We start from the raw sequence: 121,896 nt of genomic DNA, 5'->3' as shown, positions 1-121,896 counted from the left end.
CTTAAATGTTACATTCAACTGATGGTAAATTGACCAGTCTCCCTCCCACCTAGAGGAAGAAGTTCCCTTTATAGGGACCCCACATACAATGAAGCAATACCACACGGCCCTAAACCTAACCTCCTAATACATTGACCTCAGCAGGTATTGGTCTGCTGTGTCAAAGTTTTACTGGACGTTTGGACAATATTGGTGAGAGCACCTGTAATCTCAGGGTCACCACTTCCCCTTGAATAAGAATCACTTCCATCCGAACCAGTAAGTATGTCTGTAATTATGACAATCTGACCAATGCCTAGATGACTTAAGCCCTATATCAGACTCCTCTCCATGGGTTTCCCCCCAAATATAGAGCATGGTCCAATCCCCTGGACATTCTCAGACATACAGAAGTCCTTCTCAAGGTCATGAAGGCATCTGAAGAGGTGATTCAAGCAACACAAAAGAAGATGTCTCCTAAAGATCAGGAGGAACTTTCTGATAATAAGAGCCAGTAGTGAAAAGGAACTCCCTCAGAAGGGGGTGGACTCTCCTTCATTGGAGGTATTTAAGAAGTTGGATGGCCATCTGTCATGGATGCTTCAAATGAGATTTCTGCATTGGCGGGAGTTGGACTAGATTCCAAATCTATCTATTATTCACCCTGCTGTGAGTTCTTGAATTGACTTTTTTACGAGGGAAATTTTATCTACATTCCATGCGCTGATATGCTTTCAACCCTGTATGAATTATTTGGTGGGCCAAGATAGTGGCACTCTGACTGAAGCTCTTCCCACATTCCAAACACTAAGAAGATTTCTCTCTGGTGTGAATTCTGTGATGCAAAGTGAGACTGCAGCTGTGACTGAAGCTCTTTCCACATTCAAAGCACCGATAGGGTTTCTCCCCTGTATGGATTCTTTGGTGGGAAGTGAGATTATTTCTGTGACTGAAACTCTTCCCACATTCCAAGCACTGGTATGGTTTCTCTCCTTTATGAATTCTTTGATGGGAAGTGAGATGTGATCTGTGGCTGAAGCTCTTTCCACATTCCAAGCACTGATGTGGTTTCTCTCCTGTATGAACTTTTTGATGGGAATAGAGACTCCGACTGAAGCTCTTCCCACATTCCAAGCACTGATAGGGTTTTTCCCCTGTATGAATTCTTTGATGGGAAGTGAGACACTCCCTCTGACTGAAGCTCTTCCCACATTCCAAGCACTGATAGGGTTTCTCCCCTGAATGAATTCTTTCATGGGAAGTGAGATGGGTGCTCCTACTGAAGCTCTTCCCACATTCCAAGCACTGATAGGGTTTCTCCCCTGAATGAATTCTTTGATGGGAAGTGAGATTCTGCCTGTGACTGAAGCTCTTTTCACATTCCAAGCACTGATATGGTTTCTCCCCTGTATGAATTCTTTTGTGGGTAGTGAGATCCCCATTCTGACGAAACCTCTTTCCACATTCAAAGCACTGATAGGGTTTCTCCCCCGTATGAATTTTTTGATGGGAAGTGAGAATATACTTCCGACTGAAGCTCTTTCCACATTCTCTGCAGTGATACAATTTCTCTCCTCTGTGAATTCTTTCATGTGAAGTGAGGCTATCCCTCCGAATGAAGCTCTTTCGTTGATGGGAGGTGGACTGGGAGCTCTGGCCGATGTTCTCTCCATACTCTGAATATTTATTTGATTTCTCTGATATGTGGATTCTGTTGTGGTCCCCCTTGTTCTTCCCTTCCCATTCATCACCAACTGCAATGAAGAGAAAATATAATTATCGCCTCAAGAAGAAACCCACCACCTGACCCCTCCCCCAGCAATGCACTGCCACGTTAGGGTAAGTCGTGCTAACTCTGCATTGCTGCCCCGGACCCCAACCCCACTCAGAGCGAAGGGGACGTGGTTCACATCCATCATTGAACAAAGTTAGTGAATGCTTGTGATAAAGGAAGGACTGAAGTTAGATGTGAGGCCTTACAATAGTTTTCACTGCCTTTGTTGGCTGGTATTAACTGACATATTGCTTGGCTTTTATCTGGGATAGATTTGATTTGGCTCATTCCTGGAATCCACCCCATATGCAAGGTCAGTCATCTCTTTGGTCAATCAAATGCAAACAGAAGCCAAAACGACAAACCTGACAGAAGTTACTTCAACTTCCTAAAAACTCTCAAGCCCACATTTAAGAAGGCCCGGGTGGTTCAGACAATCCTGGTCATTGTTTCAAAAGGCATGACCAGACAAAGAATATTCACAAACAGTTGATATCCCTCCATTCAGGGCTCACGGTGTGGATGTTAAAATCCCAGATGCTGTTGGTCTCCATCCAAATACTGGAGGTTCATCAAATAGAAAAGGGGTGTCCAACAGGTCGATCATTATCTACTGGTAGATCCCTGCAAGGTTTTGGTCAATCGCAGTCCATCGCTGGCCCCCTCCCGGATCCTCCTTCCATTGTTGGAGAATGGAAGACAGAGCTTACAAACTGAGGCTGGAGGCTGGTTTCCCCCCAGCGCTCCTTTGGTGCGTTGCTAATAAAAGCTCAACAACTTTGACCTGAACCCCTCAAAAACAGGGGTAGATCACTCCCAGTTTTTAATTCTGCGAGTAGATCGCAGTCTCTTGGAAGTTGGCCACCCCGAAATAGAGGTATGTATGGAATTTCAAAATTGATGTTTAATGAGAGGGTCCATGATCCCACAATTCTCCTCCTTGACTTCCTTACGCAAAGCTCTCTTGTCAGGATCCAGCAACATCCGTGCCTCCTCTGAAACAAGCAGGAACATCTTCACCCGCACACTCCCCACCAGCTGTTGCCTCAATCTAAATTTGGTCTAAATTTAAACTTTTTAATAAATCTCTTACTTCACTTCTCATTTCTCCTCTCATTTTCATGAGGAGACCAACTCTGTATACCGTATTTTTAGCTCCATAGGGTGCACCGGACCATAGGGCGCACTTAGTCTTTAGGGGGGAAATAAAGGGAAAAAATTTATTCCCCCCCCAGCCCCAAAGAGCAAAGAAACCAAGACAGTAAGCAGGATCCATCCTGCTGGCTGTCTTGGCTTCCTCTTTAGTCGCACGCAAACTCTCCAGCCGGGAGAGGCTGCGGGCGGCTTTGGCAGAAGCAAAGACAGCGAGCGGGATGGATCCCGCTAACTCTCTTGGCTTCATTTTTAGCCTCCGTCCCCAGAACAGGCAGCTATCCACAAGCCTTTTGATCGCGGTGGGAGTTCCCGCCAGGCTCCGAAGGCTTGCAGATAGCAGCCTGAAGCCTGAAGCCCGGGTGTGCAGCGCCAACCCCCGCTGCGCACCGACCCCTATCGCCCTCCAGGCTTCAGCGAAAGCCTGCATTCGCTCCATAGGACGCACAAACATTTCCTCTTCATTTCTGGAGGGGGAAAAGTGCGTCCGATAGAGCGAAAAATAAGGATAGTTTAATTGGTAACATAAGATGGAAAATGACTATTACTCACACTTAATCTAAGCACAACGGCCACAAGAGCTTTTGACTAGGAATTCGGCTATGCGAAGTTGAATGTTTTCTGTTCTCCGCTGTTTACCCTTTTTTGTTTCAATTTATACCAATTCATGAACTCAGTACTCATATACTGATCACCAACGAGGAACGACATGTTATTCCTGCAAATTTATTCTGCAAGTTTTGAGATATTCAAATGACATGAGAAGAATGAGCCTATACATTTGTATCATTTATTGGTCCTATAATCCTTGCTTTTAAAAGCAATAAAAAGTTGTTCCAAAAAGAAAAGATAATGGGGCAACACACGGAGGCCCCACCTGCAGTCAATCCTGAAATTAGGATCAGGTAATTTAAGAATTTAGGATCAGCTTCTAGTGCTGCGCGATGGATCAGTCACTTGTTCTGTTGCTCTGTTCTCTCCTATCTCTCCTCCTCCCCCCGCCCAATTTTAACCAATTCATGAACTCAGAACTGATACACTGACCACTAACGATGAACCATATGTTATAGAAATTCCTGCAAATTACTTCTATTAGTTTTGAGAATCACATGAGAAGACTAAGAAGACTCAGTCTACATATTTGTATCATATATTAGTCCTATATGATCCTTGTTTTTAAAAGAAAAGGAAAAGTTATTCCTAAAAGAAAAGTAAAAGGCGAAACACAGAGGCCCCATCTGCAGTCAATCCTGAAATTAGGATCAGGTAATTTAAAGAATCATGGCTTCTAGTGCTGCGCGATGGATCAGCGAGTTCTCTGACATTGGTAGGGCATTCAGAGCACAGTACTGGCGCCAATACATCGCGGTGGCCGGGGAGCTGTGACGTATTCCTGGCTCAAATTGCCCGGAGATGTCAAAGGCGCTGGAAGGCAGGTGGAGGAGCCCAAAAAGGTCCCCATCTTCTCAAACTCCATCCGCCTGCCTGCCTCATCCCACCCCCAAAATGAGCAAGCCCCAGTACCTCTCCAGCCCCATCCATCCATGTCCCCATCTCCCCTCCCCTGGGACTCACCAGATCTCTTGGAGGTCCCTGGGAGGCAACGCTCAGAGGCTGTGAGGAGGGATGCAGGAGACAACCTGACCAGGTCAACTGTCCATCTTCCCCCTTCCATCCTCGCTAGCTTTACAGATTCAGTCTCTTTCATCCTTCCTGAGGAGTCGAGAAGCCACCACAAGCTGCAGGGCCCTGGGAGAGAGGAAGAAACAAAGGGAGCCTCAGAGGCCCTGCAGGGATTCTCCTGCCCTAGATATTCCCCTGCTCCTGGAGAAGCACAAATGGGGCAGCCCCTTCCCAACAGAAACCCCATTTGAAACATCTCCAGTGATTCCAGTTTAATCTGTTTGCACCTCACCCCGCTTCGTAAGGCTGGCATGGTCTGCACACTAGTGACCTGAGAGTGGACCCCATTGAACTCAGTGGGGCTTATGAATAGAACTTGGTGCAAAAACCAGGCACCATCCTGTCCCCAAGCCTGAAAACTGCAGCCCCAGAGCATGGGCAGAATACAGCCGAGTAGCTATTACATGTAGGTGCCCCCACGTCTCAGTGCAAGAGATGCCTTAGCAGTTGAGCTGGCTGGGCCCCAAACCTCTTTCTGCTCATCATTAGAGCTGCTGAGAGACCCTAGAAGGCTGGGAATAGGATCTGGCTCCTGCTGTTTCTTAGCCACCTCCTCATTTTCCTTATTCACGCAAAATGGAGTGATTTTTGGGTGTGCTTTCTTTAGAGAAGCTCTCTTTGGAGCAGGGCCCATGGCACTCGGGGAGAGACCAGAAATTTTGTAACCACTCCAGGTCAACACCATCATTTCCCTTAATTCCATATCATGTTTCCTTATACCATTTGTAGCAATTAAAGCTTTTCTAACTTTAGTCTGCAGCAACTTCTGTGTCATTCACTTAGTGTTCTGCAGAATGCGGAGGCTAGACTGGTGACTGGGAGTGGCTGCTGGAACCATGTAAGACCGCTCCTAAAGGAACTACATTGGTTCCCAGTATGTTTCCAAGCAGAATTCAAAGTGTTGATGCTGACATTTAAAACCCTCAACGGCCTTGGCCTAGGATACCCGAAGGAGCATCTCCACCCCCATCGTTCAGCCTGAACACTGAGATCCAGCACCAAGGGCTCTCTGGCGGTTCCCTCACTGCAAGAAGAGAAGTTACAGGGAGCAGGCTGAGGGCCTTCTTGGTAGTGGCCCCCTCCCTGTGGAACACACTCCCATCAGATGTCAAGGAAATGAAAGAACCACATAACCTTTAGGGGACATCTGAAGGCAGCCCTGTATCGGGATGTTTTATTATGTTTTTATATGTGCTGGAAGCAGCCCTGAGTGTCTGGGGAAACCTAGTCAACTAGGTGGCAGATTATTATTATTATAATTATTATTATTCATACAGGATGTTGATGGCGGTGGCAGCTTCACCCCAGTGCCTTGCCAGGGCAGGAGGGGCTTGGTCTTCCTAAAAATATTGAGCTGAGCAAGGCTGGATGCAGCTCCTGCTCCCAAGAGTGGCACATGCCAGTCTGTGCACTGGCTCAGCTGGGAGGGGGCAGATGTTTAACAAGGTTGGAAACCAGATCTCACCCGGCCCTGGGGACTCCCCCCAAGAATCCTGGGAGCCAGAATTGGTTCAGGACCCTGAGAGTTGCAAGGAGACAGCTTCAGCCCTGCTGCGCAAAGACTGCAATTCCCAGAGTGGTCACCAATCCACCCTTCTTGCCAGGGAACTCTGGGAATTGTATTTGGGTAGCTGGTGGGAGAGGGTCTCCCCTCCAGTCTCCACACTTGGGGGGGGGCTGTATCTCCCCACTCCACAGGGCGTCTCCTTCCTCGGATTCCATGGATGCTTCTCTGTGTTATGAAATGCGACTTTCCCCTCAGTCTGAAGGGGGCTTATTTGCATGCCCCCCTTTTGTTGCCCCAAAAAGGACCCCTCCCCAACAAGGAAGGCAGCATCTTGATCCAAAGGAAGAACAGAGTCGCAGACCTGCTGGACACTCAGCCCCTCCCTGGCCTGGCAGAGAGGAACTGGGGGCAGGACCCTCTGCTCCCTGACTTTGGGGGTCTCCCCCCCCCATGCATGAGCTGGACGGGGGGGCTTGCCTCCTCCCTTGCAGCCCTGGGACCCCCTTCTCCCCGCTGCACCCCAAGGGGGAAGAGAGAAGAGACTCACCGGATTCCAGGAGGGGCACCGAGGAAGTTTTTGCAAAGCAGAGAGAACAAAGCAGCCTCCTCTTTGCTCGCAGGGAGGGACTGGGCAGGGAGGGGCTTCTGCTCTGGAGGACCTTGCCCTCCCCCACCCTCCCCTTCCTGTCCTCTCTAGGAATCCCGCTCTGCTCCTTTTAACCCTTGGCAAGCCGAGGGCTTGTGATGTATGGAAGTGAGAGCTGGACCATAAAGAAGGCTGATCGCCGAAGAATTGATGCTTTTGAATTCTGGTTCTGGAGGAGACTCTTGAGTCTCATGGACTGCAAGAAGATCAAACCTCTCCATTCTGAAGGAAATCAGCCCTGAGTGCTCACTTGAAGGACAGATCCTGAAGCTGAGGCTCACCTCATGAGAAGAGAAGACTCCCTGGAAAAGACCCTGATGTTGGGAAAGATGCAGGGCACAAGGAGAAGGGGACGACAGAGGACGAGATGGTTGGACAGTGTTCTCAAAGCTACCAGCATGAGTCTGACCAAACTGCGGGAGGCAGTGGAAGACAGGAGTGCCTGGCGTGCTCTGGTCCATGGGGTCACAAAGAGTCAGACATGACTAAACGACTAAACAACAACAACAAAGCCGAGGGCACCCAGACCGCCCCTCCCTCCCTCCCTCTCCCTGCCTGCTTCTGCGCTCTAGGGGCTGCCCTCCCTTCTCCATCTGGGCCAAGGACTCTGCATCAAGGCCCGCCCCCCATCTTATGCACACTGACTACAAGGGAGGTGGGGGTTCCCGGGTACCATTCTGCCGTGTGCATCTGGATCCCTACTTTGAAATGACTCAATAATTGAATGTTAAAGCGCCTTTCCTGGAAGCGCCTTCCCTGGGACCCACAGGCAGGGTACGAGGGATCCGGCTGCGAAGTTGGGGAACTGCAGGGTTTCCTTGGAAGTCTCCCCCCCCCCACGCGTTTCTCTTTTCCTGGGGGGCCAAGAGATGCTCCCCTGCCCTGCACCCCCAGGGGCCCCTTTGGGGAAACTGCAATGCGATGCCCACCAAAGGAAAGCGAAGGTGAAGGACCCTTGGACCTTTGTCCGCAAACAGCTTCCCCCCCCCCTTTCTTCCCCCACACCAAACATAACCACAGTTTTGAAAATCCTCCATACTCTGGGCATGTGCAGATTTCGCAGCTTTCTGCAAACCAGAGTCAGGGAAGAAGTGGCCAAAGAACCACCTTGCAGAAAAGGGGCCTTGTGGGCTGAGGTGCAGGATCCCTGATGATCCAGTACAGGAAGAACTGAACAGGGAAGAACTGCCCCCCCCATCATAGGGGGGTGGTACCCCCGCCTGACTTGCAGAAATAGACTCCCGGAGGAGCGAGCAAGGGAGGCGGATGGGCAGAGAGGACAAAGAGATGAAGATGCAGTGATGGGGAAGGGAGGGTGCCCCAAAAAGGGCCCTTACTGGGCCCCGGATCTATGCAATCCAGCTGCAAAGCGGGAACCGAACACCTGCAGGGCTTGCCTGGCAGGATGAAGCCCCTCCCCCCCCAGGAGATTACCCTCCCCCCACGCACAATAACACTGGGATATTCAAAAGGTAAAGGACCCCTGGACGGTTACATCCAGTCAAAGGCGACTGTGGGGTTGGGGTGCTCGTCTCCGCTGTCAGGCCGAGGGGGCTGGCGTTTGTCCCCAGACAGCTTTTCCGGGTCACGTGGCCCACAGGACTAAACCACAACGGGGTACAGTACATTGGTGCAAACCAGAATGCACAGAAATGCCACAACTACTTGCACTGGTATGTTTTTGAACTCTTAGGTTGGCAGAAGCTGGGACAACGGTAGCTCACCCCGTCGTGGGGATTCGAATCCCAACCTCCCTTGTCCTTCAGATGAGGGTCCCCATCGGCAAAGAGGGCCCTCAGGGTTGACTCCCCAGGGAGCGGGTAGAAAGAGGCACAGGAGCCAACTCCCAGGGGCCACGGTTCCATTGTCCCCCTTCCAAAAAAAGTTGATTGACATTAAAATGGTGAGGGGTGTGTGGCATCATCTCATCCATTAGCCTGGGAGGAAGAGGGTGGGGGAGGGAAGTCCAGCCAAGCATTGCCAGGGGACGGTTGGGGGCGCTGGCAGAGAATTTCCTGGAGGGGCTCCAGAGCTGCCTTGGCGTCTTCCTCCTGCTCAGGTATCTGATTGAAGTAAAGCGGGGGGTGGGGGTCCTAGTCCCACCGCACCCCCTTCCTCCAGGGAGGTTGGATTCATGGAATCCTAGGAACTAAGAGAGAGCCATCCAGCAAAAATCACAGAGAGCATGCAAAGCTAACTCTTTATTAGCAGAAACAAGGACTGCTCCAGGGAGCCAGGAATGGTCAGCACTCAACTCTTCTCAGCAGTTGCAGAGATCCGGGTGGAAGAATCTGCAGCCCAGCCCTTTGCGGTTCTGACACACAAGAGCCAACTCCTAGGGGCTGATCGGCTTTGCCAATAAAATATTTGTGGGGTCCTGGCACCCCCAAAGTTAACCGGCACTGCCATTCAAATAGAGTGTGTGCACGGCATCATATGATCAATTCTGCTGGACAGCGATTGCCTGGGCCCTCCTATTATTTTATTCAAGTCGGCACATCTGCTGAGAAGAAACAACGGAGGAGGATTGGAAAAAAATTAAGGACTATTTACAAAAATTTTAAAAGTTATATGAATGTTAAGAATTCGCATGATTTGGAAAATTTAGCTCCAGCAATAAGATTTGAGGGTATCGGAAATTAAGTTATATTAATGAAAGGATGAATGTTTAAAATAATATTGCATTTGAGTAAATTGATAATAAGTATTTTAAACTTAAAATATAATTATTTGAAAGAACAAAAGAACGCACGAAACAAGGTTATAATTTGCTGATATTTTTATTGTAAAGAACGCACGGTGAGGGAGACGGGAAGTCCGGTTGGTTATGGAAAAATGTTTTGAAAGGTTGATTCTCTTTTTCTTTCTTTTTTCTTTTCTGTTACTTCTTTGTATATCTGACATTATGATACCATCGACCATGGTATCCTTCTGGAGCGACACTCCGAACTAGGAGAGTTTGGCATGACTTTTTGATGGTTCCAGTCCTAGTTGGATGGTCGTTCCCAGAGGGTGGTACATGGGGAGTGATTTTCAGCCCCATGGAACCTTCAATGTGGGGTTCCGCAGGGCTCAAGCCTATCCCCCAGGTTGTTAAACATCTACATGAAACTGCTGGGTGGGGTTATCTGGAGGTTTGGAGTATGTTGTCAGCAGTACGCTGATGACACTCAGCTCTGTTTCTCCTTTACATCTGCAGGTGAGACAGTGGAAGTGCTGGACCAGTGTCTTGCCTCGGTAATAGACTGAATGAGAGCCAACAAACTTAAGCTCAATCCAGATAAGACCGAGGCACTATTAGTGGGTGGTTCCCTCAGCCACCTGCTCTTCACGGGGTCACATGTCCTCCGAAGGAGCAGGTTCACAGCTTGGGGGTACTCCTGGAGCCTTTGCTGTCTCTCGAGGCTCAGGCGGCCCAGAGTGCCTTCCATCAGCTTCGGTAGTAGAAGTAGAAGCTGTGAGGATACTGTCTACTTTGGTCTCATTTCAGTCAGGAAGGGAAAGATCTTCTAGAAAGAGAAGAATCCCAAACCAGTTATGAAGGGTGTGGTGACCCCCTGGGTCTTCTATACTGTCAGAAGTACCTCAGGAGCGTGGAAACTGACAGAAAGTACCACCTTGCTTAAGAATCAAAATATTAAGTTGCAACAACTAAGTTAAGGAGCTGAAGTGAAATAACTGGAAATAAGCTCAGCATTGGCCACCCTCTCTAGACACCTGTAACATCGAAGAGGAATAACTTTAAAAAAGCAACAGAAGTTTTAAAAAAGCTGTGCATTTACTACTTTGTTTAGAAGCCTGTAACATACACTAAATTTAGTACAATTTATTAATAGGTTTACTGTTTCCTGAAAGAACATTATCTATCTCCTGACACATCCTTTGCTTTTTTCAACTTTCTTCTGTAAAATAATCTTTCTTGTTTGTTCAACTTCTGCCAGAGTCTCCAAGGATCATTGTTTACGTTCACACAGAAAGATAGTCCTCTTTTTATTTTAAATTATCCCATTAATAATTGGGACAAAATATTTTAAAAGCTGGCAAAGAGACCTTGCCAATTTTATATGGCAAGGGAAGAAAGCCAGAATAAAATCAAATAATGATGGGGCCAAAAGAAACGGGGGCATTTGCAGTCCCAGATTTAAGAAGATATTTTGAAGCAGCGTGCTGGAGTTGGATGAAAGAGTGGATGTTACTAAAAGATAATGAACTTTACGAACTAGAAGGCTGGGAAAAAATGCAGGGTTGGCATGGATATTTATTCTATGGGAAAATACAATTGCATAAAGGATTTATGAACCGCCTTGTGAAAAAGGCCCTATTTGAGGTATGGGAGAGAACAAAAGAGAGAATTATAGAAAGAACTCCAAGGTGGACCTCTCTAATAGAGGCAACCTCAACATGAAAAAAAAATAATTGCCTGGCCAACTTATAGAGATTTAGCAGAAGCAATGAATGAAAATACAGTGGTACATCAGGTTAAGTACTTAATTCATTCCGGAGGTCCGTACTTAACCTGAAACTGTTCTTAACCTGAAGCACCACTTTAGCTAATGGGGCCTCCTGCTGCTGCCACACCGCCGGAGCACGATTTCTGTTCTCATCCTGAAGCAAAGTTCTTAACCTGAAGCACTATTTCTGGGTTAGCGGAGTCTGTAACCTAAAGCGTATGTAACCTGAAGCGTATGTAACCCAAAGTACCACTGTATCAAATTAAAAGAATACGAAGAACTCAAAATACCGGGAATAAATTGGTTAGAATATTTCCAACTTAAGGCTGCATACAAGAAAGATATAAAAACTGTTGAATAGTATTATTGCTTTATTGTTTGGCGCCCAGCCACACTTCCCCTGCGAGCCTCTGCAGGTCGTAAAGCAATTAGCAAAGTTGCACAGCGGTCGTGTGTCGAAAGAGCAGTAAATCAGTCCCAAACGTTTCTTCTGTCCTAATATCTCTTTATTGGAACAAAATAGCGTATTTACAATCTCCAACATCCATCCGTGTTAAGCTGCATCTTCTCTCTCTCCTTGCAGCGTCTTAACTGAACGCTTTCGATTTCCACTCAGTACACAGCATTCCAAGCTGCTTTCCTCACGTTCTGACTTACTTCCCTTGTAATCGCCTCCTCTCAGGCTCGAGGCATAGAAGGTTAACCCTTCACTACACCCAACAAAAAGTAGGGGATTTGGGAAATAAAATATCAAAATTAGAAAGAGAGGTTTTACAAAATAATCAAAAAACACTCTCTAAAATATATAGATTATTAGATAAAGTCCTCCCAGATCAAGAAGTCAAAGGAGAGAATATTCTAAAGTGGGAACGGGATTTAGGATATACAATTGATTCTGAAGATTGGAAAAAGTTTTGGGGGGAAAATATAAATTTTACAGCTTAGTATTCATTAAGAGAGAATTATATGAAGATGCACCACAGATGGTATATGGCACCAGACAGACTGGCAAAAACAAATAGATCAAATAGTAATAAATGCTGGAGATGTAATAGAATGAAAGGCACTCTATAGCATATGTGGTGGACATGTCCAGAGATCAGAAAATTTTGGGAGATGATCCATGAAGAGATTAAAAAATTGATAAAGTATCATATATCAGGAGGGCAGAAACATATTTACTAGGAATCTTCAGTAAGCATATCCCCAAAGACAAAATTAACATCTTTCTGTATGCAACAACAGCAGCAAAAATGTTGGTAGCCAGTCATTGGAAAGGAAATTATATCCCAACAAAAGGGGACTGGTTAAGTAAACTATGTGAGTACCTGGAGTTAGCAAAATTGATGGATTTAATAAGGAATAAATCCAAAACTATAATACAGAAACAATGGGAATGCTTACATGAATATTTATACAAGCAGAGCTCAAATACGAAAGTTTGGCTGTGCTTAGACTAACCTTGTGAAGAATATAGAGAACATAAAGATTTGACGGATTATGAAAGAACCTAAGGAAGGGAAATGATTGAAGAACAGATGTAAAGGCGAGCAAGATAACTAAGAGACGTGTGGTGGAAGTTTTAAAAAATATTTTAACTAGGATTTATATATTGTAATGCTTGAAGGAGTCAAAATTAAGGGAGTGAAGCAATTAGCAATTCAAGCTAAAGAGCTAGCCCAGGAAAATGAAAAAAAAAAAGTAACTACACTATCTAAACAGGGGTCAGAATAGCCGGACCCCCAGAGAAGAGCTAATATGATTCTGGGAGGAATTCCGGAAGAAATACAGGCTAAAGAGTTGGAAGAAACTTTGAGTACCTGGCTATGCTCCACCTCCATCGTTCTGCCCGGACACTGAGGTCCAGCGCCAAGGGCCTTCTGGTGGTTCCCTCAGTATGAGAAGCCAAGTAACAGTGAACCAGGCAGAGGGCCTTCTCGGTAGTGGCACCCACCAAACTTTTAGAAGACATCTGAAGGCAGCCCTGTTTAGGGAAGCTTTTAATATTTAATAGGTTATTGTATTTTAGTGTTTTCTTGGAAGCCGCCCAGAGTGGCTGGGGAAACCCAGCCAGATGGGCGGGGTATAAATAATAAATTAGTAGTAGTACTCAAGGAGTTAGTTTGAAGGCAGAAGATGTGGAACGAGCCCATTGCTGCCGAGGGCCTAAGGGGAGAAAATCCCCCAGGAATGTAATAATTAAATTTTCTAGAAAGAAGCTGCAACAGCAGGTATACCAGACTTTGAAGAAAATCTGGGATATCATATAGTTAAAGGTATGTATAGAGGAGAGTCCTTAAAGGAGAGCCAGTGTGGTGTAGTGGTTAAGAGCGGTAGTCTCGTAATCTGGTGAACTGGGTTCGCGTCTCCACTCCTCCACTTGCAGCTGCTGGGTGACCTTCGGCTAGTCATACTTCTCTGAAGTCTCTCAGCCCCACTCACCTCACAGAGTGTTTGTTGTGGGGGAGGAAGGCAAGGAGAATGTTAGCCGCTTTGAGACTCCTTCGGGTAGTGACAAAGCGGGATATCAAATCCAAACTCTTCTTCTTCTTAAAGTCATTGCAGGAAGTAATAGAGAATATAGGTAACCAAGATGTGGAGGAAGGAAGAACAAGTTAGCGAAGCAAAGGTCGAAAGGATAATGAAAGGAACAGATGAGATTAAAGTAAGCAAATTTAGAGAGCTGAAATTAAAATTATTTCTAAAATGGTACAGAACTCCAGCCCAGCTTGCTAATATGGTAGCAGGACTGAATTCTAGCTGTTGGCACTGTGAATAAGTCAAGGGATGGTTTTCCCATATGTACAGGGAATCCCCAGAGGCAAAGGAATTCTGGGGGGAAATCCTAAACGTTATTAATGAAATTTTTAAAGTGAAGCTCTCAATAGATTTTGATTTCATGACAATGGATATACTTGGAAACATGGCAACAGAGAAAGGTGACCAGTTTACCTTCAAAGCTATGATATTAGCGGGAAAGGCAACGATAGCTTTAGGTTGGAAAGAGAGAGGAAAATGGACAGTAGAGGCATGGAATACTTATTTGTTTGAACTTATTTCGTCGGACATTGTCGCAGTCATGTCACAGGAGACGTATGACAGCCCATGTCGCAAGCGTAGATTTCGGCAAACTTCACTTGAAATAGATAAGCCCCCCACCCCCGTTCCTTCAAGCCCTCCTCATAAGGCTTGGTTTCAGACCCTGGATCATCTTGATTGACTCCTATGCATCATCTTCATGAAATTTTCCCTTAGCATGTAGCTAGATGCAAACCTTAAATTTACTTTCCACAGTTGTTCCCATAAAGCAAAGTCAATGTTTTGTCCTACATCTCTGGCCCAGCTTCTCATTCATGATTTTATCATTTCATTCTTTGTATCCCACTCCAGTAACATTTAGATAATATTTTAACCCTGGAGCCTAATAACTCCCTTTCATACTGTGAGTTTTGTTCTGCAAATCCGTTTAAAACAATCTAACTTAAATGTTACATTCAACTGATGGTAAATTGACCAGTCTCCCTCCCACCTAGAGGAAGAAGTTCCCTTTATAGGGACCCCACATACAATGAAGCAATACCACACGGCCCTAAACCTAACCTCCTAATACATTGACCTCAGCAGGTATTGGTCTGCTGTGTCAAAGTTTTACTGGACGTTTGGACAATATTGGTGAGAGCACCTGTAATCTCAGGGTCACCACTTCCCCTTGAATAAGAATCACTTCCATCCGAACCAGTAAGTATGTCTGTAATTATGACAATCTGACCAATGCCTAGATGACTTAAGCCCTATATCAGACTCCTCTCCATGGGTTTCCCCCCAAATATAGAGCATGGTCCAATCCCCTGGACATTCTCAGACATACAGAAGTCCTTCTCAAGGTCATGAAGGCATCTGAAGAGGTGATTCAAGCAACACAAAAGAAGATGTCTCCTAAAGATCAGGAGGAACTTTTTGATAATAAGAGCCAGTAGTGAAAAGGAACTCCCTCAGAAGGGGGTGGACTCTCCTTCATTGGAGGTATTTAAGAAGTTGGATGGCCATCTGTCATGGATGCTTCAAATGAGATTTCTGCATTGGCGGGAGTTGGACTAGATTCCAAATCTATCTATTATTCACCCTGCTGTGAGTTCTTGAATTGACTTTTTTACGAGGGAAATTTTATCTACATTCCATGCGCTGATATGCTTTCAACCCTGTATGAATTATTTGGTGGGCCAAGATAGTGGCACTCTGACTGAAGCTCTTCCCACATTCCAAACACTAAGAAGATTTCTCTCTGGTGTGAATTCTGTGATGGGAAGTGAGACTGCAGCTGTGACTGAAGCTCTTTCCACATTCAAAGCACCGATAGGGTTTCTCCCCTGTATGGATTCTTTGGTGGGAAGTGAGATTATTTCTGTGACTGAAACTCTTCCCACATTCCAAGCACTGGTATGGTTTCTCTCCTTTATGAATTCTTTGATGGGAAGTGAGATGTGATCTGTGGCTGAAGCTCTTCCCACATTCCAAGCACTGATGTGGTTTCTCTCCTGTATGAACTTTTTGATGGGAATAGAGACTACTGCTCTGACGGAAGCTCTTTCCACATTCTAAGCACTGATATGGTTTCTCCCCTGTATGAATTCTTTGATGGGAAGTGAGACACTCCCTCTGACTGAAGCTTTTTCCACATTCCAAGCACTGAAAGGATTTCTCCCCTGAATGAATTCATTCATGGGAAGTGAGATGGGTGCTCCTACTGAAGCTCTTCCCACATTTCAGGCACTGATAGGGTTTTTCCCCTGTATGAATTCTATGATGGGAAGCGAGATTGCTGTTCTGACTGAAGCTCTTCCCACATTCAAAGCACTGATATGGTTTCTCCCCTGTATGAATTCTATGATGCAAAGTGAGACTGCTGCTTTCACTGAAGCTCTTTCCACATTCCAAGCACTGATGTGGTTTCTCTCCTGTATGAACTTTGTGATGGGAATAGAGACTCCGACTGTGGCTGAAGCTCTTGCCACATTCCAAGCACTGATAGAATTTCTCCCCTGTATGAATTCTTTGATGAAAAGTGAGAGTGTCCTTTCGACTGAAGCTCTTTCCACATTCCAAGCACTGAAAGGGTTTCTCTCCTTTATGAAGTTTTTGATGGGAAGAGAGACTGCTGCTCTGACTGAAGCTCTTCCCACATTCCAAGCACTGATATGGTTTCTCCCCGGTATGAATTCTTTGATGGGAAGTGAGATTCTGCCTGTGACTGAAGCTCTTTTCACATTCCAAGCACTGATAGGGTTTCTCCCCCGTATGAATTTTTTGATGGGAAGTGAGAATATACTTCCGACTGAAGCTCTTTCCACATTCTCTGCAGTGATACAATTTCTCTCCTCTGTGAATTCTTTCATGTGAAGTGAGGCTATCCCTCCGAATGAAGCTCTTTCGTTGATGGGAGGTGGACTGGGAGCTCTGGCCGATGTTCTCTCCATACTCTGAATATTTATTTGATTTCTCTGATATGTGGATTCTGTTGTGGTCCCCCTTGTTCTTCCCTTCCCATTCATCACCAACTGCAATGAAGAGAAAATATAATTATCGCCTCAAGAAGAAACCCACCACCTGACCCCTCCCCCAGCAATGCACTGCCACGTTAGGGTAAGTCGTGCTAACTCTGCATTGCTGCCCCGGACCCCAACCCCACTCAGAGCGAAGGGGACGTGGTTCACATCCATCATTGAACAAAGTTAGTGAATGCTTGTGATAAAGGAAGGACTGAAGTTAGATGTGAGGCCTTACAATAGTTTTCACTGCCTTTGTTGGCTGGTATTAACTGACATATTGCTTGGCTTTTATCTGGGATAGATTTGATTTGGCTCATTCCTGGAATCCACCCCATATGCAAGGTCAGTCATCTCTTTGGTCAATCAAATGCAAACAGAAGCCAAAACGACAAACCTGACAGAAGTTACTTCAACTTCCTAAAAACTCTCAAGCCCACATTTAAGAAGGCCCGGGTGGTTCAGACAATCCTGGTCATTGTTTCAAAAGGCATGACCAGACAAAGAATATTCACAAACCGTTGATATCCCTCCATTCAGGGCTCACGGTGTGGATGTTAAAATCCCAGATGCTGTTGGTCTCCATCCAAATACTGGAGGTTCATCAAATAGAAAAGGGGTGTCCAACAGGTCGATCATTATCTACTGGTAGATCCCTGCAAGGTTTTGGTCAATCGCAGTCCATCGCTGGCCCCCTCCCGGATCCTCCTTCCATTGTTGGAGAATGGAAGACAGAGCTTACAAACTGAGGCTGGAGGCTGGTTTCCCCCCAGCGCTCCTTTGGTGCGTTGCTAATAAAAGCTCAACAACTTTGACCTGAACCCCTCAAAAACAGGGGTAGATCACTCCCAGTTTTTAATTCTGCGAGTAGATCGCAGTCTCTTGGAAGTTGGCCACCCCGAAATAGAGGTATGTATGGAATTTCAAAATTGATGTTTAATGAGAGGGTCCATGATCCCACAATTCTCCTCCTTGACTTCCTTACGCAAAGCTCTCTTGTCAGGATCCAGCAACATCCGTGCCTCCTCTGAAACAAGCAGGAACATCTTCACCCGCACACTCCCCACCAGCTGTTGCCTCAATCTAAATTTGGTCTAAATTTAAACTTTTTAATAAATCTCTTACTTCACTTCTCATTTCTCCTCTCATTTTCATGAGGAGACCAACTCTGTATACCGTATTTTTAGCTCCATAGGGTGCACCGGACCATAGGGCGCACTTAGTCTTTAGGGGGGAAATAAAGGGAAAAAATTTATTCCCCCCCCAGCCCCAAAGAGCAAAGAAACCAAGACAGTAAGCAGGATCCATCCTGCTGGCTGTCTTGGCTTCCTCTTTAGTCGCACGCAAACTCTCCAGCCGGGAGAGGCTGCGGGCGGCTTTGGCAGAAGCAAAGACAGCGAGCGGGATGGATCCCGCTAACTCTCTTGGCTTCATTTTTAGCCTCCGTCCCCAGAACAGGCAGCTATCCACAAGCCTTTTGATCGCGGTGGGAGTTCCCGCCAGGCTCCGAAGGCTTGCAGATAGCAGCCTGAAGCCTGAAGCCCGGGTGTGCAGCGCCAACCCCCGCTGCGCACCGACCCCTATCGCCCTCCAGGCTTCAGCGAAAGCCTGCATTCGCTCCATAGGACGCACAAACATTTCCTCTTCATTTCTGGAGGGGGAAAAGTGCGTCCGATAGAGCGAAAAATAAGGATAGTTTAATTGGTAACATAAGATGGAAAATGACTATTACTCACACTTAATCTAAGCACAACGGCCACAAGAGCTTTTGACTAGGAATTCGGCTATGCGAAGTTGAATGTTTTCTGTTCTCCGCTGTTTACCCTTTTTTGTTTCAATTTATACCAATTCATGAACTCAGTACTCATATACTGATCACCAACGAGGAACGACATGTTATTCCTGCAAATTTATTCTGCAAGTTTTGAGATATTCAAATGACATGAGAAGAATGAGCCTATACATTTGTATCATTTATTGGTCCTATAATCCTTGCTTTTAAAAGCAATAAAAAGTTGTTCCAAAAAGAAAAGATAATGGGGCAACACACGGAGGCCCCACCTGCAGTCAATCCTGAAATTAGGATCAGGTAATTTAAGAATTTAGGATCAGCTTCTAGTGCTGCGCGATGGATCAGTCACTTGTTCTGTTGCTCTGTTCTCTCCTATCTCTCCTCCTCCCCCCGCCCAATTTTAACCAATTCATGAACTCAGAACTGATACACTGACCACTAACGATGAACCATATGTTATAGAAATTCCTGCAAATTACTTCTATTAGTTTTGAGAATCACATGAGAAGACTAAGAAGACTCAGTCTACATATTTGTATCATATATTAGTCCTATATGATCCTTGTTTTTAAAAGAAAAGGAAAAGTTATTCCTAAAAGAAAAGTAAAAGGCGAAACACAGAGGCCCCATCTGCAGTCAATCCTGAAATTAGGATCAGGTAATTTAAAGAATCATGGCTTCTAGTGCTGCGCGATGGATCAGCGAGTTCTCTGACATTGGTAGGGCATTCAGAGCACAGTACTGGCGCCAATACATCGCGGTGGCCGGGGAGCTGTGACGTATTCCTGGCTCAAATTGCCCGGAGATGTCAAAGGCGCTGGAAGGCAGGTGGAGGAGCCCAAAAAGGTCCCCATCTTCTCAAACTCCATCCGCCTGCCTGCCTCATCCCACCCCCAAAATGAGCAAGCCCCAGTACCTCTCCAGCCCCATCCATCCATGTCCCCATCTCCCCTCCCCTGGGACTCACCAGATCTCTTGGAGGTCCCTGGGAGGCAACGCTCAGAGGCTGTGAGGAGGGATGCAGGAGACAACCTGACCAGGTCAACTGTCCATCTTCCCCCTTCCATCCTCGCTAGCTTTACAGATTCAGTCTCTTTCATCCTTCCTGAGGAGTCGAGAAGCCACCACAAGCTGCAGGGCCCTGGGAGAGAGGAAGAAACAAAGGGAGCCTCAGAGGCCCTGCAGGGATTCTCCTGCCCTAGATATTCCCCTGCTCCTGGAGAAGCACAAATGGGGCAGCCCCTTCCCAACAGAAACCCCATTTGAAACATCTCCAGTGATTCCAGTTTAATCTGTTTGCACCTCACCCCGCTTCGTAAGGCTGGCATGGTCTGCACACTAGTGACCTGAGAGTGGACCCCATTGAACTCAGTGGGGCTTATGAATAGAACTTGGTGCAAAAACCAGGCACCATCCTGTCCCCAAGCCTGAAAACTGCAGCCCCAGAGCATGGGCAGAATACAGCCGAGTAGCTATTACATGTGGGTGCCCCCACGTCTCAGTGCAAGAGATGCCTTAGCAGTTGAGCTGGCTGGGCCCCAAACCTCTTTCTGCTCATCATTAGAGCTGCTGAGAGACCCTAGAAGGCTGGGAATAGGATCTGGCTCCTGCTGTTTCTTAGCCACCTCCTCATTTTCCTTATTCACGCAAAATGGGGTGATTTTTGGTTGTGCTTTCTTTAGAGAAGCTCTCTTTGGAGCAGGGCGCGTGGCACTCGGGGAGAGACCAGAAATTTTGTAACCACTCCAGGTCAACACCATCATTTCCCTTAATTCCATATCATGTTTCCTTATACCATTTGTAGCAATTAAAGCTTTTCTAACTTTAGTCTGCAACAACTTCTGTGTCATTCACTTATTGTTCTGCAGAATGCGGAGGCTAGACTGGTGACTGGGAGTGGCTGCTGGAACCATGTAAGACCGCTCCTAAAGGAACTACTTTCAAAGTGTTGGTGGTGACATTTAAAGCCCTAAACGGCCTCTGCCCAGGATACCCGAAGGAGCATCTCCAACCCCATCCTTCAGCCTGGACCCTGAGGTCCAGCACTGAGGGCCTTCTGGCAGTTCCCTCAGTGCAAGAAGAGAAGTTACAGGGAAGCAGGCTGAGGGCCTTCTTGGTAGTGGCGCCCTCCCTGTGGAACACGCTCCCATCAGATGTCAAGGAGATGAGTAACTATGTAACCTTTAGAAGACACCTGAAGGCAGCCCTGTATATTGTACGTGCTGGAAGCCGCCCAGAGTGTCTGGGAAAACCCAGTCAACTGGGTAGCAGGTAAATACTATTGTTGTTGTTATTATTATTATTATTATTGACACAGGATGCTGATGGTGTTGCAGCTTCACCCCAGTGCCTTGCCAGGGCAGGAGGGGCATGGTCTTCCTAAAAATATTGAGCTGAGCAAGGCTGGATGCAGCTCCTGCTCCCAAGAGTGGCACATGCCAGTCTGTGCACTTGCTCTGCTGGGAGGAGCAGATGTTTAACAAGGCTGGAAACCAGATCTCGCCCGGCCCTGGGGACTCCTCCCAAGAATCCTGGGAGCCAGAATTGGTTCAGGACCCTGAGAGGTGCAAGGAGACAGCTTCAGCCCTGCTGCCCAAAGACTGCAATTCCCAGAGTGGTCACCAATCCGCCCTTCTTGCCAGGGAACTCTGGGAATTGTATTTGGGTAGATGGTGGGAGAGGGTCTCCCCTCCAGTCTCCACACTTGGGGGGGGCTGTATCTCCCCACTCCACAGGGCTTCTCCTTCCTCGGAGTCCTCGGATGCTTCTCTGCGTTATGAAATGCGACCCTTCCCCTCAATCTGAAGGGGGCTTATTTGCATGCCCCCCTTTTGTTGCCCCAAAGACTCCCCCCAACAAGGAAGGCAGCATCTTGATCCAAAGGAAGAAGAGAGTTGCAGACCTGCTGGACACTCAGCCCCTCCCTGGCTTGGCGGAGAGGAACTGGGGGCAGGACCCTCTGCTCCCTGACTTGGGGGTCTTCCCCCCCCCCTGCATGAGCTGAGCGGGGGGCCCCTTGCCTCCTCCCTTGCAGCCCTGGGACCCCCTTCTCCCCGCTGCACCCCAAGGGGGAAGAGAGAAGAGACTCACCGGATTCCAGGAGGGGCACCGAGGAAGTTCTTGCAAAGCAGAGAGAACAAAGCAGCCTCCTCTTTGCTCGCAGGGAGGGACTGGGCAGGGAGGGGCTTCCGCTGGGGAGGACCTTGCCCTCCCCCGCCCTCCCCTTCCTCTCCTCTCTAGGAATCCAGCTCTGCTCCTTTTAACCCTTGGCAAGCCGAGGGCACCCAGACCGCCCCTCCCTCCCTCCCTCTCCCTGCCTGCTTCTGCGCTCTAGCGGCTGCCCTCCCTCCTCCATCTGGGCCAAGGACTCTGCATCTAGGGCCCCTGGGGGTGCAGGGCAGGAGAGCATCTCTTGGCCCCCCAGGGAAAGAGAAACGCGTGTGTGTGTGTGTGTGTGTGGGGGGAGACTTCCAAGGAGACTCTGCAGGTCCCCAACTTGGCAGCCGGATCTCTCGTACCCTGCCGGTGGGTCCCAGGGAAGGCGCTTCCAGGAAAGGCCCTTTAACATTCACTTATTGAGTCATTTCAAAGTAGGGATCCAGATGCACACGGCAGAATGGTAACGGGGAACCCCCACCTCCCTTGTCGTTCGTCTGCACAAGATGGGGGGGGGCCCTGCCAGCGGAGACGAGAGCCCCAACCCCACAGTCGCCTTTGACTGGACATAACAGTCCAGGGGTCCTTTTGCTTTTGAATATCCCAGCGCTGTTGTGCGTGGGGGGAGGGTAATCTCCTGCGCGGGAGGGGCTTCATCCTGCCAGGCAAGCCCTGCAGGTGTTGGGTTCCCACTTTGCAGCTGGATTCCATAGATCCGGGGCCCCTCCCTCTCCCTGCCTGCCGTTTTCCTGCTTCTGCGCTCTAGGGGCTGCCCTCCCTTCTCCATCTGCCCCCCCCCCATCTTATGCAGACTGACGACAACGGAGATGGGGGTTTCTGCAGTCTTCAGTGTGAATCTGGATCCGTACTTGGAAATGACTAAAAAACTGAACGTGAAAGGGCCTCTCCTGGAATCGCCTTCCCTGGGACCCACCGGCAGGGTACGAGGGATCCGGCTGCGAAGTTGGGGACCTGCAGGGTTTCCTTGGAAGTCTCTCCCCCCCCCCACCCACCCACGTTTCTCTTTCCCTGGGGGGCCAAGAGATGCTCCCCTGCCCTGCACCCCCAGGGGCCCCTTTGGGGAAACTGCAATGCGATGCCCACCAAAGGGAAGGCGAAGGTGAAGGACCCCTGGACCTTTGTCCGCAAACAGCTCCCCCCCCCTTTCTTCCCCACACCAAACATAACCACAGTTTTGAAAATCCTCCATACTCTGGGCATGTGCAGATTTCGCAGCTTTCTGTAAACCAGAGGCAGGGAAGAAGTGGCCAAAGAACCACCTTGCAGAAAAGGGGCCTTGTGGGCTGAGGTGCAGGATCCCTGAGGATCCAGTACAGGAAGAACTGAACAGGGAAGAACTGCCCCCCCCATCATAGGGGGGTGGTACCCCCGCCTGACTTGCAGAAATAGACTCCCGGAGGAGCGAGCAAGGGAGGCGGATGGGCAGAGAGGACAAAGAGATGAAGATGCAGTGATGGGGAAGGGAGGGTGCCCCAAAAAGGGCCCTTACTGGGCCCCGGATCTATGCAATCCAGCTGCAAAGCGGGAACCGAACACCTGCAGGGCTTGCCTGGCAGGATGAAGCCCCTCCCCCCCCAGGAGATTACCCTCCCCCCACGCACAATAACACTGGGATATTCAAAAGGTAAAGGACCCCTGGACGGTTACATCCAGTCAAAGGCGACTGTGGGGTTGGGGTGCTCGTCTCCGCTGTCAGGCCGAGGGGGCTGGCGTTTGTCCCCAGACAGATTTTCCGGGTCACATGGCCCTCAGGACTAAACCGCTTCTGGCGCAAGGGGTACAGTACATTGGTGAAAACCAGAATGCACAGAAATGCCACAGCTACTTGTACTGGTATGTTTTTGAACTGCTAGGTTGGCAGAAGCTGGGACAGGCTAACGGGAGCTCACCCCGTCGTGGGGATTCGAACCCCGACCTCCCTTTTCCTTCAGATGTGGGTCCCCATCGCCAAACAGGGCCCTCAGGGTTGACTCCCCAGGGAGGGGGTGGAAAGCGGCTCAGGAGGCAACTCCCAGGGGCCACGGTTCCATTGTCCCCCTTCCAAAAAAAGTTGACTGACATTAAATGGTGAGGGGTGTGTGGCATCATCTCATCCATTAGCCTGGGAGGAAGAGGGTGTGGGGAGGGAAGCCCAGCCAAGCATTGCCAGGGGACGGTTGGGGGCGCTGGCAGAGAATTTCAGGTTTCCCTTCTCCGAGACGCGCGATTTGATTTTTTTTGCGTCCCCTCGCGCCATTTGGCTCCAGGGACCACACATTTGCTCAATAACACGCAGAGACATTTCCCCTTCCTTTTCAGGAGAAAAAATCTGCGTGTTATAGAAGGAAAAATATGGTACATGGGGAGTGATTTTCAGCCCCATGCAACCTTCAATGTGGGGTTCCTCAGGGCTCAAGCCTATCCCCCAGGTTGTTCAACATCTACATGAAACTGCTGGGTGGGCTTATCTGGAGGTTTGGAGTATGTTGTCAGCAGTATGCTGATGACACTCAGCTCTGTTTCTCCTTTACATCTGCAGGTGATGCAGTGGAAGTGCTGGACCAGTGTCTTGCCTCTGTAATGGACTGGAGAGAGCCAACAAACTTAAGCTCAATCCAGATAAGACCGAGGCACTGTTAGTGGGTGGTTCCCTAGGCCACCTGCTCTTCACGGGGTCACGTTTCCTCCGAAGGAGCAGGTTCACAGCTTGGGGGTACTCCTGGAGCCTTTGCTGTCTCTCGAGGCTCAGGCGGCCCAGAGTGCCTTCCATCAGCTTCGGTAGTAGAAGTAGAAGCTGTGAGGATACTGTCTACTTTGGTCTCATTTCAGTCAGGAAGGGAAAGATCTTCTAGAAAGAGAAGAACCCCAAGCCAGTTATGAAGGGTGTGGTGACCCCCTGGGTCTTCTATACTGTCAGAAGTACCTCAGGAGCGTGGAAACTGACAGAAAGTACCACCTTGTTTAAGAATCAAAAATATTAAGCTGCAACAGCTAAATTAAGGCGCTGAAGTGAAATAACTGGAAATAAGCTCAGCATTGGCTATGCTCTCTAGACACCTGTAACATCGAAGAGGAATAACTTAAAAGAAGCAACAGAAGTTTAAAAGAAGCTGTGCATTTGCTACTTTGTGTAGAACCCTGTAACATACACTAAATTTAGTACAATTTATTAATAGGTTTACTGTTTCCTGAAAGAACATTATCTATCTCCGGAAACATCCTTTGCTTTTTTCAACTTTGTTCTGTAAAATAAAGCTTTCTTGTTTGTTCAACTTCTGCCAGAGTCTCCAAGGATCCTTGTTTACGTTCACACAGAAAGATAATCCTATTTTTATTTCAAACTATCCCAATAATAATTGGGACAAAATATTTTAAAAGCTGGCAAAGAGACCTTGCCAATTTTATATGGCAAGGGAAGAAAGCCAGAATAAAATCAGAAATAATGATGGGGCCAAAAGAAATGGGGGGATTTGCAGTCCCAGATTTAAGAAATTTTGAAGCAGTGTGCTGGAGTTGGATGAAAGAGTGGATGTTACTAAAAGATACTGAAGTTTTGGAACTAGAAGGCTGGGACAAAATACAGGGTTGGCATGGATATTTATTCTATGGGAAAATACAATTGCATAAAGGATTTACGAACCGCCTTGTGAGAAAGACCCTATTTGAGGTATGGGAGAGAACAAATGAGAGAATTATAGAAAGAACTCCAAGGTGGACCTCTCCAATAGAGGCAACCTCAACATTTAAAAAAAAATTGCCTGGCCAACTATTAGAGATTTAGCAGAAGGAATGAATGAAAATACAGTGGTACATCAGGTTAAGTACAGTGGTGCCCCACAAGACAAATGCCTCGCAAGACGAAAAACCCGCTAGACGAAAGGGTTTTCAGTTTTGGAGGTGCTTTGCAAAACGAATTTCCTATGGGCTTGCTTTGCAAGACAAAAATGTCTTGCGAGTTCCTGCGGGGTTTTTTCCTCCCCCCCTTTTCCCAAGCTACTAAGCCGCTTATCAGCTGATCCGCTAAGCCGCTTAACAGCTGATCCGCTAAGCCGCTTATCTGCTGATAATAATAATAATAATTTATTATTTGTACCCCACCCATCTGGCTGGGCCTCCCCAGCCACTCTGGGCGGCTTCCATAGAAACCAAAAATACACTAAAAAATCACAGATTAAAAACTTCCCTGAACAGGGTTGCCGTAAGATGTCTTCTGAATGTCAGGTAGTTATTTATCGCTTTGACATCTTATGGGAGGGCATTCCACAGGGCAGGCGCCTCTACCGAGAAGGCCCTCTGCCTGGTACCCTGTAGCTTTGCTTCTCGCAATGAGGGAACCGCCAGAAGGCCCTCGGCGCTGGACCTCAGCGTCCGAGAGAACGATGGAGGTGGAGACGCTCCTTCAGGTATACTGGGCCGAGGCCGTTTAGGGCTTTAAAGGTCAACACCAGCACTTTGAATTGTGCTCGGAAACGTACTGGGAGCCAATGTAGGTCTTTCAAGACTGGTGTTATGTGGTCTCGGCGGCCGCCCCCAGTCACCAGTCTAGCTGCCGCATTCTGGATTAGTTGTAGTTTCCGAGTCACCTTCAAAGGTAGCCCCACGTAGAGCGCATTGCAGTAGTCCAAGCGGGAGATAACCAGAGCATGCACCACTCTGGCGAGACAGTCCGCGGGCAGGTAGGGTCTCAGCCTGCATACCAGGTGGAGTTGGTAGACAGCTGCCCTGGATACAGAATTGACCTGTGCCTCCATGGACAGCTGTGAGTCCAAAATGACTCCCAGGCTACGCACCTGGTCCTTCAGGGGCACAGTTACCCTATTCAGGACCAGGGAGTCCTCCACACCAGCCTGCCCCCTGTCCCCCCAAAACAGTACTTCTGTCTTGTCAGGATTCAACCTCAATCCATTAGCCGCCATCCATCGTCCAACTGCCTCCAGACACTCACACAGGACCTTCACCGCCTTCACTGGTTCTGATTTGAAAGAGAGGTAGAGCTGGGTATCATCTGCATATTGATGGACACCCAGTCCAAACCCCCTGATGATCTCTCCCAGCGGCTTCATATAGATGTTAAAAAGCATGGGGGAGAGGACGGAACCCTGAGGCACCCCACAAGTGAGGGCCCAGGGGTCTGAACACTCATCCCCCACCACCACTTTCTGAACCCGGCCCAGGAGGAAGGAGCGAAACCACTGCATAACAGTGCCCCCAGCTCCCAGCCCCTCTAGACGGTCCAGAAGGATGTTATGGTCGATTGTATCAAAGGCCGCTGAGTGATCCAGCAGAACTAGGAAACAACTCTCACCTTTGTCCCTAGCTCGCCGGAGATCATCAACCCATCTCAACCAAGGCAGTTTCAGTCCCATGATGAGGCCTGAATCCCGATTGGAAGGGATCCAAATGGTCCGCATCCTCCAGGTGTGCCTGGAGTTGTTCGGCAACCACCCGCTCAATCACCTTGCCCAAGAATGGAAGATTTGAGACTGGGCGATAGTTGGCCATACTGGCCGGGTCTAAAGATGTTTTTTTAAGAAGCGGTTTAATGACAGCCTCTTTCAGCGGATCTGGGAATGTTCCCTCACAGAGGGAAGCATTCACCACCCCGCAGAGCCCATCGCCCAGCCCTTCCCGGCTTGCTTTTATTAGCCAGGATGGGCAAGGATCAAGGAGACAGGTGGTTGGTTTCACGCGTCCAAGCAGCCTGTCCACATCCTCGGGGGGTAACGGATTGAAATTGATTCCATGCAACTTGACCAGACAGGGCTCTAGCACTCTCCCGCCCCAGCCCTGCTCCCACAGTGGTGTCTAGCTCCTTCCGAATATGAGTGATTTTATCTGCAAAAAAATTTGCAAAATCCACTAAGCCGCTTATCAGCTGATCCGCTAAGCTGCTAATCAGCTGATCCGCTAAGCCCACTAAGCCGCTAATAGTGCTAAGCCGCTAATGGGCTTGCTTCGCAAGACGAAAAAACCGCAAGACGAAGAGACTCGCGAAACGGATTCTTTTCGTCTTGCAAGGCACCACTGTACTTAATTCATTCCGGAAGTCTGTACTTAACCTGAAACTGTTCTTAATCTGAAGCACCACTTTAGCTAATGGGGCCTCCTGCTGCTGCCGCACAGCCGGAGCACGATTTCTGTTCTCATCCTGAAGCAAAGTTCTTAACCTGAAGCACTATTTCTGGGTTAGCGGAGTCTGTAACCTAAAGCGTATGTAACCTGAAGCGGATTTGTAACCCGAAGTACCACTGTATCAAATTAAAAGAACTCAAAATACTGGGAATAAATTGGTTAGAATATTTCCAACTTAAGGCTACATACAAGAAAGATATAAAAACTAGGGGATTTGGGAAATAAAATATCAAAATTAGAAAGAGAGGTTTTACAAAATAATCAAAAAACACTCTCTAAAATATATAGATTATTAGATAAAGTCCTCCCAGATCAAGAAGTCAAAGGAGAGAATATTCTAAAGTGGGAACGGGATTTAGGATATACAATTGATTCTGAAGATTGGAAAAAGTTTTGAGGAAAAAATATAAATTTTACAGCTTAGTATTCATTAAGAGAGAATTATATGAAGATGCACCACAGATGGTATATGGCACCAGACAGACTGGCAAAAACAAATAGATCAAATAGTAATAAATGCTGGAGGTGTAATAGAATGAAAGGAACTCTATACCATATGTGGTGGACATGTCCAGAGATCAAAAAATTTTGGGAGATGATCCATGAAGAGATTAAAAAATTGATAAAGTATCATATATCAGGAGGGCAAAAGTATATTTACTAGGAATCTTGAGTAAGCATATCCCCAAAGACAAAACCAACATCTTTCTGTATGCAACAACAGCAGCGAAAATGTTGGTAGGCAGTCATTGGAAAGGACATTATATCCCAACAAAAGGGGACTGGTTAAGTAAACTATGTGAGTACCTGGAGTAAGCAAAATTGATGGATTTAATAAGGCATAAATCCAAAACTATAATACAGAAACAATGGGAGTGCTTAAATGAATATTTATACAAGCAGTGCTCAAATGTGAAAGTTTGGCTGTCCTTAGACTAAGCTTGTTAAGAATATAGAGAACATAAGGATTTGACGGATTATGAAAGAACCTAAGGAAGGGAAATGATTGAAGAACAGATGTAAAGACGAGCAAGATAACTAAGAGACGTGCGGTGAATGCGGTGGAAGTCTTTTAAAATATTTTAACTAGGATTTATATTATTGTAATGCTTGAAGGAGTCAAAATTAAAGGGGTGCAGCAATTAGCAATTCAAGCTAAAGAGATAGCCCAGGAAGATGAAAAAAAAGTGGAACGAGCCCATTGCTGCCGGGGGCCTAAGGGGAGAAAATCCCCTAGGAATGTAATAGTTACATTTTCTAGAGAGAAGCTGCAACAGCAGGTATACCAGACTTTGAAGAAAATTAAAGAGTTGAGTTTCCAAGGGAAAAGAGTGTGGGTGAGTCGAGATGTATGCCAGGCTACTTTAAGGCAAGAAAGCCCAATGAAACCTTACGCACAAAAACTGCATAATAACGACATAACATAAGGTTTTACAGCCGAATTTTATAAGGAAATGGTAGAAATTTTGGCCCTGGAACTACAACTTTTTAACAGTATACTAGAAGGGGAAAAGGCCCCAGAAACATGGAGAAAGGCAGAAATAATGGTAATCTTAAAACCAAACAAAGACCCTAAAGAAGTAGGTTCATATGGACCTATGAGTCTATTAAACCAAGATTATAAAATCTTCGCCAAAATTATGGCATCCCCCAAATAATAAAAGAAGATCAATATCACGGAGAAGTAAAAAAGTTCGGGCTACTGAAATTAGATGTCTTTAAAGCATTTGATACACTCTCACGGGAATTTTTATGGGAAATGATTACAAAATGTGGAATAGGAGAGGTTTATCGGTTCGCGATACAATAACTATATAAGGAAAGAACAGCAGTGGGGATAGTTAATGGGGAATACTCCCAACCTTTCCCAATACGCAGAGGCGTTCGGCAGGGGTGTCCTCTTTCGCCGTTCCTATATAGAATGCCTATAGAACAACTAGAAGGAAAGGATAAGGAACTGTGGAAGGATAGAGGTCTATAAGATTGGGAAAGAGGAGATGAAAATCAATTTGTTTGCAGATGATATTATTGGAATCATAACAAATCCTAAGGAAGGGATAAAAGAAATAAAGATAATATTCGAAGATTTTGAGGAATATCCTGGATTAGGGGTCATAAAGATAATATTCAAAGATTTTGAGGAATATTCTGGATTAGGGGTAAATATAACAAAATCAGAAATGATGTATTTTAATGTAAATGTAGCCGGAAAAAACGTAATAAACAACATAACAGGTATGGGCCTGGGGGCTGAAAGAATAAAATACCTAGCCATCAAACTCTGCAGAAATATTAACAAGAATTCAACTATAAGAAGGTATGGAATGAAATATTAAAGTAGAGAAGAGAAAACAGCAAATGGAACAATGGGTCACAGGGGGTTCCTGAAGTAGTGTTGCGCCGATCAGCTCGGACGACGAAGGGGAAGCCCCCTGAAAGGTTTGCAGTCACTAGTGTGTGGGTTGGTATGGCACAGTGTGAACCCAAGAGTTTTGAGGATGTTCAGAAACTGCCTCAGGAAGAAGCCAGGAAATGGCATGAGGCAATGCAGAAGGAGATGAGCTCAATGGAGTCTCTAGGTGTGTTCTCCCTCACGAACTTGCCGGTGGGCAAACAGGCCGTGAGTAGCCGTTGGGTTTACCGTCTTAAACCCGTCTTGTACTGGAGAACCGCAGTACAAGGCCAGGTTAGTAGCGAGAGGATTCATGCAGCAAAGGGGGTTGCATTATACGGAAGTTTATGCTCCCACCTCCAGAAGTGAATCTCTACTTGTGCACTTGGCCATTGCTGCACAAAGAGGTTTGCTGGTTCATCACTTTGATGTGGATGTTGCCTACTTGAACTCAGACCTCCAGGAGGATCTGTATATGCTTCCTCCTCCAGGGTTTGAGGGCAATGAGCAAGGTACTGTATGGAAACTTCACAAGTCAATTTACGGCCTCAAGCAATCGGCCAGGAATTGGAATTTGTGCCTGAATGAAGCTTTGGAGAAGCTAGGTTTCAGAAAGAGTCTTGCTGACAGTTGCCTGTACCTTAGAGGGTCAGGAGACTCACAGGAAATGGTGTTATTCTTCGTCGATGACATCATTTTTGTTGCAAGGGCAGACAAACAGGTGCAGAAGTTTGCCAAAGAGCTTGTAAAGCGGTTTCAGCTCAAGAACCTAGGTGCAGTAAAAATCTACCTGGGCGTGGAGATAGCTAGAACTGAGGATGGTAGCTTCTTGCTCAGTCAGAAAGGCAAGATTGAGCAGTTGCTTGAGAAGTTCAGAATGTCTGATTGTGCAGGAGTTCGGACACCCATAGAAGCGAGCTACGTGAAAGACAGCCAGCAAGCAGAAAGTATTGGGGATTGTAGCTTGCCCATCACGGTTTGGGAAGACAATCAACCCTGTTTAAAGTTAGCTGAATATGGGCAATTTAAGGCCAGAACCAAGCATCTAGACACACGTTTCCAGAATGTGTGCCAGAGTGTTCAGTCAGGTTTGATACGGCTGAAGTATTGTGCTAGTCACGATAACTTGGCTGATGGTTTTACCAAACCTTTGAGCTTCCAGCATCATGGGGAGTTCTGTGGTGGTTTGGAGTTGGGGTAAGTTCTGTTACTTACTTGCCCCACAGTAGCGCAGGGTGAGAGGGGGTGTGAGGAGAACCTGAGCTTACAGGGTTAAACAGCTCAGAGTGTACGTCCTGCCTACTGTGGGGTGGGGGGAGATTCTTTGTCACTTCCGAGAGTCTCCAGCCTTTGTGTTCTCTCTACTTTCGCTTTTGAAGAGAGCGGACGTGTTTTCACGATGCTGTGCGCTGTATTAGACAATGGATAGTTCTGCTATAAATAAAGCTGCTTTTAGTTACTAGAATCCTGTGTGGACTCTGTTTAAGCACACTGAAGAAGCACGGAAGACAGCAGCTTTCTCTGACCGCTGCCGGACTCTGCTTTACTGAGAGCATTGGAATGTGGACTCTGGAATGCGGAGGCCTGGCGCAGCGAAAGCGGGCCGGACGCCAGGCTTCTCTGAGCAATAAATCTTCTCAGGATTTAAATGTATGGAGTGTGGAAAGAGTTTGTTAGAAGGCACAACTTACTTTACTTCAACAAACTCACACAGGGAAAGACTTTCACTGATAGTAGAACCCATGCAAAACATCAACAAACAGGGGGAATCCCATTTAAATGTATGGAGTGTGGAAAGTATTTCACTCAGGGCTCACTCCTTCACATCAAAAAACTCAAAGGGTAAAAGCAATTTTAAATGTACGGAGTGCATACAATGTTCTGGTGTTCATTTGTAAATTTGTTTAGCTACCGTGTTTTTTGCTCTATAAGACGCACTTTCCCCCTCCTAAAAAGGGGAAATGTGTGTGCATCCTATGGAGCAAATGCAGCTTTGCGGGCTACCCCAGAAGCCAGAAGAGCGAGAGGGAACGCTGCGCAGCGCTCCCTCTCGTTGTTCTAGCTTCTGGCTTAGCCACGCAAACCCTTCGCAGGGGAGCGGGAACCCCTGCAGCGGCTTCGCACGGCTATCCGTGGCTTTTGCGGGAGGTGGGGGAAGGGACAGAGCATGGCTTTCTCACTTCCCCCACCTCTTGCAAAAGCGCCCAAGAGCCACGCTCCCTTTAAAGAGGTGCGCGGAGTGTGTGTGTGGCTCTTGGGGGCTTTTCCCTGAGGAGGGAGAAGGGCAGCCTGTCACTGTCGGGCTGCCCTTCTCCCTCCTGGGGCAAAAGCCCCCAAGAGCCACACATACGCTCCACGCGGCTCATGAAAGGGAGCACTGAGCAGAGCCTGGGATGCATACAGGCCCTGCTCAGCGCTCCGTTTAAATTATGTTTTTTTACTTGCATTCCCCCTCTAAAAACTAGGTGCGCCTTATGGTCAGGTGCATCTTATGGAGCGAAAAATACGGTATGTATTAAAGTAATGAAGGTACAGTGGGGGGGGGAGTATTTGATCCCCAGCTAAATTTGCCCCTTTGCCCTCTGACAAATAAATGACCAGTCCATAATTTTAATGGCAGTTTTATTGTAGCTGTGAGAGATGGAATAACAACAGGAAAACCCCCAGAAACCCAGAAGACAAAAGTCAGAGATTGGTGTGTATTACAATGAGTGAAATAAGTGTTTGATCCCCTATCAACCAGCCAGATGTCAGGCTACCTGGTATCTTCACTGTTAGTAACGAGCTGAGATTATGTAACCTTTTAAAAAGGATTTCTCTAAGTGCACCCTTAGAAAGTATTTATGAGGTAACAGATAATCCCAAATGGTGGGAAATTCTAAACGCTAAGGGATATCATATAGTTAAAGGTATGTATAGAGGAGAGTCCTTAAAGTCATTGCAGGAAATAACAGAGAATATAGGTAACCAATACTGGTTAAAAATTGGAGGAATATACAACAAAATTTCCAAAGTCCAAGAAACAGGAAATAGGAGTTTAGAAAAGCCAATAGAGGAACTATACAAACAAATGGAAAAAACGAAACAAGGAATGATAGGTAAAATCTATAAGAGAATGATTACAAATAAGAAACAGACAACCCAACTTATTCAAAAGATGTGGAGTAAGGAGGAACAAGTTAGCGAAGCAACGGTTGAAAGGATAATGAAAGGAACAGATGAGATTTATGGAAGCAAATTCAGAGAACTGAAATTAAAATTCTTTCTAAAATGGTATAGAACTATGCCCATGTCTGAGGATAATTGTTTGAACCCTTCCAATGGGTATGGGGGGGGGGGAGGGAAAGGAAAAAATTGTACAGCAAATTTAAAAATTGTAAGAATATATGTATGCAAAAAATTGAATAATTTTTTATAAAAAGAAAGTAATGCAAAACAGATTAATAAATTCCAGAATTTTAAAAACAACTAAAACAGCAACTTAACATGAATTTTACGATCTAACAAGATCACTGATCCATAAAATGAAAGCAATAATCAATGTACTGTACTATAAAAAAAGAAGACAGTACTTTAGATTAAAATTAAAATTATTTTTTTTTCTTACCTGCACTGATGATAGACATTGTTTGGATGGGGGGCTTTTATGCATTGCCGCAGTCACACAATCAATCAAAAACAGAGAACAAGCCACAGTCACAAAAATGAAAAAGCCAAATAAAAACGCAATTACTTTTAGCAAAAACAAAATCACCAAATAAAAGCTCCAAGTATCACCTCAGAACACTGCAATTGGAAATGGAGGGCTTTGATTACAATGGGGGGACGCAAATTAGCAGCGGAACAGTGGAAACAGAAGCTCAGGAGCACATTCGGCTTCCGAAGCAAAGTTCGCAAACTGGAACACTGACTTCCAGGTTTGCAGCATTCGAGTTCAAAGTTGTTCAGGAACTAAGCTGTTTTTAAACCGAGGTACCACTGTATACAGATATGGTTGCCATACATCCAGAATTGTAAGCAGTGTCTGAGCGGAAATTGCTGAAATGTCTGGGAAAATCTGGACGTATGACAGCCCATGTCGCAAGCATAGATTTCGGCAAACTTCACTTGAAATAGATACGCCCCCCCACCCCCGTTCCTTCAAGCCCTCCTCATAAGGCTTGGTTTCAGACCCTGGATCATCTTGATTGACTCCTCTGCATCATCTTCATGAAGTTTTCCCTTAGAATGTAGGAAGCTGGAAATCTTAAATTTACTTTCCACAGTTGTTCCCATAAAGCAAAGTCAATGTTTTGTCCTACATCTCTGGCCCAGCTTCTCATTCATGATTTTATGATTTCATTCTTTGTATCTCACTCCAGTAACATTTAGATAATATTTTAACCCTGGAGCTTCATAACTCCCTTTCAAACTGTGAGTTTTGTTCTGCAAATCCGTTTTAAAAAATCTGACTTAAATGTTACATTCAACTGATGGTAAATTAACCAGTCTCCCTCCCACCTTGAGGAAGAAGTTCCCTTTATAGGGACCCCACATACAATAAAGCAATACCACACGGCCCTAAACCTAAACTCCCAATACATCAACCTCAGCGGGTAAACATTCGGTCTGCTGTGTCAAAGTTTTACTGGACGTTTGGACAATATTGGCGAGAGCGCCTGTAATCTCACAGTCACCACTTCCCCGGAATAAGAATCACTTCCGTCCAAACCAGTAAGTATGTCTGTAATTATGACAATCTGACCAATGCCTAGACGACTTAAGCCCTATATCGGACTTCTCTCCATGGGTTCCCCCCCGAATATAGAGCATGGTCCAATCCCCTGGACATTCTCAGACATACAGAAGTCCTTCTCAAGGTTTTGAAGGAATCTGAAGAGGTGATTCAAGCAACACAAAAGGAGATTCCTCCTAAAGATAAGGAAGAACTTTCTGATAGCAAGAGCCAGCAGTGAAAAGCAACTCCCTCAGAAGGGGGTGGACTCTCCTTCATTGGAGGTATTTAAGAAGAAGTTGGATGGCCATCTGTCATGGATGCTTGAAATGAGGTTTTTTTCTGCATTGGCGGGAGTTGGACTAGATTCCGAATCTACCATTCTATTATTCACCCTGCTGTGAGTTCTTGAATTGACTTATTTACAAGTGAAATTTTATCCACATTCCATGCACTGATATGCTTTCAACTCTGTATGAATTATTTGGTGGGCCATGAGAGTGGCACTCTGACTGAAGCTCTTCCCACATTCCAAACACTAAGAGGTTTTCTCTCTTGTATGAATTATTTGATGGGAAGTGAGACTCTGCCTGTGACTGAAGCTCTTCCCACATTCCAAGCACTGATAGGGTTTCTCCCCTGTATGAATTCTTTGATGGGAAGTGAGATATGATCTGTGACTGAAGCTCTTCCCACATTCGAAGCACTGATAGGGTTTATCTCCCGTATGGAATCTTTGATGGGAAGTGAGACTCTGCCTGTGACTGAAGCTCTTTCCGCATTCCAAGCACTGATGTGGTTTCTCTCCTGTATGAATTCTTTGATGGGAAGTGAGATGTTGTCTGTGACTGAAGCTTTTTCCACAATTCAAGCACTGATGTGGTTTCTCTCCTGTATGAATTCTTTTATGGATTATGAGATGGGGGTGTTGACTGAAGCTCTTCCCACATTCCAAGCACTGATATGGTTTCTCCCCTGTATGGATTCTTTTATGGATTATGAGATGGGAGCTTCGACTGAAGCTTTTCCCACATTCCAAGCACTGATAGGGTTTCTGCCCTGTATGAATTCTTTGATGCAAAGTGAGTCTGCTGCTTTCACTGAAGCTCTTCCCACATTCGAAGCACTTATAGGGTTTCTCTCCTGTATGAATTTTTTGATGGGAAGATAGACTCTGACTGTGACTGAAGCTCTTCCCACATTCCAAGCACTGATGGGGTTTCTCCCCTGTATGAATTCTTTGATGCAAAGTGAGATTGTCCTTTCGACTGAAGGTCTTCCCACATTCCAAGCATTTATAGGGTTTCTCCCCTGTATGAACATTTCGATGCAAAGTGAGCTTGGACTTTTGACTGAAGCTCTTCCCACATTCCAAGCACTGATGGGGTTTCTCCCCTGCATGAATACTTTGATGCAAAGTGAGATTGTCCTTTCGACTGAAGGTCTTCCCACATTCCAAGCACTTATAGGGTTTCTCCCCTGTATGAACTTTTTGATGCAAAGTGAGCTTAGACTTTTGACTGAAGCTCTTCCCACATTCCAAGCACTGATGGGGTTTCTCTACTGTATGAACGTTTTGATGCAAAGTGAGACTGTCCTTTCAACTGAAGCTCTTCCCACATTCCAAGCACTGATAGGGTTTCTCCCTTGAATGAATTATTTGATGGCAATTGAGATTTGAGCTGCAACTGAAGCTCTTCCCACATTCGAAGCACTGAAAGGGTTTCTTCCCTGTATGAATTCTTTGATGGGAAGTGAGACCCTGCCTCTGATTGAAGCTCTTTCCACATTCCATGCACTGAAAAGATTTCTCCCCTGAATGAATTCTTTTATGGCAAGTGAGATTTGAGCTGCAACTGAAACTCTTCCCACATTCCAGGCACTGAAAGGGTTTCTCCCCTGTATGAATTCTTTGATGGGAAGTGAGACTCTGCCTGTGACTGAAGCTCTTTTCACATTCCACGCACTGAAAAGATTTCTCCTTTGAATGAATTCTTTGATGGCAAGTGAGATTTGAGCTGCAACTGAAACTCTTCCCACATTCCAGGCACTGAAAGGGTTTCTCCCCTGTATGAATTCTTTGATGGGAAGTGAGACTCTGCCTGTGACTGAAGCTCATTTCACATTCCAGGCACTGATAGGGTTTCTCCCCCGTATGAATTCTTTGATGGGAAGTGAGATGATCCTTTCGACTGAAGCTCTTTCCACATTCTCTGCAGTGATACAATTTCTCTCCTCTATGAATTCTTTCCTGTGAAGTGAGGCTATCCCTCCGAATGAAGCTCTTTTGTTGATGGGAGGTGGACTGGGAGCTCTGGCCGATGTACTCTCCATACTCTGAATATTTATTTGATTTCTCCGATATGTGGATTCTGTTGTGGTCCCCCTTGTTCTTCCCTTCCCATTCATCACCTTCTGCAATGAAGAGAGAAGATAATTATCGCCTCAGGAAGAAATGGAGCTCCAGATTATTGAACAGTGTTCCCCGTCCCCCCCAACTCACTAAGAGACTTGAGAGTGCTCCGTTTCAGCCTCAAGAGGACAGCCTTGAAGTCTAACTTAACGGCATTGTAGATGTGTGGCATCTTCAATCCCCCAACATTTGAGCACGCCTGAGGGGTGCCTGACTCTCTTGAAACCAATGGGCCACACTGCCAGCATACTGTGACCGGGGCACAGATGACACAGAACCATCAAACCCACCACCTGACCCCTCCCCCAGCAATGCACTGCCATGTTAGGGTAAGGTAAAGGTAAAGGTAAAGGTACCCCTGCCCGAACGGGCCAGTCTTGACAGACTCTGGGGTTTGTGCGCCCATCTCACATCTATTGGCCGGGGGCCAGCGCTGTCCGCAGACACTTCCGGGTCACGTGGCCAGCGTGACAACGCTGCTCTGGCGAGCCAGAGCCGCACACGGAACGCCGTTTACCTTCCCGCTGGTAAGCGGTACCTATTTATCTACTTGCACCCGAGGGTGCTTTCGAACTGCTAGGTTGGCAGGCGCTGGGACCGAGCAACGGGTGCGCACCCCGCCGCGGGGATTCGAACCGCCGACCTTTCGATCGGCAAGCCCTAGGCGCTGAGGCTTTAGCCCACAGCGCCACCCGCGTCCCAGCCATGTTAGGGTAAGTCGTGCTAACTCTGCATTGCTGCCCCGGACCCCAACGCCACTCAGAGCGAAGGGAACGTGGTTCACATCCATTATTGAACAAAGTTAATGAATGTTTGTGATAAAGGAAGGACTGAAGTTAGATGTGAAGCCTTACAAGAGTTTTCACTGCCTTTGTTGGCTGATATTAACTGACATATTGCTTGGCTTTTATCTGGGATAGATTTGATTTGGCTCAATCCTGGAATCCACCCATATGCAAGGTCAGTCATCTCTTTGGTCAATCAAATGCAAACAGAAGCCAAAACAACAAACCTGACAGAAGTTACTTCAACTTCCCTAAAAACTCTTAAGCCCAAATTTAAGAAGACTTGGGTGGTCCAGCCAAGCCTGGTCATTGTTTAAAAAGGCATGACCAGACAAAGAATATTCACAAACAGTTGACTTCCGGGTTAGAGCCTCCGGCAATGGCGGATCTCCTCCGATCGGGAGGAACTTGCTCGGTGAAAAACAGGGTCTGACCACCACGGCGAAGGCGGAGACCCTCAGAAATCACAAGTGGAAGAAGCCTGTGAACTTGGGATTTGGCTGGCACCTTTTGCGCCCCCCTAATCGCGGGGAGACCCGGTATCGGGAATCCGGAGCGACGTGGGGTGAGCAGCGCCATGCTTTTAATCGACCGCTTCTTTCATGGAGTGAAGCCGCATTGCTGCTGTCGGAGAGCACTGACTTTTTTCCTGTGGACAATTGGATTTTAAACAACAACCCCTGAGTAGAACAGAAAATTGGACTTTTAAATAATTTAATTTGGCACTGAACAGGGAAGGTTCAAACAGGAAGTCCACCTTCCCTTTCTGTAAACAGACTGAAGCAAAGTAGTCGTTAACTAAGGTCTTGGAAAGTCTCATGTAAAGGATTAAAACCCCACTGATCGAAACTACTTAACCCCCTTGGAAGCAGGAGAAGAGGGGGGGGAATTTTGACCAAGTGAACCTGCAGGAGAAAGTGAAAAATCAAAAATTGAATCACCACGTCTCTGAACCTGGGAACGGTTTGCAAAAGTCCTTTGACGGTGAACAGGATAAATTTGACAGCTAGCCATAAAAGAAGACATTGTTTCCATCGTCCGCTTCTGCGCCATAAAGAAGAAAAGGTAACTGAAAACTTTTACTATTTTACTTTTGGAATTGTGCTGGAAAGGATTGATACAAATGGAGACTGTCTTCCTCTAGAGGGAGTTTTGGGATATTGTTACAAAAGTACAGCTGGAGACTTTGGCTTTAAGATAAAGACTGTGGGAAACCAGGTTTTGACCTTGAACATCTCAAGAATGTCGGCTAAGGAAGACGTAGTGTCTGTATTGAATAAGACAATTTATTTGTTGGGAAAGCTGCATAAACGGATAGATGTCATGGCTACTAATATTGATATCCTGGGAACAAAAGTGGGCATCAGCACAGAAGTTGACCAGAATCTGGCACAGGAATCTATTCTAATTGAACAAATGGATGAATCTGAGAAGGAGAAAGTTGTTGTTGTTGTTGAATATAAAGCAATACAAGGGGGAGCCTCAACCTTACAGATGCAAATGGAGGATTACAAGTTGAGGCCCTATATGACTGTAACTAGAAAAAGCCAGATTATGAAGATGGGAGCCTGGCCTGGTCTGGAAAAGGAAAGTTGGAGAGATCCCCTTATGCAGGGATCAATTGACTTTTGGGATATGGACTTGGGCCAGGAGGAGATTGGAGCTTTTGGGGCCTTTGGATTTGGAGGAATTGTGAAACAAGATTTGGAATCCTTTATGGGCCCTAGCTTTAACCATGGAAACCTGGCTGACTTGTTAAGAAGGAATAAAAGTATTGTTGGTTTGGAGCTTCCCCGAGATCTGCTTTTTAGTATCAAAGATTATCAAGAAGATCGGCAGAAGGGACGTGAAGAAGAGTTAAGAGCCTCGGATATAAGATCTCCAGGTTGATGGACTGTTGAGGGTTGATGGAAGTGACGGCAGGGGCCGAGACCAGGGAGAGGAGACGGTGGAAGAAGATTGGGAATTTAAAATGTATATATGGAGACTTTAAAAAATTTAATGAGGGATGGAAAAATCGTGGAATGAAATTTTATGACCCTAGGGGAAATGTCTTAAGAGATTAAGTTCAAATATATTAGTTTTAATGAGAAATAAGATTAAATAAAGTAAAAATGGATTGTTAATTGGTGAAAGAAGAGAATGTAAAATTACAGTATATTAAGATAAATTATTAGGATAAAAACAAAGATGAAGGATTTGCTGAAATATCTAATTGAACTAGAATACAAAAAAGGGAGGTGTGAGGAGGTCAAGGAAATAAGCTAAGGAAAGAAAGTTATGTAAAGGTTTGACTTGTTCTTTTTTAATTGTATGTATCTTTTTTCTCTTTTGTTTGTTTTCTTTTCTTATTTCTTTTTTTATGGGACTTGCTTTTAGGCATTGTTTTGTTTTCTTTTCTTTGTTTAATTTGGGGTGTTTTTTGTTTTTGTTTTTTTTATATAACCTTTAAAATCTTAATAAAATTTATTATTTAAAAAAAGATATCCCTCCATTCAGGGCTCACGGTGTGGATGTTAGACTCCCAGATGCTGTTGGTCTCCTTCCAAATAGTGGAGGTTCATCAAATAGAGCAGGGATGTCCAACAGGTCGATCACGATCTACTGGTAGATCCCTGCGAGGTTTTGGTCAATCACAGTCAATCGCTGGCCCCCTCCCGGATCCTCCCTCCATTGTTGGAGAATGGAAGACAGAGCTTACAAACCAAGGCTGGAGGCTGTTTTCCCCCCAGCGCTCCTTTGGTGAGTTGCTAATAAAAGCTCAACAACTTTGACCTGAACCCCTACAAAACAGGGGTATATCACTCCCAGTTTTTAATTCTGTGAGTAGATCGCAGTCTCTTGGAAGCTGGCCACCCCTGAAATAGAGGTAGGCATGGAATTTCAAAATTGATGCTATGACCTAACAGGGAATTTTAATGAGAGGGTCCATGATCCCTCAATTCTCCTTCTTGACTTCCTTACAAAAAGCTCTCTTGTCAGGATCCAGCAACGTCCCTGCCTCCTCTGAAACAAGCAGGAACATCTTCACCTGCACACTCCCCATCAGCTGTTGCCTCAATCTAAATTTGGTCTAAATTTAAAGCTTTTTTCTAAATCTCTTACTTCACTTTGAATCTCCTCTCATTTTCATGAGGAGACCAACTCTGTATACCGTATTTTTAGCTCCATAGGGTGCACCGGACCATAGGGCACACCTAGTCTTTAGGGGGGAAATAAAGGGAAAAAAATTATTCCCCCTCCCAGCCCCAAAGAGCAAAGAAGCCAAGATAGCGAGCGGGATCCATCCCGCTGGCTGTCTTGGCTTCCTCTTTAGTCGCACGCAAACTCACCAGCGGGGAGAGGCTGCGGGCGGCTTTGGCAGAAGCCAAGACAGCGAGCGGGATGGATCCCGCTAGCTCTCTTGGCTTCGTTTTTAACTGCGGGGCCGGGGCAGGGGAAGGCCGAGCTTCCCCTGACCCCAGAACAGGCAGCTATCCACAAGCCTTTTGAGCGCGGTGGGAGTTCCCGCCGGGCTCCGAAGGCTTGCAGATAGCAGCCTGAAGCCTGGGGTGTGCAGCGCCAACCCCCGCTGCGCACCGACCCCTATCGCCCTCCAGGCTTCAGCGAAAGCCTGCATTCACTCCATAGGACGCACAAACATTTCCTCTTCATTTCCTTAGGGGAAAAAGTGTGTCCAATAGAGCAAAAAATAAGGATAGTTTAATTGGTAACATAAGATGGAAAATGACTATTGTTGTTGTTGTTGTTTAGTCGTTTAGTCGTGTCCAACTCTTCGTGACCCCATGGACCAGAGCATGCCAGGCACTTCTGTCTTCCACTGCCTCCCGCAGTTTGGTCAGACTCATGTTTGTAGCTTCGAAGACACTATCCAACCATCTCGTCCTCTGTCGTCCCCTTCTCCTTGTGCCCTCCATCTTTCCCAATATCAGGGTCTTTTCCAGGGAGTCTTCTCTTCTCATGAGGTGGCCAAAGTATTGGAGCCTCAGCTTCACGGTCTGTCCTTCCAGTGAGCACTCAGGGCTGATTTCCTTAAGAATGGATAGGTTTGATCTTCTTGCAGTCCATGGGACTCTCAAGAGTCACCTCCAGCACCATAATTCAAAAGCATCAATTCTTCGGCGATCAGCCTTCTTGATGGTCCAGCTCTCACTTCCATACATCACTACTGGAAAAACCATAGCTTTTACTATACAGACCTTTGTTGGCAAGGTAATGTATCTACTTTTTAAGATGCTGTCTAGGTTTGTCATTGCTTTCCTCCCAAGAAGCAGGCGTCTCTTAATTTCGTGGCTGCTGTCACCATCTGCAGTGATCATGGAGCCCAAGAAAGTAAAATCTCTCACTGCCTCCATTTCTTCTCCTTCTATTTGCCAGGAGGTGATGGGACCAGTGGCCATGATCTTCGTTTTTTTGATGTTGAGCTTCAGACCATATTTTGCGCTCTCCTCTTTCACCCTCAATAAAAGGTTCTTTAATTCCTCCTCACTTTCTGCCATCAAGGTTGTGTCATCTGCATATCTGAGGTTGTTGATATTTCTTCCGGCAATGTTAATTCCGGCTTCGGATTCATCCAGCCCAGCCTTTCGCATGATGAATTCTGCATATAAGTTAAATAATCAGGGAGACAATATACAGCCTTGTCGTACTCCTTTCCCAATTTTGAACCAATCAGTTGTTCCATATCCAGTTCTAACTGTAGCTTCTTGTCCCACATAGAGATTTCTCAGGAGACAGATGAGGTGATCAGACACTCTCATTTCTTTAAGAGCTTGCCATAGTTTACTGTGGTTGACACAGTCAAAGGCTTTTGCATAGTCAATGAAGCAGAAGTAGATGTCTTTCTGGAACTCTGTAGCTTTCTCCATAATCCAGCGCATGTTTGCAATTTGGTCTCTGGTTCCTCTGCCTCTTCTAAATCCAGCTTGCACTTCTGGGAGTTCTCGGTCCACATACTGCTTGAGCCTTCCTTGTAGAATTTTAAGCATAACCTTGCTAGCGTGTGAAATGAGTGAAATTGTGCGGAAGTTGGAGCATTCTTTGGCACTGCCCTTCTTTGGGATTGGGATGTAGACTGATCTTCTCCAATCCTCTGGCCACTGCTGAGTTTTCCAAACTTGCTGGCATATTGAGTGTAGCACCTTAACAGCATCATCTTTTAAAATTTTAAATAGTTCAGCTGGAATAGCATCACTTCCACTGGCCTTGTTATTTGCAGTGCTTTCTAAGGCCCATTTGACTTCACTCTCCAGGATGTCTGGCTCAAGGTCAGCAACCACACTACCTGGGGTGTACAAGACATCCACGTCATTCTGGTATAATTCCTCTGTGTATTCTTGCCACCTCTTCTTGATGTCTTCTGCTTCTGTTAGGTCCTTACCACTTTTGTCCTTTATTATGGTAATCTTTGTACGAAATGTTCCTTTCATATCTCCAATTTTCTTGAACAGATCTCTGGTTCTTCCCATTCTGTTGTTTTCCTCTATTTGTTTGCATTGCTCGTTTAAGAAGGCTTTCTTGTCTCTCCTTGCTATTTTTTGGAAATCTGCATTCAATTTCCTGTATCTTTCACTATCTCCCTCGCATTTTGCTTGCCTTCTCTCCCCCGCTATTTGTAAGGCCTCGTTGGACAGCCACTTTGCTTTCTTGCATTTCCTTTTCATTGGGATGGTTTTCGTTGCTGCCTCCTGTATAATGTTACAAGCCTCCATTCATAGTTCTTCAGGCACTCTGTCCACCAAATCTAAATCCTTAAACCTGTTCCTCACTTCCACTGTGTATTCACAAGGGATTTGACTTAGATTGTATCTTACCGGCCCAGTGGTACTGGTAGATCCCTGCGAGGTTTTGGTCAATCGCAGTCAATCGCTGACCCCCTCCCGGATCCTCCCTCCATTGTTGGAGAATGGAAGACAGAGCTTACAAACCGAGGTTGGAGGCTGTTTTCCCCCCAGCGCTCCTTTGGTGAGTTGCTAATAAAAGCTCAACAACTTTGACCTGAACCCCTCAAAATAGGGGTAGATCACTCCAAGTTTTTAATTCTATGAGTAGATCGCAGTCTCTTGGAAGTTGGCCACCCCTGAAATAGAGCTATGCATGGAATTTCAAAATTGATGTTATGATCTAACAGGGAATTTTAACGAGAGGGTCCATGATCCCACAATTCTCCTTCTTGACTACCTTACGAAAAGCTCTCTTGTCAGGATCCAGCAACGTCCGTGCCTCCTCTGAAACAAGCAGGAACATCTTCACCTGCACACTCCCCATCAGCTGTTGCCTCAATCTAAATTTGGTCTAAATTTAAACTTTTTTCTAAATATCTTTCTTCACTTTGAATCTCTTCTCATTTTCATGAGGAGACCAACTCCGTATAGTTTAATTGGTAACAGAAGATGGAAAATGACTATTACTCACACTTAATCTAAGCACGACAGTCACAAGAGCTTCTGACTAGGAATTCGGCTATGCGATGTTGAATGTTCTCTGTTCTCCGCTGTTTACCCTTTTTTGTTTCAATTTATACCAATTCATGAACCCAGAACTCATATACTGATCACCAACGGGGAACGACATGTTATTCCAGCAAATTTATTTAGTCTACATATTTGTATCATATATTAGTCTTATATGATCCTTGTTTTTAAAAGAAAAGGAAAAGTTATTCCTAAAAGAAAAGAAAAAGGCAAAACACAGAGGCCCCATCGGCAATCAGTCCTGAAATTAGGATCAGGTAATTTAAAGAATCATGGCTTCTAGTGCTGCGCAATGGATCAGTGAGTTCTCCGACATTGGTAGGGCATTCAGAGCCCAGTACTGGCGCCAATACATCGCGGTGGCCAGGGAGCTGTGACGTATTCCTGGCTCAAATTGCCTGCAGATGTCAAAGGCGCTGGAAGGCAGATGGAGGAGCCCAAAAAGGTGCTCACCTTCTCAAACTCCATCCACCTGCCTGCCTCATCCCACCCCCAAAATGAGCAAGCTCCAGTACCTCTCCAGCCCCATCCATCCATGTCCCCATCTCCCCTCCCCTGGGACTCACCAGATCCCTCGGAGGTCCCTGGGAGGGAACGCTCAGAGGCTGTGAGGAGGGATGCAGGAGACAACCTGACCAGGTCAACTGTCCATCTTCCCCCTTCCATCCTTGCTAGGTTTACAGATTCAGTCTCTTTCATTCTTCCTGAGGAGTCGACAAGCCACCACAAACTGCAGGGTCCTGGGAGAGAGGAAGAAACAAAGGGAGCCTCAGAGGCCCTGCAGGAATTCTCCTGCCCTAGATATTCCTCTGCTCCTGGAGAAGCACAAATGGGGCAGCCCCTTCCCAACAGAAACCCCATTTGCAACATCTCCAGTGATTCCCATTTAATCTGTTGGCACCTCACCAAACTTCATAAGGATGGCATGGTCTGCACACTAGTGACCTGAGAGTGGACCCCATTGAACTCAGTGGGGCTTATGGATAGAACTTGGTGCAAAAACCAGGCACCATCCTGTCCCCAAGCCTGAAAACTGCAGCCCCAGAGCATGGGCAGAATACAGCCGAGTAGCTATTACATGTAGGTGCCCCCACATCTCAGTGCAAGAGATGCCTTAGCAGTTGAGCTGGCTGGGCCCCAAACCTCTTTCTGCTCCGCATTAGAGCTGCTGAGAGACCCTAGAAGGCTGGGAATAGGATCTGGCTCCTGCTGTTTCTTAGCCACCTCCTCATTTTCCTTATTCACGCAAAATGGAGTGATTTTTGGGTGTGCTTTCTTTAGAGAAGCTCTCTTTGGAGCAGGGCCCATGGCACTCGGGGAGAGACCAGAAATTTTGTAACCACTCCAGGTCAACACCATCATTTCCCTTAATTCCATATCATGTTTCCTTATACCATTTGTAGCAATTAAAGCTTTTCTAACTTTAGTCTGCAGCAACTTCTGTGTCATTCACTTAGTGTTCTGCAGAATGCGGAGGCTAGACTGGTGACTGGGAGTGGCTGCTGGAACCATGTAAGACCGCTCCTAAAGGAACTACATTGGTTCCCAGTATGTTTCCAAGCAGAATTCAAAGTGTTGATGCTGACATTTAAAACCCTCATCGGCCTTGGCCTAGGATACCCGAAGGAGCATCTCCACCCCCATCGTTCAGCCTGAACACTGAGGTCCAGCACCAAGCGCCTTCTGGTGGTTCCCTCACTGCAAGAAGAGAAGTTACAGGGAAGCAGGCTGAGGGCCTTCTTGGTAGTGGCCCCCTCCCTGTGGAACACACTCCCATCAGATGTCAAGGAAATGAAAGAACCACACAACCTTTAGGGGACATCTGAAGGCAGCCCTGTATCGGGATGTTTTATTATGTTTTTATATGTGCTGGAAGCAGCCCTGAGTGTCTGGGGAAACCCAGTCAACTAGGTGGCAGATTATTATTATTATAATTATTATTATTCATACAGGATGTTGATGGCGGTGGCAGCTTCACCCCAGTGCCTTGCCAGGGCAGGAGGGGCTTGGTCTTCCTAAAAATATTGAGCTGAGCAAGGCTGGATGCAGCTCCTGCTCCCAAGAGTGGCACATGCCAGTCTGTGCACTGGCTCAGCTGGGAGGGGGCAGATGTTTAACAAGGTTGGAAACCAGATCTCACCCAGCCCTGGGGACTCCTCCCAAGAATCCTGGGAGCCAGAATTGGTTCAGGACCCTGAGAGTTGCAAGGAGACAGCTTCAGCTCTGCTGCGCAAAGACTGCAATTCCCAGAGTGGTCACCAATCCCCCCCTTCTTGCCAGGGAACTCTGGGAATTGTATTTGGGTAGCTGGTGGGAGAGGGTCTCCCCTCCAGTCTCCACACTTGGGGGGGGGGCTGTATCTCCCCACTCCACAGGGCGTCTCCTACCTCGGATTCCATGGATGCTTCTCTGTGTTATGAAATGCGACTTTCCCCTCAGTCTGAAGGGGGCTTATTTGCATGCCCCCCTTTTGTTGCCCCAAAAAGGACCCCTCCCCAACAAGGAAGGCAGCATCTTGATCCAAAGGAAGAACAGAGTCGCAGACCTGCTGGACACTCAGCCCCTCCCTGGCCTGGCAGAGAGGAACTGGGGGCAGGACCCTCTGCTCCCTGACTTTGGGGGTCTCCCCCCCCCCATGCATGAGCTGGACGGGGGGGCTTGCCTCCTCCCTTGCAGCCCTGGGACCCCCTTCTCCCCGCTGCACCCCAAGGGGGAAGAGAGAAGAGACTCACCGGATTCCAGGAGGGGCACCGAGGAAGTTCTTGCAAAGCAGAGAGAACAAAGCAGCCTCCTCTTTGCTTGCAGGAAGGGACTGGGCAGGGAGGGGCTTCTGCTCTGGAGGACCTTGCCCTCCCCCGCCCTCCCCTTCCTGTCCTCTCTAGGAATCCAGCTCAGCTCCTTTTAACCCTTGGCAAGCCGAGGGCTTGTGATGTATGGAAGTGAGAGCTGGACCATAAAGAAGGCTGATCGCCGAAGAATTGATGCTTTTGAATTATGGTGCTGGAGGAGACTCTTGAGAGTCCCATGGTCTGCAAGAAGATCAAACCTCTCCATTCTGAAGGAAATCAGCCCTGAGTGCTCACTTGAAGGACAGATCCTGAAGCTGAGGCTCACCTCATGAGAAGAGAAGACTCCCTGGAAAAGACCCTGATGTTGGGAAAGATGCAGGGCACAAGGAGAAGGGGACGACAGAGGACGAGATGGTTGGACAGTGTTCTCAAAGCTACCAGCATGAGTCTGACCAAACTGCGGGAGGCAGTGGAAGACAGGAGTGCCTGGCGTGCTCTGGTCCATGGGGTCACAAAGAGTCAGACATGACTAAACGACTAAACAACAACAACAAAGCCGAGGGCACCCAGACCGCCCCTCCCTCCCTCCCTCTCCCTGCCTGCTTCTGCGCTCTAGGGGCTGCCCTCCCTTCTCCATCTGGGCCAAGGACTCTGCATCAAGGCCCGCCCCCCATCTTATGCACACTGACTACAAGGGAGGTGGGGGTTCCCCGTTACCATTCTGCCGTGTGCATCTGGATCCCTACTTTGAAATGACTCAATAATTGAATGTTAAAGCGCCTTTCCTGGAAGCGCCTTCCCTGGGACCCACAGGCAGGGTACGAGGGATCCGGCTGCGAAGTTGGGGAACTGCAGGGTTTCCTTGGAAGTCTCCCCCCCCCCACGCGTTTCTCTTTTCCTGGGGGGCCAAGAGATGCTCCCCTGCCCTGCACCCCCAGGGGCCCCTTTGGGGAAACTGCAATGCGATGCCCACCAAAGGAAAGCGAAGGTGAAGGACCCTTGGACCTTTGTCCGCAAACAGCTTCCCCCCCCCCTTTCTTCCCCCACACCAAACATAACCACAGTTTTGAAAATCCTCCATACTCTGGGCATGTGCAGATTTCGCAGCTTTCTGCAAACCAGAGTCAGGGAAGAAGTGGCCAAAGAACCACCTTGCAGAAAAGGGGCCTTGTGGGCTGAGGTGCAGGATCCCTGATGATCCAGTACAGGAAGAACTGAACAGGGAAGAACTGCCCCCCCCATCATAGGGGGGTGGTACCCCCGCCTGACTTGCAGAAATAGACTCCCGGAGGAGCGAGCAAGGGAGGCGGATGGGCAGAGAGGACAAAGAGATGAAGATGCAGTGATGGGGAAGGGAGGGTGCCCCAAAAAGGGCCCTTACTGGGCCCCGGATCTATGCAATCCAGCTGCAAAGCGGGAACCGAACACCTGCAGGGCTTGCCTGGCAGGATGAAGCCCCTCCCCCCCCAGGAGATTACCCTCCCCCCACGCACAATAACACTGGGATATTCAAAAGGTAAAGGACCCCTGGACGGTTACATCCAGTCAAAGGCGACTGTGGGGTTGGGGTGCTCGTCTCCGCTGTCAGGCCGAGGGGGCTGGCGTTTGTCCCCAGACAGCTTTTCCGGGTCACGTGGCCCACAGGACTAAACCACAACGGGGTACAGTACATTGGTGCAAACCAGAATGCACAGAAATGCCACAACTACTTGCACTGGTATGTTTTTGAACTCTTAGGTTGGCAGAAGCTGGGACAACGGTAGCTCACCCCGTCGTGGGGATTCGAATCCCAACCTCCCTTGTCCTTCAGATGAGGGTCCCCATCGGCAAAGAGGGCCCTCAGGGTTGACTCCCCAGGGAGCGGGTAGAAAGAGGCACAGGAGCCAACTCCCAGGGGCCACGGTTCCATTGTCCCCCTTCCAAAAAAAGTTGATTGACATTAAAATGGTGAGGGGTGTGTGGCATCATCTCATCCATTAGCCTGGGAGGAAGAGGGTGGGGGAGGGAAGTCCAGCCAAGCATTGCCAGGGGACGGTTGGGGGCGCTGGCAGAGAATTTCCTGGAGGGGCTCCAGAGCTGCCTTGGCGTCTTCCTCCTGCTCAGGTATCTGATTGAAGTAAAGCGGGGGGTGGGGGTCCTAGTCCCACCGCACCCCCTTCCTCCAGGGAGGTTGGATTCATGGAATCCTAGGAACTAAGAGAGAGCCATCCAGCAAAAATCACAGAGAGCATGCAAAGCTAACTCTTTATTAGCAGAAACAAGGACTGCTCCAGGGAGCCAGGAATGGTCAGCACTCAACTCTTCTCAGCAGTTGCAGAGATCCGGGTGGAAGAATCTGCAGCCCAGCCCTTTGCGGTTCTGACGCACAAGAGCCAACTCCTAGGGGCTGATCGGCTTTGCCAATAAAATATTTGTGGGGTCCTGGCACCCCCAAACCGGCACTGCCATTCAAATAGTGTGTGTGCATGGCATCATATGATCAATTCTGCTGGACAGTGATTGCCTGGGCCCTCCTATTATTTTATTCAAGTCGGCACATCTGCTGAGAAGAAACAACGGAGGAGGATTGGAAAAAAATTAAGGACTATTTACAAAAATTTTAAAAGTTATATGAATGTTAAGAATTCGCATGATTTGGAAAATTTAGCTCCAGCAATAAGATTTGAGGGTATCGGAAATTAAGTTATATTAATGAAAGGATGAATGTTTAAAATAATATTGCATTTGAGTAAATTGATAATAAGTATTTTAAACTTAAAATATAATTATTTGAAAGAACAAAAGAACGCACGAAACAAGGTTATAATTTGCTGATATTTTTATTGTAAAGAACGCACGGTGAGGGAGACGGGAAGTCCGGTTGGTTATGGAAAAATGTTTTGAAAGGTTGATTCTCTTTTTCTTTCTTTTTTCTTTTCTGTTACTTCTTTGTATATCTGACATTATGATACCATCGACCATGGTATCCTTCTGGAGCGACACTCCGAACTAGGAGAGTTTGGCATGACTTTTTGATGGTTCCAGTCCTAGTTGGATGGTCGTTCCCAGAGGGTGGTACATGGGGAGTGATTTTCAGCCCCATGGAACCTTCAATGTGGGGTTCCGCAGGGCTCAAGCCTATCCCCCAGGTTGTTAAACATCTACATGAAACTGCTGGGTGGGGTTATCTGGAGGTTTGGAGTATGTTGTCAGCAGTATGCTGATGACACTCAGCTCTGTTTCTCCTTTACATCTGCAGGTGAGACAGTGGAAGTGCTGGACCAGTGTCTTGCCTCGGTAATAGACTGAATGAGAGCCAACAAACTTAAGCTCAATCCAGATAAGACCGAGGCACTATTAGTGGGTGGTTCCCTCAGCCACCTGCTCTTCACGGGGTCACATGTCCTCCGAAGGAGCAGGTTCACAGCTTGGGGGTACTCCTGGAGCCTTTGCTGTCTCTCGAGGCTCAGGCGGCCCAGAGTGCCTTCCATCAGCTTCGGTAGTAGAAGTAGAAGCTGTGAGGATACTGTCTACTTTGGTCTCATTTCAGTCAGGAAGGGAAAGATCTTCTAGAAAGAGAAGAATCCCAAACCAGTTATGAAGGGTGTGGTGACCCCCTGGGTCTTCTATACTGTCAGAAGTACCTCAGGAGCGTGGAAACTGACAGAAAGTACCACCTTGCTTAAGAATCAAAATATTAAGTTGCAACAACTAAGTTAAGGAGCTGAAGTGAAATAACTGGAAATAAGCTCAGCATTGGCCACCCTCTCTAGACACCTGTAACATCGAAGAGGAATAACTTTAAAAAAGCAACAGAAGTTTTAAAAAAGCTGTGCATTTACTACTTTGTTTAGAAGCCTGTAACATACACTAAATTTAGTACAATTTATTAATAGGTTTACTGTTTCCTGAAAGAACATTATCTATCTCCTGACACATCCTTTGCTTTTTTCAACTTTCTTCTGTAAAATAATCTTTCTTGTTTGTTCAACTTCTGCCAGAGTCTCCAAGGATCATTGTTTACGTTCACACAGAAAGATAGTCCTCTTTTTATTTTAAATTATCCCATTAATAATTGGGACAAAATATTTTAAAAGCTGGCAAAGAGACCTTGCCAATTTTATATGGCAAGGGAAGAAAGCCAGAATAAAATCAAATAATGATGGGGCCAAAAGAAACGGGGGCATTTGCAGTCCCAGATTTAAGAAGATATTTTGAAGCAGCGTGCTGGAGTTGGATGAAAGAGTGGATGTTACTAAAAGATAATGAACTTTACGAACTAGAAGGCTGGGAAAAAATGCAGGGTTGGCATGGATATTTATTCTATGGGAAAATACAATTGCATAAAGGATTTATGAACCGCCTTGTGAAAAAGGCCCTATTTGAGGTATGGGAGAGAACAAAAGAGAGAATTATAGAAAGAACTCCAAGGTGGACCTCTCTAATAGAGGCAACCTCAACATGAAAAAAAAATAATTGCCTGGCCAACTTATAGAGATTTAGCAGAAGCAATGAATGAAAATACAGTGGTACATCAGGTTAAGTACTTAATTCATTCCGGAGGTCCGTACTTAACCTGAAACTGTTCTTAACCTGAAGCACCACTTTAGCTAATGGGGCCTCCTGCTGCTGCCACACCGCCGGAGCACGATTTCTGTTCTCATCCTGAAGCAAAGTTCTTAACCTGAAGCACTATTTCTGGGTTAGCGGAGTCTGTAACCTAAAGCGTATGTAACCTGAAGCGTATGTAACCCAAAGTACCACTGTATCAAATTAAAAGAATACGAAGAACTCAAAATACCGGGAATAAATTGGTTAGAATATTTCCAACTTAAGGCTGCATACAAGAAAGATATAAAAACTGTTGAATAGTATTATTGCTTTATTGTTTGGCGCCCAGCCACACTTCCCCTGCGAGCCTCTGCAGGTCGTAAAGCAATTAGCAAAGTTGCACAGCGGTCGTGTGTCGAAAGAGCAGTAAATCAGTCCCAAACGTTTCTTCTGTCCTAATATCTCTTTATTGGAATAAAATAGCGTATTTACAATCTCCAACATCCATCCGTGTTAAGCTGCATCTTCTCTCTCTCCTTGCAGCGTCTTAACTGAACGCTTTCGATTTCCACTCAGTACACAGCATTCCAAGCTGCTTTCCTCACGTTCTGACTTACTTCCCTTGTAATCGCCTCCTCTCAGGCTCGAGGCATAGAAGGTTAACCCTTCACTACACCCAACAAAAAGTAGGGGATTTGGGAAATAAAATATCAAAATTAGAAAGAGAGGTTTTACAAAATAATCAAAAAACACTCTCTAAAATATATAGATTATTAGATAAAGTCCTCCCAGATCAAGAAGTCAAAGGAGAGAATATTCTAAAGTGGGAACGGGATTTAGGATATACAATTGATTCTGAAGATTGGAAAAAGTTTTGGGGGGAAAATATAAATTTTACAGCTTAGTATTCATTAAGAGAGAATTATATGAAGATGCACCACAGATGGTATATGGCACCAGACAGACTGGCAAAAACAAATAGATCAAATAGTAATAAATGCTGGAGATGTAATAGAATGAAAGGCACTCTATAGCATATGTGGTGGACATGTCCAGAGATCAGAAAATTTTGGGAGATGATCCATGAAGAGATTAAAAAATTGATAAAGTATCATATATCAGGAGGGCAGAAACATATTTACTAGGAATCTTCAGTAAGCATATCCCCAAAGACAAAATTAACATCTTTCTGTATGCAACAACAGCAGCAAAAATGTTGGTAGCCAGTCATTGGAAAGGAAATTATATCCCAACAAAAGGGGACTGGTTAAGTAAACTATGTGAGTACCTGGAGTTAGCAAAATTGATGGATTTAATAAGGAATAAATCCAAAACTATAATACAGAAACAATGGGAATGCTTACATGAATATTTATACAAGCAGAGCTCAAATACGAAAGTTTGGCTGTGCTTAGATTAAGCTTGTTAAGAATATAGAGAACATAAAGATTTGACAGATTCTGAAAGAACCTAAGGAAGGGAAATGATTGAAGAACAGATGTAAAGGCGAGCAAGATAACTAAGAGACGTATGGTGAATGTGGTGGAAGTTTTAAAAAATATTTTAACTAGGATTTATATATTGTAATGCTTGAAGGAGTCCAAATTAAGGGAGTGAAGCAATTAGCAATTCAAGCTAAAGAGCTAGCCCAGGAAAATGAAAAAAAAAGTAACGATTCTGGGTGGAATTCCGGAAGAAATACAGGCTAAAGAGTTGGAAGAAACTTTGAGAACCTGGCTATGCTCCACCTCCATCGTTCTGCCCGGACACTGAGGTCCAGCACTGAGGGCCTTCTGGTGGTTCCCTCAGTATGAGAAGCCAAGTAACAGTGAACCAGGCAGAGGGCCTTCTCGGTAGTGGCACCCACCCTGTGGAACGCCCTCCCATCAGATGTCAAAGAGAAAAATAACTACCAAACTTTTAGAAGACATCTGAAGGCAGCCCTGTTTAGGGAAGCTTTTGATGTTTAATAGGTTATTGTATTTTAGTGTTTTCTTGGAAGCCGCCCAGAGTGGCTGGGGAAACCCCGCCAGATGGGCGGGGTATAAATAATAAATTAGTAGTAGTACTCAAGGAGTTAGTTTGAAGGCAGAAGATGTGGAACGAGCCCATAGCTGCCGAGGGCCCAAGGGGAGAAAATCCCCCAGGAATGTAATAATTAGATTTTCTAGAGAGAAGCTGCAACAGCAGGTATACCAGACTTTGAAGGAAATCTGGGATATCATATAGTTGAATGTATGTATAGAGGTGAGGTGAGAGCTGGACCATAAAGAAGGCTGATCGCCAAAGAATTGATGCTTTTGAATTATGGTGCTGGAGAAGACTCTTGAGAGTCCCATGGACTGCAAGAAGATCAAACGCATCCATTCTTAAGGAAATCAGACCTGAGTGCTCACTGGAAGGACAGATCGTGAAGCTGAGGCTCCAGTACTTTGGCCACCTCATGAGAAGAGAAGACTCCCTGGAGAAGACACTGATGCTGGGAAAGATGGAGGGCACAAAGAGAAGGGGGCGACAGAGGACGAGATGGTTGGATAGTGTTTTCGAGGTTACCAGCATGAGTTTGACTAAACTGCGGGAGGTAGTGGAAGACAGAGGTGCCTGGCGTGCTCTGGTCCATGGGGTCACGAAGAGTCGGACACGACTAAACGACTAAACAACAACAACAACATAGAGGTGAGTCCTTAAAGTCATTGCAGGAAGTAACAGAGAATATAGGTAACCAATATTGGATGAAAATTGGAGGACTATACAACAAAATTTCCAAAGTCCAAGAGACAGGAAATAGGAGTTTAGAAGAGCCAATAGAGGAACTATACAAACAAATGAACAGACAACCCAACTTATTCAAAAGATGTGGAGTAAGGAAGAACAAGTTAGCGAAGCAACAGTTGAAAGGATAATGAAAGGAACAGATGAGATTAAAGTAAGCAAATTTAGAGCGCTGAAATTAAAATTCTTTCTAAAATGGTACAGAATTCCAGCCCAGCTTGCTAATATGGTAGCAGGATTGAATTCTAGCTGTTGGCACTGTGAATAAGTCAAGGGATGGTTTTCCCATATGTACAGGGAATTCCCAGAGGTAAAGGAATTCTGGGGAAAAGTCCTAAAGGTTATTAAGGAAATTTTTAAAGGGAAACTTTCAATAGATTTTGATTTCATGACAATGGGTATAATTTAAAATTTAAAAATTGTATGGGAAAATTTAAAAATTGTAAGAACATAATATATGTATATAAGAAATCCTAAACTCGAATAAAATAAAATAAATTTTAAAAAAGAAAGTAATGTAAAACAGAGTAATCAATTCCAGACTTTTAAAAACAACTCCTAAAACAGCAATTTAACATGAATTTTACTATCTAACGAGAGCACTGATCCATAAAATTAAAGCAATAATCAATGTACTGTACTATAAAAGAAAGAAGATAGTACTTTAGATTAAAATTAAAATTATTATTTTTTCTTACCTGCACTGATTGATAGACATTGTTTGGATTGGGGGGGGGGGCTTTTATACATTGCCGCAGTCACACAATCAATCAAAAACAGAGAACAAGCCACAGTCACAAAAACGAAAAAGCCAAATAAAAACGCAATTTCTTTTAGCAAAAAAAAAAAGCACCAGATATAAGCTCCAAATATCACCTCAGAACACTGCGAGTTCAAAGTTGTTCAGGAACTAAGCTGTTTGAGAACCGAGGTACCACTGTATATAGACATGGTTGCCATACATCCAGAATTGTAAACAGCGTCTGGGCGGAAATTGCTGAAATGTCCGGGAAAATCTCGACATATGGCAGCCCATGTCGCAAGCGTAGATTTCGGCAAACTTCACTTGAAATGGATACGCGCCCCCGCCCCCCCCCCCAGTTCCTTCAAGCCCTCCTCGTAAGGCTTGGTTTCAGACCCTTGATAATCTTGATTGACTCCTCTGCATCATCTTCATGAAGTTTCCCCTTAGCATATAGCAAGCTTTCAAACTGTGAGTTTTGTTCTGCAAATCCATTTTTAAAAATCTAACTTAAATGTTGCATTCAACTGATGGTAACTTGACCAGTCTCCCTCCCACATAGAGGAAGAAGTTCCCTTTATAGGGACCCCACATACAATTAAGCAATACCACACGGACCTAAACCTAACCTCCCAATACATCGACCTCAGCGGGTATTGGTCTGCTGTGTCAAAGTTTTACTGGACGTTTGGACAATATTGGCGAGTGCACCTGTAATCTCAGGGTCACCACTTCCCCTGGAATAAGAATCACTTCCGTCCAAACGAGTAAGTATGTCTGTAATTATGACAATCTGACCAATGCCCAGATGACTTAAGCCCTATATCGGACTCCTCTCCATGGGTTCCCCCCTGAATATAGAGCATGGTCCAATCCCCTGGACATTCTCAGACTTACAGAAGTCCTTCTCAAGGTCTTGAAGGAATCTAAAGAGGTGATTCAAGCAACACAAAAGGAGATTCCTCCTGAAGATCAGGAAGAACTTTCTGATAGCAAGAGCCAGCAGTGAAAAGGAACTCCCTCAGAAGAGAGAGGACTCTCCTTCATTGGAGGTATTTAAGAAGTTGGATGGTCATCTGTCATGGATGCTTGAAATGATTTTTTTCTGCGTTGGCAGGTGTTGGACTAGATTCCGAATCTACCATTCTATTATTCACCATGCTGTGAGTTCTTGAATTGACTTTTTTACGAGGGAAATTTTATCTACATTCCATGCGCTGATATGCTTTCAACCCTGTATGAATTATTTGGTGGGCCATGAGAGTGGCACTCTCACTGAAACTCTTCCCACATTCCAAACACTAAGAAGATTTCTCTCTGGTGTGAATTCTGTGATGCAAAGTGAGACTGCGCCTGTGACTGAAGCTCGTCCCACATTCCAAGCACTGATATGGTTTCTCCCCTGTATGGATTCTTTGATGGGAAGTGAGACTGTACTTCCGACTGAAGCTCTTTCCACAATCCAAGCACCGATAGGGTTTCACTCCTGTATGAACTTTTTGATGGGAAGTGAGACTGCCCTTGAGCCTGAAGCTCTTTCCACATTCCAAGCACTGAAAGGGTTTCTGCCCTGTATGAATTCTTTGATGGGAAGCGAGATGTGATCTGTGCCTGAAGCTCTTTCCACATTCCAAGCACTGATACGGCTTCTCCCCTGTATGAATTCTTTGATGGGAAGCGAGATGTGATCTGTGCCTGAAGCTCTTTCCACATTCCAAGCACTGATACGGCTTCTCCCCTGTATGAATTCTTTGATGGGAAGCGAGATGTGATCTGTGCCTGAAGCTCTTTCCACATTCCAAGCACTGATACGGTTTCTCCCCTGTATGAATTCTTTGATGCAAAGTGAGACTGTCCTTTCGACTGAAGCCCTTCCCACATTCCAAGCACTTATAGGGTTTCTCTCTTGTATGAACTTTATGATGGGAAGTGAGACTGGAGCTCTGACTGAAGCTCTTCCCACATTCCAAGCACTGAAAAGATTTCTCCCCTGTATGAATTCTTTGATGGCAAGTGAGTTGTGTGCTTTGATTAAAGCTCTTTCCACATTCCAGGCACTGATAGGGTTTCTCCCCCGTATGAATTCTTTGATGGGAAGTGAGATGATCCTTTCGACTGAAGCTCTTTTCACATTCTCTGCAGTGATACAATTTCTCTCCTCTGTGAATTCTTTCATGTGAAGTGAGGCTATCCCTCCGAATGAAGCTCTTTCGTTGATGGGAGGTGGACTGGGAGCTCTGGCCGATGTTCTCTCCATACTCTGAATATTTATTTGATTTCTCCGATATGTGGATTCTGTTGTGGTCCCCCTTGTTCTTCCCTTCCCATTCATCACCATCTGCAATGAAGAGAGAAGATAATTATCGCCTCAGGAAGAAATGGAGCTCCAGATTATTGAACAGAGTTCCCCGGCCCCCAGCTCAGTAAGAGACTTGAGAGTGCTCCGTTTCAGCCTCAAGAGGACAGCCTTGAAGTCTAACTTAACGGCATTGTAGATGTGTGGCATCTTTAATCCCCCAACATTTGAGCACGCCTGAGGGGTGCCTGACTCTCTTGAAACCAGTGGGGCGCCATTGCCAGCATACTGTGACCGGGGCGCAGATGGCACAGAACCATCAAACCCACCACCTGACCCCTCCCCCAGCAATGCACTGCCACATTAGGGTAAGTCGTGCTAACTCTGCATCGCTGCCCTGGACCCCAACCCTACTCAGAGCGAAGGGGACGTGCTTCACATCCATTATTGAACAAAGTTAATGAATACTTGTGATAGAGGAAGGACTGAAGTTAGATGTGAGGCCTTACAATAGTTTTCACTGCCTTTGTTGGCTGATATTAACTGACATATTGCTTGGCTTTTATCTGGGATAGATTTGATTTGGCTCAATCCTGGAATCCACCCCATATGCAAGGTCATTCATCTCTTTGGTCAATCAAATGCAAACAGAAGCCAAAACAACAAACCTGACAGAAGTTACTTTAACTTCCCTAAAAACTGTCAAGCCCACATTTAAGAAGGCCTGGGTGGTTCAGACAAGCCTGGTCATTGTTTTAAAAGGCATGACTAGACAAAGAATATTCACAAACAGTTGATATCCCTCCATTCAGGGCTCATGGTGTGGATGTTAGAATCCCAGATGCTGTTGGTCTCCTTCCAAATAGTGGAGGTTCATCAAATAGAGCAGGGATGTTCAACAGGTCGATCACGATCTACTGGTAGATCCTGCGAGATTTTGGTCAATCGCAGTCAATCGCTGGCCCCCTCCCGGATCCTCCCTCCATTGTTGGAGAATGGAAGACAGAGCTTACAAACCGAGGCTGGGGGCTGTTCCCCCCCCAAGCGCTCCTTTGGTGAGTTGCTAATAAAAGCTCAACAACTTTGACCTGAACCCCTACAAAACAGGGGTATATCACTCCCAGTTTTTAATTCTGCAAGTAGATTGCAGTCTCTTGGAAGTTGGCCACCCCTGAAATAGAGGTAGGCATGGAATTTCAAAATTGATGTTATGATCTAACAGGAAATTTTAACGAGAGGGTCCATGATCCCACAATTCTCCTTCTTGACTTCCTTACGAAAAGCTCTCTTGTCAGGATCCAGCAACGTCCCTGCCTCCTCTGAAACAAGCAGGAACATCTTCACCTGCACACTCCCCATCAGCTGTTGCCTCAATCTAAATTTGGTCTAAATTTAAACCTCTTTCTAAATATCTTTCTTCACTTTGAATCTCCTCTCATTTTCATGAGGAGACCAACTCGGTATAGTTTAATTGGTAACAGAAGATGGAAAATGACTATTACTCACACTTAATCTAAGCACGACAGTCACAGGAGCTTCTGACTAGGAATTCGGCTATGCGATGTTGAATGTTCTTTGTTCTCCGCTGTTTACCCTTTTTTGTTTCAATTTATACCAATTCATGAACCCAGAACTCATACACTGATCACCAACGAGGAACAACATGTTATTCCTGCAAATTTATTTAGTCTACATATTTGTATCATATATTAGTCTTATATGATCCTTGTTTTTAAAAGAAAATGAAAAGTTATTCCTAAAAGAAAAGAAAAAGGCAAAACACAGAGGCCCCATTAGTCCTGAAATTAGGATCAGGTAATTTAAAGAATCATGGCTTCTAGTGCTGCGCAATGGATCAGTGAGTTCTCTGACATTGGTAGGGCATTCAGAGCCCAGTACTGGCGCCAATACATCTCGGTGGCCGGGGAGCTGTGACGTATTCCTGGCTCAAATTGCCTGCAGATGTCAAAGGCGCTGGAAGGCAGGGGGAGGAGCCCAAAAAGGTGCTCACCTTTTCAATCTCCACCGACCTGCCTGCCTCATCCCACCCCCAAAATGAGCAAGCTCCAGTACCTGTCCAGCCCCATCCATCCATGTCCCCATCTCCCCTCCCCTGGGACTCACCAGATCTCTCGGAGGTCCCTGGGAGGGAACGCTCAGAGGCTGTGAGGAGGGATGCAGGAGACAACCTGACCAGGTCAACTGTCCATCTTCCCCCTTCCATCCTCGCTAGCTTTACAGATTCAGTCTCTTTCATCCTTCCTGAGGAGTCGAGAAGCCACCACAAGCTGCAGGGTCCTGGGAGAGAGGAAGAAGCCTCAGAGGCCCTGCAGTGATTCTCCTGCCCTAGATATTCCCCTGCTCCTGGAGAAGCACAGCGCCAAATATTAATAATAATAAAGAATCCCGCGCCCCCCCCTCACCGCCCTGCGCGTATTTTGCCAGAACAAAGGCAGCGACCCTGAGCAATTCTGACCCACGTCGACCGAAGGGCGGGCTCGGTGAAAGGCAGCGCCCCACGTTTGGATCCCCCAGAAGATCCGGCTTCCCCACTGGGAGGAGGAAAGGGGCAGGAATCCAGCTTCCAGGGAAGAAAGGCTGCGGGGGGGGGGGGATAGGACGCCCCTCGCCTCGTGCAGGGATGTGACTTCAAGGAGAGCCCTGAGCAGGAGCAAAAAGGCTGGGCGTCCCTCCCAGAGATCCTTCCCTTCCCCCCCCCCTCAGCCCCCCAACACCCTCGTATTCGGGGCCCCCACCCACGAAATCTCGCCCTTGGCACGACTCACCCCTCGCCCTGCGCGCCGCATCTCTTCCTCTGCATCAGGAGGGACCACCCAAGACGAGCGGGGAGGGGAGGTGGGGGGGGAGAGGGGAGGGTCTGTTCCCAGGCCTCTCTAGGCAGCCGGGCTCTCTCTATTCCCTCCCCCCCCCCATTGGCTCCCTCTCCTCCCCAAATAGCACTACCTGCGCGCCTCCCCAGTTGCGTTTTTCGGGTCTAGGCAGGAGGAGGGGTCCGGATCCCGCAGAGAAGGGCGCTGGATTTGAGAATTGGGTGCAAAACCAGCCTGGCTGGAGGATAGGGCCCCCCGCGGGCATCGCTTTCACGGCAATATATATTGCCTTGAAAGTGATGCCCACACACACACACACACAGTATATATATATATACATATACAGACATTATGTTGGGGGTGCGCATGGCATCAAATGCTTTTGCGGAAAGATGGACCACCCTCAGGATGCAACCGCTTTGCAAAGGCGTCTCTGGAAGAACTTGGCCAGATCTGGAACCTAAGAGCGTCCGCCCTCCCCTTGCGCCATAGCATCTTTCATTCCCCCTTGCTTGCTTACCTGCCTGTCTTGGCGTGTCCTTCCTTAAGTTCATTCTTCCTCTCCCTGACGGGTGTAAGGCATCTGACTGCCGCCTTCTCTCTGCTTTAGGGGGTTTAATATGTTGCACAGGAGCCACTTCCTAGGAGCCCTAGGGGCTTCAAACCCACTCTCAATAAAATATTTGTGGGGGCCGGGTCCTTCCCTCAAGTTGATGCGCACTGCCATTCAAATTGGGGGGGGGGTGTTGCACTGCGTCATGTGATCAATTATGCAGGAAGCAGATTACCTGGACCCCTGCAATATCTTATTCACTGGCACCCCCAATATGTTGCATTATTTTTACATTGGCAACCTGCCTTTCCTTCAAAAAGCTGCGGGCGACATACACACTTCTTCTGCCTGATCTCCATCTTATACCCACAACCACCCTGTGACCGGGGCGTTGCACGAGGGTGATGCCAGCAGGGCAGTGGCCCCGGGGCGGATTTTTGAGGGGGCACAAAGCAGGCACTGCCTTCAGGGGCCCCCAGTGCAGCCCAACACTCCTCTCCCACGGTTGGAGGAACCAACCATGGAGGTTGTTTTCTTTATAAAGATTTATTTTATTTTATTTTCAGATTTATACATTTCATCAAATTTACAATCACCTTAACATTTCAAAACTTGACTTTCTTCCCTCTCTTTCCGCAGTTCCTTAAATTTATTTTTCGTATCTCTGCATAACCAAATTGACTTCAATTGCTCATTCATTCATCCACTTTACAAATATACACTTATAATACTGCAGGTTATTACAATAATCCTACAAATGTTCTTATCTGTTTACACTTTATCCGTAAAAATTCAATAAACCATTTCCGTTCTTTTATAAAAAGTTTGTTATCTTGATTTCTTATTCCTCTGGGTAAGTTTCACCATTTCTGCTTATTCCCTAAGTTTTTGTATGCATTCTTCCTTTGCTGGGACTTCTTTCCATTTTGGAGCAAGTAAAATTCTATAGAGTTTCTTCTTCTTCTTTGGCGATCACTCGTAGGGGAGTAAGATTGTCTTCCATAAACAGGGTTTCAAAAATGAGTCCGTAGGGGACAGTGAGGGAGGCAAAGAACAAAAGACATGGGGGAAAGCCCCCTTAGCGCCCCATAAATTTGAGTGAGGGAAAGGCTCAAAACAGTAGGGGAAAGAGAGGTGGAGTAAGGGCTTGGGGATGCTGACAGGAAGTCAGCTGCAATTTAAAGCAACAGTAGGGAATGTAAGAGAATGGGCTGCTGGGGGGGGGCAGAGAGAGAGAGAGAGAGAGAGAGAGAAGCCCTGTGGTGACAATCTGGGTGCTGATGCCGCGCCAAAGAGCGAAGCAACAGCAGCAGCACCCAGGTCCTGGGATCAGAGCCACCGGAGCTGGGAGCGATCCAGGAGCACTTCTTCTCCATCATGGACTGGGCATGGTGAAGCAGGCCGGAGCCGGAGGAGGCCACCCCCTCCCCCCCAAAAAGAACACCTTACGTGAAAGAATCTGGGCAGGGCTGGTCAGTGGCGTAGCGTGGGTTGTCAGCACCCGGGGCAAGGCAAGTAATTTGCGCCCCCTAACCCGTGGATTTGCGCCCCCTAACCTGTGGATTTGCGCCCCCTATCCCTAACCCCCAGATGTTGCGCCCGGTGCGCCCGGCCCCCCCTGCACCCCCCACGCTACGCCACTGGGGCTGGTGTGCCCCAAAGAGGAAAGGGGCATAAAGGGGAGGGATGAGCATGAGCATCGGGATGCCAAGCGCAGCGCGCTGCCGCCACGTTTCCCCGGGGACATTTAATGAAATCCGGGGACATTTTGGGGACAGATCTGCAAATTCAGGGACTGTCCCCGGGAAACGGGGATGTCTGGTAACCCTGATTTGGGTGCCGATCTCCCATATCCTCGTCTGACACTCTCACCACTACACCATCCTGCCTTCCTGAAGTCCTTCCGCATTGGGGTAGCTATAAAAATTTAAGTAGGTAGATAAATACGGAGAAAGCAAAATGTCACAGAGATGGATCTGAATCTTCCCCCTCAAAGTATAAATGTGTTTTATTCTGGATTACTTTATTTCATGTTTTAATGTGTTGCAAGCAGATTTGAGTTTTTTTACTTTAAGATATAAAGTGGTATAGAAAAGATTTTTTTCTTTTTAAAAAAATGCTTTATTGGACTTAAACAAAGTAAAAAAACATACATTCATGTCCATTGTTTACAAAGAAAATAAAATTAAGAGAAACCTATATTTCCTGACAAAGAAAATGTTCTTAATATACACCTGACTTCCCGTCGTCTCCATACTTCATTTAACGAGTGTGGTGTAATGGTTAAGAACGGTAGTCTCGTAATCTGGGGAACCGGGTTCGCGTCTCCGCTCCTCCACATGCAGCTGCTGGGTGACCTTGGGCCAGTCACACTTCTTTGAAGTCTCTCAGCCCCACTCACCTCACAGAGTGTTTGTTGTGGGGGAGGAGGGGAAAGGAGAATGTTAGCCACTTTGAGACTCCTTCGGGTACTGATAAAGCGGGATATCAAATCCAAACTCCTCCTCCTCCTCCTCCTCTTCTTCTTCTTCACCATTACTGACTTACTGACTTATTGCAAAAACATATCCACTTGTTGTATACTGAAATATTATTTCTCCTCTGTCCTTTTTCTTACTTAAAACAACTACAGATGTTATTCAAAGGCTGTAACCGAGTTCAAGCTGCAGCAACTTTTCTTAAGATATCTTCTTAAAACTTCCCATTTTGAAAGTCATGATCTCGTTTTTTGACAGAATTACAAGCCTGGTAGATGAAGGGAACGCAGTGGATATAGCCTACCTTGATTTCAGCAAGGCATTTGACAAGGTGCCCCATGATATTCTTGTAAAGAAGCTGGTAAAATGCGGTCTTGACTATGCTACCACTCAGTGGATTTGTAACTGGCTGACTGACCGAACCCAAAGGGTGCTCATCAATGGTTCCTCTTCATCCTGGAGAAGAGTGACTAGTGGGGTGCCACAGGGTTCTGTCTTGGGCCCGGTCTCATTCAACATCTTTATCAACGACTTGGATGATGGACTCAAGGGCATCCTGATCAAATTTGCAGATGACACCAAACTGGAAGGGGTGGCTAACACCCCAGAGGACAGGATCACACTTCAAAACGACCTTGACAGATCAGAGAACTGGGCAAAAACAAACAAGATGAATTTTAACAGGGAGAAATGTAAAGTATTGCACTTGGGCAAAAAAAATGAGAGGCACAAATACAAGATGGGTGACACCTGGCTTGAGAGCAGTACATGTGAAAAGGATCTAGGAGTCTTGGTTGACCACAAACGTGACATGAGCCAACAGTGTGACGCGGCAGCTAAAAAAGCCAATGCAATTCTGGGCTGCATCAATAGGAGTATAACATCTAGATCAAGGGAAGCAATAGTGCCACTGTATTCTGCTCTGGTCAGACCTCACCTGGAGTACTGTGCCCAGTTCTGGGCACCACAGTTCAAGAAGGACACTGACAAACTGGAACGTGTCCAGAGGAGGGCAACCAAAATTGTCAAAGGCCTGGAAATGATGCCTTATGAGGAACGGCTAAGGGAGCCGGGCATGTTTAGCCTGGAGAAGAGGAGGTTAAGGGGTGATATGATAGCCATGTTCAAATATGTAAAAGGATGTCACATAGAGGGAGAAATGTTGTTTTCTGCTGCTCCAGAGAAGCGGACACGGAGCAATGGATCCAAACTACAAGAAAGAAGATTCCACCTAAACATTAGGAAGAACTTCCTGACAGTAAGAGCTGTTCGAAAGTGGAATTTGCTGCCAAGGAGTGTGGTGGAGTCTCCTCCTTTGGAGGTCTTTAAGCAGAGGCTTGACAACCATATGTCAGGAGTGCTCTGATGGTGTTTCCTGCTTGGCAGGGGGTTGGACTCGATGGCCCTTGTGGTCTCTTCCAACTCTATGATTCTATTATATAAATACTTGTTTTGAATTATCTTTTAATTTTTTGGTTGGTTTGGCTACCTCTGCATATTAGACCAATTCTTGTAACGATTCTAACCTGGAAGGAACTTTATCACTCTTCCAATTTGTCGCTATTAGGACTCTAACGGCAACAGTGGCGTATAAAAAGACCTCTCTATATAGTTCTATATAGATGTCATCCCAGAAAACCTTGATTTTTTTTTACATAGCCACCACATATGGAACATTGTGCCTGTTCCTTTTCCATATCTCCAAAAAGTTCTAAAAACATTTTAATACATTTTTGAAAGTTTCCATGGGGTCAAATACCAACAATATTGCATTTTTTTGGAAATGTTCCCTCAAGGTATAGCATTCTGTGAATTTCAAATTTACTTTCCATAAATTTCCCCACTTTCATATCTGTTTTATATCCAAAATCCTGGGCCCACTGAATCATGACTGCCCCATCCAAAAACCCCTCAAATTATGTCCAGGATGAACTCCAGCATTCTAAAATTCTATGTAAAAGAATGAACATCGAGTGAATGTTCACTAAGTTTCCCATGTTGACAGAAGCTCTTTCCACACTCCAAGCATTTAAAGTTTCACCCCTGGGTGAGTATGTTTATGTAAGGTAAGGTGTGTCCTCCGACGGAAACTCTTTCCACACTCCATACATTTAAATGGTTTCTCCCCTGTGTGGGTTCGATGATGAATATTAAGGGTGGAACTTTCACTGAATCTCTTTCCACACTCCATACATTTAAAGGGTTTCTCCCCTGTGTGAGTTCGTTGATGCGAATTCAGCTGATTCTTCCAACTGAAACTCTTTCCACACTCCATACATTTAAAAGGTTTCTCCCCTGTGTGAGTATGTTTATGTAAAGTAAGCTGTGCACTCTGATGGAAACTCTTTCCACACTCCATACGTTTCTCCCCTGTGTGAGTTCTCTGATGTTTACAAAGTTTATCACGTCGGCTGTAGCTCTTCCCACACTGCAAGCATTTAAAGAGTTTCACCCCTGTGTGAGTTTGCTGGTGTGTTCTAAGGGCTCCACTTTGACTGAAGCTCTTTCCACACTGCATACATTTAAATGGTTTCTCCCCTGTGTGAGTTCTCTGATGTTCACTAAGTCTATGTCGTCGACTAAAGCTCTTTCCACACTCCAAGCATTTAAAGTCTTTCACCCCGGTGTGAGTACGTTTATGTATGTTAAGGTGTGCACTCTGACTAAAGCTCTTTCCACACTCCATACATTTAAATGGTTTAACCCCTGTGTGAGTTTGCTGATGTGTACGAAGGTGGGAACTCTGACCAAAGCTCTTTCCACACTCCATACATTTAAATGGTTTAACCCCTGTGTGAGTTTGCTGATGTGAAGTAAGTGAGCTGCTATGACGGAACCTCTTTCCACACTCCATACATTTAAGTGGTTTCTCTCCTGTGTGAGTTCGTTGATGTTCTGCATGTGTTCGACTATCAGTGGAAGTCTTTCCACATTCCAAACATTTAAATAGTTTCTCCCCTGTGTGAGTTCGCCGATGTGAAGTGAGGTGTGTCTTTCGTCTGAACCACTTTCCACACTCCCGACATTCAAATGGTTTCTCCCCTGTGTGAGTCCGTTGATGTACACGAAGTGAACTAATATGACGGAAGCTCTTTCCACACTCCATACATGTGAACGGCTTTTCCCCTGTGTGAATTAGTTGATGTTTTCTAAGTGTTCCCCTGTCACTGAAGCTCTTTTTACACTCCATACATTTAAATCGTTTCTCCCCTGTATGAGTACGTTTATGTAAAGTAAGGTGTGTCCTCTGACGGAAACTCTTTCCACACTCCATACATTTAAATGGTTTCTCCCCTGTGTGACTTCGATGATGCGTATGAAGGGTCCAACTTTCGCTGAAGCTCTTTCCACACTCCATACATTTAAATGGTTTCTCTCCTGTGTGAGTCCGTTGATGTCTTTTAAGTTTTCCACTCTCACTGAAGCACTTCCCACACTCCACACATTCATATTGTTTTTCCCCTGTATGAATTCGCTGATGCCGTTTAAGAGTGGCATTACTACTATAACTCTTTCCACACTCATTACACTGAAATGGTCTTTCCCCCGTGTGAGTTCGTTGATGGTTTGTAAGGTTTCCACCATCAATAATGCTCATTCCACATTCTGCAGAGTTCTGTCGCTTGTCTGCACCACCTGCTTTGAAGCAAAGGGGGAAATGCTTTTAGGGTTTCAAGGAACATCTTTGTATCAAAGGCGATATATATATTTGTCAGGGAACTGCCATCGGGTCTAGAGGCGGAGGGAAGGCTCCAGAGGGATGCAGGAGAGGGTTCCAGTAGGGAGAGAGGCAGCCCATCTGCTGGGGAAGTAAATCAGCGTAACACCAGTGGAGAAGGGGATCAGATGGGGGGATCGGAGAGGAGGCTTCAAGACTCCTCGCCGGAGACCAGGGGAGAGAGTACGGGTATTCCGCTGCCCACACCCTCCCTGCGCAGAAGACTTCCGCGCAGAGAGAGTAGGAGGAGACTTGGCGTCAAACAACTTTTATGCTGGAAAAGGTTTAAGAAACACCCACTGACGGATTCTGCCAGCGACTGAGACAGTCACGATGGTGGAGGCTGTTCAGTCAGAAAGGGTTTAACCAGGTAACCTCGCCAGCAGTGGCGGCAACTTACGGACGAGCAACCCCTAAATCAATTACAATATTACATAAATAATGATAACTGTCTAGAAAAATATAAAAGTGGTAGAAATGTTTCAGATAAATAAATAAATAAATAAATAATCTATAATTACTGAAAGCATTTCTACAACACCCTTTTCCCATATTTCTGTATTAGTTTAGGGAATAATCATCATTTAATCATGTAGTGGGGGGAAAACATGTAAAATCAAAACACTGTGAGAGGAAAAAGGCCTCTCTGCTTCCTTCTTCCTGCCTTTTCTCTCCTCTCCATCTTCTCCCCTTGCCAATGTGTTTCCCCCCCTCCTGTCTCCATCCACCCCTGCGCCCATATCTTATCCCCTGCAACTCACCAGATCTCACGGAGGGCCCTGGGAGGGAATGCTCAACAGTTTTGGAGAGGGATGCAGGAGGCAGCCTGACCAAGTCAACCGTCCATCTTCCTCCTTCCATCCTTGCTAGGTTTGCATTATAAGACTCTTTCCTCCTTCCTGAGGAGCTCCCAAGCGAAAACAAGCTGCAGGTTCCTGAGAGATGAAGAAACAAAGGGAGCCTCACATTTAGCTGTTGAAGGGTAAGTCTTTCACTGTTTCCATTGTGAAAGAGGGTGCCTTCCTCCTGAAACCCACCATGCAAGAAAAATAGGTCCTGCCCCAGTGTGGAATGAATGCATAAAAATGAATTCTTAGCTGAATCAAAGGATTCTCCTTAAACTGCTTTCCTTGTTGAGGGTGCAATTAAGACTAAGAAACAGGGTGTTACCTGTGAAAGAATGTGCTCAAGGCCCATGCTGAACCTGAGAGTGATAGATTTATAGTTTATAGGTGACTCGAGATAACAAGGAGAAATAGCGGGTGATAGTTTAAGAACTAGTACGCATGCTCAAACGCTTCATGAATACGCACCCCTAAGGAGAAATTGCTATCTGAATGGACATGGGATGCATGTTATTGATGGGGGTACATATTAGAGGGATAATGTGTAGGTAGATTAGGTAGCCTGTAAACTGCAATTTCTTAAACAATAGGAATTGTAGGGAGGATATTTGAACGCTTTTAGGTTATAAATTATGTGTGATGTAAGCTGGAATAAGTACTCCTTTACAGCATGAGACTGAGGGGTCGCCCATGCAGTCCTGTTACGACAAGAAATCTAGTGATGCCCGATCGTGGTGTAGACTCCGTTTTTACACAGAGTAAATTGACCCCCTCTGGGCAAAGATCCCTGGGACATATTTGTCCAACACCTTGCCAGTGTGTTTTCCCCCTCCTGTCTCCACCCATCCCTGCCCTTTCCCCCTGCAACTCACCAGATCTCTCTGAGGGCCCTGGGAGGGAATGCTCAACAGGTTTGGGGAGGGATGCAGGAGGCAGCCTGACCAAGTCAACCGTCCATCTTCCCCCTTCCATCCTCGCCAGGTTTGCAGGATCAGACTCTTTCAAACTTCCTGGGGAGCTCAGAAGCCAAAACAAGCTGCAGGTTCCTGAGAGGGAAGAAGAAACCAAAGGAGCTTCACAGCCCCTGGAAGCATTTTCCTGCCCCAGACATTTAGCTGTTGAAGGGTAAGTCTTTCACTATTTCTGTGGTGAAAGAGGGGTGCTTTCCTCCTGAAACCCACCATGCAAGAAAATCCAGTCGCCTAGAATAGCTGGGGAAACCCAGCCAGATGGGGGGGATGTATATAATAACATCATCATGATGACTAGAGTCATGCCTTTTGCGTCTACTTTTATCTCTGTTAGATGGGAGCTTTGGCACTGCAGCCTCCCTGGCCACGAGCTCCCAGTGACCTCAATAAAAAAAAAACCCACAATAATAAACAATTATTATTATTATTATTATCCCCCCCCCCTCCAATCTGGCAGGGTTTCCCCAGCCACTCTGCTGGCTGCCAGGTCCTCCCCCAACTCTCTTCCTCCAGCCTGGCTCCCCTTCCGCTGTAGCTCCTCCCCCCAGACCACGTGCCCTTGAAGAGACTATGGCCAGGACACAAAGAAAGACGAAAAATTATGCGTGCATTTTTATAAAATTCCAGAGAGGGGCATCCTCTTAGGCTGCAATAGATTGCAATGGGTTGCTCTGAAGTCAATTCAGTGCCAAATATTAATAATAATAAAGAATCCCGCGCGCCCCCCCCCCTCACCGCCCTGCGCGTATTTTGCCAGAACAAAGGCAGCGACCCTGAGCAATTCTGTCCCACGTCGACCGAAGGGCGGGCTCGGTGTAAGGCAGCGCCCCACGTTTGGATCCCCCAGAAGATCCGGCTTCCCCACTGGGAGGAGGAAGGGGGCAGGAATCCAGCTTCCAGGGAAGAAAGGCTGCGGGGGGGGGGGGGATAGGACGCCCCTCGCCTCGTGCAGGGATGTGACTTCAAGGAGAGTCCTGGAGAGGAGCAAGAAGGCTGGGCGTCCCTCCCAGAGATCCTTCCCTCCCCCCCCCTCTCAGCCCCCCAACACCCTCGTATTCGGGCCCCCCACCCACGAAATCTCCCCCTTGGCACGACTCACCCCTCGCCCTGCGCGCCGCATCTCTTCCTCTGCATCAGGAGGGACCACCCAAGACGAGCGGGGAGGGGAGGGGAGGTGGGGGGAGAGGGGAGGGTCTGTTCCCAGGCCTCTCTAGGCAGCCAGGCTCTCTCTATTCCCTCCCCCCCCCATTGGCTCCCTCTCCTCCCCAAATAGCACCACCTGCGCGCCTCCCCAGTTGCGTTTTTCGGGTCTAGGCAGGCGGAGGGGTCCGAATCTGGGGGTGTGCATGCTCTTGCGGAAAGATGGACCACCCTCAGGATGCCAGCGCTTTGCAAAGGCGTCTCTGGAAGAACCTGGCCAGATCTGTAACCTAAGAGCGCCCCCCCTCCCCTTGCCCCATAGCATCTTTCATTCCCCCTCGTTTACCTGCCTGGCTTGGCGTGTCCTTCCTTGTTGTTTTGTTTAGGACTCTTCCTGACCCCATGGACCAGAACACGCCAGGCACTCCTCTCTTCCACTGCCTCCCACAGTTTGGTCAAATAATAATAATAATAATAATTTATTATTTATACTCCGCCCATCTGGCTGGGCCTCCCCAGCCACTCTGGGCGGCTTCCATAAAAACCAAAAATACAATAAAATATCACACGTTAAAAACTTCCCTGAACAGGGCTGCCTTAAGATGTCTCCTGAATGTCAGGTAGTTGTTTATCACTTTGACATCTGCTGGAAGGGCGTTCCACAGGGCGGGCGCCACTACTGAGAAGGCCCTCTGCCTGGTTCCCAGTAACTTTGCTTCTCGCAATGAGGGAACCCCCAGAAGGCCCTCGGTGCTGGACCTCAGCGTCCGGGCAGAATGATGGGGGTGGAGACGCTCCTTCAGGTATACTGGACCGAGGCCGTTTAGGGCTTTAAAGGTCAGTACCAACACTTTGAATTGTGCTCGGAAACGTCAAACTCATGGTGGTAGCTTCACGAACACTATCCAACCATCTCGTCCTCTGTCATCCCCTTCTCCTTGTGCCCTCCATCTTTCCCAACATCAGGGTCTTTTCCAGGGCGTCTTCTCTTCTCTTCTCATGAGGTGGCCAGAGTACTGGAGCCTCAGCTTCAGGATCTGTCCTTCCAGTGAGCACTCAGGGCTGATTTCCTTAAGAATGGATACGTTTGATCTTCTTGCAGTCCCCGGGACTCTCAAGAGTCTCCTCCAGCACCATAATTCAAAAGCATAAATTCTAACATTTAACAAGTGTGGTGTAATGGTTAAGAACGGTAGTCTCGTAATCTGGGGAACCAGGTTCGCGTCTCCGCTCCTCCACATGCAGCTGCTGGGTGACCTTGGGCCAGTCACACTTCTTTGAAGTCTCTCAGCCCCACTCACCTCACAGAGTGTTTGTTGTGGGGGAGGAGGGGAAAGGAGAATGTTAGCCACTTTGAGACTCCTTCGGGTACTGATAAAGCGGGATATCAAATCTAAACTACTACTCCTCCTCCTCTTCTTCACCATTACTGACTTACTGACTTATTGCAAAAACATATCCACTTGTTGTATAATAAAATATTATTTCTCCTGTGTCCTTTTTCTTACTTAAAACAGCTACAGATGTTATTCAAAGGCTGTAACCGAGTTCAAGGTGCAACAACTTTTCTTAAGATATCTTCTTAAAACTTCCCATTTTGAAAGTCATGTCAGACTAACCTGATCTCGTTTTTTGACAGAATTATAAGCCTGGTATATGAAGGGAACGCAGTGGATGTAGCCTACCTTGATTTCAGCAAGGCATTTGACAAGGTGCCCCATTATATTCTTGTAAAGAAGCTGGTAAAATGCAGTCTTGACTCTGCTACCACTCAGTGGATTTGTAACTGGCTGACTGACCGAACCCAAAGGGTGCTCATCAATGGTTCCTCTTCATCCTGGAGAAGAGTGACTAGTGGGGTGCCACAGGGTTCTGTCTTGGGCCCGGTCTTATTCAACATCTTTATCAACGACTTGGATGATGGACTCAAGGGCATCCTGATCAAATTTGCAGATGACACCAAACTGGGAGGGGTGGCTAACACCCCAGAGGACAGGATCACACTTCAAAACGACCTTGACAGATTAGAGAACTGGGCCAAAACAAACAAGATGAATTTTAACAGGGAGAAATGTAAAGTATTGCACTTAGGCAAAAAGAATGAGAGGCACAAATACAAGATGGGTGACACCTGGCTTGAGAGCAGTACATGTGAAAAGGATCTAGGAGTCTTGGTTGACCACAAACGTGACATGAGCCAACAGCGTGATGCGGCAGCTAAAAAAGCCAATGCAATTCTGGGCTGCATCAATAGGAGTATAGCATCTAGATCAAGGGAAGTAATAGTGCCACTGTATTCTGCTCTGGTCAGACCTCACCTGGAGTACTGTGTCCAGTTCTGGGCACCACATTTCAAGAAGGACACTGACAAACTGGAACGTGTCCAGAGGAGGGCAACCAAAATGGTCAAAGGCCTGGAAACGATGCCTTATGAGGAACGGCTAAGGGAGCCGGGCATGTTTAGCCTGGAGAAGAGGAGGTTAAGGGGTGATATGATAGCCATGTTCAAATATATAAAAGGATGTCACATAGAGGAGGGAGAAATGTTGTTTTCTGCTGCTCCAGAGAAGCGGACACGGAGCAATGGATCCAAACTACAAGAAAGAAGATTCCACCTAAACATTAGGAAGAACTTCCTGACAGTAAGAGCTGTTTGACAGTGGAATTTGCTGCCAAGGAGTGTGGTGGATTCTCCTTCTTTGGAGGTCTTTAAGCAGAGGCTTGACAACCATATGTCAGGAGTGCTCTGATGGTGTTTCCTGCTTGGCAGGGGGTTGGACTCGATGGCCCTTGTGGTCTCTTCCAACTCTATGATTCTATGATATAAATACTTGTTTTGAATTATCTTTTAATTTTTTGGTTGGTTTGGCTACCTCTGCATATTAGACCAATTCTTGTAACCATTCTAACCTGGAAGGAACTTTATCACTCTTCCATTTGTCGCTATTAGGACTCTAACAGCAACAGTGGTGTATAAAAAGACCTCTCTTACATTTCTAGGAATATCGGGGCCTGTGATAAAAAGGCTTCTCTTTTTTTGTGAAACAAACATCTAACATTTTTAAAAGTTCTATATAGATGTCATCCCAGAAAACCTTGAGTTTTTTTACATAGCCACCACATATGGAATATTGTGCCTGTTCCTTCTCCAAAAATTACTAGAAACGTTTTTATACATCTTTGAAAGTTTCCATGGGGTCTAATACCAACAGTATTGCATGTTTGGGAAATTTCCCCTCAAGGTATAGTACGCTGTTAATTTCAAATTTACTTTCCATAAATTTTCCCACTCTTTTATATCTGTTTTATATCCAAAATCCTGGGCCCACTGAATCATGACAGCTTTAATCTCCTCCTCCTTGACTTCCCAGTCAAGAAGAAGAAGAAGAGTTTGGACTTGATATGCCACCTTTCACTCCCCTTAAGGAGTCTCAAAGCAGCTAACAATCTGCTTTCCCTTCCTCCCCCACAACAAAAACTATCTGAGGTGAGTGAGGCTGAGAGACTCCAGAGAAGTGTGACTAGCCTAAGGTCACCCAGCAGCTGCATGTGGAGGAGCGGGGAAGCCAACCCGGTTCACCAGATTATGAGTCCATTGCTTTTATTAATGGCTGTTTTCACACACAAAATCAGTGTGATAACTTGGTTTACAAACTTAATTCGTTCAGGAAGTCTGTCCTTTAACCAAGGCGTGCTTTCCAATAAAAAGTAATGGAAAATGGATTAATTCATTCCAGACAATGAAAAACAACCTCTAAAACAGCAATTTAACATGAATTTTACTATCAAGACCACTGATCCATAAAAGGAAGGCAATAATCAATGTACTGTACAATAAAAAAAATAAGACAGTATTGTAATGATAAAACCAAAAATTACTATTTTTTTCTTACGTGCACTGATGATAGTAATTGTTTGTATGGGGGGCTTTTATACATTTCTGCAGTCACACAATCAACCAGTAGCTGAACTGTGTTCCACACAGTCACAAAAACGAAGTCTCAAGCCACAGTCAAAAGTCAGTGCCATAAAACAAAGAACAAGTCACAGTTAAAAAGAAAAGCCACACAAACAAAAACACACAAAAAAAGCAAAAACAAAAGCTCCAAGTATCACCTCTGTGTTGTGTGGGTGCTCTGGACTCAACAGCCGACAGACTCAACAGGAAGCCTCTGATTAGCAGCGGGGGACTCAATTTACAAACAGAACACACTCAACAGGAAGCGGAACATGTTCTCTTTCCTAGTTGTTCATAAACTAATCTGTTCTTAAACCAAGGTACCACTGGAGTTGGCACTGTGAATACGATTAACCCACATATTGTGAAAAATAACCATTCAGTCCACAAGTGACAGCCAGCACTGAACCTCTTGGTTCATTGTCATGCTAGTCTGCCTTTGAGGTTCATTTGTTCCAAAGAAGTAAGCAAAATAAAGTGAATGTGTTTCCACACTGCCCCATCCAGAAACCCCTCAAATTATGTCCATCGTCAACTCTAGCATTCTAGAATTCTATGTAAAAGAATGAACATCGAGTGAATGTTCAATGTTTCTCACGTTGACTGAAGCTATTTCCACACTCCAAGTATTTAGTGTTTCAGCCCTGTATGAGTACGTTTATGTAAAGTAAGGTGTGTACTCTGACGGAAACTCTTTCCACACTCCACACATTTAAATGGTTTCTCCCCTGTGTGGGTTCGATGATGAATATTAAGGGAGCAACTTTCACTGAACCTCTTTCCACACTCCATACATTTAAAGGGTTTCTCCCCTGTGTGAGTTCGTTGATGAGAATTAAGCTGATTCTTCCAAATGAAGCTCTTTCCACACTCCATACATTTAAAGGGTTTCTCCCCTGTGTGAGTATGTTTATTTAAAGTAAGCTGTGCACTCTGATGGAAACTCTTTCCACACTCAATAAGTTTCTCCCCTGTGTGAGTTCTCTGATGTTTACGAAGTTTATCACGTCGACTGTAGCTCTTCCCACACTCCAGGCATTTAAAGTGTTTCACCCCTGTGTGAGTTTGCTGGTGTGTTCTAAGGGCTCCACTGTGACTGAAGCTCTTTCCACATTGCATACATTTAAATGGTTTCTCCCCTGTGTGAGTTCTCTGGTGTTCACTAAGTCTATGTCGTCGACTGAAGCTCTTTCCACACTCCAAGCATTTAAAGTCTTTCACCCCTGTGTGAGTATGTTTATGTATGTAAAGGTGTGCACTCTGACGGAAACTCTTTCCACATTCCATACATTTAAATGGTTTAACCCCTGTGTGAGTTCGCTGGTGTATAGTAAGCTGGACACTCTGACCAAAGCTCTTTCCACACTCCATACATTTAAATGGTTTAACCCCTGTGTGAGTTCGCTGATGTAAAGTAAGTGAGCTGCTATAACGGAACCTCTTTCCACACTCCATACATGCAAGTGGTTTCTCTCCTGTGTGAGTTCGTTGATGTTCTGCATGTGTTTGACTATCAGTGGAAGTCTTTCCACCTTTAAATAGTTTCTCCCCCGTGTGTGTTCGCCGATGTGAAGTGAGGTGTGTCTTTCGTCTGAACCACTTTCCACACTCTAGACATTCAAATGGTTTCTCCCCTGTGTGAGTCCGTTGATGTACACGAAGTGAACTAATATGACGGAAGCTCTTTCCACACTCCATACATGTGAACGGCTTTTCGCCTGTGTGAATTTGTTGATGTTTTCTAAGTGTTCCCCTGTCACGGAAGCTATTTCCACACTCCATACATTTAAATGGTTTCTCCCCTGTGTGGGTGTAATGATGTAAAGTAAGGGCTGAATTTTGTCTGAAGCTCTTTCCACACTCCATACATTTAAATGGTTTCTCCCCTGTGTGACTTCGATGATGCGTATGAAGGGTCCAACTTTCGCTGAAGCTCTTTCCACACTCCATACATTTAAATGGTTTCTCTCCTGTGTGAGTCCGTTGATGTCTTTTAAGTTTTCCACTCTCACTGAAGCACTTCCCACACTCCACACATTCATATTGTTTTTCCCCTGTATGAATTCGCTGATGTAGTTTAAGAACGTCATTACGACTATAACTCTTACCGCATTCCATACATTTAAATGGTCTTTCCCCCGTGTGAGTTCGTTGATGATTTGAAAGCTTCACCCTCTGACAGAAGCTCTTTCCACACTTATTACATTGAAATGGTTTTTCCCCTGTGTGAGTTTGTTGATGGTTTGTAAGGTTTCCACCGTCAATAAAGCTCATTCCACATTCTGCAGAATTCTGTCGATTGTCTGCACCACCTGCAAAGGGAGAAATGCTTTTAGGGTTTCAAGGAACATCTTTGTATGAAGGGCGATATATAAATTACATACATAATTATAATTGTCTAGAAAAAAATAAAAGTGGTAGAAGTGTTTCAAAAAAAATAATAATCTGTAATTACTAAAAGCATTTCCCCAACACCCTTTACCCATATTTCTGTATTAGTTTAGGTAATCATCATCATTTAATCATATAGTGGCGGGGGGACATGTAAAATCAAAACGCTGTGGGAGGAAAAAGGTTTCTGGCTATTCTATGAAAGCAGATTCCAGAAACAAAGAGGAGCATGGGAAAAGGCCTCTCTGCTTCCTTCTTCCTGCCTTTTCTCTCCTCTCCATCTTTCCCCCTTGCCAATGTGTTTCCCTCCTCCTGTCTCCATCCATCCCTGCCCTTTTCCTCTGCAACTCACCAGATCTCTCTGAGGGTCCTGGGAGGGAATGCTTAACAGTTTTGGGGAGGGATGCAGGCGGCAGCCTGACCAAGTCAACCATCCATCTTCCTCCTTCCATTCTAGCTAGGTTTGCAGAATCAGACTCTTTCAACCTTCCTGAGGAGCTCAGAAGCGAAAACGAGCTGCAGATTCCTGAGGGAAGAAGAAACAAAGGGAGCCTCACATTTAGCTGTTGAAGGGTAAGTCTTTCACTGTTTCCATGGTGAAAGAGGGTGCCTTCCTCCTGAAACCCACCATGCAAGAAAAATAGGTCCTGCCCCAATGTGGAATAAATGAATAAAAATGACTCCTTAGCTGAATCAAAGGATTCTCCCTAAACTCCTTTCCTTGTTGAGGGTGCAATTAAGACTAAGAAACAGGGTGTTATCTGTGAAAGAATGTGTTAAGGCCCATGCTGAACCTGAGAGTGATAGATTTATAGTTCTGTCGAGATAACAATGTGACTCGAGATCACAAGGAGAAATAGCAGATGATAGTTTAAGAACTAGTACGCATGCTTCATGAACACACACCCCTAAAGGAGAAATGAAAAGAAAACCCAGCTGCCTATATGGTTGGGATAAATAATAATAATAGGGATATTACAATTTATCTAGGAGACCGTTGCAAGCAAATGAAAACATTAGAAGGATTTTAACTGCACTTGTAAGGTATTAAAGATTATGGATAACTTGGATGAACAGAAAAATATGGACAATGGACTTTTATGCAGTTGTAGATGGTAATATTAGGACCAACTGAGGGGATGGAGGGAAGCCACAAGATCTTCATTTATGGATTTGTTTGTTTGTTTTTTGTAATAAAAAAAATTGTTTAAAAAAATCCAGATTTATTTTTTTTAAGAACCTTGCCCAAGAAGGAGAGATTAGCAACTAGCCAGCAGTCCTGCAGTGGAAATAGCACCTAACATTCAAAAGCCTGGGAGAAGGTTTTCCTCTTCACCATCCATCTATTGATCCTTCTCTGTCCCTATCTCCACTCCATAGGAACTTACCAGATGTCTCTGAGGGTCCTGGGAGAAAACACCGAGAAGCTTTGGGGAGGGATGCAGGAGGCAGTCTGATAAGGTCAACTGTCCATCTTCCTCCTTCCATCCTTGCTAGGTTTGCAGGTTCAGCCGCTTTGGTCCTTCCTGAGGAGCTCAGAAGATGCAGGTTCCTGGGATGGAGGGAGGAAGAAGCAAAGGGAGCCTCAGAGGCCCTGCAGGGATTCTCCTGCCCAGAACATTCTGCTGCCCCTAGAAGAGCCCCAAAGGGGTTCCCCCTTCCCAACAGGAGCCCCATTTTTAAGGAGGTTTTTTTGGGTGATACCAATTCAATCTTTCTCCCCACTGGGGCTTCCTTATGAGTAAATCTGCACAGGTCTGCTCTGCATATTCCTCCTCTTCTGTAACACCTAGAAACATGTACCAGGTGAATATTCCTCCTCTTCTGTAACACCTAGAAACATGTACCAGGTGAATACTTTGGAGAAGACTGCTCCACTCCCTTCCTCCAGCCAGGGCTTTCTTGAATTTTGTGGGGGGGGGGGGTCATTTCCCTGCCAGCGCTTAAGATGGAGCCCTTTCTCCCAAAGGACACGTCTCTCTCTTGTAAACAAAATCTGCCCTTTTTCCTATTAGTAGGAGAAAATAACAGAGGCCAACCAGAGAATATTGAGAAGCAAAGCAGCTAGTAAGCCTGATCTTCATTGATCTGTTGCAACAGGGTCCTCACTCACTACGCACAGGACAGGAGGAACCCAGAACAATGGCGTGCAAGGCCTTATATAGACATTTTGAAATTGCCACCCTGTAGCTCAAGACCACCACCCCAGATAAATAATACCTACATCACAGAAAAGGCGGTCTAAAACAGAAATTTGAATATTGCTTTTCTTCTGTAGTTTATCTCCTGTCTGGCAGGTTACTTGATTGGATACCCTGCTTACTTGATTGGATACCCTGGGGAGCCTGGCCAGTCTTTTGTAATGATCAATACTTAGTAATGATAAATACGCAGGTGGTGCTGTGGGTAAAACCTCAGCGCCTAGGACTTGCCGATCGCATGGTCGGCGGTTTGAATCCCCGCAGCAGGGTGAGCTCCCGTCGTTCGGTCCCAGCTCCTGCCCACCTAGCAGTTCGAAAGCACCCTTAAGTGCAAGTAAATAGGTACCGCTTTATAGCGGGAAGGTAAACGGCATTTCCGTGTGCTGCTCTGGTGCCGGTTTGCCGGAGCAGCGTCGTCACGCTGGCCACGTGACCCGGAAGTGTCTGCGGACAGCGCTGGGCCCCGGCCTCTTGAGTGAGATGGGCGCACAACCCTAGAGTCTGTCAAGACTGGCCCGTACGGGCAGGGGCACCTTTACCTTAATGATAAATACTTAGTTCCTGAGTCAGGTCACAAGCTCACCCTGTTCAAACACAAACATACCCTTAAGATAGGATTTGTGAAGGAAAGGACAATGAGGAGGCTTTTCCATTTTCCTTTGACCTTGCAGAGAAAACATTTGGTCAGTTTGGGACTCAAAAATGGTTCCAGGTTATGAACATTTAACATATATCTAAGACCTCAAAATTCCTATCACACACTCTCTCTACCCTAGGGGTGCAAACTTGAATTAAATATCGGAGGGGGTGGGGGTGGCAGCAAGCCTTGCTCCATATAATATCACATGATACAATGCACAGACAACCCCCAGGCCCCTCAAGTGTTTTACTGTGGGGGCCAAACCCCTCCCGGCCCCATGGAGTTGGCCCCAATGCTCCACCCCCCAGAACCATAGAACTGTGGAAATGGAAGGGACCCCGAGGGTCATTTAGTCCAACACCCAGCAATGCAGGGATCGCAAGGAAAGCATCGCCCAAGATGGATGCCCACCCTCTTTCCCCACTTGGAGCCCCCTCATCTCAAGGGGCGCCCACTTCCGAGCCCCCCAAACAACCTACTCAACCCCCCCCCGGGGGTCATGGGTGGGTGGGTGGGGTGTGCTGGGACCTCAGAGGCCTTGGGTCCCATGGCTTCCCTTCCCCCCACCCACCCAGGGGACCCTCCCATTCATCTCTCAGCCCCCCCCCAGCAGCCTCCTCTGCACCCCACCCCCGCCGCCCCACAGCCTCCCCTTCGCCCAAAGGACTCACCGCCCCAGAGGCCTCCCAAGACAAGCTGAAAGAGGAGGCGAGTCGGAAGGACGGAGAGAGGGGCCTTTCCCAGGCCGCTCTAGGCAACCGGGCTCTCTCGCTCTCCTTAACCCCTACGTAGCCTCGCCTCTCAGAGATTCCTGCCCAGGGAAAAAGCTGGCGAGGCACCGAGAGGGATCCTGATCACGTCGTGAGATCCCCCCAGATTTAGAACATGACTCGGCAAGGCTCGGCTAGGCTTCCAGGCTGGGAAAGGGGCATCCTTAGGGGCGAACTCCTAGGGAGCCACAAGCCCCTTGGGTTGGGGAATGACATATTGGAGGGGCGATAGGTGGGATGGCTCAGTGGGTACAGCCTGAGGCTCTTCATCCCAGGGTTGCGGGTTCGAGACTCATGTTGGGCAAAAGAGCGCTGCATTGCAGGGGGTTGGACTAGATGACCCTCGGGTCCCCTTCCAACTCTAGGATTCTAACATCCTCAGGGGCGGCGGCGGAGGCCAGGACCAGGGTGCAAGACCAATATGGGGCTGCTTGGCTTACAATAAGAGAATCGGGGGAATAGGAGAGTTTCAAGGGGCTCCACAAGGGTCATCCAGCCCAACCCGCTGCGATGCTGGACTCTCCACGGAAGCATCCACGAGAGACGCCCTCCAACTGCCAGCCTGCACCATCCTGGTCCGCCAAGCATGCCATGCACGGCCTCCTTTCAAAGCTCCCTGGGGGGAGCGGGTGGGATGGAGGAAGTCAATGCAACTCTGCGGAAGTAGAGGGAATATTCGCCCCCCCGCAATCAATCAATCAATCAATCAAATAAAAAGACTTAACTAACTGACTTAACTAACTGACTTAACTAACTAACTGACTTAAAAGACTTAACTAACTGACCTATCGCGTTGCAGATAGCTCGGTTCTGCACCCCTGATATAAATCCTGGCTATGCCCAGGCCTCTAGACTGGAGGTGGGCTCTGCAAAAAGGACACAGCGAGGCGAGATGCAGAAGCCGGCTGCGTCCTGAAGAAGGACGGGGTCTCTACCCCGGGGTCAAGAGAGAGGCAGTGGGGTGTAGTGGGTGGAAACACCTGTTCTGCCCTCCTTCCCTTTCCGCAGACGCTCAGCCAAAGCCCCCTGCTTCCTTCATTCCTCTATTGCGGGGAGAGGAGGACTGGGGAAAAGCATGGACAGGCGGAGGAGAGGAAAGCTTCCATGAAGCAGAAACCCAGTTCATCAGCTGCACTTTGTGATGGCGAAATGAACTGGAGTCCAGGCAAACTGACGCCCTCCCGAATGAGCCGTTACGCACTACTTTGGCCATTTGCTTTATGCATAATAATAATAATACTAAGATATCAAAATGACATGCGAGGGGCAGCAGTCTGGCGATGCAGTTCCCCCCGAAATTCCGCCAGAGGGCCGGGTCCTCTCTCTGATTGGTTCCCAAGACGGAGGGGGCGGAGCCAGCACTTTTGGAGGGAAAATAGAAGGAGCTGTTTCTGAGGGAAGAAAGTTGGAGAAGGGCTTGACTTGAGAAGTTAGAATCAGATGGGGCTCAGGTCATAGGCGCCGACTCCATGGGGCTTGAGGGGGCTCGAGCCCCCTCAAAAAATTTTTTTGGGGGGCTCAGCCCCCCCAATAATCTCGGGCGCCCTTCCAGCAGAGCGCCGCCGCTGTCCCCCGCCTCCTCCCCACCTGCTCCTTCGCCAGCCTAATGGCGGGGGCTCCTGCCTCGCTGCTTCGCAGCACCACCACCACTGCCAAGGCACTGCCGGAAATCCCGCGAGAACAGGGGAATCCCGACTGGCCACACCTCCCAGCCAGCCAATCGGCTGGCTGGGGGCGTGGCTTGCCCTATTTAGGGCCGGAGCCACTTTATTTGCATATTCATGAGCTTATTTATTATTCATGAGCTTTCCCAGGGGCCCCCCCCCCAATATTTTTTATAAGTCCGCGTCCCTGGCTCAGGTTGAGGGGCAGGGCTAGATTTGAGAGGAGAAACAGGGCTGGATTTGAGAAGAGGGAGGGGGGTTGTTTGGAGGTGGGTGGAGGATAGGATTTGTCTGAGGAAAAATTGGTTCTGATTTGGGTTGAACACCCACCCTGAGGAGACTGTCCACAGCGAGACGAAAGACCCTCTCAGCTTGGAGAGGGAGACCCAGTTGGGGGGTCTGGGGAAGGTCTACGGACAGTAGTGTCCTGGGAGGGCTGACTGAGGCAGGAGAAGCAGAACCTGGGGAATTCAGGCTCCCCCCGGTCACCTTCCAGCCAGGAGGGGACAGTTCTTCTAGGGAATGTCAGGTGTGCGTACAGGGGCCAGGCCCTGTGACCAATAGGACTTTGCAGGATTGGGGCCTTCCTAAGTTTGTTCTGAAGAGGCAAGGCGCAGCCTCACAGGTGAGGCCGATTGGTAACTCTCAGCACCTGGTGGCAAGAGCTGGGAAGGGATATTGTTGTTGTTTGGTCGTTTAGTCATGTCCGACTCTTCGTGACCCCCTGGACCAGAGCACGCCAGGCCCTCCTGTCTTCCACTGCCCCCCGCAGTATGCTCAAGCTCATGCTGGTAGCTTCGAGAACACCGTCCAACCATCTCGTCCTCTGTCGTCCCCTTCTCCTTGTGCCCTCCATCTTTCCCAACATCAGAGTCTTTTCCAGGGAGTCTTCTCTTCTCATGAGGTGGCCAAAGTATTGGAGCCTCAGCTTCAGGATCTGTCCTTCCAGTGAGCACTCAGGGCTGATTTCCTTCAGAATGGAGAGGTTTGATCTTCTTGCAGTCCATGGGACTCTCGAGAGTCTCCTCCAGCACCATAATTCAAAAGCACCAATTCTTCGGCGATCAGCCTTCTTTATTGGACCCCTGCCTTCATGACTCCTTGCTTCTTGACTCCCAGCTCTCTGACCCTCGGACTCTTGGCTTCCCAACTCCTGGCTTGTGGACTCCCGTTCCTGTTCCCACCCCATCTTGCCCCCGGTCCCGACATTCCCAGCAGAGACTTCGATCGCCCGTGAACTGGACCATGACAGGGAGAGAAGACCCCCAAGCCAGTCACAAGGCGGGGGGGGGGATCCCCTGGGTCTGTTACGTCATTTTGTAATTACCTCAGGAGTGGGATTGCTTAGAGAGAAGGGGGGCTGAGGAAAATTGCCCCTCGCTCCTGAACCAAGGCACTGATCAGGGAAGGAAGCTATGTTGTATTATTCAACTGAAACACCTCTCTAACAGAAATTGAAGTATAACAACTGTTTTGAAGGGATGTTAAGAGAAGCTGTGACTGTAACACTGAGGGGAAGGGGACAGAGGGAGGAAGGCAGCATAGCACAGGTTTGAGGGAGGTCACAGCTCAGAGGCAGATGAGGGGGGAAGTTGGGAAATCATGGGAGAGCCAGAGCAGCTGGTGGTTGAACAGTTGCCACTAGAAAACATTCCAGACCCACCAACTCCCAGAACCTGGCGAGCCTTAAAAGTAGGAGAGCAAAGAGCTCAAAGACAGAGGGCACTTAGCACCACCCGTAAAGGAGGTGATGACGATGATGAGTGAGGAAGTGGGAGAGACGGGCGGTGGCGATTCACTTGGGACGACGCCATTATCCAAGAGGCTGGGTTCTATGGCCTCTCTCTGTAAGCTTGGGGCGGGGGGAGGAAGGACTGTAAGAAACTTTTCCTTGTCTTTATACTTTCCTGGGCAACCAGTCAGGACCCACTGACACTTACAGCAGCAGGGGGAGGGCCGCAGGAAATCATCCACTGTTCAAGAAGAGGCAAAAAAAGTTGCTGGGCATTGCCATTCAAATGGCTTGTTTGTGCCTCGATGTATAATTTATCTACCCCCCCCAAAAAAAAATTAATGACAGATATTGCCAATCATGTGCTGTGTGCCATAAGGATAGGTAGAGAGGAGATAAAAGTTAAGCTCTCCCAAAGCCTTTACCAATCATCTTCACTGACCCATTTTTTTAATAATAATATTTATTCATTTTTCCATTTTAATAACCAATAAAAACCACATTAAAACATTCCAAATTAACACAAATCATTAAAAACCAAATTTAGATGCCGAATTATATATATTTTTAGGGTGACTTCTCATGCTTTGAGGTGCATGGAGTCCTGATCAACTAAAGTTACGTTGCATTTCATAATTCTTCAATAAACCACTCCGATGTTAATCCACTTCATTGTCCTTTACTTTTTATTCTTATTTTGACAGCCACTGGTCTGTTCAACCTCCACTTCTATAGTTCTGTGTGAAATCCTTGTTGAAATCCAACTAGTCCATTTTCCATTTCTGCTCTCAAGGGTCATAATATTCAAATCCCAAAGGAACATCATCTGCCCTTGGCAGCTATCCAGGATTCCCCTCAATAAATTCACAAACTGGTGTCTTCTGCCAAATCTTAATAACTCAGTCCAAAACTTTCAATCTTCCCACTAAGGATGACTGCCCAAAATCCACACTCAGTCCAGATATGATCAGATCAAAATGGCAGCCAAAATCTCTCCAGCTTGCTTCTTTGTTCAGTTGCCTTTCTGGGGGAGGGTTACCAAGTAAAACTGGGAATGCAATATGCCAGAAAAAAATAAGGTACTAAAAGCTTACCTCCCCCTGGGGCTAAATAATCCATATATCATTTCGACAAGCAGGTCTTCCTTCATTGATGTTACATTCACTTCTGAACGTTGCAACCGGGAGTAATTAACTGTGTCATTCCACTCCACTCCTTTTGTTCACGGGCCCATATTGCCCTGCTCACACTGAAGCTCTTTCCACACTCCATGCATTTAAATGCTTTATTTTCTGTGTAAGTTCATAGGTGCAAAATAAAGGCAACTGATAGAAACACTCCACACATGATTTTCCTCCTCTGTGTGGGCTGCTACATGTTTTCTAAGTGTTAACCCCTGACCAAATCTTTTCCCACACTCCGTACAATTTTAAAGCCCCCCCCCCCCCGTATGACTTCGGTGATGATTTCTAAACATCCCACTATCAGTGAAAGTCTTTCCACACTCCATACATTTAAATGTTTTCTCTTGTGTGATTCACAGATGTGAAGTAAGTTGATGATTCCACCTGAACCACTTTCTACATTCCATACATTTAAGTGGTTTCCCCCCTATGTGAATTTGCTGATATTTCCGAAGTGCTCCATTAGTAATGAAGCACTTTCCGCACTCCAAACATTTAAAATATTTTCCCCATGTGTGAGTTTGCTGGTGTGTAGTAAGGTGTTCTTTCTGGCTGAACGACTTAAAACATGCATTCAAATGGTTTCTCCCATGTGAGTTGGTTGATGTTTTGCATGGCTTACAGCATCAGCTCATGTCTTTCCACACTCTATACATTGTAATGGCTTCCACCGTGTGAGTTCACTGGTGTGAATGAAGGATTGTCGTCTGGCTGAAACACTTTCCGCACTCCATGCATTTAAAGGGTTTCTCCCCTGTGTGAGTTCGCTGGTGTGTAGTAAGGTGTCCTTTCTGACTGAACGACTTTCCACACTCCATGCATTCAAATGGTTTCTCCTTGTGTGAGTTCGCTGGTGTGTTGTAAGGTGTCCTTTCTGACTGAACGACTTTCCACACTCCATGCATTCAAATGGTTTCTCCCCTGTGTGGGTTTGTAGATGTCTAGTAAGGCTTGCACTCTGACTGAAGCTCCTTTCGCACTCCATGCATTTAAACGGTTTTTCCCCTGTGTGAATCTGTTGAGGTTTCATATAGCTTCCTGAATTAACAAATGTCTTTCCACATTCGGTACAGTTAAAAGGTTTCTCCCCTGTGTGAATTCGTAGATGCTGTGTAAGGCTTCCACCTAGTCTGAAACACTTTCCAAACTCCATGCATTTAAATGGTTTTTCCCCTGTGTGAATTCGTTGATGTTGTGCATGGCTTCCAGAATCAGCAAATGTCTTTCCACAATCAGTACATTTAAAGGGTTTCTCCCCTGTGTGAGTTCGCTGGTGTGTAGTAAGGTGTCCTTTCCGACTGAACGACTATAAATAATTTTCATTACATTTTCTTTAAGCGAACTGCAGGCTGTAAAGTTTATGCCTTCTTTCCATAATTTTTCCCAATCCTCAAACTGTGTATTATGACCGATATCTTTTGCCCAATGTATCATACCTGATTAAACCTCTTCATGCTGGACATGCCATTCCAAAAGTAACATATATTTTTGATAATATCTTGTTTCAATATCTCTTTTCCTTTTCATGTTTCAGTTTTTTAGGAATGCAGCTAAAACAATGTCAAATTATAGTAATGTCAGGTCTTGTAATTTAAATCCATTGGTTCAGGTCCTACCCTCTAGAGATGAAGAAAACAAGCTTGCTCCATCTTTATGTGGCAGCACTTTAGATATCTGAACATAGATACCTAGATGGCATATCTCTTCTCAGTCTCCTTTTATACAGGCTAAGCATACCCAGCTGCCTCAGCCATTCCTCATAAAGCTTGGTTTCCAGACCCTTGATCATGTTAAGCTTGTGGTCTACTAAGGCCCTGAGAACCTTCCACCCCATTGTAATTTGATAATAATGCTAACTCTGGACTTTCGGTCAGCTTTAACCCAGTGATTTCTGTTATCTCCTTAAACACCCTTTGCCTTTAAAATTGTACATATTTACACCCCCACCACATTTGAACACAATTCTCGATTTCCTGGCATCTCTTCCAACATAACACCAAATACTCCTTATTTGATTTAATCTGACTAGTGTTAAATGCCATCTCAAATTAATTTATAATAATTTTATTTTATTCTTAAAGACAACATTTTCAATGTACGTTTCTCCCATCTTTCCCCCCCAGCTTTGACTATCTATCTGCCCTATTGTCTTCTTTCCCCACAACTCTTAATTTATCTTCTTGTTTCTTCCATTTCTAATGCCCGCATGTCTTTAATTTCAGCTCATCTGAAAGCTCCTTATGAAGCCACAACTGCTTCTTTATATACCGTATTTTTTGGTCTATAAGACGCACCAGACCACAAGACGCACCTAGTTTATGGAGGAGGAAAACAAGAAAAAAATATTCTGAATCTCAGAAGCCAGAACAGCAAGAGGGATCACTGCGCAGTGAAAGCAGCAATCCCTCTTGCTGTTCTGGCTTCTGGGATAGCTGCGCAGCCTGCATTCGCTCCATAAGACGCACACACATTTCCCCTTACTTTTTAGGAGGGAAAAAGTGAGTCTTATAGAGCAAAAAAATACGGTACCTCCCATTTCTCTTTCTTGCAGCTGGGCGACCAATTGAAGCTGATGGAATACACTCCATGCCACTCAAAGGACAGCAATGGATGCAGAATTCCCCCCAAGCAACATACCCACTCTTTCAGAGGGAGTGTAACCCCATCAAGAGCAGGCAACCTCCTAGCCATCTGGTCTAAGGAACCACGCATAAACTGGGCCTCAGTCTTATCTGGATTGAGCTTGTTTGTTGGCTCTCATCTAGTCCATTACCAAGGCAGGACAAATGGTCTAGCACACCTACTGCTTCACCTGTAGATATAAAAGGAGAAATAGAGCTGAGTGTCATCAGCATATTGCTTGCAACGTACTCCAAACCTCTAGATAACCCCACTTAGTGGGATCATGTAGAAGTTAAACAGCATAGGGGATAGAATTGAACCCTGAAGGATCCACACATTGAAGGCTCCACAGGGCAGAAGAATACTCTCCAAGCAACACCCTCTGGAAACACCCATCCAAGTAAAATGGGAACCACCACAAAACGGTGTCACCCACCCCTAACTCAAACATCTGCTCCAGAAAGATACCATGGTAGATGGAATCGAAAGCCGCTGAAAGGTCAAAGGAGAATTAGTAGGGACCCATTTCTGCTGTCTCTGTCCCAACAGAGGTCATCCTACAGGGCAACCAAAGCAGTTTCTGTGCCAAATCCAATTAAAATGGATCTGGAAAATCAGCTTCCTCCAAGACCACATGGATTTGGTCTGCAACCACATGGTCAGGAACCATACCCAAGAAGGAGAGATTAGCAACTAGCCAGCAGTCCTGCAGTGGAAATAGCACCTAACATTCAAAAGCCTGGGAGAAGGTTTTCCTCTTCACCATCCATCTATCGATCCTTCTGTGTCCCTATCTCCACTCCATAGGAACTCACCAGATGTCTCTGAGGGTCCTGGGAGAAAACGCCCAGAGGTTTTGGGGAGGGATGCAGGAGGCAGTCTGATAAGGTCAACTGTCCATCTTCCTCCTTCCATCCTTGCTAGGTTTGCAGGTTCAGCCGCTTTGGTCCTTCCTGAGGAGCTCAGAAGATGCAGGTTCCTGGGATGGAGGGAGGAAGAAGCAAAGGGAGCCTCAGAGGCCCTGCAGGGATTCTCCTGCCCAGAACATTCTGCTGCCCCTAGAAGAGCCCCAAAGGGGTTCCCCCTTCCCAACAGGAGCCCCATTTTTAAGGAGGTTTTTTTGGGTGATACCAATTCAATCTTTCTCCCCACCGGGGCTTCCTTATGAGTAAATCTGCACAGGTCTGCTCTGCATATTCCTCCTCTTCTGTAACACCTAGAAACATGTACCAGGTGAATACTTTGGAGAAGACTGCTCCACTCCCTTCCTCCAGCCAGGGCTTTCTTGAATTTTGTGTGTGTGTGTGGGGGGGTCATTTCCCCCTCCAGCTCCCATCCATTCATTTCTCCTCCACACACAACCCCCTGGAACTCAGCTCACCTCACCTAGCCTCGGATAGCAATGATGATGGTCAGATCCAGCTTCTTTCAAAATATTTTGCAGAGCTCAAAGTTTAAACAAGACGTGGGGGCGGGGGGGGGGGAGAAGCCAAGCAGCCCCAGACCCCTGCAGATATTTCCCTCCCTAAGAGGCACCCCGGCAACTCCACCTACAGGTTTGCTCTGCATAGTCCAGCACACACCCCACCCCTGCAATGCAAGGGTCGCAAGGAAAGTATCTGCCAAAGATGGATGCTCACCCTTTTTACCCACTTGGCGTCCCTCCCCCCCCCCCCCTTCTCAAGGGGTGCCCACTTCTGAGCATTTAGTCATTTTAAAGTAGGGATCCAGATGCACACGGCAGAATGGTAACGGGGAACCCCCACCTCCCTTGTCGTCAGTCAGCCTAAGATGGGGGGGGGGGGCTTGATGCAGAGTCCTTGGCCCAGATGGAGAAGGGAGGGCAGCCCCTAGAGCGCAGAAGCAGGCAGGGAGAGGGAGGGAGGGGCGGTCTGGGCGCCCTCGGCTTGCCAAGGGTTAAAAGGAGCAGAGCGGGATTCCTAGAGAGGAGAGGAAGGGGAGGGCGGGGGAGGGCAAGGTCCTCCCCAGCAGAAGCCCCTCCCTGCCCAGTCCCTTCCTGCGAGCAAAGAGGAGGCTGCTTTGTTCTCTCTGCTTTGCAAAAACTTCCTCGGTGCCCCTCCTGGAATCCGGTGAGTCTCTTCTCTCTTCCCCCTTGGGGTGCAGCGGGGAGAAGGGGGTCCCAGGGCTGCAAGGGAGGAGGCTCATGCATGGGGGGGGAGACCCCCAAGTCAGGGAGCGGAGGGTCCTGCCCCCAGTTCCTCTCCGCCAGGCCAGGGAGGGGCTGAGTGTCCAGCAGGTCTGCAACTCTCTTCTTCCTTTGGATCAAGATGCTGCCTTCCTTTTGGGGGAGGGGTCCTTTTGGGGGCAACAAAAGGGGGGCATGCAAATAAGCCCCCTTCAGATTGAGGGGAAGGGTCGCATTTCATAACGCAGAGAAGCATCCAAGGACTCCGAGGAAGGAGACGCCCTGTGGAGTGGGGAGATACACCCCCCCCCCAAGTGTGGAGACTGGAGGGGAGACCCTCTCCCACCATCTACCCACTACAATTCCCAGAGTTCCCTGGCAAGAAGTGTGGATTGGTGACCACTCTGGGAATTGCAGTCTTTGGGCAGCAGAGCTGAAGCTGTCTCCTTGCACCTCTCAGGGTCCTGAACCAATTCTGGCTCCCAGGATTCTTGGGAGGAGTCCCTAGGGCCGGGTGAGATCTGGTTTCCAACCTTGTGATGGATCAGCAGCTAAACATCTGCCCCTTCCCAGCTGAGCCAGTGCACAGACTGGCATGTGCCACTCTTGGGAGCAGGAGCTGCATCCAGCCTTGCTCAGTTTAATATTTTTAGGAAGACCAAGCCCCTCCTGCCCTGGCAAGCCACTGGGGTGAAGCTGCCGCCGCAATCAGCATCCTGTGTGAATAATAATAATAATAATAATATTTACCTGCCACCCATTTGACTGGGTTTCCCCAGACACTCTGGGCTGCTTCCAGCACATATAAAAACATAATGAAACATCAAACATTAAAAACTTCCCAATACAGGGCTGCCTTCAGATGTCTCCTAAAAGTTGTGTGGTTCTTTATTTCCTTGACATCTGATGGGAGCGTGCTCCACAGGGAGGGCGCCACTACCAAGAAGGCCCTCAGCCTGCCTCCCTGTAATTTCTCTTCTTGCACTGAGGGAACCGCCAGAAGGCCCTCATTCCTGGACCTCAGTGTCCAGCTGAACGATGGGGGTGGAGATGCTCCTTCGGGTATCCTGGGCAGAGGCCGTTTAGGGCTTTAAAGGTCAGCACCAACACTTTGAAAGTAGTTCCTTTAGGAGCGGTCTTACATGGTTCCAGCAGCCACTCCCAGTCACCAGTCTAGCCTCCACATTCTGCAGAACACTAAGTGAATGACACAGAAGTTGCTGCAGACTAAAGTTAGGTAAGCTTTAATTGCTACAAATGGTATAAGGAAACATGATATGGAATTAAGTGGAAAGATGGTGTTGACCTGGAGTGGTTACAGAATTTCTGGTCTCTCCCCGAGTGCCACGGGCCCTGCTCCAAAGAGAGCTTCTCTAAAGAGAACACAACCAAAAATTCTATCCATAAGCCCCTCTGAGTTCAATGGGGTCTACTCTCAGGTCACTACTGTGCAGACCATGCCAGTCTTACGAAGTGGGGTGAGGTGCAAACAGATTAAGTTGGAATCACTGTAGATGTTTCAAATGGGGTTTCTGTTGGGAAGGGGCTGCCCCATTTGTGCTTCTCCAGGAGCAGGGGAATATCTAGGGCAGGAGAATCCCTGCAGGGCCTCTGAGGCTCCCTTTGCTTCTTCCTCTCTCCCAGGACCCTGCAGCTTGTGGTGGCTTCTCGACTCCTCAGGAAGGATGAAAGAGACTGAATCTGTAAACCGGGCGAGGATGGAAGGGGGAAGATGGACAGTTGACCTGGTCAGGTTGTCTCCTGCATCCCTCCTCACAGCCTCTGAGCGTTCCCTCCCAGGGACCTCCGAGATATCTGGTGAGTCCCAGGGGAGGGGAGATGGAGAGGTATTGGGGCTTGTGTATCATTCGTGCACACTCTCTCACCTCTCCAGCCTGCCTTCCAACTCCGGCAAGACCCGGATGAGAGACGGGGTGGGGTGCGCCGAAACTTTTTCAGAACATAAAGAAATAGAAACAGTAGTTTGCTGCCACCACTTCCTTATCTTAGAACAGCCCTGAAAAATAAGCTAAGGAAGGAGATTATTCTCCAGTTTTTCCAGACTGCCCCACACTGTGTCACTTTTCTGTGTCACAGACAGAAATCCATCAGGCTCTGGTAGGCGACTAAGTGGTCAGGTACTGGTTTAGCTTCCCCAGCAGAAAGGCATAAAAGGCAGAAACAGGGAAAAGTCCTTTTCCCAGAAGTAAATAATAATAATAATAATAATAATAATAATAATAATAATAATTTATTATTTATACCCCGCCCATCTGGCTGGGCCTCCCCAGCCACTCTGGGCGGCTTCCATAAAAACCAAAAATACAATAAAATATCACACGTTAAAAACTTCCCTGAACAGGGCTGCCTTAAGATGTCTCCTGAATGTCAGGTAGTTGTTTATCGCTTTGACATCTACTGGAAGGGCGTTCCACAGGGCGGGTGCCACTACCGAGAAGGCCCTCTGCCTGGTTCCCAGTAGCTTTGCTTCTCGCAATGAGGGAACCGCCAGAAGGCCCTCGGCGCTGGACCTCAGCGTCCGAGCAGAATGATGGGGGTGGAGACGCTCCTTCAGGTATACTGGACCGAGGCCGTTTAGGGCTTTAAAGGTCAGCACCAACACTTTGAATTGTGCTCGGAAACGTACTGGGAGCCAATGCAGGTCTTTCAAGACCGGTGTTATATGGTCTCGGCAGCCGCTCCTAGTCACCAGTCTAGCTGCCGCATTCTGGATTAGTTGTAGTTTCTGAGTCACCTTCAAAGGTAGCCCCACGTAGAGTGCATTGCAGTAGTCCAAGCGGGAGATAACTAGAGCATGCACCACTCTGGCGAGACAGTCCGCAGGCAGATAGGGTCTCAGCCTACGTACCAGATGGAGCTGGTAAACAGCTGCCCTGGACACAGATTTGACCTGTGCCTCCATGGACAGCTGTGAGTCCAAAATGACTCTCAGGCTGCGCACCTGGTCCTTCAGGGGCACAGTTACCCCATTCAGGACCAGGGAATCCTCCACACCTGCCCGCCTCCTGTCCCCCCAAAACAGTACTTCTGTCTTGTCAGGATTCAACCTCAATCTGTTAGCTGCCATCCATCCTCCAACCGCCTCCAGACACTCACACAGGACCTTCACCGCCTTCACTGGTTCTGATTTAAAAGAGAGGTAGAGCTGGGTATCATCCGCATACTGATGAACACCCAGCTCAAACCTCCTGATGATCTCTCCCAGCGGCCGTATGTAAATGTTGAAAAGCATGGGGGAGAGGACAGAACCCTGAGGCACCCCACAAGTGAGAGCCCAGGGGTCTGAACACTCATCCCCCCCCACCACTTTCTGAACACGGCCCAGGAGGAAGGAGCGGAACCACTGTATAACAGTGCCCCCAGCTCCCAGCCCCTCAAGACGGTCCAGAAGGATGCTATGGTCGATGGTATCAAACGCCGCTGAGAGATCCAGCAGAACTAGGAAACAGCTCTCACCTTTGTCCCTAGCCCGCCGGAGATCATCAACCAGTGCGACCAAGGCAGTTTCAGTCCCATGATGAGGCCTGAATCCCGACTGGAAGGGATCCAAATGGTCCGCTTCTTCCAGGCATGCCTGGAGTTGTTCAGCAACCGCTCGCTCAATCACCTTGCCCAGGAATGGAAGATTTGAGACTGGGCGATAGTTGGCCATCGTGGCCGCATCTAAAGATGTTTTTTTAAGAAGCGGTTTAATAACCGCCTCTTTCAGCGGGTCTGGGAAGGCACCCTCACGGAGGGAAGCATTCACCACCCCACGAAGCCCATCGCCCAGTCCTTCCCGGCTAGCTTTTATAAGCCAGGATGGGCAAGGATCCAGGAGACAGGTGGTTGGTTTCACTCGTCCAAGCAGCCTGTCCACATCCTCGGAGGTAACAGATTGGAATTGATCCACGATGATTCAAACATAAAAGTTGGCACATCTCTTACAAATACCAAACAGAAAATGAAAACATTTTTCAGTATCACTAACTACAGAACATACAACAAGAATGAAAGTGTGAAACAGAACTGTTCTCCACATCCCTGGCATGACAATGGTCTCACATGGCAAGGTATGTTAGGGAATTGCAAGTTGGTTTCCTTAGGTTTTATCCCCTTTGAACCCACGTGGATTCAAAACTCAAAAGCCAATCAGTTCTTTAGATTAATTAGCAACTCGCCAATGGTTAGATAGAAGAACAATAACTCAGGCTTCTTAGGAGCCTCGACAGCCGAATCCTGTTTATCAAAAGGCCTTGAAGATGAAAAGCATTCCCAAAGCCAGACCAGATTCTTTGAGTTGTAAATTAAGCTTCATAACCTTTTTCACACAGAAAGGGCATCTAAGATAGCCAGGTGTCAAGACTACAAATCAGCTAGGAACCTCCTTCCTGCAGATGGAGAAGATAACTTATTCACACTCTTTGAGATAGAAAGTCTGCAATTAAAGAAGCAGGTACACATTCCAAGAATTCTACAGCGTTTGGCTTTCCCATAATGCTCTTCTTTAGCATGAGCCAAAGTTTTACCTTAACTAAGAGCCAGTGTGGTGTTCTGGTTAAGAGTGGTATTCACCTAATCTGGTGAACCGGGTTCGCTTCCCCGCTCCTCCACATGCAGCTGCTGGGTGACCTTGGGCTAGTCACACATCTCTGAAGTATCTCAGCCCCACTGACCTCACAGAGTGTTTGTTGTGGGGAAGGAATCTGTAAAGCTAGCGAGGATGGAAGGGGGAAGATGGACAGTTGACCTGGTCAGGTTGTCTCCTGCATCCCTCCTCACAGCCTCTGAGCGTTCCGTCCCAGGGACCTCCGAGATATCTGGTGAGTCCCAGGGGAGGGGAGATGGGGACATAGATGGATGGGGCTGGAGAGGTACTGGGGCTTGCTCATTTTGGGGGTGGGATGAGGCAGGCAGGCAGATGGAGATTGAAAAGGTGAGCCCCTTTTTGGGCTCCTCCACCTGCCTTCCAGCGCCTTTGACATCTGCAGGCAATTTGAGCCAGGAATACGTCACAGCTCCCCGGCCACCGCGATGTATTGGCGCCAGTACTGTGCTCTGAATGCCCTACCAATGTCAGAGAACTCGCTGATCCATTGCGCAGCACTAGAAGCCATGATTCTTTAAATTACCTGATCCTAATTTCAGGACTGATTGCTGATGGGGCCTCTGTGTTTTGCCTTTTTTTCTTCTTTTAGGAATAACTTTTCATTTTCTTTTAAAAACAAGGATCATATAAGACTATATGATACAAATATGTAGACTAAATAAATTTGCAGGAATAACATGTCGTTCCTCGTTGCTGATCAGTGTATGAGTTTTGGGTTCATGAATTGGTATAAATTGAAACAAAAAAGGGTAAACAGCTGAGAACAGAGAACATTCAATATCACATAGCCGAATTCCTAGTCAGAATCTCTTGTGGCTGTTGGGCTTAGATTAAGTGTGAGTAATAGTCGTTTTCCATCTTCTCTTACCAATTAAACTATACAGAGTTGGTCTCCTCATGAAAATGAGTGGAGATTGCCGAGGGAGGGAGTCAGGCTGTGCCCTGGCCAAAGGCCTGGTGGAACAGCTCTGTCTTGCAGGCCCTGCGGAAAGATGTCAAGTCCCGCAGGGCCCTGGTCTCTTGTGACAGAGTGTTCCACCAGAGATGACTGACCTTGCATATGGGGTGGATTCCAGGATTGAGCCAAATCAAATCTATCCCAAATAAAAGCCAAGCAATATGTCAGTTAATATCAGCCAACAAAGGCAGTGAAAACTATTGTAAGGTCTCACATCTAACTTCAGTCCTTCCATTATCACAAGTATTCATTAACTTTGTTCAGTATTGGATGTGAACCACGTCCCCTTCGCTCTGAGTGGGGTTGGGGTCCGGGGCAGCGATGCATAGTTAGCACGACTTACCCTAACGTGGCAGTGCATTGCTGGGGGAGGGGTCAGGTGGTGGGTTTGATGGTTCTGTGTCATCTGCGCCCCGGTCACAGTATGCTGGCAATGGCACCCCATTGTTTTCAAGAGAGTCAGGCACCCCTCAGGCATGCTCAAATGTTGGGGGATTGAAGATGCCACACATCTGCAATGCTGTTAATTTAGACTTCAAGGCTGTCCTCTTGAGGCTGAAACGGAGCACTCTCAAGTCTCTTAGTGAGTTGGGGGGGGCGGGGAACTCTGTTCAATAATCTGGAGCTCCATTTCTTCCTGAGGCGATAATTATCTTTTCTCTTCATTGCAGTTGGTGATGAATGGGAAGGGAAGAACAAGGGGGACTGCAACAGAATCCACATATCAGAGAAATCAAATAAATATTCAGAGTATGGAGAGAACATCAGCCAGAGCTCCCAGTCCACCTCCCATCAACGAAAGAGCTTCATTCGGAGGGATAGCCTCACTTCACATGAAAGAATTCACAGAGGAGAGAAATTGTATCACTGCTTAGAATGTGGAATGAGCTTTAATCAAAGCATACATCTCACTTGCCATCAAAGAATTCATACAGGGGAGAAACCCTATCAGTGCTTGGAATGTGGAAAGAGGTTTCGTCAGAAGGGGGTTCTCACTACCCACAAAAGAATTCATACAGAGGAGAAACCCTATCAGTGTTTAGAATGTGGAAAGACCTTTAATCAAAGCTCACAACTCACTTCCCATCAAAGAATTCATACAGGGGAGAAACCCTATCAGTGCCTGGAATGTGAAAAGAGCTTCAGTCACAGGCAGAGTCTCACTTCCCATCAAAGAATTCATACAGGGGACAAACCTTTTCTGTGCCTGGAATGTGGGAAGAGCTTCAGTTGCAACTCAAATCTCACTTCCCATCAAAGAATTCATATAGGGGAGAAACCCTATCAGTGCTTGGAATGTGGAAAAAGCTTCAGTCAGAGGGTGGGTCTCACTTCCCATCAAAGAATTCATACAGGGGAAAAACCCTATCAGTGCTTGGAATGTGGGAAGAGCTTCCGTCACAGCCATAGTCTCACTTCCCATCAAAGAATTCATACAGGGGAAAAACCCTATCAGTGCTTGGAATGTGGGAAGAGCTTCAGTCGAAAGGACAGTCTCACTTTGCATCAAAGAATACATACAGGGGAGAAATCCTATCAGTGCTTAGAATGTGGGAAGAGCTTCATTCACAGACAACATCTCACTTCCCATAAAAGAATTCATACTGGGGAGAAACCCTATCAGTGCTTGGAATGTGGGAAGAGCTTCAGTCAGAGCAGCAGTCTCTCTTCCCATCAAAAACTTCATAAAGGAGAGAAACCCTTTCAGTGCTTGGAATGTGGAAAGAGCTTCAGTCGAAAGGACACTCTCACTTTTCATCAAAGAATTCATACAGGGGAGAAATTCTATCAGTGCTTGGAATGTGGCAAGAGCTTCACCCACAGTCGGAGTCTCTATTCCCATCACAAAGTTCATACAGGAGAGAAACCACATCAGTGCTTGGAATGTGGAAAGAGCTTCAGTGAAAGCAGCAGTCTCACTTTGCATCAAAGAATCCATACAGGGGAGAAACCATATCAGTGCTTTGAATGTGGGAAGAGTTTCAGTCAAAGCCCCTATCTCATAATCCATAAAAGAATCCATACAGGGGAGAAACCATATCAGTGCTTGGAATGTGGGAAGAGCTTCAGTCAACGCCCCCATCTCATAATCCATAAAAGAATCCATACAGAGGAGAAACCATATCAGTGCTTAGATTGTGGAAAAAGCTTCAGTCACAAACAACATCTCACTTCCCATCAAAGAATTCATACAGGGGATAAACCCTTTCAGTGCTTGGAATGCAGAAAGAGCTTCAGTCACAGCCAAAGTCTCACTTCCCATCAAAGAATCCATACAGGGCAGAAACCCTTTCAGTGCTTGCAATGTGGAAAGAGCTTCAGTCACAGACATCATCTCACTTCCCATCAAAGAATCCATACTGGGCAGAAACCCTTTCAGTGCTTGCAATGTGGAAAGAGCTTCAGTCACAGCCAAAGTCTCACTTCCCATCAAAGAATCCATACAGGGGAGAAACCCTTTCAGTGCTTCGAATGTGGGAAGAGCTTCAGTCACAGCCAAAGTCTCACTTCCCATCAAAGAATCCATACAGGGGAGAAACCCTTTCAGTGCTTCGAATGTGGGAAGAGCTTCAGTCAGAGCCACAGTCTCGCTTCCCATCAAATAATTCATACAAGAGAGAAAACCTCTTAGTGTTTGGAATGTGGGAAGAGCTTCAGTCAGAGTGCCACTCTCATGGCCCACCAAATAATTCATACAGAGTTGAAAGCATATCAGTGCATGGAATGTGGATAAAATGTCACTCATTAAAAAAGTCAATTCAAGAACTCACAGCAGGGTGAATAATCAAATGGTAGATTCGGAATCTAGTCCAACTCCCGCCAATGCAGAAATCTCATTTCAAGCATCCATGACAGATGACCATCCAACTTCTTCTTAAATACCTCCAATGAAGGAGAGTCCACCCCCTTCTGAGGGAGTTCCTTTTCACTGCTGGCTCTTGCTATCAGAAAGTTCTTCCTGATCTTTAGGAGAAATCTCCTTTTGTGTTGCTTGAATCACCTCTTCAGATTCCTTCATGACCTTGAGAAGGATTTCTGTAAGTCTGAGAATGTCCAGGGGATTGGACCATGCTCTATATTCGGGGGGAAACCCATCGAGAGGAGTCCGATATAGGGCTTAAGTCATTTTGGCATTGGTCGGATTGTCATAATTACAGACATACTTACTGGTTTGAACAGAAGTGATTCTTATTCCAGGGGAAGTGGTGACTGTGAGATTACAGGCGCTCTCGCCAATATTGTCCAAACGTCCAGTAAAACTTTGACACAGCAGACCAATAGTTTACCCGCTAAGTTCGACGTATTGGGAGGATAGGTTTAGGGCCGTGTGGTATTGCTTCATTGTATGTGGGGTCCCTATAAAGGGAACTTCTTCCTCTAGGTGGGAGGGAGACTGGTCAATTTACCATCAGTTGAATGTAACATTTAAGTCAGATTTTTAAAAACAGATTTGCAGAACAAAACTCACAGTTTGAAAGGGAGTTATGAAGCTCCAGGGTTAAAAGTATCTAAAATGTATAACATATTATTTGAGTGGGACACAAAGAATGCAATGATGAAATCATCAATGAGAAGCTGGGCCAGAGGTGTAGGACACAACATTGACTTTGCTTTATGGGAACAACTGTGGAAAGCAAATTTAAGGTTTGCATCTAGCTAAATGCTAAGGGAAAACTTCATGAAGATGATGCAGAGGAGTCAATCAAGATCATCAAGGGTCTGAAACCAAGCCTTATGAGGAGGGCTTGAAGGAACGGGGGTGGGGGCCGTATCTATTTCAAGTGAAGTTTGCCGAAATCTACGCTTGTGACATGGGCTGTCATAAGTCCAGAGTTTCCCGGACATTTCAGCAATTTCCGCCCAGACGCTGCTTACAATTCTGGACATATGGCAACCATATCTGTATACAGTGGTTTTCAAACAGCTTAGTTTCTGAACAACTTTGAACTCAAATGCTGCAATCCTGGAAGTCAGTGTTCCAGCTTGTGAACTTTGCTTCGGAAGCCGAACGTGCTCCTGAGCTTCTGTTTTCACTGTTGCGCTGCTAATTTGTGTTCCCCTGCATTGTAATCAAAGCCTTCTTCTGTTTTCACTGTTGCGCTGCTAATTTGCACCCCCCCCATTGTAATCAAAGCCTTCCATTTCTGATTGCAGTGTTCTCAGGTGATTGTTGTTGTTTTGTTGTTTATTCGTGGCCGACTCTTCGTGACCCCCTGGACCAGAGCACGCCAGGCACTCCTGTCTTCCACTGCCTCCCGCAATTTGGTCAAACTCATGCTGGTAGCTTCGCGAACACTATCCAACCATCTCATCCTCTGTCGTCCCCTTCTCCTTGTGCCCTCCATCATTCCCAGCATCGGGGTCTTTTCCAGGGAGTCTTCTCTTCTCATGAGGTGGCCAAAGTATTGGAGCCTCAGCTTCACGATCTGTCCTTCCAGTGAGCACTCAGGGCTGATTTTGGAGCTTATATCTGGTGCTTTTGTTTTTGCTAAAAGAAATTGCGTTTTTATTTGGCTTTTCTTGTGTGACTGTGGCTTGTTCTTCATTTTTGATTGATTGTGTGACTGCGGCAATGTATAAAATCCCCCATCCAAACAATGTCTATCATCAGTGCAGGTAAGAAAAAATAATAATTTTAATTTTAATCTACAGTACTGTTTTCTTTATTTTGTAGTAGAGTACATTGATTATTGCTTTCATTTCATGGATCAATGGTCTCATTAAATAGTATAATTCATGTTAAGTTGCTGTTTTAGTTGTTTTTAAAATTCTGGAACGGATTAATCTGTTTTGCATTACTTTCTTTTTTAAATTTTATACAGTTCAGGATCTTTTGAATACATATATTATCTCCTTCCAATTTTTAAATTTCCCATACAATTTTTAAATTTTCCTCCTCTTCCCCCCCCCCATAGCCATTGGAAGGGTTCAAACAATTACCCTCAGCCACAGGCATAGCGTCTTTCGTTTCCACCGAATGTCTTTTGTTCCAGTAGTTTTTATCCATTCAAGATAGGGGTTCCCTCTGTTCCTTATTGTGGTGTTGTGGTGGACTTGACCTTCCACGTTGATTCCTGTGACACGACTGCAACCATGTCCGACTGAATAAGTTCAAACAAATAAGTATTCCATGCCTCTAGTATCCATTTTCCTCTCTCTTTCCAGCCTAAAGCTATCGTTGCCTTTCCCGCTAATATCATAGCTTTAAAGGTAAACTGGTCACCTTTCTCTATTGCCATGTTTCCAAGTATACCCATTGTCATGAAATCAAAATCTATTGCAAGCTTCACTTTTAAAATTTCATTAATAATCTTTAGGATTTTTTCCCAGAATTCCTTTACCTCTGGGAATTCCCAGTACATATGGGAAAACCATCCCTTGACTTGTTTACAGTGCCAACAGCTAGAATTCAATCCTGCTACCATATTAGCAAGCTGGGCTGGAGTTCTGTACCATTTTAGAAATAATTTTAATTTCAGCTCTCTAAATTTGCTTACTTTAATCTCATCTGTTCCTTTCATTATCCTTTCGACCGTTGATTCACTAACTTGTTCTTCCTTCCTCCACATCTTTTTCATAAGTTGGGTTGTCTGTTTCTTATTTGTAATCATTCTCTTATAGATTTTACTTATCATTCCTTGTTTCGTTTTTTCCATTTGTTTGTATAGTTCCTCTATTGGCTCTTCTAAACTCCTATTTCCTGTCTCTTGGACTTTGGAAATTTTGTTGTATAGTCCTCCAATTTCTAACCAATATTGGTTACCTATATTCTCTGTTACTTCCTGCAATGACTTTAAGGACTCACCTCTATACATGCCTTTAACTATATGATATCCCAGATTTTCTTCAAAGTCTGATATACCTTCTGTTGCAGCTTCTCTCTAGAACATTTAATTATTACATCCTGGGGGATTTTCTCCCCATGGGCCCTCGGCAGAGATGGGCTCGTTCCACATCTTCTGCCTTCAAACTAACTCCTTGAGTACTACTACTAATAATAATAATAATAATGATTTATTATTATTTATACTCCGCCCATCTGGCTGGGTTTCCCCAGCCACTCTGGGCAGCTTCCAACAAAACACTAAAATAAAATAAGATATTAAACATTAAAAGCTTCCCTAAACAGGGCTGCCTTCAGATGTCTTCTAAAAGTTTGGTAGTTATTTTTCTCTTTGACATCTGATGGGAGGGCATTCCACAGGGTGGGTGCCACTACCGAGAAGGCCCTCTGCCTGGTTCCCTGTTACTTGGCTTCTCATACCGAGGGAACCTCCAGAAGGCCCTCGTCACTGGACCTCAGTGGCCGGGTAGAACGATGGAGGTGGAGCATAGACAGGTTCTCAAAGTTTCTTCCAACTCTTTAGCCTGTATTTCTTCTGGAATTCCTCCCAAAATCATATTAGCTGTTTTCTGGGGGTCCGGCAATTCTGACCCCTGTTTAGATAGTGTAGTTACTTCTTTTCATTTTCCTGGGCTAGCTCTTTAGCTTGAACTGCTAACTGCTTCACCCCTTCAATTTTGACTCCTTCAAGCATTACAAAATATAAATCCTAGTTAAAATATTTTAAAAGACTTCCACCGCATTCACCGCACGTCTCTTAGTTATCTTGCTCGCCTTTACATCTGTTCTTCAATCATTTCCCTTCCTTAGGTTCTTTCATAATCCGTCAAATCTTTATGTTATCTGTATTCTTCACAAGGTTAGTCTAAGCGCAGCCAAACTTTCGTATTTGAGCCCTGCTTGTATAAATATTCATGTAAGCATTCCCATTGTTTCTGTATTATAGTTTTGGATTTATTCCTTATTAAATCCATCAATTTTGCTAACTCCAGGTACTCACATAGTTTACTTAACCAGTCCCCTTTTGTTGGGATATAATTTCCTTTCCAATGACTGGCTACCAACATTTTCGCTGCTGTTGTTGCATACAGAAATATGTTAATTTTGTCTTTGGGGATATGTTTACTCAAGATTCCTAGTAAATATGCTTCTACCCTTCTGATATATGATACTTTTATCAATTTTTTAATCTCTTCATGCACTTCATCTAATAATCTATATATTTTAGAGAGTATTTTTTATTATTTTGTAAAACCTCTCTTTCTAACTTTGATATTTTATTCCCAAATCCCCTAGGTTTTATATTTTTCTCATATATTGCCTTACGTTGGAAATATTCTAACTAATTTATTCCCAGTATTTTGAGTTCTTCGTATTCTTTTCATTTGATAAAGTGGTACATCAGGTTACATACACTTCAGGTTACAGACTCCACTAACCCAGAAATAGTGCTTCAGGTTAAGAACTTTGCTTCAGGATGAGAACAGAAATCGTGCTCCGGCAGTGCGGCAGCAGCAGGAGGCCCCATTAGTTAAAGTGGTGCTTCAGGTTAAGAACAGTTTCAGGTTGTCGCCGGAAATCGCCCCCCCCCCCCACACGCTAACACGTGTTTGCACAAGCACCACACTCACACATACACGAATCTCCCTTCCTAAGCCCAGAGGTGTCCCTTTAGAGGGCCATCCCTTAAAAGCCTTCCGTAAATAAGGAAGCGCTAACCTGACAGCTTCCCGCTATAATACTCCGCTTCGCCCTATCTTTATTGTGAGTAGACCGGCCGGCCGAGCTCTGCTGTCAATCGACGGCCGCCTCAGCCAATCAGCATTATCGAACAGTGCCCCTTGCGGCGGCCACGCGGGTACTGCAGGCTACTGCCGCTCTCTCCCCTTACCTTTGACAGCTCTCAATACAAAGTTTCCGAGTTCAATTGACCGTGACTGATCTAATCAAAATGTAGCAAGCCGCTTCCTGAAGGGAAAGTGCTTTGAACTTCAAGGACAATATTCTCTATAAATTCACTAAAAATCAGCCGTACTTTGGATTTTCACCGGACCACTTTTATTCTGCTGGATATTACAAAGACTATCAAAGGGGGGTGGTCTGATATCGAGCGGCCATAATCCTTTGACCGAGCAGTCACGTACTCTGTGCTCCCTCCAAGTAGACGTGACAACCTTGATAGCCACAGGTGATGGGCTCAGACAGAAGGCTATCAGGGATACAATGAGCTGCATATCTTAGTGTATTCCGCACAGACTCTCACAAAGGACTATGACTGGATTCCCCTCAGGGGGCAGGAAACTTCACCCTTCTCCTTTGTTCTTAAACATGACTCGTGGGGAGGGGGAAGGAGATTCCGGCCAGGTGTCAGGACACTCGGATTACCTGTGTAACCCCTCCCCAGCTCCTCCTATTTTTAATATAATCATGATGTAAATATGATGTAATTCTGAGGGTGTAGCTTAGGGGATTAGTAACTAATAAAAGTTGGGGTCTCCCTTTGTTCGGGGCTTCCATCTTGCTTCACCCTGTGGGCGGTGGGAGTCCTGTCGCGACAGTCTTTTCTTTAATAAAGGCCAAGCCTACTGGCTGCTGTTTTGCTCTGATTGCTCTAGTCGGTGTCTTCATTTGCCCAAGAGAACCCTCGGATTTTCCGGTAACAAGGTTAAGTACGGACCTCCGGAATGAATTAAGTACTTAACCTGAGGTACCACTATTTTCATTCATTCCTTCTCCTAAATCTCTATAAGTTGGCCAGGCAAAGTAGAAAGTATCCTCACAGCTTCTACTTCTACTACCGAAGCTGATGGAAGGCACTCCGGGCCACCTGAGCCTCGAGCGACAGCAAAGGCTCCAGGAGTACCCCCAAGCTGTGAACCTGCTCCTTCGGAGGAAATGTGACCCCGTGAAGAGCAGGTGGCCTAGGGAACCACCCACTAACAGTGCCTCGGTCTTATCTGGATTGAGCTTAAGTTTGTTGGCTCTCTCCAGTCCATTACCGAGGCAAGACACTGGTCCAGCACTTCCACTGCATCACCTGCAGATGTAAAGGAGAAACAGAGCTGAGTGTCATCAGCGTACTGCTGACAACGTACTCCAAACCTCCAGATAAGCCCACCCAGCAGTTTCATGTAGATGTTTAACAACCTGGGGGATAGGCTTGAGCCCTGAGGAACCCCACATTGAAGGTTGCATGGGGCTGAAAATCACTCCCCATGTACCACCCTCTGGGAACGACCATCCAACTAGGACTGGAACCATCACAAAGTCATGCCAAACTCTCCTAGTTCAGAGTGTCGCTCCAGAAGGATACCATGGTCGATGGTATCAAAATCCGCTGACAGGCCGAGAAGAATGAACAGGGTCATGTTTCCCTTATCTCTCTCTCGACAGAGGTCATCATCATACAGGGCGACCAAAGCAGTTTCTGGGCCCAAACTGGGCCTAAAACCCAATTGAAATGGATCCAGAAAACTAGTTTTTTCCAAAAGCACCTTGATCTGAGTTGGCTTACTTCTCAGCAGATGTGCCGACTTGAATAAAATAATAGGAGGGCCCAGGCAATCACTGTCCAGCAGAATTGATCACATGATGCCATGCACACACTCTATTTGAATGGCAGTGCCAGTTTGGGGGTGCCAGGACCCCACAAATATTTCATTGGCAAAGCCGATCAGCCCTTAGGAGTTGGCTCTTGTGCGTCAGAACCGCAAAGGGCTGGGCTGCAGATTCTTCCACCCGGATCTCTGCAACTGCTGAGAAGAGTTGAGTGCTGACCATTCCTGGCTCCCAGGAGCAGTCCTTGTTTCTGCTAATAAAGAGTTAGCTTCACATGCTCTCTGTGGTTTTTGCTGGCTGGCTCTAGGATTCCACGAATCCAAACTCCCTGGAGGAAGGGGGTGCGGTGGGACTAGGACCCCCACCCCCCGCTTTACTTCAAGTAGATTCCTGAGCAGGAGGAAGACGCCAAGGCAGCTCTGGAGCCCCTCCAGGAAATTCTCTGTCAGCGCCCCCAACCGTCCCCTGGCAATGCTTGCCTGGGCTTCCCTCCCACACCCTCTTCCTCCCAGGCTAATGGATGAGATGATGCCACACACCCCTCACCATTTAATGTCAATCAACTTTTTTGGAAGGGGGACAACGGGACCTTGGCCCCTAGGAGTTGGCTCCTGTGCCTCTTTCTACCCGCTCCCTGGGGAGTCAACCCTGAGGGCCCTCTTTGCCGATGGGGACCCTCATCTGAAGGACAAGGGAGGTTGGGATTCGAATCCCCACGACGGGGTGAGCTACCGTTGTCTCAGCTTCTGCCAACCTAAGAGTTCAAAAACATACCAGTGCAAGTAGTTGTGGCATTTCTGTGCATTCTGGTTTGCACCAATGTACTGTACCCCGTTGTGGTTTAGTCCTGTGGGCCACGTGACCCGGAAAAGCTGTCTGGGGACAAACGCCAGCCCCCTCGGCCTGACAGCGGAGACGAGCACCCCAACCCCACAGTCGCCTTTGCCTGGATGTAACCGTCCAGGGGTCCTTTACCTTTTGAATATCCCAGTGTTATTGTGCGTGGGGGGAGGGTAATCTCCTGGGGGGGGAGGGGCTTCATCCTGCCAGGCAAGCCCTGCAGGTGTTCGGTTCCCGCTTTGCAGCTGGATTGCATAGATCCGGGGCCCAGTAAGGGCCCTTTTTGGGGCACCCTCCCTTCCCCATCACTGCATCTTCATCTCTTTGTCCTCTCTGCCCATCCGCCTCCCTTGCTCGCTCCTCCGGGAGTCTATTTCTGCAAGTCAGGCGGGGGTACCACCACCCCCCTATGATGGGGGGGGGCAGTTCTTCCCTGTTCAGTTCTTCCTGTACTGGATCCTCAGGGATCCTGCACCTCAGCCCACAAGTCCCCTTTTCTGCAAGGTGGTTCTTTGGCCACTTCTTCCCCGCCTCTGGTTTGCAGAAAGCTGCGAAAGCTGCACATGCCCAGAGTATGGAGGATTTTCAAAACGGTGGTTATGTTTGGTGTGGGGAAGAAAGGGGGGGGAGCTGTTTGCGGACAAAGGTCCAGGGGTCCTTCACCTTCGCCTTCCCTTTGGTGGGCATCGCATTGCAGTTTCCCCAAAGGGGCCCCTGGGGGTGCAGGGCAGGGGAGCATCTCTTGGCCCCCCAGGAAAAGAGAAATGCGGGTGGGGGGGGAGAGACTTCCAAGGAAACCCTGCAGGTCCCCAACTTCGCAGCCGGATCCCTCGTACCCTGCCGGTGGGTCCCAGGGAAGGCGATTCCAGGAGAGGCCCTTTCACATTCAGTTTTTTAGTCATTTCCAAGTACGGATCCAGATTCACACTGAAGACTGCAGAAACCCCCATCTCCGTTGTCGTCAGTCTGCATAAGATGGGGGGGGGGCCCAGATGGAGAAGGGAGGGCAGCCCCTAGAGCGCAGAAGCAGGAAAACGGCAGGCAGGGAGAGGGAGGGGCCCCGGATCTATGCAATGCAGCTGCAAAGTGCAAACCCAACACCTGCAGGGCTTGATTGGCAGGATGAAGCCCCTCCCGTGCAGGAGATTACCCTCCCCCCATGCACAACAGCGCTGGGATATTCAAAAGCAAAAGGACCCCTGGACTGTTATGTCCAGTCAAAGGCGACTGTGGGGTTGGGGCGCTCGTCTCCGCTGTCAGGGCCCCCCCATCTTAGGCAGACGAAGGACAAGGGAGGTGGGGGTTCCCCGTTACCATTCTGCCCTGTGCATCTGGATCCCTACTTTGAAATGACTAAATAATTGAATGTGAAAGGGCCTCTCCTGGAAGCGCTTTCCCTGGGACCCACTGGCAGGGTCCGTGGGATCCGGCTGCCAAGTTGGGGACCTGCAGGGTCTCCTTTGGAAGTGTCTCTCCCCCCCCCCACACACAAACACACACACACCCACGTTTCTCTTTCCCTGGAGGGCCAAGAGATGCTCCCCTGCCCTGCACCCCCAGGGGCCCTTGATGCAGAGTCCTTGGCCCAGATGGAGAAGGGAGGGCAGCCCTAGAGCGCAGAAGCAGGCAGGGAGAGGGAGGGAGGGAGGGAGGGAGGGGCGGTCTGGGCGCCCTCGGCTTGCCAAGGGTTAAAAGGAGCAGAGCGGGATTCCTAGAGAGGAGAGGGAGGGGAGGGCGGGGGAGGGCAAGGTCCTCCCCAGCAGAAGCCCCTCCCTGCCCAGTCCCTCCCTGCCAGCAAAGAGGAGGCTGCTTTGTTCTCTCTGCTTTGCAAAAACTTCCTCGGTGCCCCTCCTGGAACCCGGTGAGTCTCTTCTCTCTTCCCCCTTGGGGTGCAGCGGGGAGAAGGGGGTCCCAGGGCTGCAAGGGAGGAGGCATGGGGCCCCCGTTCAGCTCATGCATGGGGGGGGGAAGACCCCCAAGTCAGGGAGCAGAGGGTCCTGCCCCCAGTTCCTCTCCGCCAAGCCAGGGAGGGGCTGAGTGTCCAGCAGGTCTGCGACTCTCTTCTTCCTTTGGATCAAGATGCTGCCTTCCTTTTTGGAGAGGAGTCTTTGGGGCAACAAAAAGAGGGCATGCAAAGAAGCCCCCTTCAGATTGAGGGGAAAGTCGCATTTCATAAGGCACTGGGGTGAAGCTGCAACGCCATCAGCATCCTGATTCAATAATAATAATAATAATAATAACAACCATAATATTTACCTGCCACCCATCTGACTGCGTTTTCCCAGACACTCTGGGCTGCCTTCAGGTGTCTTCTAAATGTTACATAGTTACTCATCTCCTTGACAACTAATGGGAGTGTGTTCCACACGGAGGGTGCCACTACCAAGAAGGCCCTCAGCCTGCTTCCCTGTAACTTCTCTTCTTGCACTGAGGCAACCGCCAGAAGGCCCTTGGTGCTGGACCTCAGTGTCCAGGCTGAAGGATGGGGTTGGAGATGCTCCTTCGGGTATCCTAGGCCAAGGCCGTTTAGGGCTTTAAAGGTCACCACCAACACTTTGAAAGTAGATCCTTTAGGAGCGGTCTTACATGGTTCCATCAGCCACTCCCAGTCACCAGTCTAGCCTCCGCATTCTGCAGAAGACTAAGTGAATGACACAGAAGTTGCTGCAGACTAAAGTTAGAAAAGCTTTAATTGCTACAAATGGTATAAGGAAACATGATATGGAATTAAGGGGAAAGATGGTGTTGACCTGGAGTGGTTACAGAATTTCTGGTCTCTCCCCGAGTTCCACGGGCCCTGCTCCAAAGAGAGCTTCTCTAAAGAAAGCACACCCAAAAATCACTCCATTTTGCTTGAATAAGGAAAATGAGGAGGTGGCTAAGAAACAGCAGGAGCCAGATCCTATTCCCAGCCTTCTAGGGTCTCTCAGCAGCTCTAATGATGAGCAGAAAGAGGTTTGGGGCCCAGCCAGCTCAACTGCTAAGGCATCTCTTGCACTGAGACGTGGGGGCACCCACATGTAATAGCTACTCGGCTGTATTCTGCCCATGCTCTGGGGCTGCAGTTTTCAGGCTTGGGGACAGGATGGTGCCTGGTTTTTGCACCAAGTTCTATTCATAAGCCCCACTGAGTTCAATGGGGTCCACTCTCAGGTCACTAGTGTGCAGACCATGCCAGCCTTACGAAGCGGGGTGAGGTGCAAACAGATTAAACTGGAATCACTGGAGATGTTTCAAATGGGGTTTCTGTTGGGAAGGGGCTGCCCCATTTGTGCTTCTCCAGGAGCAGGGGAATATCTAGGGCAGGAGAATCCCTGCAGGGCCTCTGAGGCTCCCTTTGTTTCTTCCTCTCTCCCAGGGCCCTGCAGCTTGTGGTGGCTTCTCGACTCCTCAGGAAGGATGAAAGAGACTGAATCTGTAAAGCTAGCGAGGATGGAAGGGGGAAGATGGACAGTTGACCTGGTCAGGTTGTCTCCTGCATCCCTCCTCACAGCCTCTGAGCGTTGCCTCCCAGGGACCTCCAAGAGATCTGGTGAGTCCCAGGGGAGGGGAGATGGGGACATGGATGGATGGGGCTGGAGAGGTACTGGGGTTTGCTCAGCTTGGGGGTGGGATGAGGCAGGCAGGCAGATGGAGTTTGAGAAGGTGAGCACCTTTTTGGGCTCCTCCACCTGCCTTCCAGCGCCTTTGACATCTGCGGGCAATTTGAGCCAGGAATACGTCACAGCTCCCCGGCCACTGCGATGTATTGGCGCCAGAACTGGGCTCTGAATGCCCTACCAATGTCAGAGAACTCGCTGATCCATTGCGCAGCACTAGAAGCCATGATTCTTTAAATTACCTGATCCTAATTTCAGGATTGACTGTAGATGGGGCCTCTGTGTTTCACCTTTTACTTTTATTTTAGGAATAACTTTTCCTTTTCTTTTAAAAACAAGGATCATATAGGATTAATATATGATACAAATATGTGCACTGAGTCTTCTCAGTCTTCTCATATGATTCTCAAAACTAGTAGAAGTAATTTGAAGGAATTTCTATAACATATGGTTCATCGTTAGTGGTCAGTGTATCAGTTCTGAGTTCATGAATTAGTTTAAATTGGGCGGGGGGAGGAGGAGAGATAGGAGAGAACAGAGCAACAGAACAAGTGACTGATCCATCACGCAGCGCTAGAAGCTGATCCTAAATTCTTAAATTACCTGATCCTAATTTCAGGATTGACTGCAGGTGGGGCCTCCGTGAGTTGCCCCATTATCTTTTCTTTTTGGAACAACTTTTTATTGCTTTTAAAAGCAAGGATTATAGGACTAATAAGTGATACAAATGTATAGACTCATTCTTCTCATGTCATTTGAATATCTCAAAACTTGCAAAATAAATTTGCAGGAATAACATGTCGTTCCTCGTTGGTGATCAGTATATGAGTTCTGAGTTCATGAATTGGTATAAATTTAAACAAAAAAGGGTAAACAGCGGAGAACAGAGAACATTCAACTTCGCATAGCCGAATTCCTAGACAAAAGCTATTGTGGCCGTTGGGCTTAGATTAAGTGTGAGTAATAGTCATTTTCCATCTTACGTTACCAATTAAACTATCCTTATTTTTCGCTCTATCGGACGCACTTTTTCCCCTCCAGAAATGAAGAGGAAGTGTTTGTGCGTCCTATGGAGTGAATGCAGGCTTTCGCTGAAGCCTGGAGGGCGATAGGGGTTGGTGCGCAGCGGGGGTTGGCGCTGCACACCCTGTGCTTCAGGCTGCTATCCGCAAGCCTTCGGAGCCCGGCGGGAACTCCCGCCGCGCTCAAAAGGCTTGTGGATAGCTGCCTCTTCTGGGGGATGGGGTCGGGGGAAGCTCAGGCTTCCCCCGCCCCAGCCCCGCAGCTAAAAATGAAGCCAAGAGAGCTAGCGGGATCCATCCCGCTCGCTGTCTTGGCTTCTGCCAAAGCCGCCCGCAGCCTCTCCCGGCTGGAGAGTTTGCGTGCGACTAAAGAGGAAGCCAAGACAGCCAGCGGGATGGATCCTGCTCACTGTCTTGGTTTCTTTGCTCTTTGGGGCTGGGGGGGGGAAATAATTTTTTCCCCTTTATTTCCCCCCTAAAGACTAAGTGCGCCCTATGGTCCGGTACACCCTATGGAGCTAAAAATACAGTATACAGAGTTGGTCTCCTCATGAAAATGAGAGGAGATTCAAAGTGAAGTAAGAGATTTAGAAAAAAGTTTAAATTTAGACCAAATTTAGATTGAGGCAACAGCTGGTGGGGAGTGTGCAGGTGAAGATGTTCCTGCTTGTTTCAGAGGAGGCACGGACGTTGCTGGATCCTGACAAGAGAGCTTTGCGTAAGGAAGTCAAGGAGGAGAATTGTGGGATCATGGACCCTCTCATTAAACATCAATTTTGAAATTCCATACATACCTCTATTTTGGGGTGGCCAACTTCCAAGAGACTGCGATCTACTCGCAGAATTAAAAACTGGGAGTGATCTACCCCTGTTTTTGAGGGGTTTAGGTCAAAGTTGTTGAGCTTTTATTAGCAACTCACCAAAGGAGCGCTGGGGGGAAACCAGCCTCCAGCCTCGGTTTGTAAGCTCTATCTTCCATTCTCCAACAATGGAAGGAGGATCCGGGAGGGGGCCAGCGATGGACTGCGATTGACCAAAACCTTGCAGGGATCTGCCAGTAGATAATGATCGACCTGTTGGACACCCCTTTTCTATTTGATGAACCTCCACTATTTGGAAGGAGACCAACAGCATCTGGGGTTCTAATATCCACACCGTGAGCCCTGAATGGAGGGATATCAACTGTTTGTGAATATTCTTTGTCTAGTCATGCCTTTTAAAACAATGACCAGGCTTGTCTGAACCACCCAGGCCTTCTTAAATGTGGGCTTGAGAGTTTTTAGGGAAGTTGAAGTAACTTCTGTCAGGTTTGTTGTTTTGGCTTCTGTTTGCATTTGATTGACCAAAGAGATGACTGACCTTGCATATGGGGTGGATTCCAGGATTGAGCCAAATCAAATCTATCCCAAATAAAAGCCAAGCAATATGTCAGTTAATATCAGCCAACAAAGGCAATGTAAACATCTAACTTCAGTCCTTCCTTTATCACAAGCATTCATTAACTTTGTTCAATGATGGATGTGAACCACGTCCCCTTCGCTCTGAGTGGGGTTGGGGTCCGGGGCAGCAATGCAGAGTTAGCATGACTTACCCTAACATGGCAGTGCATTGATGGGGGAGGGCTCAGGTGGTGGGTTTCTTCCTGAGGAGATAATTATCTTTTCTCTTCATTGCAGTTGGTGATGAATGGGAAGGGAAGAACAAGGGGGACCACAACAGAATCCACATATCAGAGAAATCAAATAAATATTCAGAGTATGGAGAGAACATCGGCCAGAGCTCCCAGTCCACCTCCCATCAACGAAAGAGCTTCATTCGGAGGGATAGCCTCACTTCACATGAAAGAATTCACAGAGGAGAGAAATTGTATCACTGTAGAGAATGTGGAAAGAGCTTCAATCGGAAGTATAATCTCACTTCCCATCAAAGAATTCATACGGGGGAGAAACCCTATCAGTGCTTGGAATGTGAAAAGAGATTCAGTCAAAAGGACAGTCTCACTTTGCATCAAAGAATACATACAGGGGAGAAATCCTATCAGTGCTTAGAATGTGGGAAGCGCTTCAGTCACAGGCAGAATCTCACTTCCCATCAAAGAATTCATTCAGGGGAGAAACCATATCAGTGCTTGGAATGTGGAAAAAGCTTCAGTCAGAGGCAGGATCTCACTTCCCATCAAAGAATTCATACAGGGGAGAAACCATATCAGTGCTCCGAATGTGGGAAGAGTTTCAGTCACAGACATAATCTCACTTCCCATCAAAGAATTCATTCAGGGGAGAAACCCTATCAGTGCTTGGAATGTGGGAAGAGCTTCAGTCGAAAGGACAGCCTGACTTTGCATCAAAGAATTCATACAGGGGAGAAATCCTATCAGTGCTTAGAATGTGGAAAGAGCTTTAGTCACAGATCACATCTCACTTCCCATCAAAGAATTCATTCAGGGGAGAAACCCTATCAGTGCTTCAAATGTGGAAAGAGCTTCAGTCAGCGCACCCATCTCGTTTCCCATCAAAGAATTCATACAGGGGAGAAACCCTATCAGTGCTTTGAATGTGGAAAGAGCTTCAGTCAAAAGAACACTCTCACTTTGCATCAAAGAATTCATACAGGGGAGAAACCTTTTCAGTGCCTGGAATGTGGGAAGAGCTTCAGTAGGAGCACCCATCTCACTTCCCATGAAAGAATTCATTCAGGGGAGAAATCCTTTCAGTGTTTGGAATGTGGAAAAAGCTTTAGTCAGAGGGAGGGTCTCACTTCCCATCAAAGAATTCATACAGGGAAGAAAGCATATCAGTGCTTCGAATGTCGGAAGAGCTTCAGTCACAGCAGCCAACTCACTTCCCATCAAAGAATTCATACAGGGGAGAAACCCTATCAGTGCTTGCAATGTGGAAAGAGGTTTAATCAAAGCATACATCTCACTTGCCATCAAAGAATTCATACAGGGGAGAAACCCTATCAGTGCTTGGAATGTGGGAAGCGCTTCAGTCACAGATCATATCTCACTTCCCATCAAAGAATTCATACAGGGGAGAAACCCTATCAGTGCTTGGAATGTGGGACGAGCTTCAGTCAGAGCAGCAGTCTCACTTCCCATCACAGAATTCACACCAGAGAGAAATCTTCTTAGTGTTTGGAATGTGGGAAGAGTTTCAGTCAGAGTGCCACTCTCATGGCCCACCAAATAATTCATACAGGGTTGAAAGCATATCAGCGCATGGAATGTAGATAAAATTTCCCTCGTAAAAAAGTCAATTCAAGAACTCACCGCAGGGTGAATAATAGAATGGTAGATTCGGAATCTAGTCCAACCCCCGTCAATGCAGAAAAAAACCTCATTTCAAGCATCCATGACAGATGGCCATCCAACTTCTTAAATACCTCCAATGAAGAAGAGTCCACCCCCTTCTGAGGGAGTTCCTTTTCACTGCTGGCTCTTGCTATCAGAAAGTTATTCCTGCTCTTTAGGAGAAATCTCCTTTTGTGTTGCTTGAATCACCTCTTCAGATTCCTTCATGACCTTGAGAAGGACTTCTGTATGTCTGAGAATGTCCAGGGGATTGGACCATGCTCTATATTCAGGGGGAAACCCATGGAGAGGAGTCCAATATAGGGCTTAAGTCGTCTAGGCATTGGTCAGATTGTCATAATTACAGACATACTTACTGGTTTGGACGGAGGTGATTCTTATTCCAGGGGAAGTGGTGACCCTGAGATTACAGGTGCTCTCACCAATATTGTCCAAACGTCCAGTAAAACTTTGACACAGCAGACCAATAGTTTACCCGTTGAGGTTGACGTATTGGGAGGTTAGGTTTAGGGCCGTGTGGTATTGCTTTATTGTATGTGGGGTCCCTATAAAGGGAACTTCTTCCTCAAGGTGGGAAGGAGACTGGTCAAGTTACCATCAGTTGAATGCAACATTCAAGTTAGATTTTTAAAAATGGATTTGCAGAACAAAACTCACAGTTTGAAAGGGATTTATTAGGCTCCAGGGTTAAAATATTATCTAAATATTACTTGAGTGGGACACAAAGAATGCAATGATGAAATCATCAATGAGAAGCTGGGCCAGAGATGTAGGACACAACATTGACTTTGCTTTATGGGAACAACTGTGGAAAGTAAATTTAAGGTTTGCAGCTAGCTACATGCTAAGGGAAAACTTCATGAAGATGATGCAGAGGAGTCAATCAAGATGATCCAGGGTCTGAAACCAAGCCTTATGAGGAGGGCTTGAAGGAACGGGGGTGGGGGGCGTATCTGTTTCAAGTGAAGTTTGCCGAAATCTACACTTGCGACATGGGCTGTCATAAGTCCAGAGTTTCCCGGACATTTCAGCAATTTCCGCCCAGACGCTGCTTACAATTCTGGACATATGGCAACCATATCTGTATACGGTGGTTTTCAAACAGCTTAGTTTCTGAACAACTTTGAACTCAAATGCTGCAAACCTCAGTGTTCCAGCTTGTGAACTTTGCTTCGGAAGCCGAACGTGCTCCTGAGCTTCTGTTTTCACTGTTGTGCTGCTAATTTGTGTTCCCCTGTATTGTAATCAAAGCCTTCTTCTGTTTTCACTAGTAGATAGGTAGCCGTGTTGGTCTGCCATAGTCAAAATAAAAAAATTCCTTCCAGTAGCACCTTAAAGACCAACTAAGTTAGTTCTTGGAATGAGTTCATACCAAGAACTAACTTAGTTGGTCTTTAAGGTGCTACTGGAAGGAATTTTTCTGTTTTCACTGTTGCACTGCTAATTTGCACCCCCCCCATTGTAATCAAAGCCTTCCATTTCTGATTGCAGTGTTCTCAGGTGATTGCTGTTGTTTTGTCGTTTATTCATGTCCGACTCTTCGTGACCCCATGGACCAGAGCACGCCAGGCACTCCTGTCTTCCACTGCCTCCCGCAGTTTGTTCAAACTCATGCTGGTAGCTTCGCGAACACTATCCAACCATCTCGTCCTCTGTCATCCCCTTCTCCTTGTGCCCTCCATCTTTTCCAGGAAGTCTTCTCTTCTCATGAGGTGGCCAAAGTATTGGAGCCTTAGCTTCACGATCTGTCCTTCCAGTGAGCACTCAGGGCTGATTTTGGAGCTTATATCTGGTGCTTTTGTTTTTGCTAAAAGAGATTGCGTTTTTATTTGGCTTTTTGTGTGTGACTGTGGCTTGTTCTTCATTTTTGATTGAGTGTTTGACTGTGGCAATGTATAAAATCCCCCATCCAAACAATGTCTATCATCAGTGCAGGTAAGAAAAATAAATACCGTATTTTTCGCTCTATAACACGCACCCGACCATAACACGCACATAGTTTTTAGAAAAGGAAAATCCGTAGGCATGCCACCCGTAGGCATTCCCTCCATAACACGCACAGACATTTCCCCTTACTTTCTAGGAGGGAAAAAGTGAGTGTTAAAGTGCAAAAAATATGGTAATTTTAATTTTAATCTACAGTACTGTTTTCTTTTGTAGTACAGTACATTGATTATTCCTTTCATTTTATGGATCAGTGGTCTTGTTAGATAGTAAAATTCATGTTAAATTGCTGTTTTAGTTGTTTTTAAAAGTCTGGAATTGATTAATCTGTTTTGCATTACTTTTTTTAAAAAAAATTATTTTATTTTATTCGAGTTCTGGATATTTTACATAAATATATTCTTACAATTCTTAAATTTCCCATGCAATTTTTAAATTTCCCTCCCCCCCCATACCCATTGGAAGGGTTCAAACAATTACCCTCAGCCACAGGCACAGCAGTTTTGGTTTCCACCGAATGTCTTTTGTTCCAGTAGTTTTTATCCAATCAAGATAGGGGTTCCATCTGTTCCTTATCGTGGTGGACTTGACCTTCCACGTTGTTTCCTGTGACATGACTGCGACAATGTCCGACTGAATAAGTTCAAACAAATAAGTATTCCATGCCTCTACTGTCCATTTTTCTCTCTCTTTCCAACCTAAAGCTATCGTTGCCTTTCCCGCTAATATCATAGCTTTGAAGGTAAACTGGTCACCTTTCTCTATTGCCATGTGTAATGGTTCTTGGGGTTGCTTGTGCGTAAGCTGGGTTGGGTTGCCTAAGTGAACCTTTCCTGTTCGGACAGCCACTCACCCGTGGCTGTCTCAATCACTGGCAGAATCTGTCAGTGGGCATTTCTTAAACTTATTCCAACAAAGATGTTCTTTCACGCCCAGTCTCCTCCTCCTCTCCCTGCGCGGAAGCCTTCTGCGCAAGGAGGGCGTAGGCAGCGGAGGACCCTTTCTCCCCCCGCTGGTCCCCGGCAAGGAGTCATGTGACCCCCTCTCAGATTCCCCCATCTGCCCCCCTTCTCCACTGGAGCTAAGCTGATTCCCTTCCCCAGAAGATGGGCTGCCTCGCCCAATCCCGGGACGCTCTCTGGGATCCCTCTGGAGCTTGCTCTCTCCCTCCGGCACTGATGGCAGTTCCCTTACACCATGTTTCCAAGTATACCCATTGTCATGAAATCAAAATCTATTGAAATCTTCATTTAAAAAATTTCCTTAATAACCTTTAGGACTTTTTCCCATAATTCCTTTACCTCTGGGAATTCCCAGTACATATGGGAAAACCATCCCTTGACTTGTTTACAGTGCCAACAACTAGAATTCAATCCTGCTACCATATTAGCAAGCTGGGCTGGAGTTATGTACCATTGTTCCATTTGCTGTTTTCTCATCTCATGTTTCTGGGGCCGTTTCCCCTTCTAGTATACTGTTAAAAAGTTGTTGTAGTTCCGGGGCCAAAATTTCTACCATTTCCTTATAAAATTCGGCTGTAAAACCTTATGTTATGTCGTTATTATGCAGTATTTGTGCATAAGGTTTCATTGGGCTTTCTTGCCTTAAAGTAGCCAGGCATACATCTCGACTCACCCACACTCTTTTCCCTTGGAAACTCAACTCTTTAATTTCCTTCAAAGTCTGGTATACCTGCTGTTGCAGCTTCTCTCTAGAAAATGTAACTATTACATTCCTGGGGGATTTTCTCCCCTTAGGCCCTCGGCAGCAATGGGCTCGTTCCACATCTTCTGCCTTCAGACTAACTCCTTGAGTACTACTACTACTACTACTACTACTAATAATAATAATAATAATAATTTATACCCCACCCATCTGGCTGGGTCCCCCCAGCCACTCTGAGCGGCTTCCAGCAAAACACTAAAATACAATAAGATATTAAACATTAAAAGCTTCCCTAAACGGCTGGCTTCAGATGTCTTTTAAAAGTTTGGTAGTTATTTTTCTCTTTGACATCTGATGGGAGGGCGTTCCACAGGGTGGGTGCCACTACCGAGAAGGCCCTCTGCCTGGTTCCCTGTTACTTGGCTTCTCATACCGAGGGAACCACCAGAAGGCCCTTGGCGCTGGACCTCAGTGTCCGGGCAGAACGATGGAGGTGGAGCATAGCCAGGTTCTCAAAGTTTCTTCCAACTCTTTAGCCTGTATTTCTTCCGGAATTCCTCCCAAAATCGTATTAGCTCTTCTCTGGGGGTCCGGCAATTCTGCCCCCCGTTTAGATAGCGTAGTTACTTTTTTTCATCTTCCTGGGCTAGCTCTTTAGCTTGAATTGCTTATTGCTTCACCCCCTTAATTTTGACTCCTTCAGGCATTACAATAATATAAATCCTAGTTAAAATATTTTAAAAGACTTCCACCGCATTCACCGCACGTCTCTTCGTTATCTTGCTCGCCTTTACATCTGTTCTTCAATCATTTCCCTTCCTTAGGTTCTTTCATAATCCGTCAAATATTTATGTTCTCTATATTCTTCACAAGGTTAGTCTAAGCACAGCCAAACTTTCGTATTTGAGCCCTGCTTGTATAAATATTCATTTAAGCACTCCCATTGTTTCTGTATTATAGTTTTGGATTTATGCCTTATTAAATCCGTCAATTTTGCTAACTCCAGGTACTCACATAGTTTACTTAACCAGTCCCCTTTTGTTGGGATATAATGTCCTTTCCAGTGACTGGCTACCAACATTTTCGCTGCTGTTGTTGCATACAGAAATATGTTAATTTTGTCTTTGGAGATATGCTTACTCAAGATTCCTAGTAAATATGCTTTTGCCCTCCTGATATATGATACTTTATCAATTTTTTAATCTCTTCATGGAACATCTCCCAAAAATTTTTGATCTCTGGACATGTCCACCACATATGGTATAGAGTGCCTTTCATTCTATTACATCTCCAGCATTTATTACTATTTGATCTACTTGTTTTTGCCAGTCTGTCTGGTGCCATATACCATCTGTGGTGCATCTTCATATAATTCTCTCTTAATGAATACTAAGCTGTAAAATTTATATTTTTTTCCCCAAAACTTTTTCCAATCTTCAGAATCAATTCTATATCCTAAATCCCGTTCCCACTTTAGAATATTCTCTCCTTTGACTTCTTGATCTGGGAGGACTTTATCTAATAATCTATATATTTTGGAGAGTTTTTTTGATTATTTTGTAAAGCCTCTCTTTCTAATTTTGATATTTTATTTCCCAGATCCCCTAGTTTTTATATCTTTCTTGTATGTAGCCTTAAGTTGGAAATATTCTAACCAATTTATTCCCAGTATTTTGAGTTCTTCGTATTCTTTTAATTTGATACAGTGGTACTTCGGGTTACATACGCTTCAGGTTACATACGCTTTAGGTTACAGACTCCGCTAACCCAGAAATAGTGCTTCAGGTTAGGAACTTTGCTTCAGGATGAGAACAGAAATCGTGCTCCGGCAGTGTGGCAGCAGCAGGAGGCCCCATTAGCTAAAGTGGTGCTTCAGGTTAAGAACAGTTTCAGTTTAAGTACGGACCTGGGTGGATGGAGCAGCCAAGTAATTTCGTTGTCCCCGAGAGAGGGGGCAATGACAATAAAGATGATATTATTATTATTATTATTATTATTATTATTATTATTATTATTATTATCATTACCTCCGGAATGAATTAAGTACTTAACCTGATGTACCACTGTATTTTCATTCATTCCTTCTGCTAAATCTCTATAAATTGGCCAGGCAATTTTTTTTTTTAATGTCGAGGTTGCCTCTATTGGAGAGGTCCACCTTGGAGTTCTTTCTATAATTCTCTCTTTTGTTCTCTCCCATACCTCAAATAGGGCCTTTCTCACAAGGCGGTTCGTAAATCCTTTATGCAATTGCATTTTCCCATAGAATAAATATCCATGCCAACCGTATATTTTGTCCCAGCCTTCTAGTTCCAAAACTTCAGTATCTTTTAGTAACATCCACTCTTTCATCCAACTCCAGCACGCTGCTTCAAAATATCTTCTTAAATCTAGGACTGCAAATGCCCCCGTTTCTTTTGGCCCCATCATTATTTCTGATTTTATTCTGGCTTTCTTCCATTGCCATATAAAATTGGCAAGGTCTCTTTGCCAGCTTTTAAAATATTTTGTCCCAATTATTATTGGGATAGTTTAAAATAAAAATAGGATTATCTTTCTGTGTAAACGTAAACAAAGATCCTTGGAGACTCTGGCAGAAGTTGAACAAACAAGAAAGATTATTTTACAGAACAAAGTTGAAAAAAGCAAAGGATGTGTCAGGAGATAGATAATGTTCTTTCAGGAAACAGTAAACCTATTAATAAATTGTACTAAATTTAGTGTGTGTTACAGGGTTCTAAACAAAGTAGTAAATGCACAGCTTTTTAAAACTTCTGTTGCTTTTTTTAAGTTATTCCTCTTCGATGTTACAGGTGTCTAGAGAGGATGGCCAATGCTGAGCTTATTTCCAGTTATTTCACTTCAGCTCCTTAACTTAGCTGTTGCAGCTTAATATTTTGATTCTTAAACAAGGTGGTACTTTCTGTCAGTTTCCACGCTCCTGAGGTACTTCTGACAGTATAGAAGACCCAGGGGGTCACCACACCCTTCATAACTGGTTTGGGATTCTTCTCTTTCTAGAAGATCTTTCCCTTCCTGACTGAAATGAGATCCAAGTGGACAGTATCCTCACAGCTTCTACTTCTACTACTGAAGCTGATGGAAGGCACTCCGGGCCACCGAGGCCGCCTGAGCCTCGAGCGACAGCAAAGGCTCCAGGAGTACCCCCAAGCTGTGAACCTGCTCCTTTGGAGGAAATGTGACCCCGTGAAGAGCAGGTGGCCGAGGGAACCACCCACTAACAGTGCCTCGGTCTTATCTGGATTGAGCTTAAGTTTGTTGGCTCTCTCCAGTCCATTACAGAGGCAAGACACTGGTCCAGCACTTCCACTGCCTCCCCTGCAGATGTAAAGGAGAAACAGAGCTGAGTGTCATCAGCGCAATGCTGACAACGTACTCCAAACCTCCAGATAACCCCACCCAGCAGTTTCATGTAGATGTTTAACAACCTGGGGGATAGGCTTGAGCCCTGCGGAACCCCACATTGAAGGTTCCATGGGGCTGAAAATCACTCCCCATGTACCACCTGGCTTACTTCTCAGCAGATGTGCCAACTTGAAAAAAAATAATAGGAGGGCCCAGGCAATCACTGTCCAGCAGAATTGATCATATGATGCCGTGCACACACACTATCTGAATGGCAGTGCCGGTTTGGGGGTGCCAGGACCCCACAAATATTTTGTTGGCAAAGCCGATCAGCCACTAGGAGTTGGCTCTTGTGCGTCAGGGCTGCAAAGGGCTGGGCTGCAGATTCTTCCACCCGGATCTCTGCAACTACTGAGAAGAGTTGAGTGCTGACTATTCCTGGCTCCCTGGAGCAGTCCTTGTTTCTGCTAATAAAGAGTTAGCTTCACATGCTCTCTGTGATTTTTGCTGGCTGGCTCTAGGATTCCATGAATCCAAACTCCCTGGAGGAAGGGGGTGCGGTGGGACTAGGACCCCCACCCCCCGCGCTTTACTTCAGGCAGATTCCTGTGCAGGAGGAAGACGCCAAGGCAGCTCTGGAGCCCCTCCAGGAAATTCTCTGCCAGCGCCCCCAACCGCCCCCTGGCAATGCTTGGCTGGACTTCCCTCCCCCACCCTCTTCCTCCCAGGCTAATGGATGAGATGATGCCACACACCCCTCACCATTTTAATGTCAATCAACTTTTTTTGGGGGGGGGGGGACAACGGGACCTTGGCCCCTAGGAGTTGGCTCCTGTGCCTCTTTCCACCCCCTCCCTGGGGAGTCAACCCTGAGGGCCCTCTTTGGCGATGGGGACCCTCATCTGAAGGACAGGGAAGGTCAGGGTTCGAATCCCAATGACGGGGTGAGCTCCCGTTGCTCTGTCCCAGCTTCTGCAAACCTAGCAGTTCAAAAACATACCAGTACAAGCAGTTGTGGCATTTCTGTGCACTCTGGTTTTCACCAATGTACCCCGTTGCGCCAGAAGCGGTTTTTTTAAAAAATATATATATATTAAGGATTTTAAACATTAACTTCACCAAACACATATAAAACCATCACCCAAGTACAACAAACAAAGAAAAACAGAAAAGAGCAAAAAGATTAACATATAGTAGAAAACAAACAATAAAATCAAATATCCAACAACCATGTTTTCTTAACCTTTTGGACTTCCTCACATCTCCCATTCCTGCATTCCCAATTATAAAATTATAAACAGCAATTTATCACCTTGTTTCAACTCCTATTTTGTAATTTTCAAATAATTATGTCTCCGACTTTAAATATTTTTATCAAATACTTAAATACTTAATTTAGACATAATGTTATTCTAAAATTTATCTTTTTCTCAGATCTCACTTATTCTCATATTTCTTTCAACTACATTGCTGGTGCCGTGTTGTTTTCAGTCCTGCGTCCTTGTTAACACTCATACAATTTACAATGTTTTTGTAAATAGTCTTTAAACTTTTTCCAGTCCTCTTCCACTGCCTCTTCTCCCAGGTCTCAGATTCTGCCAGTCATTTCTGCC

The 121,896-nt window shown here is 46.4% G+C and overlaps 4 protein-coding genes and 2 long non-coding RNA genes across 17 annotated transcripts; 4 read left to right on the top strand and 2 right to left on the bottom strand.

The window, feature by feature from the left end:
* Nucleotides 1-636: 636 nt before the first annotated feature.
* On the bottom strand, nt 637-49,290 carry LOC309526243 (uncharacterized protein; the record flags this gene model as incomplete). Its single annotated transcript, XM_082212156.1, has 6 exons — nt 637-1,733; nt 4,481-4,654; nt 6,643-6,722; nt 36,889-37,336; nt 45,159-45,332; nt 49,176-49,290. The coding sequence occupies 6 exons, from the start codon at nt 49,288-49,290 to the stop codon at nt 787-789; spliced, it is 1,938 nt and encodes a 645-aa protein (XP_082068282.1). The 3' UTR covers nt 637-786.
* On the bottom strand, nt 14,410-88,792 carry LOC309527269 (uncharacterized protein). Of its 11 annotated transcripts, XM_082213952.1 has the most exons (7): nt 88,234-88,792; nt 76,958-77,131; nt 69,018-69,191; nt 59,846-60,019; nt 56,071-57,763; nt 34,774-34,794; nt 14,410-14,787 (listed from the first exon to the last, which is right to left on the bottom strand). In XM_082213952.1, the coding sequence occupies exons 1-5, from the start codon at nt 88,760-88,762 to the stop codon at nt 56,727-56,729; spliced, it is 2,088 nt and encodes a 695-aa protein (XP_082070078.1). In that variant the 5' UTR covers nt 88,763-88,792; the 3' UTR covers nt 14,410-14,787; nt 34,774-34,794; nt 56,071-56,726. The 11 variants fall into 11 exon arrangements, with proteins under 11 accessions (XP_082070078.1, XP_082070072.1, XP_082070077.1 ...); XM_082213951.1 differs by lacking the exons at nt 14,410-14,787; nt 34,774-34,794; nt 56,071-57,763; nt 59,846-60,019 and adding exons at nt 65,479-67,221; nt 68,062-68,235; nt 77,994-78,157 and having other exon boundaries at nt 88,234-88,333; XM_082213947.1 differs by lacking the exons at nt 14,410-14,787; nt 34,774-34,794; nt 56,071-57,763; nt 59,846-60,019; nt 88,234-88,792 and adding exons at nt 65,479-67,221; nt 68,062-68,235; nt 77,994-78,404.
* Nucleotides 77,061-93,609, top strand: LOC309527462. The gene is made up of 3 exons (XR_014217243.1): nt 77,061-77,178; nt 91,209-91,770; nt 93,462-93,609. It is a non-coding gene; the product is annotated as an uncharacterized lncRNA (long non-coding RNA).
* Nucleotides 81,028-88,989, top strand: LOC309527455. Of its 2 annotated transcripts, none has more exons than XR_014217236.1 (4): nt 81,028-81,143; nt 81,174-81,667; nt 82,077-82,505; nt 87,348-88,235. It is a non-coding gene; the product is annotated as an uncharacterized lncRNA (long non-coding RNA). The 2 variants fall into 2 exon arrangements; XR_014217235.1 differs by lacking the exon at nt 81,028-81,143 and adding an exon at nt 88,975-88,989 and having other exon boundaries at nt 81,653-81,667; nt 87,348-88,600.
* Nucleotides 93,610-93,619: 10 nt separating the features above from the next.
* Nucleotides 93,620-97,854, top strand: LOC309526242 (uncharacterized protein; the record flags this gene model as incomplete). The annotated part of the gene is made up of 3 exons (XM_082212155.1): nt 93,620-93,632; nt 94,349-94,387; nt 95,803-97,854. 3 exons carry the CDS (start codon nt 93,620-93,622, stop codon nt 97,761-97,763), a joined length of 2,013 nt encoding a protein of 670 aa, XP_082068281.1. The 3' UTR covers nt 97,764-97,854.
* A 9,329-nt stretch (nt 97,855-107,183) lies between these two features.
* Nucleotides 107,184-113,367, top strand: LOC309527618 (uncharacterized protein). Its single transcript, XM_082214438.1, has 3 exons — nt 107,184-107,235; nt 108,733-108,906; nt 111,672-113,367. Exons 2-3 carry the CDS (start codon nt 108,774-108,776, stop codon nt 113,126-113,128), a joined length of 1,590 nt encoding a protein of 529 aa, XP_082070564.1. The 5' UTR covers nt 107,184-107,235; nt 108,733-108,773; the 3' UTR covers nt 113,129-113,367.
* The last annotated feature ends 8,529 nt before the right edge of the window (nt 113,368-121,896 follow it).

The sequence above is a fragment of the Podarcis vaucheri genome (genome assembly GCF_965113315.1).
Source record: "Podarcis vaucheri genome assembly, chromosome: 2".
Lineage (NCBI taxonomy): Eukaryota > Metazoa > Chordata > Lepidosauria > Squamata > Lacertidae > Podarcis > Podarcis vaucheri.
Note: the sequence above shows the minus strand (reverse complement) of the source record. Positions and strands in the feature narration are given on the sequence as shown.

Excerpts from the sequence above, each read along its gene's own strand:
- LOC309527618 (XM_082214438.1), top strand. The coding sequence starts at position 108,774 with ATGAAAGAGACTGAATCTGTAAAGCTAGCGAGGATGGAAGGGGGAAGA. Across the intron at positions 108,907-111,671 it reads AGGGACCTCCAAGAGATCTG|TTGGTGATGAATGGGAAGGG; the intron begins GTGAGTCCCAGG and ends TCTTCATTGCAG.
- LOC309527269 (XM_082213944.1), bottom strand. The coding sequence starts at position 88,762 with ATGAATGGATGGGAGCTGGAGGGGGAAATGACCCCCCCACACACACAC. Across the intron at positions 68,236-69,017 it reads AGGGCCCTCAGAGAGATCTG|GAACCTGCAGCTTGTTTTCG; the intron begins GTGAGTTGCAGG and ends TTCATCTCTCAG. Across the intron at positions 67,222-68,061 it reads AGGGCCCTCCGTGAGATCTG|CAGGTGGTGCAGACAAGCGA; the intron begins GTGAGTTGCAGG and ends TTTGCTTCAAAG.